General features: G+C 39.1%; 2 protein-coding genes and 1 long non-coding RNA gene across 8 annotated transcripts in view; 1 reads left to right on the forward strand and 2 right to left on the reverse strand.

Annotated features, from left to right (window-relative positions):
• Window positions 1-15,519: 15,519 nt before the first annotated feature.
• On the reverse strand, window positions 15,520-109,019 carry LOC144983753 (uncharacterized). 5 transcript variants are annotated; one of them, XR_013647546.1, is made up of 5 exons: window positions 101,099-109,019; window positions 100,807-100,887; window positions 38,542-38,714; window positions 22,766-22,943; window positions 15,520-15,898 (listed from the first exon to the last, which is right to left on the reverse strand). It is a non-coding gene; the product is annotated as an uncharacterized LOC144983753 (long non-coding RNA). The 5 variants fall into 5 exon arrangements; XR_013647547.1 differs by lacking the exons at window positions 100,807-100,887; window positions 101,099-109,019 and adding an exon at window positions 45,333-45,525; XR_013647549.1 differs by lacking the exons at window positions 100,807-100,887; window positions 101,099-109,019 and adding an exon at window positions 20,828-20,917 and having other exon boundaries at window positions 38,542-38,820.
• A 3,802-nt stretch (window positions 109,020-112,821) lies between these two features.
• pitx1 (paired-like homeodomain 1) lies at window positions 112,822-121,428 on the forward strand. 2 transcript variants are annotated; one of them, XM_004076050.5, is made up of 5 exons: window positions 112,822-112,989; window positions 113,705-113,759; window positions 117,099-117,251; window positions 118,014-118,216; window positions 120,154-121,428. In XM_004076050.5, the coding sequence occupies exons 2-5, from the start codon at window positions 113,714-113,716 to the stop codon at window positions 120,700-120,702; spliced, it is 951 nt and encodes a 316-aa protein (XP_004076098.1). In that variant the 5' UTR covers window positions 112,822-112,989; window positions 113,705-113,713; the 3' UTR covers window positions 120,703-121,428. The 2 variants fall into 2 exon arrangements, with proteins under 2 accessions (XP_004076098.1, XP_004076099.1); XM_004076051.4 differs by lacking the exon at window positions 117,099-117,251 and having other exon boundaries at window positions 112,833-112,989.
• Window positions 121,429-131,872: 10,444 nt separating this feature from the next.
• The window catches only part of LOC101171269 (pterin-4-alpha-carbinolamine dehydratase 2), a 15,036-nt gene continuing 2,729 nt past the window's right edge, over window positions 131,873-144,179 (reverse strand). The window contains exons 3-4 of the mRNA XM_004076052.5: window positions 135,888-135,968; window positions 131,873-133,846 (exon numbers count right to left, since the gene is read on the reverse strand). Of these exons, the coding sequence (XP_004076100.1) occupies window positions 133,751-133,846; window positions 135,888-135,968 (177 nt within the window). The 3' untranslated portion in view covers window positions 131,873-133,750. The remainder of the gene's footprint in view (window positions 133,847-135,887; window positions 135,969-144,179) is intronic.

Genomic DNA, 144,179 nt, shown 5'->3' on the forward strand with positions numbered 1-144,179 from the left:
CTTTCAGAGAAAACATGATGTGTTTAAAAAAAAGTCCTCGGATTGGTTTTTCGTTTAAAATTTTGCATGCGCAAAAACTTTAACAGAAAAATACCTATTCATAGAAAGATCTTGACACCTAATTTAAGGCCGTATCACACAGCCACTACGTACATTTTGCACATATTGCACAGATGAAAATTGGTCATACCTGAAATAACGTGGAAAAAGTGAGAGAAGTTGTCTTTACCTGAAATTTTCACATATGTATCACAAATAAAACCACAGAAGTACAAATAAACCACGCAAAGAACACAAAATTCAACGTAGAACATGAACTGTGCGTGATTATTGCACTGTTTATATGCACTTCATCAGTGATTTCAATGACATAATTAGAACATGATCTGTGCGCCGAGTATGCGATGTAAAAGTTAAACATCGAGAAAAAGTCTGTTAGACAAACATGGAACGGTTGTGGAAAGCCACACATTTGTGCATGCTTATCGCAGAAATCACGCATAATTCTCGAGGAGTTCCATAATAATTGCATACATAAAATATCCATAAACTCCATATGTCTCAACCGACTGAATATTTTGAGCAGCTAAAAACAAATTTTCATTTGTGTAAAATGTGCAAAATGTAAGTAGTGGCTGTAGACCTCGCCTCTGGCTCGTCTCGTGCACCCAGCCGCCCCCCAACTCCTACTGGATGAAGCCCATCTGCTGGACTATTTAAACATGTAGTTGTAGTGTTAGATAAGCTAATTCTTCTTTAAAAGTTCTGGTACTCTTAAAGATGCCTTTCTGTTATGGAAGACGGTCCCTCCTTCATGTGGACATCCCTAAGGTTTCTTTCTTTTTTTTTCCTTACTGTGAAGGAGCGACCAAGGACAAGGATTCCCAGTTTAGCTTAGTCTGTTTAGTTAAGTTTAGCAATTACCAATTGAATTCTATGACTGATTTCATGTATACTTGTATAGCAAATGTGATTTAAGTGTTTTTTTGTTTATTAATTAAATTATCTATGCATTTCATCCTTTCTTTAATGGGTTTGATACACTGACCAAAAATATAAACGCAACACTTTTGTTATTGCTCCCATTTTTTATGGTATGAACTCAAAGATGTGAAACATTTTCCACATACACAAAATAACCAGTTCTCTGAAATATTGTTCACAAATCTGTCCAAATCTGTGATAGTGAGCACTTCTCCATTGCCAAGACAATCCATCCCACCTCACATGTCAAGATGCTGATTAGACAGCATGATTATTGCACAGGTGTGCCTTAGACTGCCCACAAGAAAAGGCCACTCTGAAATCTTCAGTTGTATCACACAGCACAATGCCACAGATGTCGCAAGTTCTGACGGAGCGTGCAATTGGCATGCTGATAGCAGGAATGTCCACCAGAGCTGTTGCTAGGGAATTGAATGTCCATTTCTCCACCATAGGCCGTCTCCAAAGGCGTTTCCGAGAATTTGGCAGCACATCCAACTGGCCTCACAACCGCAGACCACGTTTAACCACACCAGCCCAAGACCGCCACATCCAGCATGTCCACCTCCAAGATCGTCTGAGACCAGCCACTCGGACAGCTGCTGAAACAATCGGTTTGCATAACCACAGAATTTCTGCACAAACTGTCAGAAACCGTCTCAGGGAAGCTCATCTGCATGCTCGTCGTCCTTATCGAGGTCTCGACCTCACTACAGTTCGTCGTCGTAACCGACTTGAGTGGGCAAACGCTCACATGCGATGGCGTCTGGCACGTTGGAGAGGTGTTCTCTTCACTGATGAATCCCGGTTTACACTGTTCAGGGCAGATGGCAGACAGCGTGTGTGGCGTCGTGTGGGTGAGCGGTTTTCTGATGTCAATGTTGTGGATCGAGTAGCCCATGGTGGTGGTGGGGTTATGGTATGGGCAGGCATTTGTTATGGGCAAAGAACACAGGTGCATTTCATTGATGGAATTTTGAATGCACAGAGATACCGTGACGAGATCCTGGGGCCCATTGTTGTGCCGTACGTCCAACAACATCACCTCATGTTGCAGCATGATAATGCATGGCCCCATGTTGCAAGGATCTGTACACAATTCTTGGAAGCTGAAAACATCCCAGTTCTTGCATGGCCAGCATACTCACCGGACATGTCACCCATTGAGCATGTTTGGGATGCTCTGGATCGGCGTATACGACGGCGTGTTCCAGTTCCTGCCAATATCCAGCAACTTCGCATAGCCATTGAGTTGACCAACATTCCACAGGCCACAATAGACAACCTGATCAACTCTATGCGAAGGATATGGGTCGCACTTCATGAGGCAAATGGTGGTCACACCAGATACTGACTGGTTGTCTGAGTTCCCTGACCCCCTCAATAAAACAAAACTGAAGATTTCAGAGTGGCCTTTTCTTGTGGCCAGTCTAAGGCACACCTGTGCAATAATCATGATGTCTAATCAGCATCTTGATATGGCACACCTGCGAGGTGGGATGGATTGTCTTGGCAGAAGAGAAGTGCTCACTATCACAGATTTAGACAGATTTGTGAACAATATTTCAGAGAACTGGTTATTTTGTGTATGTGGAAAATGTTTCACATCTTTGAGTTCATACCATAAAAAATGGGAGCAATAACAAAAGTGTTGCGTTTATATTTTTGGTCAGTGTAAATCTGTGTGAATTCTTATTTGCTTTGACTTCAATCAATCAATCAATCAATCAATCAATCAATCAATCAATCAATCAATCAATCAATCAATCAATCAATCAATCAATCAATCAATCAATCAATCAATCAATCAATCAATCAACCAACCAATCAATCAATCAATCAATCAATCAGAAAATCACCTAAATAAGCTTTTCATATTCATGCAGTTCAAATCTTTTCTATGAGATTAGACTAACAAAAATCCAATTCACAATAACTTTCTAAATTCAGTGATGTTTGACACCAACTGTCAAACACGGTCATTTTTTTCTTTGGGTTATTTTTAAACTTCATGAAGTTGTTTCAATAGAGTTGAGTAGATATTGTCTGTATTTAATTGTGTATATGAGTGTTGTATTGATTTTTTCTGATGATAGTTTGTCTCTGCTGTCAGGTTAGGAGGGCCGATGAACATGAAGGACCCAAACTGCAGAGACGGGAGGCACATGGTTCCAGGGCAAGGGGTTTATTAAACTAACAAAAAGCTCTGCAGAGCAGGGAAACAAAACTAAACTTTTATTTATTTATTTATTTTTTATAACTTGTCCTGTCCAACAGCTGGGCAGGCAGATGAGAGCTGAGGGCCTCTTGTGTTGGACATATGTAAAAGGTATGTCTGAATAAACCCCTTTTGTAATTGAGGCCAAACTTAATTAATTTCAACCATGTTTGAAAATCTTTGGTGTTGGACCGGACGGAAAAGGAAAGAAGGGAAGAAGAGAGAGGGACGTTAGAGGGGGGGGGGTAGGAGGGTGATAATAGGAGGGGGGGGGGATAAGAGCATGAAGCAGCATAAAGCAACAAGTTTACTGGTTGTTTATCATTACGGTAAGGTTCAAATGTAGTACAAAAAGGGCGGGGCCTGTCCACACACACACTCAAATGTTATCAACACACCTGCTAGCTGAAAAAAATGTCCACATGTCAGCATGTACACAAAACAGATAGTGTTCACACACACATACTTATGCCTTTAAACCAACTAGTGTGAAATCTTTCATTCATTCAATCATGCAAATTATTAGTGCAAAGGTGAGCTAACACCTGTGCTCAGGTGAGTGTTTATGTTGTGTGAGTGCCCAGCCCAGTGAGTGCCCAGCCACCCCCACACCAAGACCCCCGCCGCACTAAACTAAACTTACTGAGAGCAAAACATGAACACATGATAGAAGGGAATAGACGGTAATGGACCAGCACAAGAGACAAGACTTAAATACAAACAGCACTGACGAGACACAGGGGAACATGATCAGGAGAGATTGGAACCAGGGAAGTAAAACTCAAAAACACGACATACAGAAAACCTTCATAATAAAGCAGGAAACAGAACTTGAAACAAAACGGAAAGCAATAACTAAGGCAAAGACATCCAAACCATGACATCTTCTCCACCTGCAAAGAAAGTTCCTACCAAAAAAGTAAATGTCAATCTGATGAGATCTTCGAAATGCGAATAAATAAAAATTATTTGCTATACAAAATTGAATTGAAATAGTCTTTTGGCAGTTCGGGCCTGGGCCGATGACCTCCTGTGTGCTGGTGGGATAAACTTGGACTATAGATGAATAAACCTCAGAGTTTAGACACTGTTGGCAGTTGAGGGCCAGTCCATGACATAGTATTGGTCCGGGTGGAGAATCGGGTGCAGGAGCGCTGGCTAAACCGTCCAGAATGTAGAGAGATAAATTAATTTAAAAGCAAAAATTTGATTGGGCTTGGCTGAGAGGAAAAGGCGGGGAATTTAGCTATTGGTTCAGAGAGAAGACTTTTCTGATGTGTTGTATGTAGAATAAGGCATGCAATAATCCACTTCACCAAGAGTAAAGTCCATGTATCTTTTTAAATTGCGGCAAAGCTTTGCTTACTTTGATTTGATTGACTTTGATAATATCGCAGGTTTGAACCTTTTTGCTTTTTTTAGAAACTGTGATTAAAAACGATGAAAACACGTCACCGATAATCCAGAAAATGAACTTTAAAGTCAGTTTAAAATGTTTATTATTTATAAAAATGTAAACACAAGACAATTAATTAATTTAGTGTCACCTTAAACGGAAAAAAAACACTGAAGAAATGCTGTTTTATGGAACTGTAAATGTATTCATGGTTGACGGGGTTAACAGGGGTTCACATCAGTATTTGTCTCTCATCTACCAACTCTTACAGGAGAGTTAGCGTCAGCATCAGGTCAAAGATCGTCTGTCAGCTGAACTGATGCTCTCCATCCCAAACGCTCCCCGAGGTGTTAACAACCACCTGCCACAGGTGACAGGCTGCTGTCAGGTGTGCTGCGTCATGGAGGGGGCACCACCTTAAAACGGAGACTCATGTATTGTTAGTCAGCAGTGAAAGACGAGATGTTAAAATGTGTGTGGGAAAGTGCAAGAACTCCCCAAACGCTCATTTTTGTTTCATTTACCGTCAAATTTGGGAATTTGGGGAAAAACATTTTAAAACCATATTAAATATTTTATAAATCTGCACCAATCATAGAAATCCTTAAAGTTATAAAGCTTTGAAGCAAACAGATGTGATTTTAAATGTTATATTGATTTTCTTTCTAACATTCATTGCCTTTTTTATGTCTAACCTTTAATTAGAATAAACCTAGCTAATTTTGAACATGGCAACTGTTTAGAAAACATTATTTTCAACCAACATTTGTATGTAGCATCTCATGACATCAAGTTAAACATGGAAGTATTTTCATTGTGATTCTCTGCAACAGCATTAACCCAAAATTGTAAATGTTTTTTTTTAATCAAACAAAAGTTTTTCTTCAAAAAAATACAGAATTTTCATGGTTTGCTGTTATATGATTCATGTCTCAAAGCAGGTTGGAGAGCAAAGGCTGGATGGATTCATATATTGTTGCTAAAGGCTGTGCCACACAGCCACTACTTACATTTTGCACATTTTCCACGTATGTAATTTTGCTTTTTTGTGATCCATGCGTGATATACGTACTTTTGCTTTGTTTGAAATGCTCCCCCAATCCATTGTATAAATCCACACCACAAGTTTATTAGCACATTTTCTTTTTTTATGCATGTATAACTTTTTTATTGCGTATACGGCGCACATATAATGTTAATTTTACGTAATTGATGCACGGCTCACTGATGAACTGCATAGAAACAGTGGATAATCACACACAGTTCGTGTTCTATGGGGAGTTACGGGTTCTTTGTGTGGTTTACTTTTTTCATAGTTTTAATTTGTGATACATCTGTAAAAGTTTCAGACCAAAACCTTTCTTACTTTTTCCACATATATTCACATATGACCAATTTTCATCTGTGCAATATGCACAAAATGTACATAGTGGCTGTGTGACACGGCCTCAAATTTTTTTTCTCTTGTGTAAATACATACTATGACTATTCATCACACATTAACCTCTTTTCTGATCTTATAATTTTATTCATAATTTGTGTTGCAGCTCTGGCCTTTTCTATTTAAAACTCCTGCGACTTTGACATCTTACATCTTGGAAGCTCTAGAAATACAAAAGTCCAGTTTTTAAAACTGATTCTGCATCTAATTTTGCATCTAAAAGCTTCAAATTTCAAATCTTTGCCCCAAAATGTTCCTCATCGTCTCAGCTTTTCAAAAGCTTCTGGTTTGAAGATGAGCAGATGCTGTGTAACAGCTGTTTCCCACTGCTGTTGTCCTCTGAGTGGATGGATTTGTACGTTTTCCAGAGTCTTAGCCAGGGCGGGAATGTTGTCCTTAACTGATCTGCATGTTAACATGGAGGAAGTGTCAGCAGCTGCTTGTGTAAACCAGGTTTGATGCTCAGAATCAGAGGAACTGTCAACAGAATCATTTCCAATTTTCTTGTTTTGACGTAAATAAAGCAATAGCCTCAGCAGTAAATCACTTCACGAATCTGTAACGAACCTTTGACTTAATAACTGTTTTCTTATTTTTGCTTCCATCCTGTATGTCAGATCTTTCACTGTAAATAGCTAAAAACATCTTTGGGAAAATGAAAATAAATTGAAAGTAAAACAAAACGTTTTGCTTATTTTGCAACAAGATGCAAATTAATGACACGTTTGAACGTGAAAGGGTCTTCTTCTTGTTTTGCGTCTCACAAACTTCTGTGGATTCGCTGTTGGGCCTAATTCTAACTGATGACTTTTGTCACGCGATAATCTCTCAGTGTTTGTGGAAACACCTGAAATTGCCGTTTAAGACGAGCGAGCATTTAACTTGATAGAAAAGGCTTTAGTAACACTTGGCTTGAAGAAAACAAGAGATCAGAGTTTCACTGTTTCCGAACGTCAGACAGAAAGATGGGTCATTCTGGATTTCAGATCTATCCGGAGACATTTACTCCACAAATAGTTAAATGTAGAGGCTGATCCTGAGCTTGGGAGCCCAGCAAGCGCCTGCAGGTCTGTGCACGAGTGCAGAGGCCACCGAGAAAAAGAAGTGCATTGTTTCTGCTGAAGAGAAAACCATTCAACTTCATCTGTGAGAACCACAGCAACACTGTATTCAAATAGCATTGTTTCAAAAAAGTAATGATAAACCATCCAAATTATAACTCAAGAGTAAAAAAGTAAATAGTGAAAAAAGCCCAGTTTGAACATGTGTGACTTAAAGTCTATAAACTGTTTGCAGAAGCTACATTTTTTTTAAATTACTTGAATGATAAAGGAACTTTCCTTTATTTGTGGCTGCTTTGTGCATCACGCACATGTAATATTTAAGACAGCGCTTCCATTTATTTTGAAATAAATTTGATCAATTTTTAAGTGAATAGTACACACACAAACATACACACTCCTGCTGGTTTACATACAACATTTTTTTCTCTTTACCTTCCACATCCCCACAATGTCAAAGTGAGTTGCAGGAGCGCTGAATGGTTTTACAGCACAGCTAAACTAATACGCATATTTACCGTATTGCACTATGTTTGTTGTACATCAAGTTTCTTTTAATGGTGAAAAGAACTCTTAGTCAGACAAAATAGCTCCTGATGTTTTTGAGATTTTTTATCATAAAACTACTTGAGACAAAGCAAAATGTAGGATATTGAGGATTACAACTTTTACAAAAAGTTACTTAAGGAAACAGCTCAGTAACTACACACCTCTGGTGAAAATAAAACCTAAGAAATAACACAAAGTCCAATAAATATGTCCTCAATTGAATGAAAATGTGCATCATTTGTAGGTCTTAAGTGCCATAAATCATGCATTCCTGTTGTCTGGTTTTCATGCATTGGTGTGATTAATAGTTCAACATTTAACTAAGAGAAGAAAAAGGAAAATGATTTTACTGAATCTACAAGGAGTTTTGACAACTAACCAAGAATCCTATAAAAATATATTTATCTAACCTTTTGCTAAATTTGGCCTTATTGTCTGCATGTCAATCAAATAGAAACACTCTGTTTATTTAACTTCACTAAATTCCTTTTGTGCTGATAAAATTCCAAACTCCTGCAGGAAGATGCTGAGGCAACATCTTTTCCTCACAGGATCATCATCGTGTGGGGACTCCCTTCAGCGGAGTGAAGAAATGGAAAAAGACGACAAAGGTGACCCAAAAGTGACGGGAGAAAATGTAATTGCTGCTGTCTGGAATTCGTCTGGAAAGGGGGAGGGGTTTAAAGGTGGACCTCCTCCCTCTTCATCCCTCGTTAGTTAGGAATTTGTTTACCCTCTGTCTCAAGCCATGACCTGTAATGGACCACGAAGCCCTCTGGTCAACACAGGATTACCCAAGAGCCTCTCCTCGAGGCGAGGAACACACACACACGTACACCAACTTCACACTGAGCCTGAGCCTCACTGATAACAAGCATTACTAATGGCAATTAGCCCATTAGATTCTTGTTAATGCCCAATGACTTGGAGATAATTTGGGTAAATGAATCTGTGAAAATCTGATTCTATTTTGTCCACAGATGAAATAAAGTTTTGCACAAACAACAGAAGATCTAAATTGGAGAAGTGTTTACAGATGTTTGAATCAATAAAGGGACAAAACAAATGCAGAAGTTAGTAATAAACCAAGATCAGAGCTAAATATAAATAAGGTTTGTTTCTGGCAGCACTTTCTGAATGCTAATCGACATGTATGTAATAATTGCTGCTCAGAAAAGACAAACCCCACAGCTGGACAGCAGTAGCCAAACCAGATAAGTGTCGAACCTAAGCGGCTAAAGCTAAGCAGGGGGTCTTTGCATTCTGTTTCAGGGTCTGTTCACCTCAGGCTCCATTAAAGGACTTTGTGTTAATCCTGCTGGGATCCTGCCGTCCCCCGGCTGCCTCTGTGTGGGAGATAGGAGGGCCCTGGAATGGTATGAGAGTGTGGAGCGAAGCCCAAACACTGCTAAAATAACTCACTTTTCCCCCCTCTCTTGCATCTTCTCGGTGAACAAAGACAACGCACACAAACCTGTTTGATGAATGGGAGTTTCAGCCCAGTTTACTCTGCAGTGAAAACGCCTTGGAGTGACTCATTCTGTATACATGGAGCTAAAAAAAAAAAAAGAGCAACCAATACAGGGCGAAGTGATTGTGGAAATGGAGAGTTTGCTTTACCTGCTAGAAACACATCAAGATGTTTGCTTTGTGTACGCTCAGCTCTGAGAGGTGGAGCGGTCCAGATCAGCAGATTGGGCTGATGTTTGTTTGCATCTCCTCCTTTCTTTGGTCCAAACGGACCCAAATGGGACGACAACCTCTGGGGTCCAATGTGGCTTCTTCGCTAGGTTTCAGAAACACATATTATTTTAAAGCTGCAGTCACCCTCACATGCAGCGAAACAAACACACACACAGAAACAACTAAAAACAAAATAGAAAGTTAAGAATTTTCACATGGAAACAGTTATTTGCATTGTTACACACAGTTTTACTCGTTTCCATTAAATTCCATAAGTTTTCTAGTTTTGTTTTTGAAAAAAACATATCTGTAAAGACTCATTCATCAAGGATAGAATAGACTAGACTAGACTGGAATAGAACAGAATAGAATAAAATAGAATAGAATAGAATAAAAAGCCTTTCTTGTTATTATAGTAAAGTAAAATTTGTTAGGTGTAGATTCTGCTATGGATGGATGGGTCCATAACAGAAACATCTTAAACTCAAAAACACCAGAACATGTAGCAAAAACCCTTTTTTTCTACAGTAACGATGTTATTAGTCGTGTTTTTGCTGTAAGATGTGTTTTTTATAAAGGGGGCAATTATCTAAATTTCTACGTTTTTCATTTCAATTTTATTTGTTTCTATGTTTACTTTTTTATGTGTTTGTTGAAAATCAAAGACTCTAAACATATCTCATTGTCCTAAGGAAGTAGTTGTCTTTTCAGTGTTCTGGTTAAGTTTGTTTTATTTGCTCCATCCGCTGTAAATATGAAACTGATCTTTTTTATTTTTATTTTTTTGCAACTTTGGTAAAATGCAACTTTTTACACAAAAAGACTCAACTGAGGACTTTATGTAGTCAAGGAAAAGTCATCGATTATTCCAGTTGAGAAAAAGTTGATAAAAAGTAAAAGATGCATCTTAAAGATTTGTTATCTTTTCAAACTGTAGATAAAGACTTTAAACTTGTGTTGTCAGTGAAATGCAAATTTGCGAACTAACTGCAGACCTCTGACAAAAGCTGTTGAGTCTACTGTGGATTTAAAGTCTTCTAGTTGCAACTTGATAACCTAAGGGGGAGCCATGGCACTTACCAGATTAGGGGAGGGCAGGAATCGGTGGGTGGAAACCCCGGACGTGACAGCGAGCCCTGTGACGGAGAACAACTGATGAATTATGGGGCCTTCGCATCAGGACGGGCGGTACGTTGCACAAAATCAACTTCTTGTGAGGGAATTTCCAGTCAAAACGCCGTTCTCTTTGGAAAAGTTGCTCCTTTGGAAACAAAGAGCAGGATAAAGTGCCGTCTCCATGCCTGTTTGGTAGAGGCGAGGAATGGGGGGTGAAAAGCAAAGAGGTTCACGCAATTCCAAGATTTGGATGAAGCTGGTTTGTGAAAAGTGTCTTGGCAGGAGAGATTCAAGTACTGATGGGGTTAATATTATCTTAAGAACTCATTCATTTGAAACAAAAGCTTTTCTACAACAGGTTAATCAAAAATAGTCTAAAGTTTCCACAACTTATTTGAAAGGAAACGTAAAAATGCGAGGTGTTGTTGGGGCTGCTTTGTTTATGGACGGCCTCTGCTGTTGTCAAAGAAACTTTAGGTACTTCTGTCAACATGCTTCTGCTTGTTGACCCTCACTATTTATCTGGTTGCTGCCATGACGACGCTTGGACAGCTTTAATGCATAAGACTTGCAGCGTCATTCTCTCTTATGACACAACCAGAGTTTCTTCACGCAGTAAAAGAGGATTCAGCTAAAAAAGCAGGAGATTATCAAGAGAGGAGCAGGGAAAATGAGATTTCTGACTCTCTGTGTGGACAGAAGACGCTCAAAAATATTAAAAAAAAAAAAGAATCAAGAGTTTTTGTGTCAGGTTTAATACCATTAAAAGTATAGAAAAGGTGAATATAGATGACATGTTTGTTTCTGGTGATTCAAGCCCTGCACTGCCAGCTCAGTTACATTTTGTAAACTGCTGGTTGAATTATTAATTTGTCTCAAATGTGGGCAGAATGCGTGCCGGGATGTCTGCACTCAGTTTCAGGTAAGACGTGATGCGTTGAGATGCAGTTTGACTCAGAGATGCTCATTTAATCCGAAAAACTCTTGGTCTGAAGCTCAGGGCGCCTTTGATGTGAGTCTAATATGGCTTGTAAAAAAGGGGAATCCTGCACTTTGAAGTGTTGCTGACACTGTCCAGACACAATAGTGTGTATGTGTGTCAGTGTGTGTGTACTTTATAGAGTGCTTGGACTGTAGTTGGCCTGTGTCTGTCACTCCAGAGTTCTAAAGAGTGATGTAAACACTGAAAGTGAGGCCAGGAGAAGAAGAAGTTTGATGGAAGAACGTGTAGAACAGAGAACTGACTCTGATAAAAGGCAATTTTCTGATGATGACGGACACATGTCAGGAAAATTTGGCTTAAAATTGAGAAATCTGAGTATTTATTTATTCCAATTGTTGTGAAACAGGAGCAGACGAAAAAATCTATCTGTGACGTGAACGCTGAGCAGGTAACAAGCTACCTGTGCCGAGATCTCAGCAGAGGTGGATGGGAAGGGGGGGACCCGGGTTGCTCCTGCCCACAGTTCAGGGACATTTCTAATGAACTGCTGCCCCGCAGAAACTATGTCCGAGAAAACGACACAGGTCTTTTGATTTTGGCTAAAAAGACCTCTGGGAACGCTTGGAAAAAATATCAAAGGATGATTGGACTGAGACTAAAAGGCTAAGCTGGAGCTACTCCAGGAGGAAAAACAAAATGGTCAACTGGAAAAGTAACATAGAAGTGGACTTACCGCCAAAAGAAGCTAAAAACAAAGTAAATCTGAAAACAACATAAATGTGTGAAAACGTCTGCAGAGTTGGGGAGACTATTTAAAAAAATATTACCAAGAAACATACTGTGACATTTTAAATCCATTTTCCATAAAAATCTAGCTCTAGGAATTTTCTTTTCTAATTCTATTAATTACCTTTCTGTCACCTTGAGGTTTGATTTTGCCTGAATCAAAAATAGCAGAGCAGTCTTTGTTTTTGTTTTCTCTAGTCTGATATTGAAGCGTATTTACATCTTCCAGTTAAAGTTTAACTCAGCAGTTGTTGACCTGCTTGCTTTAAAAACACAAAGAAAATACTGATCTTCCAGGAAGGTTTTGTTCACACGTGGCGTCTTCCACGAATGCAAAGATGAATTTAACAATGACTTCACAGCTGACTGAATACGTGGTTTCTTTAAAGACCTTAATGCTTAAACCGAGGGTTACTTTGTTCTAGGCTGTGGAGTGAATATGTGTTAAATACACCAGGGAATCCTTTCACTGTGTAATCAGCTCAAACAAAGATAAAGAGTTGTTACGACGGGCATAAAAACCGTCAGATAACACATTAAAAAGGGACTTGCTTGGCCTTGCTGTGGAGGTTATGCACATATAAAAGTTTGTGATTGTTTGCGGTAAATCGTGAGGTGACAATTACAAATAACAAGTCAAACAGCTGATAAAATACCTTCAGAACTTTGCATGAGGAGAAGAGAAGGGGGAGTTGAAAGGTTTTTAGTGGGAATGAACGGCTGGGTGCTGAGAAGGAGCTGAGGGCAGCAGTGAGGAGGTCAGGGCCAGTGCATGTAACTCTCCTGCTGGTTGTTATGAAGGGCCGTGCATCCGTCTGACCACTTTATAACTCTTGGCCCTTCCTTGTGTTTTTCCTGCTAAACGTCTTAATGCATTCTCTTTGACCTCACCCGTGTAAATCAAACTTCAAGCCTCAGATCTGGTTCAGCGGCATGGCGCTGCATGCGTCTGTTCGTGCAAAAGAGCCATGGAGAGACACAGAGGATACAAAGATTAAAACAGGAGTTTGAGGGCAAAAAAAAAAAAACATTTCCACAAAAACTAGAAATTGTTTCACAACTAAAAGCAAATTTTTTCTTAAAGCAGCGATGAAGGAAGAACGTCACACAAGGCGAACGCCTGTTTGGTCAGAGAAATGTGGAAGATGCAGTTTGGGTTAAAGTGCTACTGGACAACTTCAGGTCATAGAGTTTTAAGTTTTGTACATGATCCTTACAACTGTTCACAACATTTAAAAAGAGTTTTATAATAATTTAAAGACCCACTCCAATCACCTTTTGATCTATTTTCAAAGTGGTCTTCTAATTATGATATTTTTATAGAAAATCAAAAAACCCTCATCGTTTTCTTAAACCTACTTTTATCAGCAACTTGCCTCTGAGTTATGGGCGGGACTGCTAGCCCGGAGTATAGCCTTCCTCTCTTCCCATCATCCATCCGCATACATGCTTACAGCCCCTCACAACCCCAACCTAACATTAGTGGTGCAACTAAAATGGCGAGCGCCATCGCCGTGGAGTTCTGAGGCAGATGTCAGCTCAGAAAACAAAGACGCTGGTGGATATAGTTGTCTAAAGTGAGTGCATCAGAATGGAGCAGAGCAGGGAGCTTGTTGCGTCACACCGAAAGGTTTTTTCAAACATGAAATGTTTTCATCTTCTTCTGACTCGCAATAAAGAAAACTTCAGAAATGCAATTTTATTCTTCATTTATCACACAAGATTCTTCTTTAACCCACAACTTTTCCAGCACATTGTTTTGTTTTATTGGTCCATTTTTAACTGTTGTGTTTATTTTCATATTGTGTTTGAAAAAATATATATATAAAAATATATTTTACACGTCCGCCATCATGAGAAAAATGCTAGAAGAACCTGTTAAAAACTCCCAAAACACTACTACTGTCTTTTTCAGTAGGATGGAAGAGCCTTTCTGAGCTGTTTGTTAAACAATTGTTTTGTTTTTACACCAATAAACATTTAATCTTTCTGCCCAAGTAATATTTTTATTTGTTTCTTCTTAAAATAACATCATTAGACACACTTTTCCTTCAAAGACTGAGGTCTGAGTCTGTTTCTCACTGATCACGTTTCTCCACGTGATCAGTGCACGCTCCTTCCACGCAACCTGATTGCCTCCTGAAGTGGCTGCAAAAGCCTCAAGGGAACTGCAAGACACGGGCACTTCCTGTAAGATGAGGCCAGAGCGTAGTTTGTGTGTCATCCTACAGGCGTCCTACAAGCATTTACGTGTCACCTGCAGACCCCTGTGTGCAGCATTTATACACAGACGGTAAGGAGCCAGTACACCACCTTACTAATGACTACTGCCAGGGATGGACAACTCCAGGCTTCGAGGGCCGCTGTGTTTGCATGATTTCCAGATATCCGAGCCCTACTCAGGACTGGTTACCTGGTTCAGGTGTGTCCAGCTAATTAGAACATGCCAGAGCAGGGTATGTTGGAAAACATGCAGGAATGCGGCCCTTGAAGCCTGGAGCTCTCTACCTGCCCTGGTAGAGGGCTCCACAACAGCGTCACTCGTACAACAACTTACAGTACATTAACTTTTCATGAGCTCTACAATGTGGCGAAACACTTTCATGACAGCCCCTGGGGTGGCCTTACAAGCCTTAAGGGAACTGCATGACCCGCCACGGGCCTGGATAACCCAAAAACCTGCAGCACCCATATGGGTCAACCCTTGTATGACACAGAACTTTGGCTGTGAGGTCACAGCTTTGAGACCTGGGCCTGGATAGGATAAATCTGGGTGGGAAAGATGCCCATCAGTATTTCTTTGCTCTTATTACGCCAACAGTGCATCTTGATCAGGCTCCACCCCATTTGCGTCGTCGGAGCGGCTCAGTGGCCACAGGTGCTAGTACTGGGTAACTCCAATTCATGAAGCGAGTGTGAACATGGCATCCTGAAAACGAAACCGCACACTCAACTCGCTTGTTTGAGGCAACATTTCAGAAACGTTTTTTTTCTGCAGCCACAAGAACGTGAAGGGTTAGAGTTCCTATGCAAACATCACGAAAACAGCCATCTATTACAACGTTCACAAACAATGTAAGTCTGGTGGTCCATGTGTGTGTGTGTTTGGGGGGGGCAGTTGCCACTCAAATTGGAAAATTAGAGCTGCTCCAGGCCAAATCTGGTGGGTTATTTTCCAATAAAACTTGGCTGACTGGTCCCATTTCTGTCTAAATCTGACTTTTGTTCCTGCCACCTTATATTAATGACCATTTACAATAAATCACTTTTTATTTTAGCCTTAAATGACTGTACATAATATGCTGACAAACACAGAACCACATGTACACATGCAGAGTTGAGCTCTTTTTGCTGACATTTAATCCAAGTAAAGCAAAAATTACAGCTGCTTTCTGACATGTAGCAATGAAACAAATATAAGACTATATAATCAAGGGATCGGTTTTCTTAGGAAGCATTTTTGGAGACCGGAAGTGGAAAAATGACATCAATTTAGTGCATGAATTTCCTTGTGGACTCATTTTAATGCACAATTGCAAAAATACGTCCTCTGAATTTTTATAATTATTGTATGACTTTGTGGAGAGCGTTCTGGTGGAGCATGCTGGTCTGCAACCGTGGGTGTGCCTTTTTTTTAAAGTAGATTTGTAGGCTCCTGGACAAACATGTCATGCACACAAAGTCCTCATCCGGATAGATCCGTCAAGTCCAGGATTTGCAGCTGAAACGGAGGCAACAAAAAAACAAAAGAAAAATCATCAAATGTTGGGTAGATGATAATAAAAGCAACCTTTCATTTGTGGACACTTTCCTATGTCATTATTATCCTGAAACTTTGCTTCCCAGCATTCCCAACATTCCCATAAAGCTCTTGACCCCCAACATCCTTAAATTATTAAGATTCCCACATGGGTTTAAGCTCCTGATCGCCGCTTGCAGCTACGTTTTCCCCGTGTTTTCCATATTCCCACAACAACCGACACAGGAGATGCATTTCTTTTGTCTAATGAGAGTCTATGTGTGTATATTAGTGTGTGTGTGTGAGTCCATAAAGGTATCAGTCGGGGAATAACTGCAGCTTTGTGTAATGCCTGAAAGGTTCCGATGGGCTTCAACAGGGGGCAGTGGTTTGCCTCTTTTTGCATTTTTCAAAACACAATCTCAGCTCTGGCTGCTGCTTTTGCATCAGCTCTGACAGCATCCTGAGCCAAAAGCACAATGGATTACAAACGAGCTCCCATTCATCACAATTAATCAGAGGGCCAAACCCATTAACTGTCAACCGGAGGACGGGTTTGTCTACGGGAGAGAGACGAACTGCTTCAGCGTTCAAACGCACTTGATGACTTAAGTACAGTCAGACTGTTTGTTTGTGGGAGTTTACCGTCTTCAGACGGTCTTTTCATTTAAATCCTTTTTTATTATTTTTGTAAAAACAGCTTTTCTTTGATTTAAATGCAGCTCAGGTCTACAACAAAACAAGACACTCACTTGCTTTACCATTCATGGTCTAAGTTTACATGACTATTTTCACTACTTCTCGTGTTTAGTAGTTATTTTTGCAGCTTTTACAGCCTTTTTTTACATTTTGACCTTTCCCGAGGTTTTTAAATAAAAAATAAGGATTTGTTGGGCTTGACATTGAGGACCTGGACAACAGTTTAGGCAACTTTTATCTGAAAGTCAATTAATTTTTGTTCAATCTTCATCTAAACCTGCATTTTCTTTACTTTTACTCTTTGTTCTTTACTAGAATGCCTTTTGGTTTGCAAAATCATTCTTGCAAACAATAAAGAAATGTGGATTCAAAATGTGATGCAGAATAACAGAGAGAGGATCAGCAAGCTGCTGAACTGCTCAAAATTACTGTCAAGTTCCAAAGGACATCTAATGTCTGAATGACCAAACTTCAAACCCTCAAAGTCCTCCCCAAACAAATGTAAATCTTTCTTTTTCTTCCTTCTCTTTTCTTTTCTCCCTGCATAACAAACGCCACATAATGATTTTGAGTATCTAGCAGATCAAGAGGGCTTTGGCCAGCAGCTGCGTGGTGCTTGTGGGGTTGCCAAACTAAACAGAGGGGGGCTCCTGAAGTCACCTCTGCCCAAACATACACATAATCCTCCAGAACCGTCCGGCTCGCAGCCCTCGAACGCGCAACCCGGTTTAAAAATAGAGAAAAAAGGAGGACAAAGGTCAGTTTTACAGAAGGATTTAGGGCTTTATCATTAACACGGAACAGCAGAGCCAGACTGCAGGCCTGAGAAAGTGCCTCTGTGTCTGCCCGGACAAGAAGCAAAGACAGGAGGCCTGCGCATGACTGACGGACACGGTGATCCGTGTCAGCACATACCTGCAGAACCAAGGTCAAAGACGGAACCCCAACAGATCCAGAATGTACTTGTAGGACTGGAAAATCAACAGAAAGTTCAACTTTTCCAGCTCAGCATTCATGCTTTTGATTTCTGCTTCTCTGTGAATTCAGACCAGATGTGGTTTAGGGAGCCCCAGATTCAGTTCTGGTCTCAGCGGTTGGACAGAGTGACAAAATTAGTCATGCAAGAAAACCAAGAGTTTAGAAAGAAAAAAAAAGTATTTACCATTTCTTTCCATGTTGTTAAAAAGAAGGAAAAATATTAAGAGAGTCTACAGATAAAGAAACACAGCTAGGTCAAACCACCAACATCCCACTGGTTATTATAAAAGCTTTTAAACAATTTTCCATGTTTTTTTATAATAATTACTAGTTTTGTTGCTGATAAATTTCCTGCAAACTTTATTTAAACTCTTTTGCTGATCAGCTGTCCTCGCATGAGACCATGTGACCCTGAAGATTCTCTGCTCAATTCAGGATTCTGCATCAGGAGCTGTTTGTGTTGGCAAACTGTTTCTTGAACACTGACGTTTTTCCACTTCAGCATTTAATGTCTAGCACATCATTTTGTGAAGTGTTTCCTGTGCAAACGGCTGAATGGCATATGCCCACATCATGACCCCACCACCACTGTGCTTGAGAGTTTAGAAAAAAAAACTGTATAAAGAATTTAACAAAAACAAACAAACAAAAACACAATCAACTGACTATTTTTGGTGTTCTGATATTGATTTGGGGAAACTATTCAGCAGTCCTTAAATAATCCGGCCCAACTCGCTCTCTGAAAATCTATTTTGATCTAAAAGTGTTCTCAGTGTTTTTTTAATTTATTTAAATATGCTGTTTTAGGGCAAAATCCAAAAACCTGACATTTTTCTAGGTAGGACATAGTTTCTTCAGAGCAGCACTAGTTCGTCTGAAATTTGCCTCTGTGGGCGGGACTGTTGACAGGGAGCAATTTTAACTAATATGCTGAAGTAGTTTTACAATTTAAGGAAGTACACCTCCTCTGACTTTTCTCTCATCTCCTTATAGTTTCGTTTGCTAAATCTGGAACAGCTGCTTTTTTTTAAAAAGGGGCGTTCTAAATCTTTTGAAATATTTAAATCTCCTCAAATTTTTTTTTAACTTTAAATAAATTTGGAAAGATGTCAGAAAATCACTTCTTTTGTGTCAGCAGTTCCTGGTCATCTTCACTGAAAACAGAAATAATAGAAATCTCATTTGGCAAAAATGTGTCACCAGTGTTCCTAAAATAGTTTTAGCATCTCTGAGGAGTTTTTTTTTTTTGTTTCTTCAAACCACATTCTCAGGTCTGCAGTGTGAAATCATGACCTCTCTGCTGGAATGCAATTATTTTCAGAGTTTGAATCTGCACTTTAGGGAAAAAGAGTTTTATAGCTGGAGGCGATGGCCGCCTGCTTTTAATTTCAAAGAGAGAGGAGAAGAGAAACACTGGATTATGGGGGGAAATTCTTAAAGAAGGAGTTATGAAAATTCTTTCACCGCAATAATGGAACAGTTGGGTGGAAAAGACAGAAACTGTTTGGATTTTGCCATCGCTTCTGAGATAACTAGAAAGGTAAAAGTATGTCAGAGTGATAACATTTAAAAGAGACACACTGGCATTCCTATATATGAGATACAAACATTTATTAAAGTTTAAAAAAGATCAAGAAAATTATTCCGGATTATTGCATCAAGTTAGAGGTTGATGGATCAAGATCAGGGGGAAATCAGCCGCTTTAAACCAAAAGATGTGATGGGAACATTGCAGCAGACGCCATTTTTCACTTATAAAACCCTGCAGAGATGCAAACTGAGACACTGAAGCTCACTGCATGAATCACAGCATTTTCTGCTGCTTGACAACAATGACAAGCCCAGACTGCAGCGATGTGGTGAAGTCGCTGCAGCTCCAGCAAATGCAGGACTTTTAATAAAATTCTGGGGTTTTGTCGGCTCAGCGGCCTACACCAATATTAAATCAAATTCTATCGACATGCATTCAAATTTCCTCCTTTATGAGCAGTGATAATTCTGCACAGCTTTAGCCACATCAGCCGCTGCTTGATTATCACCTTGTTGTAGCTTATGAGTGCTTGCACTGTGTACAAAGTTATTACAGACATGAGGGAGCGCATTAAATCTTCTGAATAAAAAAGTATGTCTACGTTTTTATGAGAAACACACACATGCAAAAGTTTTTTCTTACAGTTTCACCTGCAAATCTAATGCTGCAAAACCAACAGGCCTGTCGATCAAAATGATTAAAAAGTAGGGAAAAAAATCTATTTTAAGGGGTAAAAAAATATGGTGAATATCTGAAAAATAATCAGTTAAAACAGAATAAAAAAATGGGGGGAGTTTAGACTTCCCTGTTCATCTTTATTGCGTCTCCCCGCAGTGCGCCTGCGCGTCAATTAATTTCCCTTTTCCAACGTCTGCATTTTGATTAACAGCAGGCCGTGACGCATCAGTTTTAACGTCAGGTACGTGAACACATATTCTGCGCAGAATAAACGTGTTTTCGCGCAACATAAAAATAAAAAAGCCGAGTCAGAAATACTGTCGAAATAAATGCATATTAAGCAAAAACAATACAAGGACACATGATAAAGAAAAGGCAAAAATTCTGTAGTTTAATGATATTTAAACCCAAGTCGAGTGTTTTAACAGAATAACATTAAGAAAAAAATGAAATATTACTTAAAAATGAAAATAATAATAAAAAACTTAATTTAAATAAAAACAAAGATATTAGATAAAAGAAAAAGAAGCGACATTTCCCTCCTAATTTGATCCATTTACGAGTGACAAGATATTTAACTGTTTGAAAATTCAAATTGTGTACAACCACAAAAAAGAAAATTTTTTGAAAGAAAATAAAAAGAATTAATATAAATTAGCAAACAGGCTATAACAATATATTTAAAGTACATTAACGAAAAATTAAATCAATGCTCAAAGGAAAAAAAACGTTGGTGAAATTAATTATGGAGGCAAAAATTAAGATGGAAAATCGGGGAAAAACTAGAATATCTTTATTTGTAGATTGAAACTAATGATTCTAATAAACCATCTATTTTTTTCCGGACGCTCCGATAGGATGAAATTGTTCAGTGGATTTTTGCTCGGATGGAATCGAGTCCGCCGCTGTTGTGATTCTAGAAAGAAAGGATGAAGACGGAGAAGTGGGAACAAAGACGGAGACATTGCCGCCTGACAGGAGGCGCGTGCGCGCTGGGGGCGCGAGCGCAGGAGGCGCGAAGTCACCTGATCTGAAAGACACGGATCGATCTGCAGCCGTCAGAGCTGGACTTCATGCTCTTCATCCCTGAGCGAGATGACTCTCCTCTTCATTTCCTGTGATGATTTCAAGATTGACACCAAGTGGCTCCAAATATGAGCAAATCCTCTACTAATAAAGCAATTTTAAATCATTTTAGGAAACTTTTCATTTTAAATGTTAAATAAATGTTGAATAAACTTAAAAAAACGAGGTCTTAAAAGTTTATTATTTACATTATTTTATAGTTATTACTGTTAAATAATGGAGCATTAAGTTATTTTATATTTATTATATATTTTATTTTATTATAAGTCTTACTGACATTATGTGATCAAAAATACAAACTTTTATGATGTAATATTTTCTGAACTAGTGTCTGCAATCTGCTCTCATAATTGCACCCAGATGTTGTTTAGAAGCTCCTTTGACTGTAATGTCAGGTTTTTGTTTGCCTGATGATTCTCCGGACGCCGTGTGCGTTTGCAGTAAATCTTCTGTCTTGCTGGATTCCTCATCTCGTTTTGGTTTGATGCAGTTTCAAGTGAAACAACAAGTAAAAAGGCAGAATCAAAACTATTCCAACTGATGCTGTAAAACCTACAAAGTACGTTTCCTCCAAACGGGCGCAGAGTGCTCCATCTTTACTGATGTAAACCCTGGCAGGCTGCTGGGTCAGCACAGCCATAAGCCCTGCACTCACACACTACGACACACACCATTACACACCCGTGTGAACTTCTGGTGCAGCAGATGTGGGGTCGGCGCTGCAGGGCCTCACGAAGGGCCTCGACTGAGCTCGACTTCAGCATTAAAGCCTCACCCACATCTATTTATATCAAGTGATTAGTTATTAATGCATCAATTATCAGTTAAAAGGGAGTTTTAATGAAAAAGCTTCGGGACTAAAAGATGTTTTGGTGCTGATGGAGAAGGAGGTCCGGTGGCCCGTTTACAGGGTCACTGGATTGGAGGATTCAGTTTTCTAAGAATACTTATAGCTCCATGAAAGCTGAGTTCTTCCAACTGTGAAGGCCTGTTTGTAGGCTGTCACAATACTTTAAGATTAAGAAGTAAAAGTGAATTGTAACATATGCTCAATTTAAAGTTACATAAAATAAGTTTGTTCAAAGACAAAAAAAAAATAAAAAAAACAAACCCACACATCCTTAGGTGTTTTGGAGGCTAGGAAATTCAATCTCCAGGATCCACATCACTCTAAAGCCAATGAAGATGCAGATTAAGGGAAATAGGCTCCGGTTTGTTGGGAGGAAGAGTCTCCATTATACCTGCCGCCTGGCTGGGAAAAGCTCTCTGTGCGTTTGGCTCAGCCGATTAGGATCTCTGCTGCAGAGTGAAGGTCGTCTGCCAAAGCAGCCGCTTAAAGCCTGAAGCAAAGATGGAGCATTGTCTGAGGAAGATAACTGCTGCTGACTGCTAATGACGAAGAGGAGGTGGAAACGACCGAACTAGAACAACTAAAAAGGAAGGAAAACTAAAGCAGTGGACTGTAATGAACTCATTTGAAACCAATTAGTAACTTTTCTCTTTTTAATCTGTCAGAAGCTGAAAAAAACTCATCAGCTGCTTACACATAAATCTAAAAATTGACAACTAAACTTGGCAGAATCCAAATTCTTTGTTAAAATTGTGTTTAATTGTTTTTGCCCTGAGTTTGTTGTTGTTGTTTTTTTGATTGTTTGCGTTTTTATTTTTATTCTCTTGGAAGTAAACTTCACACATAGGGGTCAAGGAGTAACACCTTTGCATCAAATGCATTCAAACTTTCTGAACCGTCAAACAAAAAGCAGCACCACAGCGCGCCCAATTACAGACATCCCATGATGCTTTGCATGAAAACAAAAAGTTAACATGTAAAGAGCATTCCTCCAACATGTAACACCGACAGCTTGCATGTAACCTACTCTGCGGTTAATTCGGGAGGCTTCTTGTGGATTAGGAGGCCATTGTGATGCAGATGTCAGCATAATGGTGTTCAGATGCACCAACCAGATTAGGGGAAACTTTCCAACATCTTCCTGCAGGTGGAGACCAGACGGGCGGCAGCAGGACACTGTGCTGAAACTCCAGCAGCTGCTAAACCTGTTGGGAAAAAATGCTGTTTTTTATTGCATCAAAATGATTAAAGTCATGAAATCTTAGAGCAATGAATTTTACTGTTGTTAAAATAAATCAACAAAGGAAAAAAAACATCAACTGTGATTTCATCTTGAGAAACAGTACGTTTTATGTGCATTACACTAAAAGATCTTCCCAGAAATCTGATTGTCTCCACCATTCGGTTCATTGTGTGAGGCATTTACACCTTTTTTTCCCTTTTTTTCTTTTAAACTCTCAGATTTTTTTGAAGTCTTAAAGATCCACTACAATAAAAAAATGTTTTTTGCATGTTCTTGTGGCATTTTTCTGATGATGGTGGACAAATATGAAAAGCTCAAATCCCATTTTTTAGTACTTCTTTTTTTCAAACTTTTGTGAATCAGGAGTAGACAAAAAAAAACCCTGCAGTTTGAAAAAGATCGTATTTGTGGGCGGGGCCACAAGCTCTCTGCTCCGCTCCATTCTGATGCATCCTTTTGTAGACAAATAGATCCATGTTTGTCTTTTTTTTCTTGTCTGAGCTGGAATCTGGATCTAAACTGTACGGCTGGAGAGCTCCGATGTTGCTCTCTATTTTTGTTTTGTTAGGTTGGGGGTGTGGGGGGCTGAACTATAGCAGGAGCATGTGTAGACAGAGAGCTCTGTTATGCGTGATGGGAAGAGGGGCGGGGTTGCTTTGCACCAACAGTCCCCCCCCCTCCACATCTCAGAGGTGAATATCTAATGAACTCCTGCCGCTCCACAGAAACTATGTCTTAGAAAATGACAGGCAGAATCATGATCAAAAGACTGCTGGGAATGCTTTAAAACTGATCAAAACTTTACCAACAAATTCAACATTGGACATCCTGCAATCCCAATGTACATGTTGCTTGAAACACTCACAGATTCTGCTTCATCCCTCCATCTTTTTCAATCACAAACTACAGCTTGCTGAAAGCAAAAGCTCTTCTGAGGCAGAGTCAAATCCCCCTCCCTATACCTGTAACACAAGCTCAGCAATCATTCCTCCGAGTGCTTAAACAGGCACAGCACCGTACAATCAAGAGAAATGAGTAGAAACGGAAAGCCCTGGCTGAGCCAGAACCCCAGAGATCATGCCTGCATTATTGGAGGATAAATGTTGCCAATGACATTGCGTGTGCGTGTAGGAGAAGGTGGGAGGGGTCCGGTTGGCTGTGATTGGCTGCGTTGGCATCATGGTTGTTGGATGCCCACCTCACACACCCAGCTTCCCTCTGCTGCTGTGATTGGCTGCAGCATGATTGCAGCTCAATTTATGTCACCTTTTTTCCTCCTTCACTGTTAGCATTAGAACATTAGAACATTAGAACAAGCATTAGAAGTGTGTATATTTGTGTATCAACGTTTGTTATTTCCATTTGGAGGGAAGGATTAAAAGCAAATGAAGATTCATGGAAATTAAAAGATTTTGATAAAAATCTATAGGGTGTAGAAAGGCAAGCCCTTCTGCACTTAAATAACTTACAATACGTTAATGTCATTTATACATATTTAGAAAAAAGCAGTTTTATAAAATGGAGAGATTTCACAGCTCCATAAAAGATGAAACGATAACTTAACATAATGGAAAAATCCATTTATATTGACCTGCTGATATCGAATTTGAAGCAAAATTTTCACTTATTTATTTTCGCTTTAAAGTAAATTGTTTTATATCAGTGCAAAGCTGAGTTTTCTCTGCTTCAGAATCAGGGAAAAGCCACATTTATAATTAATTAATTTTTTTAAAGTCATTAACATCTGGTTTTTCTATTTGCTATTCTAAAGCAAGGTAAAAATAGATAAATCAAGCTGTAGAAAATAAACAAAGTGTGTTTCTGTGGAATGTCAGTAGATATTAAGATAAAAAGTGAGTCTGTCAGAAGCTAAAATAAGCCAGTGGCTTTTGTCCAGTGGCCTGCCATTTTTCCAGACTTGTGCACTAAGGCTGCCTTCTGGCTAGGTGATACACCCCCCCCCCCCCTTCCAATCTAAGTGGACAGACAGGAAAGGAGGGTTTAGCACCAAAACCTCCCAGCAGCCGACAGAGTGACGTGGACACGCCCACTACCATCCATCCCCCAAACAAGCCGGCACTGCCAAAAAACATAAAAACAGCTTTGTCGGTCATCTTTTCTCAGCTCAGCCATGTTTAATCCCTGCTCAGGGAAAGGAGGGAGGAAGAAAAGGAAGAGGGAGGGGGTGGGGTTCTCCAGAATAAGGGCTTTCCTAAGGGACCCTGACTCCAGCAGCAAGGGCCTAATTGGGCCCCTGAAACCACTCCAAGACAAATAAATGGCCCTCAAACCTGCCCTAACCTGTGAGGCTTGTTTGGATGTTTCTAATCACATTTGAAGCACTAGTAAAAAGTCTCCTAAAGTAAATTAAATCAAAGAAAAATAAAACTTTTGAATGACTTAAGTAGTTAAACAATAGAAAAATACACAAAGACGTGAAATGCACCCAGGAACCATCTGATGGTTCAACCCCCTGATCTAAACCCGTAATGCCAAGTGTTAAGGAGGGAAGCATTAGGTCTTGTTTTTAGAGTCTGGTATGACTTGAAGATGGATTTGAAGAAACCCTTCAACTTTAGGGTGGACACTATCACTAGGCCACAGAATTATCTGAGCTGCAGTGGCAATGCAGCTCAGAATGCAGATTTTCGGAATACTGTTGCTTTAAACATTACAAGGCCGTTCAAAAAGGTCATCCAAACGTACTGCCCTAAACTACAGTGCTTTTGGGGAAATATCTGTGAGGCACTTAGCTGCATCTTGGGAGTCAAACTAACTTTAAACCTTCTTGTATTTCTGTTTGGAATAAACAGTGGGGCTCCGACATTGCCTGCAGGTGGCCAGAGGATCATTACTTTCTAACCTTACTAGCTCAACGCCTCATTCTTCTAAAGTGGAAGGATGCTGCCCCCCCCACCCCACCCCACTTGATCACATTGGATTTGAGATGTGCTTTATCATCTTAAACTTGAAAAAATAAGATCTACTGTGACAGGATCAGAACATAAATTTTATAAGGTATGGAGAACATTTCTCAACTTTTTTATTCTACCATCTACAAAGGTGACAGAATGATGCCCCTTTTTAAAAAAATGTTTTTCTTTCTTTTCTTTATGTGTGTTAATATATTTGCACTTTACTTATTGTTTATTTTATATATTCATCTATACTATGACTGATTTTCTCTATTCATGTTTCTCTTTGCTCATCACTTGTACCCTTTTCTTTTATTTTCTAAATTGATGTTGGTGTATATGCAACTGACAGCAGGAGGGGGTGGGGGACTGGGTTTGAATTTGTTTGTATCATGTTTTAAAACTGAAAACGTAATAAATATATAAAACACTACAAAGATAATCCAAAAACACTGAAGTCAGAAAATTACTGGAATGGATGACTTCTTTTTTGAAAAAAAAAAAGCACTTTGGCCAGAAACTAAATAGTCTGGATGTTCAGAAATGAAAGACAGCAATGAAACCTGAGAGGTAAATTCCCTTTTTTTAAGTTTTGGACAGTTCACAAACAGATTTTTTGGTTTTTCATTTCATCCCACTTCAACAGAATTGGAGACCTTATTTCAGAAACTATTGTGAGTGTGACATCCATCCAGGTGACTCTGCATCCAGCCATTAACGGATTAGATGCTGCTCCGCTCCTCCGCAGATCAAAGCCTGAAGTCATCCCGTCTGCTCCTGCTGCTCCTGTCATACAGCTTTTTTTTTAAGCTGTATAAATAAAGTCACAGTCCCACTGAACCATCCTTCATTACTTGTTGACCAGAACAAAATTTCAGGAAAGAAAACGGTATTTAAATGGGAAATGTTCTTAAAATCAACATCAGAGCTGCAGAAACATGTTTTGCCTTTTAGGTCTGAATCTAAATATGGGTGAATTTTAAATAAAACTCTAATGATAAAACTAATAAATACTGACATAGCACACACAAACTTATTTTTATTGTTTAACCCCTTGCTGCCTAAATTTATTTTTAGCTTATTGGAGGGGGGGGGGGGGGGGGGGGGTTAGTAGCATGATTTGCTTACTAGTACATGCCAAATAAAGGTAAGAAAAGAAATATACAGATGAAATATACAAGTGTCATTATGCTCTAAATCTAACAAATAAAGAGCATGAAAGACTTTTAAGAACACAGATCTGCCAAAAGTAGTTTAGGAACCTTTAAGGAAAAGTCATTTTAAGATTTTCTTTGTTAAAAAATAGTGGCTAATAAACATTTTTTATTCATTTAAGCAACATTTCTTTTACACATTTTAAGCAACATTTTGGACCATGGAGCCAATTCAAAACCACCCCTACACCTCTTCCATGCTTGCTGCAGTTTTAACTGTGCAGCCCTGTTGAACCTCAATGACACAGAGACAACCGACTCCTGATTTTGGCTTTTGTAGTTAAACTTTGGTTTTAGCAAACTGGGCACAAAATCTTCAGCTCTGTAGTTCTTAGTCACAACTGCCTTTGTAAGTGGATACAGGATGTCTGCGGGTGAAAAATGAGTAAACCTGCATGAAGGTGGCCTGCATGAAATATCAAGTTAGACCGCTCTGTAACTCTGTAGAGCAAAAGATGTTCATGCACACTGTTCATGCTGCGGGTGACAGGTCGTAGTGAACACTTATGCAATACGCACGGGTAAGTAAGGGAGAAGTAGGTGAGACACAGGCGTGATAGGAATTTTTCTTTTTTTTTCATCCCCTCCAAATCATTCACACTGCACAAGGAGCCTGTTAGTGCTGTTCAAGTAATAAGTGCATGCTCTTTGACTGTTAGAAATGGGAACATTAGATTGTAGATTGTGTGGGCATCCTACAGGCACTTCCGTATCACGTGCACGTCGTCCATGCAGCATTTGGGTGCTGTAAGTAAGGAGTGGTATTCACGTACGGTTCACGCACAATTGGCTTTTCGTGTGATAGGAATATAAATTAACCGATCTTTCACCCCTCCAATAGTCTATACCAGGGGTTCTCAAAGTGCGGCCCGGGGGCCAATGGTGGCCCGTGGGAAGATTTTTTTTTTTTTTTTTTAAACTTGTCCTGTCCAACAGCTGGGCAGACAGATGAGAGCTGAAGGCCTCTTGTGTTGGACATATTTTACTTTAACAAGAGAGGTTATTAATCTTCAGACAAACCAGAGGTATGTCTGAATAAACCCCTTTTGTAATTGAGGCCAAACTTTATTCATTTCAACCATGTTTGAATATCTTTGCTGTTGGACCGGACGGAAAAGGAAAGAAAGGAAGAATAGAGAAGGATGTTAGAGAGAGGGGGGGTAGGAGGGTGATAATAGGAGGGGGGGATAAGACCATGAAGCAGCATAGAGCAGCAAGTTTACTGGTTGTTTATCATTACGGTAAGGTTCAAATGTAGTATAAAAAGGGCAGGGCCTGTCCACACACACACTGAAATGTCATCAACACACCTGCTAGCTGCAAAAATGTCCACATGCCAACATGTACACGGGAATGGATTTTTTGTGGCCCTCAATAAAAGAGAGCCAGAGCAGGTTCCTTTGAGGAAAAACGTTGTGTTGGCGAGGAGAAAAGGCGCTTTCAAGCTAAGTGGTCAAATGCTTACTTTGTCGTACCTCATGGGCTGGATAAAGTCATGTGCCTTATTTGCAAGCAGGTAAATGCAATGTTTAAAGAATTCAATATAAATCGTCACTATGTTACAAATCATAAAACCTATGACAAATGTACCGGTGAGGAGCACAACAATAAGTTCCAAAGACTACAACGAGGCGAAGCTGCACACCAGATGTTTACAAAATTGGCTAAATCCAGTGAAGCTGTGACAGAAGCTAGTAGCTACGTTTTAGTTTTGGAAATAGCCCGGCGTAGCAAACCCTTAAGTGACGGGGAGTTTGTAAAAACAATGTATGCTAAAGGTAGCTGGCATTGTTTGTCCAGAGCAAAAGAAAAAGTTTGAAGAAATAAGTCTATCAAATGATGCAATTGCTAGACGAGTAGAAGATCTGGACAGAAACCTCCAGGAAAACATCTGGAGGGCCTGGTTAACTGGACAAATGACACTTGGTCATTAAAGTTATTAAAAACAACTTTTTCAGTTTATCCTTTTTTTTTAACGAAAATTGGCCCCCAGTCTAATGTCGAGTTCCTAGTTTGGCCCTCCTCTACAAAAGCTTTGAGAACCCCTGGTCCCCCCTTCCAGCGCGTCCGGGCGTGGGCTCCCGGTCTTTCCCGGTCTCTCGCGGTGTGGTGTCTAGTGCAGTGTGAACGGTGCGACTCTGGACACGCGCTTGGCTCTTCTCTCGGATCTCCTCACCTGCGGCTCCCATCTTGACAGAGGTCCCCGCCGCAGAGCGGCAGACTGCCATTAGCATTGGGGGGGCCTGCAGTGGGTGCTGACCATGGTGCTGACACAATGTGATTTCTGCCCAGTGTTCTGAATGTGAAAGTGAAGAAAAATTCCATGAAGCGGGGGGGTTTGCGTGTTCTTGTGTGGTTTATTTGTACGCCATCCATGGTTTTAACGTGGTTCATTCATGATACATCTGTGAAAATTTTTATTATTATTTTATTATTCCCACTGTTTCCACTTATATTCACACATGACCAGTTTTCAGCCTTGCAATATGCAGAAATTGTACATAGCGGCAGTGTGACATGGCCTTAAGATGCAGCCACTTCTCTCTACAACCCAAGAAACCCTGCAGCATCGTACGGGCTAACCTTCTGTGAAGGTGCATGTGAATGAATCATCAGGCACAGTCCTAGCCTGGCTGTACCACTAAGGAATCAGTTTAAAACGTCAGCCTCATGTGTTTCACTTTGTTGTGGAGATTCCTCAAAAATGGGGAGCAGCCATAAAACTGTGGCACATAGTTCGCACCACACCAAGATTACTTCTAAAGAGTGATTCACACCTTTGCACCACACCGTCCACCTTCCCACACAATGAACGAATAAGTCACAACTTCCCAAAAGTGGATGTTACAATTGTGACTTCAGGGCTGCACAGTTAAAGGAAGAATAAAGCAAATGATGGCTAAGATTAATTTCTGCTGTGAGTTATCCAGATCATGCTGCTAGGGAAGGACAGAGGATGGAAAAAGTTCAATGGCTGCCATGAGAGGATTAACCTGTCTGCTTTCAGCCTCTCCCTCAAAAACTATGATTTACTCTGGTTGCCATAGTTACTATTCTTTCTGCTTGAGTTTTCTGTAAAATATTTAAGCATTTTCAAAACAAACAAAGTGAATTAAAAGTTTCCTTTTGCGAAGTGGCCTCCTTTTGGTTTTAAAAACAGAAAAATAGGATTTTATTTTGGTTAAAAAAGAAAAAATGTGCTTTTATTTTGACACGGGGACTTATTACATGCACTTCCTGTTACTTAAACAAAGACATCAACATTAATTCTTGATAGTCCATCCCTTACTCAAATCAAACTAACAATCGAGCATCAAAAACAACGTCTGCTGAAGGAATTGTACCGTCTACCTGTTCAGGTAAGCAGAACAGCAACTACTGTATGCTTCATTTGCATCTGCACTTCCTGACTGCCTCACCACCAGGACTATAATTAAAACACAGAGAAGGGCATCTCCCTCCTTTAATCTTTGGGTTTAAATATGATTGACGTTTTGAGACCTCATACCACACACATAGCACATGTTTCACAACACACACACTCCTCCGCTCGCCTCAGATGTAGCTGCAAGGCAAGCAGATACTAGTTAGTCTGGGAAACCACAGGCAGACACGCAGAGAAAAAACACAGACAAAAACTCCTGCCAGAAGACAAAAGAGCGCTTGCGACGTTCCCACCATGACGCTGGATGACAGCACACAATGGGACAGGAAATGGCACACAGACAACACACACCTTCGTCCCGTATTCCGTCTGAGCAAGCACTTGATTGAGGATGCACAGATTAATAGATGAGTGCATTTTCAACAACACATCTGTCACCAAGCCTGAAAATGGACTCATTTGATGCTAAATGCAGGTTTTTTTTGTTTTAATTATATGCTCTAATACTGATTATGAGTTTTGTTCATGTAATGGTTGATAGGAAGTTATTTTTGCTGGACCAAATTTCACGTTTCAGACTGTTCAAATTCCCAAACTGACGAATGTTAACCTGGTCTGGTGAACTTGGATGATGACAGCTGATTGTTTATTTTGCATGCAGGGAAATTTCCACCTTCTGCTGATCTCTCAGGGAGAAAAAAAGTCCTGTCTTGCTGCTACTTTTTTTTGGTCAAACTCTGGAAAAGGAATAAAATCTTTTTAATGACGTTTCTAAAAACCACACTGGAAGGAGTATGGGAATCTAACTGACTCTGATTCTTCACAACATGTCTAGTTTTACAGGGCTCCTCTGTTTTGCAAATGAAAGGAGCTAAAGCTACACAGTGGCGATTGACAACAACCCACCCATGAAGTTTGTGACTGATGTTGGATCAACTAAAGAGGCTGCTGATGATCCATGAAAGTCAGGCTTACCAAGATGAGACTTAGAACCGACTGTGAGCCTCTTCTCGCTTGGCGAGAAACTCCTGTGCATCAAAAGCATTTGGAGGCAAACGGAGGACCTTCAAATATCAAACAAAGGTCTTTGGAAGGGAAGAAGATCCAAAAGACTGAAAATGTCCCTGAGCAGAATCAGAAGCTTGTGTGAACTGGAAAAGGATCATTCTTAATTTCTCGTGAAAAATGGGGAAAAAACAGAAGAACATTGCTGTTAATTGATTTTTTAAATTTCTTTTACTTCAGGAAATAATCTTATCCTCCTGACTACCAGAAGAAAAACTGTTGTCAAATTATTATTTTTTAATTATACCAAAAAATACATTTACCCTGAACATTTAGCATATTTGAAAAGCCCTGTAGACTCCAAAATTCGTTAATTCAATACTATACATTGGCGGGTAGAGATTCAAGTTTAGAAATGTCCTCTACAGAGGACAATGTTGAATTGCTGGTAGTCAGGAGGTTATTTATTTATTATTATTAAAAAAACCCATATATAGATTGAAGTACTTGTGAGAGAAGATCTAACTGTGTTTTCAAGTTTTTTCATGAGAAGTTTCTCAAAAATAGCTGAAAAAGATATTTTAGAGTGAAATCTGTGCTCGCCTCCTTTCTTTAATCATCTACATTCAAGAGCACATTTACAACAACCACGTTTGTTTTTATTTGGAACAAATTAGAGTTTTGACTGGTCAGAAAATAATTGGGGGAGTGTGAAAAAGTAATCAAGCAAAAACAGGTTTTAGCTGAGGTGAGCAGCTAAAACACACTTTACAGGACAAGCAAAATAGAACAAAACATTAGCTAAACTAACATTTGAGTAGGTTTTACTTCTAGAGGAGGACACCACAGAAGATTCAGAGTGGTTACGATGGGGGGGGGGGGGGGTGTACTTGATGACATTTCAGAAGGTATTTCACATTTATTGGAAAAAAGACATGTTGCAAAGTAACACTTTAAAAAACATTAATTGAACACACATCCTTTCTAAAAAGAATTATAAGTTATTCAAATTTAGTAAATAAAGACTATTACTTTGTCTAATTTTATCCAAACACTGTAACATTTTCCTTTGATTTACGTAATAATTATCTGCTGGAGGGACCCAATGTTTGCGCATTTACCCAACGCGTTTGTCACAAAGGCTTCTTTCCTGAAGCTGTGGGTCATTTTAGATGAAGTGAGCGTTTTTCACACATCCTTTACTGCAGACTTTTCCATCTCACCGTGACTATTCATACAACTAAAGTCCCTGAGTTTCATGTCTCCTGTCTTCTAACAGATGTTCCAGTATTTTGTGTCTGTCTTTTTCATTTTTGCTTATTTTTGGCATTAATAACAAATCTCTTCTTGTCATTACAAATATTGCTGATTTTATATTTGTCCATCTTAATCCTGTTTTCTTCTTGTTGTTGGATTTACTAACATTGTTAGTATGTTCCAGGGATTGACTTTTCTTTTCTTTGCCCCCACAATGTTCGCTCTTTGCTTCCTCAGTACAGAAATTACACTGAAAACCCCTTTGATTCATTCTTTTGGGCCATCTTGACACTATCAGGATAATCTGTTGTTATTATGAGCTGAACTGGATGAGTTTTTTTTAGCTTTACTGTAAACTGGTACTTCATAATCAAATGAATCAGATTAAATATATAATCCCAATTGGGTTGATCTTTTTCTTTTAAACCAATTTTTCATTTCTAAATGTTTCATGACAAGCCCTAAACCCAATCAAACTATTTGCATATAAAGTTTTCAGAAGCTGCACACATGAGAATTACACTAAGTTTTCCCCCCAGCTAATTTATTTTCTTTTTACTAAAGCTGTCTCTGCCTTTTGCCTCAGGTTTAATCTGCCTCTGTGAGTAAAAGCTGTTCAGAAATAGCTGTCTGGTGCTGGTCAGTCTGTTTGGCAGAAGAGTCTTTTTATAGAGGATAAATCACTGAAAATGGCATTTGTGTAACTTACTGATGACTAATAGACCATTGTCTCAGTTTTCTTATTACTTCATGAGGCTGAAAGTGTCCACCACAGACAGGTGTAAATCCCCAAAGCACCTGTTTGCATCTTTTGTCACTAAATTATGTTTTTGTTTTTTTCCTTTTTCCATAACTGCAAGGTGGAAAACACCCTTTTTTTTTAAACAAAGAGCTTCATAATTTTTCATATTTGTTAAATCTTTTTCAAAGTACTCATATTTTTTAAAATTGCTCTTGGTGAAAGAATTAATTTTTTGTGCCTTATATAATTTTTTGGCACTTTCAGCATAAGCGCTGTGCCGTTATGAGTTTTTGTTCACCCTGCCATTAATATCACAGCTGTGAAACGTCCACACAATTTAAAAACAATCTTTTGGGGGTGTGGCCTAACCTTGACCCCCAACCATAGTCATAAGCTGCGCAGTGATGGACAATAATGCATGAAAATTGCTTTTTGGTTGGTTGGTTGGTACCCTGTACTTGTCCTAATGATTTCCACAATCCCTTGTGTTGTTTCACTTCATCCATCCATCAATCTTCTTCTGCTTATACAGGGCTTGGTTTCAGGGGCAGCAGTCCAAAGAAAGATGCCCAGACTTCCCTCCCTCCGGCCACTTTCTCCAGCTCCCCTAACAGACGTAGTCTCTCCAGCGTGTCTTGGGTCTCCCCGGGACCTTCGTACCGGAACACCTCCCCAGGGAGGCATCTTTAGATGCCCAAGCCTCCTCCACTGGCTCTTCCAGCTCCTCCAGAGCTCATGACCATTGGTGAGTATTGGAACGAAGATCGACCGGTGAATAGAGAGCTTTTCTTTCTGTCTCAGCTCTCTCTTCACCACAACGGACCAACACAGCGACCGCATAACAGCGGACGCTGCACCAATCCACCTGTCGAACTCACGCTTCGATCTTCCCCCACTCGTAAACAAGACCCCAATATGTTTAAACTCCTCCCCATGGGGAAGGAGCCCTCCACCCACCCAGAGATGTTTTTATATTGTCTTGTTGAAAAAAAAAGTACAAAAAATGATAAGAGGGTTTTCAAATAAAGGTCATATTGTTAAAGAAGGCAGCCCTCAGAGTTTCTAAAGCAGCTCAGTGGGCAGCAGGACCTTTTCACAGCTGTCTTTGGGCAGAGCAAGAGACGTCCTGCACGGACAGGTGGTCTGTTAGATTAAGTCACGATTTATACAAGTCCTTTCACACACAGACTCACATTATTATGATTTATTTACCCAACAGACTAGCAGATTAGATATAATCTTAATTCTTTTTGTATTTCAGAACATTTAAGGTATTTTACAGGCAGGAAGTCTAAATGAAAACATGTAAATAAAACCTGACCATAAACAGTCAAATAAAAAAAGATGCTTGAGGCTGCCAGAGGCTGTTTCTGCCGGAACGAAGACACACAGCAGAGCCACATACCTCATCACAGACCCGAGGATTACGCTTTTTAAACAACATCCATTTCCCCACTCTCTGTCTTTCCTTTCTGTTTTTGGAGGATGGAATAAATGAGCCAACATGCATTCAGACCATAAAACATCATGTGGATCCTTGTGTCTCTCCTGTGAATAGAAAGGTTTAACTTTGCATATTTCTCTTTGCTGATTACGGTTTGTTGTTGTAGTGTATCTGCAGATGCAGGCCAGACTTTGCTGCTAATCTGCACACCAGAGGAGCTAAACCTGGTGGAAGTTCTCATCTGAAGAACTATCTGAACACAGAAGTCTTATGCTATGTACACACCAGGCATGTGAGGCCTTTCAGCATATGGTTTTCACACCAGAATGTCGCTACACAATACTAGCGCAACAGTTGGAAGAGGCTTGGTGTGAAATGTCAAAGTGGTGCAAATCTCCTGAATCTTGCTTCAGGCTTTTTCTGATATGTGAAAGAATTGGCTTCATATAATTCCAGCTGGGCACAAACTGCAATAATTCATTTCTCCTCCATGATCTCTTTTCAAACGCTTGGCATGTCCATGACTGACAAGGGACGCCATCCATCCATCACAGCTGAGTCACTGTTTGGTCAAAGTTTAACTGGTTTAACTTTCAACGCTATTCAATGGATGTTTTGTTCGTAGAGCCCAAAAACAGACTTAAAAATGTGTGTAGAAATGCGTGAATGAGAGAATTTAGAAAAATATTGCGCATTTATGCATGTTTGCATAGACTTTTTATTGGAAATAGTTGCTTGAACATGCGGTACCGATTGGGTTGTGAACAAAGCTCAGTGGAATCATTGCTGCAGTTAACTACAACACCTTTATCTTGCTCTCTATCCTCTGTTTTTGACATTTTTTTGAAGGAGGGGGGATTACAGCTGTTCAGGAATGAGGGAGAATGAAGTAGGTAGAAATTAGTGGCGAACAGGAGGGTCTTCCTGTTCCAGGAGTTTGATCCACAGGCTTTAATCTTTCACAGACAAACCTACAATTAAAAGAGCTTCTTTTCCGTTGTCATAGTAAGGATGTTTTTAAGTGGTTTGAAAGGAGTAATGTGACATAATAGTATGGAGAGAAATTAGACTCAGTCGGATTTGTGCGTGCGTAATTCTTGATTTGTGCGTAAATTAGGATTTGTGTATGCATATTCTTGCTTTGTGCGTGCGTAAATTAGGATTTGTGCATAAATTTGGATTTGTGCGTGATTTGTTACTCACATAATACGTTTTGTGTATAAGTTAAAAAAATATAAAATGAAAAAAATACAAAATGCAATTTACGTATGCACAAATTAAGATTACAACAGCTTGAAACTACTTACACACACACATCTTTAAAAACACGCACGAATATGGAGAGAAATTAGACTCAGTCGGATTTGTGCGTGCGTAATTCTTGATTTGTGCGTAAATTAGGATTTGTGTATGCATATTCTTGCTTTGTGCGTGCGTAAATTAGGATTTGTGCATAAATTTGGATTTGTGCGTGATTTGTTACTCACATAATACGTTTTGTGTATAAGTTAAAAAAATATAAAATGAAAAAAATACAAAATGCAATTTACGTATGCACAAATTAAGATTACAACAGCTTGAAACTACTTACACACACACATCTTTAAAAACACGCACGAATCCCTTGTTACGCACACACAAAGCCAAAGTTACGCACGGATCTACCGTGAGACTGTTTTCACGTCTCACAATTTCGTCCGTAAATGCTGCGTTTAAATACCAGTGGAATGCTCGGTCATTAGAATTTTCCTATCAGCCTTCCCTTCTAAACGTATTTCCTTCAGTGGGTGTAGCAGGGCTTAAAAAAACTTTAAAGGAAAATAAAAATTATTATCTGAGAATATTACGTTCACTTTTAAACGCTGATATATATATTTAAAGTATATTATTCTCTGAGACTCCGAATTGATACAAAATGCGTAACAGGAACGACCAGTAGGGGGCACTGTGTTTTTCTTCCGGAAAAATCAAAGTCAGTCAGACTGAGAGAGTCACGGGAAGAATGGCGGCCCATCTCGGTGGTCAACGCCCCGAAGTAAGTAGCCTCTATGTTCAACACTAACATCTACTGTCTTCATGTATTGATTGAGTCATTGTCTGGATACGTTTAGAAGGGAAGGCTGATAGGAAAATTCTAATGACCGAGCATTCCACTGGTATTTAAACGCAGCATTTACGGACGAATTTGTGAGACGTGAAAACAGTCTCACGGTAGATCCGTGCGTAACTTTGGCTTTGTGTGTGCGTAACAAGGGATTCGTGCGTGTTTTTTAAAGATGTGTGTGTGTAAGTAGTTTCAAGCTGTTGTAATCTTAATTTGTGCATACGTAAATTGCATTTTGAATTTTTTTCATTTTATATTTTTTTAACTTATACACAAAACGTATTATGTGAGTAACAAATCACGCACAAATCCAAATTTATGCACAAATCCTAATTTACGCACGAACAAAGCAAGAATATGCAAACACAAATCCTAATTTACGCACAAATCAAGAATTACGCACGCACAAATCCGACTGAGTCTAATTTCTCTCCATATAATAGCAACCAGAAACTTTGAAGCGTTTCTGAATTTTTACATTTTGTGTCCCACTCTATCCGATGTAGCAAACCTCACGTGGCAAGCAGCTTAAACTGGAAACCAAACATCTGAACAAACTGTAACTCCTACAAATCCATTACAGGAAAACAACATTAATTTAGTTAGCTAGGCTATTAATCAGGCTTTAAAATCATTGATTTGCCAAATGAACAGTCATCAGATGAGGTAGCAGCTCGCCGCACCTTGAGGTTTGGTGTTGTGTGGTCTTTGACGATTCACCACAACATATTTTTCATTGCACTGCCATGGTGAACAATCAAATAATGATGATTAATGAAGTGCAGACTTGGGAAACACATCTATGTTTACCCCATAAACAGCATTAAGTCAAGCCAAGCCCAAACCATTGATGGCGCAGGAAGTCTTTAACTTACCGCCCAAATCATACCTGTGTGTAAGAGTCTTTAGTCAGTCTTTGTTCTCTATAAGAAGGGCAGCAATCAATGCAAATGTTTGCATCACTAACATCTGTGGAAACCCCTTAACTTGGCTTTTTTTTCAACATTTTGTAACAGACAGACTTTAAAGGTCTTCTTTCCAAATAACTTTACATTACTACATATGTGAGACACAAAATCAGACTCCCAAACTTGCCCGTCGGTGTTTAAACAACGTTCAGAGTGCTGCAGCATTGTGAGGCTTAGTGAAGATTACCTGCACTGTCACACCTGTTTAAGACAAACTTAAAGCTTGTTTGAAATACCAAAAAAAAAAAAAGGGCATGATAAAAGCCCGGTCACATTAAAAACCTCCAGCCTGCACAAAACCTCCCTTCAGACAGTGACTCACTCATCATCTGCTCCTGTTGAGCCACACTGTCACATCATAATCAATTTATCATTGAGATCTAATGAAGCCGCGTTCTGCTTGAGGAGTTAAGGTAAAGCCAACCGTGACGGCCAGGCTCAGACAGGGAAAATAAACACCCACTGTGGTGTCTCATGCCTGGTTAGCTTTAGTGACAACCTGCTTCACACAGTCAAACAGTTCTACCTGACAGCAGGTGTGGAATCCAGCAGAGCAGGAGAGTTTTGACGAAGTCCTGATGATGTGGCTCTGCTCTGCTGTTTCAGAACCCTTTCTGCTTTGATGAGCGGCCCGCTGCCTCCCGGGTCTGTCCGGTCGTGTTCGGAGTCGTTGTCAGAGGAGATGTGTGAGGTCTGCTCCTGAAAACAGAAGGATAGATGAGTTTTCTTCGTGCCCGTAGCTCGTCTTTTCATGTAAACGGCAAGATCACTGAACATGCCAACGTCGTCGTGGCAACCATGTTTGCAGCACAGGATGCATGTCATGGCCATCTGCTGGGAAAATTACAAGCCCCAAAAACGGTTAGGCAGTGCTAAATAAACCTTAAATGTGCAAACTTTTGGGGATTACCAAGAAGAATTTTACATTACACACTGCAAAAACTGAAAGTAAAAAGACCTTTGTTTCACGAAAACTGTCTGATTTTCTGTCTTGCAAGAAAAATAATATTATAAAAGTTTTTTAAATAGCAATTTAATATTTCAAGTCTAAATGACTGGAATATTTTCTCTTAAAAAAAATTTCTCAGTAAGAGCATTTTTCCTAATCCTATCGGTTTTATTTTATTTATTTATTTATTTTTTAAATGTTAAATGTTGCTCCTTACTGGTGCTGTTCTCCAAAAACTTAGAGGCCATATTTAGTTTAGTTTAGTTTCAGTTTAGTTTATTTCAAACACAAAACAAATGAAAAAGTCAACACACAGTGGTTTAAAAGACATAAAACAATACAATGTGCTTGAAATTGAGTGGGTTGAAGAGAATTCTTGTCTGCTCCCACCCCTTTTGACAAAACCTGATGATGTGCGTTTTCAATAAGCGTATTGCTATTTACAGAGAGATACAAAACATTCACGGTACAATTCTGCATGGCAACTGTGCTAAAGTGACATTTTTTGTTTAATTAATCGTTTCTGACCTTATACAGTACTATTAGTGACTTATTGTAGGTTTTTTTGAATGCGTGTAAACTTTTGGTTTGTTTTAAACCTTCATCCAATCCATTCCATAAATCAGCACCACAATTAGATAGACACAATTTCTTTTTTGTTGTTCGAAAGCACTGCTTTTTGAAATTCCGTTTTTTTCTGAGATTGTAACTCTCGGTCTGTCTTTGAACATTTGCTGTAAGTTTATTGGAAGTAAGTTGTATCTAGTTCATGCATGATGAGAGCTGTTTTCAGTTTCACTAGATCCCATTGTTTCAATAAACCCGAGTTTAAAAACAGAGTGTTTGTATGTGACCCACAGTCCACTCCATGAATAATTCCAACAGCTTTTTTTTGTAAGATATATAAACACTGTTGTTTTATATATATATATATATATATATATATATATATATATATATATATATATATATATATATATATATATATATGTTTAGGCAGAATGAATGAATCTATTTTTGGAGAGTTGGGCTTTAACAAGGACTCTAATGGCCTACTATACTGAAGACAGAGTCATCCCGACACTATAAAAAACGTGTGTTGCTGTGTACTTTAAATAACTATTTTTTCATTTAAGCCGCATTCAAACTAAAGTAACTAAACCTCAATACTCCATGTTGTTCTTGCCACAGTAGATTTTGGATCATGCCAACTATAAGACTTTAACTATGTTTGACAGACGGACAAATATTTATCCAAAAATCTTGAAAGATTTGGAAATCCTGAAATCTATGATTTGTGATCCACTAATATAATTAAGAGATTCACTTAGAAATTTCTGCCTTGAACTTATAAAGCTTCAACCTGGAAGGTTGTGTAAAATAAGCTGAAAAGTTCACCAACTTAAATAGCTTAAATATAGAACAGTTTGAAACATTTCCTTGCCAATTTTTTTTTCTTTTCTCAGTTAAGATAGGGTTCAAAACAGGAACAACACAATGTTATAGACAATCACCAAAGGCCAAGTGTAGATTTTTGTGTGAATAGCTTTGCTTTTTCAAAATAGACATAGGGGTTCAAGTTCAAATTTTGATCACTGGCTTTTTTAGGATTACATTTTTTGTTTTGCATGTATATTCCATTTAAAATTATTTGTTCATTTTAAATTGTTGTAAGTGCATCAGGTTAACCATGATTCGCTAATGAGTTAACACTGAAAACGACTGAACATCATTTGTTTGCTAAACTCTTCTCCCAGTGAAAAGAAGTCAGCTGATCTCTGATGTGAACTCCAGGTTTCTTCCATCAGTAGAGTTCTGGTTTTGTTTGATGTTCTGGATGAGAGGAGGTGTTTGTTAATGCTGCCACCACACTCAGACCCACCAGGTCAGGGCTACCACAGGTTGGGTCATGTCTAGCTGTGGGTGGGAAGCATCAATGTTGTAGACGCTGCTCTTTGGACTGCCAGTCCATCACAGGGCCACACACAGATCGACAAACATAGTCACTTCCAATAAATCTGCTGTTTTTAGAGAAATGTGGATATGTTTGAACAGCAATAAAATGAGCCACTCAGCCTCTTTACCGCCCTTTAACCATCTCAGCAGCTCAGTGGAGGAGTGATTTCGTTCAGACCGGGTCATTTGGGTTCAATTTCCATCCATGCATCCATCCACACATCCATCCATCCATCCATCCATCCATCCATCCATCCATCCCTCCCTCCCTCCATCCATCCCCCCCTCCATCCATCCATCCATCCATCCATCCATGGATCCCTCCCTCCCTCCCTCCCTCCCTCCCTCCATCCCCCCATCCATCCATCCATCCATCCACCCATCCATCCATCCCTCCCTCCATCCATCCCTCCATCCATCCCTCCATCCATTAATCCAGCTTCAGAACCCCTGAATCCCTTTCGGGTAGCCAACTCAGCTACTTTAGGGCAAAGGGGGGGCGTGTACCCTGGACAAGTCTCCAGTCTGTTGCAGGGTAGTTCAATTTAACACTTGTCTTTTTCTAAAATATCATACAATTGGACCCAACCTATAAAGTTAGTTTTTTAAATTTGTTTAGCTTTTTAATTGTCGTTGTGATCTATAAAATGTTTTTGCATCAAGTGATTTGTTTATGGGATTTTCACTTCAAAGGCCACTGTAAGAATAAGATACATTCAACCTTTAAAATGATCTATTTTAATGTAGAGTGGAAGTAGACTTAACAGATCTATTGGAATGTAAAAACGGATCAGAGGGTCAGAAAATATTTAAGAAAACTTAGCATTAGATGTGTAAAATATGAAGCAATGACAACATGGCGGGAAAGTCAACAGGTGAATACCTCTTATTACATCACAAGAACCAAGATCTAGCAAGAAATCACCAAACGACTTTAGAATAACTTATGACTAACAAAATGCCAGTGCAGCCGTCAGCAACAGAAACCAGACGTGAACACATACAGAAACAAAACTGACTAGAAATAAACAAAAGAAACCGTTTCAAAAATAAGTCAGGAAATAATCCTACAACTGAAACCAGGAACACAATAGAATGCTTCAGAGGAGACACAACAAACAATACTACCAAAGTAGGACTTTTGCTTCAGCAGTAATCCATCAGCAGTTAAAAATAAAAGAATTCCAGACATAAACATGAGAAAAACCACTGAGCTGGTTCATGGTGGACACAACAAATGAATGAAGAATTTCCCATTTATCCCATTTAAGTGCACTGCTTTAACTGCATTTATATGTCAATCACATTAAATGAATTCAATAAAGAACTATAGCAAGTCTTTATTTTGTAACACAAAAAAAGCTTGACTCATAAACCAACTTAAGGCTGCTAGTCTGTCAATAAACCATGCTAATTTGCATTCATATAAAAACAAATGTGTCTTTAAATATATCATAATATATAATGATGTCATTATATATATGTGTCATTATATGCCAGTCATAAACGTCACACACTGAGTGAATCTTTAACTGCAAAAAAAGCACAAACATGAACACAATCAGGAGCTTCACCTGCACCTACTTTGTTTTTCCTATTGCATCAAATCCACCAACACAGCAGACATTGCTTAAAGCATTCTCCATGAGTGGAGGTGTGCAGATGCAAGCACATGCAGCCTAACAGCCCCCCCTGAGACTGACCTGAACAAGAGTCTGAGCCTGTCAATTACCCCCAGGAGTCAATAAACCCAAACACATCTCATGCCATGGACAAAGGTATGTACAGGGCCATCCTACATGCTGGTGAAGGTGCAGTGGCGTCATGGATATGTATGACACATGCATTCTCACAATTACACCGAACACTGCAGAGATTTCCCCAGGCGGGGAGGATTTGACAGAGGCATCGTTTAACACAGATGTCAAAATGAGACAATGCAGCGCTGTGGGTCAGCAGGTGGAGGTTCTGACAGAGATGTTCACCTGGTGGTGCCTTAATTGACAATGGGGCAAACTCTCAGTTTAACCCTCCCTGTCTCTCAGAGCGTCTCCTGAATGATCAAGTGTGGAACATCTCAATTTAAGCAGCGGCTCCCTTGGAAAAAGGTTTGTGGGGTCAAAGGAGGTTTTGCATTTCAATATGCTGCAGCTTTTGGTATATGGTAGACGGGGTGCATGCTGGGAATTTTTCTATTGCAGCAATGTGGATGTGAGAATGCTGATTGATGCAACATTTTGAAAGTTGCCACTAGAGTTTGTGTAACATGTAAGTGTTCTTACATGTTCTTACACGTGTTCATATCAATGTGCTATAATTTGGTGAGGGGTCTCCCCCACCTTGTGTTATGCAGGTTAAAATTACATAAAATAACTAATTCAAATAAAACTAGGTTCAGAGTTTTCACATTTGGGCCTGACTACTAACGTTTGCTAGGTTTTTTATAAGGCATAATTATGACATGAAATGTTTAATTCCTAAAGTCAGGGGTTTATCAGAGGCTGCTGGAATGTTTTAATAGCTTTGTGAAATATTTCAAATTGCTGTCCAGTTTAACAGATTTAAAAAAAAATAATTAACAAGCTTATCAACTGTTGATATGTTCTTAAAATCAGATTTATAATGCTGACATTTTTAAACGAACTGAATGTATTATCGTTCTGTATTTTCCTTATTTGTTGATAGTCTCTATAGTAATTCATTAGATTCCTAGATTATTCATTTTATTGTATTGCTCTGTTTTTTGTACAGGTTTTTTTTTAGAAAAAAAAAGTAGCAGTGGCTACACTATTGCTCTTAGTAAGACAAGCCAATGGTTTGAATCCCGGCTTGTTGCTCCCTGTGTTGAGTTTGCATGTTCTCCCTGCGCACGTGTGGGTTTTCTCCAAGTGCTATGGCTTCCTCGTGCCTCATAGTTTGATTGGTGATTCTAAAACTTAAAATATTCACACCCAAATTCAACACACAAACAACTCAAACATCCCAGTGACCAAGAACGGGATGCAGCATGTATGGAAGAGGGACGGATGGATGTAGCCAAAATGTAAACAAACAATCTTCTCACCGTCGCTTCACTAGCAGTTGTAGTGAAGTTTAATGATTATGAAATGACAGAAAAGAATAATAAAGTAATATGACAAACTTTAAATTCAAGTAAGATATTCTGGAATATCCATCCATCCATTTTCAGAACCCGCTGGATCCATTTCAGGGTCACGGTGCTGCTGGAGCCAACCCAACTACCGTCAGGCAAAGGCAGGAGACACCCTGAACAGGTCGTCAGTCTGTTGCATGGACACTAACTCACACACTCAAACTCACATCCAAGAGCAATTTTGAGCTACCAATAAACCCTATGAAGGAAGCCGGAGCTCCCGGGGAAAACCCACGCATGCATGGGGGACAACATGCAAACTCCACACAGAAAGGTCCCAGCTGGGATTGCTGTGAGGTGAGTGCGCCTACGACTACGCCACTGTGCAACACAAGCGTGGAATTATGAAATCCAAAAGAAATGAATAAAACCGGTCTCAAAGCCAACAATTCAGCCTTGGTTTGTTATTTGATATGTGAAAGTTTTGCTGAGTGACGTACCAAAACCAAAACACCACTAAAATATGTTGTAATGTCTTTGAATGGCAACAGCCCAGAGCAATATAGACAGCATCAACATCAAACTTCTTTCTCCTTCAGAGACTTTTCAACTGGAGAAGATAAATAATAGAAACTGGTTTCTGTCTCTAACTTAGTGCACCTGGTGCGCACAATTTCAGGTTAAGTGGACAGATTTCTGCTACACAAATGTTTTTAGATGAGCTGCAGGTTGTTGGAATAAGAAGTCTCTGCCTAACGCTGCGGTGTTTAGCTAAAGAGCAGCTCTGCCGTCAATCTTTAGTCACCAGTGACTTTTTTCTAACAGCGTTTTTCCTTTTTAAATCACAAAGTGGTCATTTTGACTTTAAAGAACAATCTTACAGATTTTATTAGGTTTTTCTGATGATTTGTAAAGTTGAGCACCTTTTAACCACAGAAATGCCTCCACTCTACTTCATTTTATAGAAAACAGTTTTGGATCGGATGAACTCCTTTTGTTCTAAATTTCAGAAGACTTTAAATAAAAAAATTATTATTTGCTAATGGTTACCCAAATTGTAATTGTTGCTCGAAAATACATCCATTCATTATCTGAGCCCGCCCTTTTTGGAGTCATGGGCGCGGCCTGAGGCAGGAAAATAAATCAATTTAACTTTTATTTTATTTTATTTTTTACATTTATCTCCTCTATACTGTAAAAAAAATCTTCTAAAATCACTCAACATGTAACAAATGCTATTAAACCAACAGGTTACTCTTTGCAACTTTGTTCAATGGATAGATGCCACCTGGGAGAAACTTTTTGACGTGTTACCTACCTGGCCTGCAGCTAACTCCCCTTTAATGAAGTCTGACTGTGTGAAGCGCGGGACGATTGAGAAAAAAAACAACAACATACAGATGTAATCTCCTCCCCCAGTGCCCGTCTGCCTCTTTTTGGTTACGCTCACAAGCTTGGACGCGAAAAACTCGAGTGCTTGGGAGCAAAAGACAATCAGATCATGATTGGCAGCAGCTTTACAAAGCACCTGTCTGACAGAGACACACACAGGAGCATACAAACAACCAGCACAACCTGTTCTGTGCCTCCACAAATGAGGTCGAGATGGAGGACGTCTTTAGCCCGCTGCTGCCTGTCCAAATTGGTAAAAGGAGGAAGCAGGAGAAGGCAGCATAACAGCAAAGGAAAATGAGTATGGGACATTATGCAGAGGAAAACTATAAGCAATGGTGGAAGAGGAGCAGAAGATGCAGTGACATCAGACTTAAAGCCCAGAGATGGGGCTTGTTAGTGGGAGGCTCCATTAGGTTCGCCTCCTGCCCTCCTCTGCATTCTCCTTTGTCCTCCTCACCTCTCCCAGCAGACCTAAATTGGCCTCAAGTACTTCACCTGACTCCCTTCCCAACCTGCGCCACTCATGTATATATGTATCACAAATCCCCTCTAGACACGGACAGATAGGCAGGCCAGGCATAACACTGGGTTCATCTCACAAAGGCAATTTGTTACGAGGAACCGTTTGGGTCAAGTACCCTATGCTTTTCCTCTCAATTGTTTTAATCAGGCCAAGGTAGCAGGAAGGGAAAGGCTCTGAGGTACCTAAAGGCACCGTTCCCCCCGGCCATTATCCTCCGGTGGGTGAATTTGGAAGCGGCTGTTGACAGAACCATCGCAGTTAGACAAGTCAATTAAAGCGGCCCGAAACTTTTTTAGATGCAAACATCTGTTTGCAGCTAAATTCACAGAACAAGTCTGAGACGAGCCATGCAGAGAAGAAACCAACCAAGACAAACAATCTCAATCCTTCATTATCGGAGGTTTGGGTTTTTGGATCAGAAAGAAAAAAAATAACGCAAGCAAAAGTTTTGCTGCAGATATTTGTTTATTTAAATGTATATTTATTTGCCCCAGCTGTTTTTTGCAGTTGTTAATTGCACTTTTACCTGTGGATTAATCTGTCGGTGATGTTGTGTAACATATTTTTTATCTGAATTAGAGTTTTGAAGTAAAACAGCTCGACTTAAATATAAATGACATGGATTCTGATCTCACCATAAATCTGTAATGCTTCCTCCTTTAAAACAAAATGGCATAAAAAGAGCACACATATGCACTTCTTTCCATTTACATGCATTTTACAGAAACATAGCTTCCATTCTGGCCTTATTGTAAACAATAATGTGGCCCTCAAATGACAGGATGAGGGGAAGAGAGGGCATTGACTGTATGAGATTTAGACTGAGTGATCCCCCCCCTCTCACATTCCGAACAGGAAATGCCCACTGGCTCCAAGAAGCCAAAATCCCATAGACATCTATTGAGAAATAACAGCTACTACTCAGTCATTCTATTAGTCAGAATAACTATTATTGCTCTGCTACCTTTTAAAAATAAACAACCTCTTCTTGCTTATCCTTTTTTTTAATTGTATTTTTTCTTTTGTGAAAGTTGTTGTTATAAAGTGATCAATCAGCTGCCTCAATAGATGTAGGTGGTCTTACATTTAAACGTTCAAAATATTTGATTGATGGATTTTCCTGAGACTTCCAACAAGCTCACTCCTGATTGGTGAGAGTAGTTTCCATAGAAATGATGACTCAGACTGACTCGGACGGTTGCAACATCTTTGTCATGAAAATATGGCGACTTCCTTTTGTTGGAGGTGGAAGTAAACCATTTTTTATGGGTGATAACTTGCTCATTCGCTCGCTCTCTCGCTCGCTCACTCACTCACTCACTCGCTCACTCGCTCGCTCGCTCACTCACTCACTCACTCACTCACTCACACTGTCCAGTTGTCATACACATTCAATGGTCCTACATTTTTGGCTTTTAGATTCTTGCTTTAGAAGGATCCTGCACAGTAGATGAAGATGTCTTACAGCTCAGAGTCTCTTCCTCTTCTAGAGTTCATACCCATGACACTGGTGCACTATGTTGATTCAAAACCCTTAAAGACCCACTTCAATGAAAACTATGTTTTTGGTGTTTAACATGATGTAGCACATGCATAAAGAAAATCCATTTAAAATTGTGTTTGAGCATTTTTTAATTCAAATTGTTGTGAATAACAACATTTGAATTGCCTCACTATGTGGTCCCAAACAAGTGAAACAAACTATTTTAAAGCTGCTTAAGAACTTGTTTAAAAACATTAAAAATCCTAGATAACAAAACCTTACTATTGTATCACTCTCAATAAATATAACAAGCTGGATTCAAATGATCAGTTTAAATGATCCTTTTTGCATGACTGTCTCATTTTTAAAGTTTTAAATGGGCTTGTTCCCCCACCTTTAATGAATTTGACACAATTTTGGAATACACTGTCTTTTTACTTCAGAAACTGTGAAAACTATGCAATATTCAAAACTGTTCTACACAATCGGTTAGAAGTAAGTCAGTCACGTACTAATACTTTAAATAATCCTACAGGTGCATTCAACATCAGACAATGCTGTTGTTTTTTTATTTTATCTGTTTTTCACTGTACACGTGTCTTTGTGTGGATTTGTTTATGTTGTGTTACTGTATATTTTATGTCTTAATCTTGGCTGTAATGTTTACTTTTTACTGGGTTCTGTGTTCGGATGTACAGTATATCCTTTACCTGCCTTAGAACTACAGATGTAGATTGGTGCTAATTCTCGGATATTTATGTTGTAATCCTGCTAAAACATTGTTTAATATTCATTGTCCTAACTTAAATAGAATAAATTAAAATAAAGGAGTGGCATAGATGCTCCAGTCAGCAGCTCCCTGCTCCGCTCCATCCGCTTGTGGACGTCTAGATCCACGTACAACTTTGTTTTCCTCGTCTGAGCTGGCATCTGGCTCAGAACTGCACAGATGGATAGCTCCAATGGATAGTTCCAATCGTGATTTTGGTTGCACCAGTAATGTTAAATTGAGGGTGTAAAGGTCTGTAAGTCTAGGGGGAGAGGTTGAAAACAAGGGAATGATGGGAAATGAGGGCAGGCTTACTCTGCGCAAATAGAATTTACAACAACTCAGAGGTGAATTTCCAAAAAACCTTACTTCTCTGCATAAACTATGTCCTAGAAAACAACATGTTTTGCGTATTTTGCCTAAAAACAGCATAATCATAATTAGAAGACTACAATACCTCAAAACATGATTGGAGTGCATCCTTAAAGGTTTCTTAATAACCCTGATACATTTTCCAGCTTTGATTTTCTTGTCAGAAAATAGTCCTAATAACTCAACAAATGTAAGCCTCTGAAAATGAAACAGTAAAGATTGAAGCATGATAACGTATTTGTCATCCATTGCAGTGTGTTTGATGTCACATGTTTGGCTGTCATCCAAACAGATTCAGTGGAAGAAAGAATGAAGACCAGATGTAAAAAGAGCAGGAAATTCTGTGAAATCTGCAGAACAAAACAAAAAAATCCATGTCCCGCAGCTGGATTCTGATGAGGATGATAACACTTGGAACATGTGGTCTAAAGTTTATATTCTGATTAAAAAAACACTGAAAGATGTCAAAATGTGACAGACACACATATCAAGGTTAACAAATCTAAATTGAGAGTTAAACCATAACTCCCAAACATGAAGTGACTTTCTCAAGGTTGCATCTTTTTGTATACATTTGCTGCAGAACATAAACTTATAGACAATATTTGGGTGTTCATAATGTAATTAAAATATTTTTAGTTCCAAAAAACCAGTAACATCCTTGAACATTCTTCAAATACAAAAACAAGAATCAGAAGCAGTGTAAATGCTGGCATCAACCTGGTAGCGTGCCACCAATAGACGTAACCAAAGATCAAAGTGAGGAGGCTTTTGTTTAGTGGCATGAACTCAACCACCCATTTGATTCTCAACAGAGAAAAATGAAACCGGAGAGCACTTTGACAGGAGGTTACTCCACCCACCTCAGCAATGTTTATAAGACAGGCCAATGGGCGGGGCAAAGCAAGGTGACAGTTCTGTTGGGTCCACCCACGTGCCAATCAAAGACCACATCAGTCATCATGCAAAAATGTAAGCTTTGATAAAACCAAAACAACTGCTGTGGATACACTTAAATTTGGGGTCAAATCTGACTTTTTAACACTGGACATCCATGAGAAATATTTATTTTTGGAACCGTCAAAATAAAGCACTGTGGTTTGGACACTGTTTTAACAGTTTTAATGACAATATTTGGACAGAATAATTCTGTTATCCATAATTTATGTGGTGATCTCAACTTAAGAGTTTAAATATTTCTAAAAAGAAGAGAGAGACATTATCAGCCATGACTGTTGGTTTGCAAAGTTGGCATTGTGTTTGTATAAAATTAGAACAGGGTCTTTTTAGGGAGTTGCAATGATGATAAGCACTGTGCAGGTTGAAGCGCCTGTCAGGTTGCTGGTAACCTCACAGACAGAAACAGGTTAAACCAGATGGCAAACTGTCGGCGCACTTTGAAAAGGGCATCGATGGAAAGTTACGTTTGGAAAAAAATCACCCAGAATGCAGACTAGAGCAGAGATCATTCTGTTTGTTCAGAGAGGTGATGAATTCTCCTTGCTAAAACTTCTCATGCTATATCTTTTGCCAAACCAAATGTAGCATGCAAGCAAGCGTTCTATACATTTTCAGAATTTTGAGTCTCAATTTTCATGTCTTGATGTAAATGATCTTCCAACAGAAAAATGTTCTTTATTCACAATCTTATTAGGAACTGGGGATGGAATGAGTCACTTTCCCCACAATTTAGTTCTGAGCTCAGTTTGTGGGTCACAGTTTTCGATTTCTGATTGGAGTATTACAAAGCAACTACAACAAACTAAAAATTCGGAAAAATCCACATTTTTATTTGATAATAAACGGGTAGAAATGCAAAAAAAAACAAAAAACTTTCAGTCATACTAAGCTTGGTGTAATGTAATAAAACAAAAAACAACGTAAATGTATGCAAATGTAGCCCGTAGGGATGCAAAGATTCACTTTCCACGTGATTCGGATCAATGGTTTAACAAATGGTTGGGTTTTAAACCCACGAGGAAGTAATCGTGTCCAAGATCCAGCATAAAGACTTTAAGATATAAAAGTGTGACTGTAAAATCTTATGTTCTAACTTTCTCGTCTTACATGAATGAATAGGTTTGGAGCGTTTTCTATGTTGAACACAAAAGTGGGAAACTATGATCAAAACCTGTTATTGTTGGATAATATTTTTAAGTCTAAACAAACAAAATGAAGTGAAAGAAAATATAAACACTTGAAAAACAAACAGATTTTTAATGGATAAATATGTTTCTTAAAGCTTAAATTCTCATTAATATGTGCTTTATTCTTTGATGTTCTCCTTCATTTCTGTTATATACTGATCAAAAGAAAAACCCAACCTCCTTTATTAAGGAATGTTCTTGTGTGTTCCGAGATCACGTGTGTCTTCCCGTGTTTTTACAGTTACTATTCAGCGTTTTCCAAGCATCGACAGTTTCCCCCTGACTGCACTGTTTTCCTTTTCAAATGCTGCAGCTGCTGCTCAAGTTTGCACTTTGTGCTTCCCTTGTGAGCATGCTACACTGACAGCGGTGATTGACAGGCCCGCCTCCGGGGCATCCTGTCAACTAGAGAGGAGGAGGAGGAGGAGCAGAAACGCTTCAGGTGTAATTACACCGTCCTACTGCTCTTCCAACTAAACGCAACACGATGTAGATCAAAATCATTCCTGTCGGTTTGCAAGAAACGTTTCCTGTCAGGTAATGATGGTTAAGCACTAAATTACTGTTGGGGGGGGGATGACCCGGGGTTTGAAAGAAATACTACTGATGACCATGATAGCATCTACAAGGTGATTTATGCACTTCCCTAAAAGACAAGCAACAAATGCAGCGTACAGATTTACGATTTATTTACCTCAGGTCAACTCAAGTAAGGATTTTTGTGATAAACGAGACTCAACTCTTAGAAAGCAATTACTAAATAAACATTTTGTTTTTATTCCCAGAGAGAATAATCTAGGTTCCCTTTTGTTTCCAAATACCAGCAGGTTTGAGCAGGATAAGGCGTCCCACCCACCAAATATATGAATAAACGGACAAAAACGTTGGCAGGACGATGGGAGCCCTACAACATTGGCAGAATTCTATGTTGCATACTTGAACACAATGGAAATTCTACACATGCATGAGTGAACAAAGCTCACCCAGCAACTCCAGTATTTTTCTGTCGGATGCCAGCGTACGCTTTATTTATAAGCCACAAATAAACCTTCTAGATAGTTAGTGAGGGAGACAGAACTTAGTGAACCTTGGATCAAAAAAGAAAAATATCCCATAATTGGGTCATAAACTATTTACAAATAAACATATTTGGAGTACTATTTAGTTGTTTTTTTAAGAAATACAATGATTTTTTAATCAATTTCAAACTTTATTTGTCACATACATAGTACAATGTATTGCACAACTGTCAATTTTTCAAAAAAAAAATTTACAATGTAGACCACTTTACAGTACGTACAGTCTTCTCTCATTTATTGTGGGGGGGTACGCTCTGAAAATAACCTCCAAGTATTACTACAAATGTTTAAAGGCTGTAAAACTCCTCACTACACACATTATACACTTTCCTTAGACAGACATGAACATTTTCACACGTTCTAACTCACAAAGTTTAAACCTTCATAGAAAAATAAGTCTGCTATTTTAGAACGAACACAAAGATCTGATTGTGTAACCACGCAAGCTGAACATATTCTGTACAGGAGACATGACATGGAGGGGGATACAGGATACAAAACAGGGTGCATTGTTAAAAAAAAAAAATAATTCCACAAAAAAATATATCAGTAAAACAGCAAGACCACAAAAGGTGAACCGCAATGTAGTGTGATAGTCTTGTTACATTTACACCAGGTTCAGAAACACACATTTAAGTGACCACCTCAAACAAGTCTATGCTATCTTAGATGACCCCACCCCCTTACATTGATGTGTTCTCCCTACCATGACAAAGGTGGATAAAGGTGGAAAGATTTCATGTAATCCATGGACACCAGTGAAGATCACAAATCATTGAAGAAAAATGGTTCAGAGCACTGTCTAGTGGGTCTAGATGACCCAACTCCCAACGCTAAAGTCCCCAGGATAGCACAAGGGATACACGGACGTACCGTATATGCGCATGTCTAGCTTCCACGTTTGCATGTCACTACACAAGTTTCTAAGTCCGCTTTTAGGCTCCATGTACAACAGACCTGGCCATTGTGTGGGCATCAAAAGTTAAACCAGTTGAACTTTGACCAAACATGGACTCGAATTTGTTAGTGAAGTCTGGGTGGTGTCCTTTCCAAAACATGGAAGTGCCAACCGTTGGAAAATTGTGAAAGAGAAATCAATGATTGCAGTTGGGACACCAAGTTTTTCATATCTCAGAACAGAGGTGTGAAAGAAAAAGCCTGGAGATTTGCACTGCGAGTCCATTTGCTAGTAGCGACAGTCCAGTTTCAACAGCTTATGCTAAACGCTGTTTAAGAATCCCCTTTTAGCGCATCCTTGAACGCACATCACATGCCCGCTGTGTACGTAGCAGTAAGGTAACAAGTGTAAAAGTGTTTAGAGTGTTGATAGTGTGCCGAGATCAAGTAGAGAAGTGAGTATTCTGTTAAAACATCATCACTTTAGCTTTTTATCTTTTTTCTATTTTATTTTTTTACAGACGCTTTAGACTGCTTTAGAAATACCACATCAAAAATGTTCGTAGCTTTGCCAATTAATGATGTTAGAGCAGCAAACATGTTTGGACCAATCAAATCATAGGCATATGTCAACACGTTTGGCTTGGAAGGCCTTTCAACATCAGTTCATTTCTGCTCTGTACACAGTCACACCCATTCTGCTGCCGTAAGATCTTTGTGCTAAGTTTTCTCAACCCTCATTAGCCTTCTCCGACATGCCCAGGCTGTCATCTTCCCTCTTTACATCCATGCAGTGTGTTGCTCATCACGTGCAGCCACAAGAAGGGATCCAGATTTGCACATTTCTGCCAGATCTTTGCTTTTCGCGTTAACAGACAGATGGTGTAAAATGTGATTGCAAAAGCTTCAGAATGAAAGTCATGTGTGGTGTTTGAGAGGTGGACTTCTATGTAAGTGCTTTTTCTCTTTAAAAGGATTATGTGCGCTAAGTTTTTACCAGCCGTGGGTGAGAAAATACAACAGAGGGCTTCTGACTTTTGTGTTGGGTCTTCTGTGTTTCCTAATGATACTGTGGCTTAATAAAGATCATTTACCTGGATGCCATGACACCAAATCCTTTTGCTCTCAACTCGCCTCCTTCCTGCACTAGAGAAGCAATAAAACTACAGCTTTGTTATTGAAGCGTCTCACAAGACTTAAAAAGTCACACCTCTGTGGGTCTTTGCTGAAGTTATGAAAGTAACGGCTCTAATTTTAGTTCGGATTCACAAACTATTAAGACAGCTATTTATGATCTTGCAGGAAAATTCTCTCAGCGTGCTTCTGTAAACTGTGTTTTCTGCATCTTCGAGGTGGATTTAACCGCAAAATCAGCAGGAAATGAGGACTTTCACCCGGATTTTTGGGTGTTTTGACTTGATGAGAAAATTGTGTTGTTTTTGCGTTTTCTGTACAGATGCAACACGCAGGCATTGTGTGCAAAAGAGGGCTGCTCTCTAAAGTGTGTGAACGTTGCACTTTGTTTTGACTAGCGCCGTGACAGAATAGTTGCTCTGCCAGTGGTGTGTTGATGGAGGCAGGTTAAGAGTGTCAGTCTTGCATCGCACTGCTGCCCTGCCTTAACTGTTATTACTGCAGTTATTCAAAGGCTCCTCTGACACTTTAACACTCGCATTGTTCCAGGATGTGAGTGTTTGTGTGTCAGGTCCAGTTTTTAGTGACTCCTCACCTGCGTGGTTGTGGTTTATTTTTGTGTGTTCTTTGTGTGGTGCGCGTTTGCGTGTTTCCCAGCTTGTCCACGTCTGTGTGACTAAGCAAGAAAGAGGCAAAACATTTGACTCCAGGCTGTCAGACCTGGAGAGAAACCTCCATTGTTCCTGTGCAACTTCAACTGCACAGCCAGTCAGAAGTTCCAACCAGCTACTAAACTGGAGTGGAAGTTATTTCTACCGTGATAATCTGCTCTTTGACTCTGGATAAACCATGTTGACAGTCAAGAACATAAACCAGATTAACCAAATGTTGGTGTGTATTACAATTAATCAATATTTGAGGCTTGTTAGTGCTGGTGAATAATAGAAACTTCTTTCCAGATTAAAAGATGAGAAAGAAATCAGCGGGTTCGCCTCTCTGCTTGTTGATCTTTAGTAAAACCACTCTTTAAAACAGCCACTCTCAGTAAGCCTGGAAGTATTTTACTGGATAGCTGCCCTATGAAGCCATGCTTAGTTTCATAAGGCAATGACAGCAGGGAGAACTCACCCAGGCATGTCTAATAAACACAAACTCCTGAAAACACAGCTCAGGATTAGAGCCTTCCAGCAGTGTTGTTGCATGCTTCACTACACAGATAGATGAACGTTTGATTCCGTTTTTCACAGAACTTCAAAGTCTCATAAGCCTTGGAGCCACATAAAGGAGACGTCACAAAAACCAAGTCAACTGTCAGCAACATTTCAAAGTTAACAAATAAGACAAATTGGAAAGAAATGTGACGATTCACAAACACAAGTTTTTCGTGCATGTAAAAACAGAATTGTAGTGTTTAAACCTCTTTCTCTCCAGAGGAGCAGTGACAGCTGATACGATGCCATTTAGTTATATAATCTGTGTTTCTAACTGTACATGGCCGTGGTGCAGAGGTTGGGCGGTCGACTTCTGATCGGATGATTGCAAAATTCCCGCCTTGCCCTCCCATTTGTTGAAGTGTCCTTGGGCAGAACCCCACCGTGCCTCTAGTGGAAGGTTGGCGCCAGTGTTCGGCAGCAGAGCCGACACCAGTGTGTGAGTGTGTGTGAATGTGTGTGTGAATGGGTGAATGGGACTGAAAACGCTTTAGGCCTTCATGGAAGGTAGAAAAGTGCTATACAAGTGTATGACATCTACCATTTTTACCATGTGCAACACTGGATGGTCGTATTTTGACAAGCAACATGAAGTAAGGAAAACCTGTCTTTGGCTTTGCAGCCCTGCAATTACAGAGAGTTTCACTTTTGTGTAGTTTAAATCACTTATGGGGAAAATAAAAACAAACTTTTTAAAGGCCAAAAATTTCTATGGACATTTGACAACTGCATTGGTTTATTACTGAACCATGTTAAACATGCATTATCAAATGAAATGGTAAACTTGGGCTTTAGTATTTAGGCTGGGATAAGTAACTAATAATTTGACTTTTTTTTAATGTGTTTAGCATTATTGTCGATTTTACTTAAACCAATTGAGTGATTTTCTCCTTGTGAGACAAGAAAGTTCTATTTCATTCTACAGTAAAAATAAACATGTAAAATATATGTTTTGTGACTGTTTCTAAAACTATTTACATCTCACTATCGTCAGCTATTCACAACTCACAACAATTTTAGTTGTAAAGCTCGTTATTAAGTTTCTTGTGACTCCTAACAAATTTTATAAAAGGAGACAGATGTGGACACACTGTGAAGCCATTTTTAAGGACAACAACTGAAATCAACACAAACCTACCAGACGTCATCTTTTGACTTCAGGACTGAAGCTTGTCTGATAACAAAAGTAAGTGCAGTTGGTTGCAGTTCGGTAACTGACCTCTAGGTGGCTTGTACACAAACAAGAACATTTTAACAGTATATCAATATAAACCGATCATCTTTATGATAAAAAAGAAACCAATAGAGAATGGACCTTAGGTTTACCCTTGTAGTTTCAGCCCCAGTGCTGACATTCTTTTTGACTACAGTAACCCTTCAACCGTTTATGCAATTGATGTAATTCCAGCTGATTCTGTCACATTAGTAATGTGTTGCAAAACGGTGCAACGACAATATGAAAAGCCGTTTTTCTCCGTGTCGTAATCAGCAGATTCCCATTGATCGCAAAAAGAGTGGAAGAGTTACTGTACGTCAAAGAGCGTGTGTTATTTAGGCGTCACCAGCAACATCTCTGGTGTTAAAGTGAAAATCAGTAAAAAGCAAACTGCCAGGTCAGGTTTTCCCCCTTTCTGAGTAATTTTAGAGAGGCTAGGTGTTACGTGCCGAGTCTTTCGGGGGTGGATGAGCTTTCTTCTTGCTTTGGATTATTAGTTATGTTAATTGAACGCGGTGGTATCTGGGAGGCGATCGGCCCATCTCCTTTCTTCTAGGTTGGACGTCATTGCCTCGTCGTCCTGGTTGGCCTGTCACTCTATCTACAGCGTCGGCCCCGCCCCTCTGCGCTGGAGGCACGGACACATAAGCTGACGTGGCCCAAGCACCAGGGCGGCTGACTCTACAGCTCGCCATTTGTGTTCTGTGCACTTATTTGTGTTTCGTTTCGGTTCTTGGCACGTTAGAATGATTTCTACTTATCCTCGCCATGTTTAAATGCTTCTTTTTACGGGCATATGTTCTTTGATTATTGTTAACAGTGTCTACATCACGTTGTGATCCCATGTGGGAGGATATCTGTGTGACAGAACCAGTTGTAGCTTATTGCACCGAATAAATCAGTTAATACGGATTTGTTGTATTGCTGATTCCCTTTTCCCTCCCACACCCCGGGGTCGTAACACTAGGGTACTAAATCCAAAGCTAAAAGAAAGGTTTCAAATCATCAAATAGATTTCAGACTCCAACCTCTGCTACATGATACCCCAGAATGTCAACTTGTCTTTCTGTCACCAATCAGTCACAGGGTATTTTCATAGGTTGCGCAATAAATGCATTTTACTTACTAATTTCTGTGAATGGTCACAGTGTTGGTTGGTGGAGCATATCTAGTTACAGTCGAGAAAAGACACAAACTTTCAAATTAATCAACAGATGAAGCCTGTTTTTGGACTGTATGATGAAGCTGGAGCATCCAGAAAAAACCAACAAGGAGAACATGCAAACTCCTCATTTAGGCCGCATTTCCACTGCATGGTTCAAGTGACCCAATTCCGATTTTTTCCTCTCATGTGGCACAGATCGGATATGACCGGTGAGCGTGTAAGCAGGACAAAAGCGCATGGATTCCGATTTTCTCAGATCGGATTCAGGCCTCATTCATATGTGGAAATAAATCGGATACGAATCGGATACGTGCATTTGTGTGTGCCATGTAAGCAGACAAATCGGATATTCTGCAGTAAATACGTCAGTGACGTCAACTCAGGACACCACCAACTGAGATCACATGACTTATTAAGGTGCTTTTGTGCGCTGAGTTTGCTGTTCGAGGACAGCTGGAGCCCCATCAGCGTGTTACCTTTCAGCCTCAGGCTTCAGACCGTAGTCGGAAACCGCTGTTATTCCCGGTCCGGTCCCGGTCGGGACGTAAACGGTAACTAATGAAGCGGGACACCGTTGCAATGGAACAAGTTAGAAGCCGGTTATATCTTTGCTTGTGTTTTTGCGGAGTGTGGGCGTGTATGATGGGGACCGCACGTGGTGTGTGTGTGTGTGTGTTAGGAGAGGAGAGGGGGTGTGACCACGGAGCCGGGGACTGTCGGAGAACCGTAAATCAAAAATAAGGTGTCCACTCTGGAGGCTGAGGGTTTCGAACGGGAAAGTGAACCCCGAAGGAGAATCCACCTTCGGCCCTGAAGGAAATCTCCCGTGCGTTTCTGACCACGGTCGGAAAAAGAGAAGTCATCTCGCAGGAAAGGTTCAGCACTTGGATCAAACTGTTAGTACAGCACGTCTGCAAACACTTCCTCATTCAAAATTCAGAGAGAGCTGAGGAGCCCTCCTTTTTCCTCTCCCGCGCATCCCTTCAGCAGCGCCCAAGACAACGCCTCCATCCGTCGCTGAGTTGCCTCCATGACAACCGCAGTCACAAAAGTCAGAAGGACGTCTGCGGAAGGCAGAAATGCTGCTACGTAGTCCTCAGAACGTCTACGATTGATAGTTTCAGCATTGTATAGTGTGAAAGCAAAAATCGTAAACGGGTCACTTTTAAAAGATGATGTAAGCGGGTCGTCAAAAAAATCGGATATAGTAGGAAAATCGGATATGGGCAACAAGACCTGCAGTTTAAATGCGGCCTTAAAGGACCCATCGGGAATTGAACCAGGGCCTTTTTGCTGTGAAGCAAGAGGGCAAACCACTGCAGCCCTGGTTGCCAAATTCCCTCACAAAGGTTCTTATACTTTCTAACATAGAAATCCAAGAACAGTTCAAGTAGAAATGACTGATAAAACTATTTAAAAGGCGTCAGGTAATCTTATTTGTAAGTTTCTGTTGCGTTAAGTAAATAACTGGGTTACTATGCCGACCACAAAAGACTCATAACGCATCATGGTTTTTGTTATCACAATTTAAAAAAATGGAGAGTAGCTTCTTACTAGAAGTAAACTTATAAAATATGATCCCAAGATAAAAAAAATCATAAGCTCCAATTTTCTTTAACTGCTACATAATTCACCAAAGTCTTTGTCTGGGTCTCAGTTGATCATAGATCAAAAACTGCAGTAATCATCCCGACAGCCTATATTTTAAAAACCAGTGAGATATTATGAACAGACTTAAATTTGGCATCATTACTGTATTTATATTCTATAAAGTATGTCCATTTTTGCTGAGCGTTCTAATCCTATATGATATACCGGGATAATAATGGATCACGACCATTTTGCCTAAACACTAATTATTCTGTAAGCTGTTCAAATCTAGAGAAAGAACTGTAATCACACTGCAGTCCCATCCAGCGGCTGATCTAAAAATCCATCATCTAATTACAAACTAAAAAGCAGCTCAGTGTTGGCACAGTTGCATTTAGAGAAACAGTGTTAATATATCATCTCAGGCACTTCTAAGGGTGGGCCATATTTACTATCCTGCCATAATAACCCATTATCAATTCCTTTTGTAGTTGTGGATCGCGGAGGCTCATAAGATTACAACAGGAACATTTACAGGTGTAAGCTTAGACTTTTGTCTGTGCTTGTGTTCTCTGCTGCTGCCAGGACTGCAGGCTGAGCGGTGAAGAAACCAAAATCACCAGTTATTGCCCCAAAAGGAGGCAGCAAGGATTCAGCAGACACGTGAATGTGGACTCTCTCTTCCAGAACACACTCCGCCACCGTCCTGAGCAAATTGGCAGGATGGCTTCATGATACAAATTCAAAGATGCAGACTCAGTTGGTCTTGAGGTAAATCTCAGCACATAGGTGCGTAAACAGAGGTTGAAGCCTAAGCAGCAGAGAAACAGGATTATGTTTGCTGCACCAAATCCACCCAATCCCCACTCTAACCCGCACATCTCTGTTTTCCTGTGTTTGCTTCCACCTCAAGCACATGTGATGGCCAGGCAAACTCCTAACAGGCTAAATAAGGGCCACTGAGGGGTCCGATTTAGGCTGAGATAGCAGAGCGACATGGTGAGGACTTAAGGTAAGTCCGAGGGAAGTCCCTGCTCTCTTGCTAGCTTTTCCTGTGAGCTTTTTATGCATTCTTCTGTCAATCTTCTGTCGCTCTCTCCTTTCAGTCGCAGCTCAAAAAGGGCTCATGTGCCACAGCTTCAGGTGCCACATCTGAATAATTTAGGCTAACATAGTGTAGAAACAACAGCAAGGCTGACACTATATCTTCCTGCTGTTTATCTGACAATAATTCAATTGTCCGGAATCTATAAATAAATAAAATGTACACTCATTCATCTTCTAAACCCGTTTTGTCCCTTTCGGGGTCACGGGGCTGCTGGAGCCTATCCCGGCCACTCCTGGGCGAAGGCAGGGGAAATTCTGGACGGGTCGCCAGTCTGTCACAGGGCCATAATCACAAAACTATGCACACTCACATTCACACCTAGGGGAAATTTAGAGTAACCAATTCACCTATGAGGCATGTTTTTGGATGGTGGGAGGAAGCCAGAGCCCTCGGAGAAAACCCAAGCATGAACGGGGATAACATGCAAACTCCACACAGAAAGGAATACTTACTAAAATCTACATTAACATTCACAGCGACTAAGAAATAGTCACAAAAGACTGAATTGATTGGTTTTGGGGGCATAAACATGTCTCAAGGCCCGTTCACACCTGGACGAATTTCGCTCGCGATTTTCGCCGACGTTTAACGCCTCGTGACTAAACAAAAGGCACCAATGAGAGTGTGCACACCGACGTGAAAAAACGCCACGCGTCAAAACGTCAAAAAAAAAACGCCTCGGGTTCGTTTTTTTTTTTTGACGCCTCGCGTCGAAATCTATTCGACCAATGAGAATGGCGCTTTTGCACACGTGTCTGGAGCTTCTGAAGTTACAGTAAAACACAACTTGGGGGCGCTCAAACACAAAACTGCCTTGCTGATCACACATACCAGCGAAGAAGATAGACGTCAAGTAGCGTCTACACAGCCGCGAAAAAAATAATGACGGACATTCTATAATACCCCCGAACCAAGCACCAGTTGGAGCTACTGGTGCTTGAAATATTCATGTTTTCTTTGTATTATTCTGACAATCGCGTAAATACTTGCTCTCTTCTTCTGAGTGAAAAGCGACTTTAAGAAGCGTAAAGTTGCGCAGCGCCACCTTGTGTACAGGAGTATTTCTGTTTACATTAAGCGCCATCTAATGTCAGGGAAGGAAATTGCATGTTCGCTCGGCTCATCGTCAGCGAAAATCGCCTGGGTGTGAACACAAAAAACGTGGCGAAAAACGCTGGCGAATAACGCCTGGCGAATATTCGTCCCGGTGTGTACGGGCCTTAAATAGGGTTGAAAAATGGCCTTAAAGTATTTCCAGATAAAAACAATTCCAGAAGTCACTTCAAATACACTTTAAAGAACTTCTCCTTTGCTGAGATGATCCATCCCACCTCACAGGTGTACCACATCAAGATGCAGTGTGACATCATAATTATTTTCTTTATTAAAGATTTTCTTTAGACTGGCCACAATAAAAGGCCACTCTGAAACATGGCGTTTTGTTTTCTTGGGGGTGTTTGTGGACTCAGAAAACTGTTCAGTATCCGATGTGACCACCATTTGCCTCATGCCGTGCAACACATCTCTTTCGCACAGAGTTGATCAGGCTGTCTAGTGGCCAATGGTGGCGGTGAGGTTGTGGTATTCATGAGTCACCCATTGCTAATAAAGTTCAGTAGAAGTCTGTTATTTTATGTTTTGCTCTGACTGCAAAAATGGCTAATGTAATGTTTGTTCACCTTTCTGGACCCCCCGTCAGGGTTGTGAAACTTTGGTTTTTTTAAACTTTATTTTTCTTAGTTTTTGTTACATGGAAACAAAACACAAACCACTACATCAATCAAAAACAAGGGTCGATTCTAGGTGCTTCTTGTGTCTATTTGTTGTAAAGCGTCCATTTTTACCACTTATGGTGTAATTGTGCCTCTGCAGTCTCAGCCTGTATGTTGTTTTTTTTTTGCGTTGAATAGATGTTGTTAATTGTTAATGTCCATTGGTCCTTTGATGGGATCGACGTAGTGCCCCAGTTCCTGGTCAATGTTTTTTAAAGTGGCTAGTGACATAACTTTAAATAAGTATTTGTCACTTTGGTGAAAAGAGTTTCCTGAGAACATGTAGAAATAAAACAGTTCTGGTTCCAGAGGAATTGTATATCCCAGCACTTTACATGTTATATCACACACCATCTTCCAAAATCCTGTTACATTCATACACTTCAAAATACATGAGTATGGTCTACATTTACTTCTCCACATTCACACCAACAGCTCTGATTTGTTTTTAACTGTTTGTTCTTCAGTTTCGGTGCTATGAAAAATCTTATAAGGTTCTTCCAGGCGAACTCTCTCCAAGTTGGAGATCCAGTGGTGGTTTGGTGGTGTCTCCACATGTCTAACCAATCCTATTCAGTTATCTTTATGTTTAATTCTTTTTCCCAGTTACATTTTACCTTTAAAGTTGTGTATTTGTCATACTCCATTAAAGATTTACACAGTGTACTAATCACTTTAGTATTGCTGTCTTTATATGCCTTTATTATTGTTTGAACGTTCCCACTCTCCTCCCCAGAAGAGCCACTGTGTATTGCAGTCTTATAATAGTTTCTCATTTGTAAATATCTAAAAATATCCAGATTTTCAAGGTGAAATTGCTTAGACAAGTTCTTAAAACTCTCCAGCTGTCCATCCTTTTCCAACAAGCACCATGCTGTTATTCCTTTTGTGGTCCAATATTTAAAAGTTCGATCATATTCTGCTGGTTTAAATTGCCTATCACATGCAAACCATTTGAATTTTTTTGCACTATTTAGTAATTTGTATTTTTGCAGTAGTTTGAACCATATAGTTAGTGTATGATTTGTTATGGGTTCCAGATGCATTTTTTTGTTTCATATTATTCTTTTTCTCTAATAATGTTTTGAAGAGGTTCTTTTAGAGTTTCATATTCTATATTTTTCCATATACCAGTATACTGGGGATTACACCAACAGTATAAGTATCATAGTTGTGAAGTGATATAGTATTCTCTCAGCTTTGGTAGTGCCATACCTCCTATATTCTTTGGGAGCTGGAGGGTGGGTGCCGTAGTTTACTCTGGATCTTTTAGTGTCCCACAGTGTAAATTGCGTGTTAGAGACCTGAGTTGGTAGAGCTTGAAATAGAAATAGAAACCGGGGCAAAATGTTCATTTTCACTATTTCAATTCTAGAGCTGAAATCTAGTGGCAGTGTTGACCATTTTTCAGTGTCTTTTTGTATCTTTTCTTGTACTACTGAATAATATTTAAAGTTTATATTTTAAAAATCCAATGTTATTTCCAAGCCTAAATATTTAATACTTTTCATATTCCAGTTGAATTTAAAGTTGTCTCTAAAACGTTCAGAGGGAACATAGTTCGGTTTTAATATTTGAGTTTTGACAATATTTATTTTATATCCATATAAATATTCAGGTGTTTCTAATATTTCCATAAAATGAGGAATTGATGTTTCTGGTTGTTCAAGGTACGCTATTAAATCATCAGCAAACAATCCTATTTTATGTTCAACTCCATTCAGTGAAACTTTTTCACGAATTGCCTGTGCCAGAGGCTCAATACAAAGAGTATACGGAGTTGGGGAGAGCCCACAACCCTGCCTACTAAATATTCTTGTTAAATCCCCATATATTTTAATTCTGGCAGTTGGGTGTTGAATATATTGTTTTAAGGTGACTGAAATGATTGCTTCTGACCAAGAAATAGGCATTTTACTCTTTTGTATGGTCCAGTTCAGAGGTCTGTGTAATATTGGGGTAAGTTCGTTTTTAAATGTTTTATACCATTCAGCTGAGAAGCCGTTGCTGTCTGGTGATTTATAGTTAATCGGAGTATTTATGGTTTTTAATGTTTCCTCTTTTGTAATTTCAGCTGTGAGTAGTTTATTTTGATTCAGTCCAATAAATGGTAGATCTGTATTTTTCAAAAAGTTTCTTTTTTCTTGGTCAAAAGCTGAAAGAGGCTGGAAATATTGGATTTTTGTAGTTGTTTGTGAATATTTTTTCGATTTCCTCTGGGCTATTTGTTACTTTAGCCTCGGGATCAATGACTGCATAAATTGTATTTAGCGTCTGTTGTTTAATTCTTTTGGCTAGCAATTTTGTTGATTTAGGCCCTACTTCCTGATAACTTTGTTTAAAATAAATCAGCTTTTTTTCTGTTTCTTCCTCTAATATGTGGTTGATTTGTTTTTTAATGTTTTGTATTTTTTATATATTTCTGTTGTATTTCTTTTTATGAACGGTTGTCCAAGTTCTTTAAATTTTATAGAATACTCTTCATACTTTTTATTTCCATTTTTCCTTAACCATGTTGTTTTTGCTATTAGCTTTCTCCTCATACTCTCATTACTGCTTTGAGAGTATCCCATAACACTGTGGGGTCTACGGCTCCATTGTCATTGTCCTCCAAATATTGTTTTATATCAGTTTTTATGTCTTTTAAAATCGCTTTGGTATTCAAAATTTCCAACATTCAGTCTCCATGTTGTTTGTTTTTTCCTGTTGGAAATATATATTTTCATGTGTAGAATATTACGGTCAGTCACATCTGCACACTCAAATTTACATGCTTTAACTACTAATATCTGATTAAGAAATGAAAAAATAATCTATTCGTGAATGTACTTTGTGACTTGCGGAGTAAAGTGTATAATCTTTCTTATGGAGATTCAAAGCCCTCCACACATCAATCAATCCTAATTCTTCTATGGATATTTTGACAAATTTGGTGACAGTCTTTGAATGTATGTGTATACTATTTGTCTTTATTTATTTATATTATATTTTATATTATATTTTGTATTATATATTATATTATATTTATTATATATTTTATTTAAATGTTTGTGTATACTATTTGTCTTTATTTATTTTATATTTTATATTTATATTATATTATATTTATTATATATTTTATTTATATGTTTGTGGATACTATTTGTGTCTACCATGAAGGTTAAGGATACATTGAAGTCTCCTCCACATATTAAAATCCTCTCATCTTCCACAGCAATTACATTAAACAGAGATTTTAAAATTGTTTATCGCTTTCGTGTGGGGCATATACATTGACTATTGTTAAAACTGCATCTCCCATTTGTCCTTTTACTATAATGTACTGCCCATCCTTCCCCTTTATCACTTCGTCCACCTCAAAGTTGGTTTTGTTTGATATCAAAATAGCAACTCCTCGTTTACGACCTTGTTTTTATGAACTGTAATATGTATTTCTGAATCCTAGCTTTATCAGTTTCTCAGGTTCTTGATCATTCACATGGGTCTCTTGCAATAGAGCTAATTGTATATTTTCCTTTCTTAATTTTTGTAGAATTATTCCCCTTTTTTTTGGCGTGGTTAGACCATTCACATTCAGTGAGGAGATATTCAAACACATTTATTAAAGGTGTCATATCTATGCACCTAGATAGTGACCAACTCAAAAACAAATTTAAAAAACTGTAAAACCTGAACGTAAAACTGAACTGTGACTTCCACATGGAGGAAAGTTCCGTCTCTCCTCTCTTGTCCCAACAGGGACAAAAGAGGAGTCTTTGAGACTTCTAAAACTAAAAGATGGTAAGGAGGACTTTGACGCTAAAGTCACTGGGATTTTTTTAACCAAAATGAGACACACAGGGACTTTATCTGCAAGTAAAGGTTAGACCAGCATGCAAATTCTGAGTGCATGCGTGTGAGAGAGTGTGCATCCTCTGTGATGCTCTGTCTGCTATAGCCTGGCTGTATCGCATTCACCTTGGAGGCCATTCTGAGTCGCTAAACATTTAGTCTACCTTGGCCCATTAAGTACCTGTAGCCACAAACTTCACAGCACATCCCTGTTTTACACTCACCCAGGGACAAGACTACAGTAAAAAGCCTCCACCCCACCCCCACCCCCAAAACCCCCAAGTCATTATCAACATAATCAGTAGAGATCAGTAGAGAATCTAATTAGAGATGCACAGACTTCCCTCACCCTAGCCACTTCCTCCATTCTCTTGGGGGACCCCGAGGCGTTCCCAGGCCAGCCGACAGACATAGCCTCTTCAACGTGTCCTGGATCTTCCCCGGGGCCTCCGCCCAGTGGGAAATGCCGGAACACCTCTCCAGGGAGGCGTCCAGGAGGCATCCGGACTAGATGCCCGAGCCACCTCAACTGGCTCCTTTCGATGTGGAGGAGAAGCGGTTCTACTCCGAGCTCTCCACGGGCGACCGAGCTTCTCACCCTATCTCTAAGGGGGTGCCCAGCCACCCTACTGAGGAAGCTCATTTCAACTGCTTGTATTCGGGACTTTGTTCTTTCGGTCAAGACCCATTGGTGAGTATTGGAACAAAGATCGACCAGTAAATTGAGAGCTTTGCTTTTTTTGGCTCAGCTCTCTCTTCACCACAACAGACCGATACAGCGACCGCATAACTATGGACGCCGCTCTAATCCGCCTGTCAATCTCATGCTCCGGTTCTTCCCTTACTCATGAACAACACCCCAAGATATTTAAACTCCTCCACCAGGGGTAGGGACACTCCACCCACCGAGAGATGGCAAACTTTCTCTGGTCGACAACCATGGCCTCAGATTTAGCGGTGCTGACCCTCATCCCAGCTGCTTCACACTCTATGAACAGAACCGGTGATAAAGGGCAGCCGCGCCAGAGTCCAACGTGCACCGGGAACAGGTCTGACGTCTTGCCGGCTATATGAACCAAGCTTACTCCGGTCATACAGAGACCGGACAGCCCTCAGTAAGGCTCCCCGGACCCTATAGTACCAGAGCACCCTCCAAGGATACCACGGGGGACACGGTCGAACGCAATCTCCTAATCCACAAAACACATATGGACTGGATGAGCGAACTCCCACAAACCCTCCAGCACACTAAAGGTGTAGAGCTGGTCCGCTGGTCCACTGTTCCACGACCAGAACAGAAACAGCCTCACCCCCAAGTCCTCATTCTCTGCTTCTTCAAAAGAAGGCGTGTCAGTGGGATTTCCCCAGTCGAAGTCAACAGCTCCCCACCTGCACTGAAAACAGTGCCTGTAGAGAAGTTCTTTCCCCTCCTGAGGCGCTGGATGGTTTGCCAGAATCTCTTCAAGGCCAACCGATAGTCCTTCTCCATGGCCTCACCAAACTCCTCCCAGGACCGGGTTTTTGCCTCCGCAACAATCCGGGTTTTTGCCTCCGCAACAATCCGGGCAGCAGCTCGCTTAGACTGCCAATACCTGTTAGCTGCCTCTTGAGTCCCACAAGCCAGCCAGGCCAGGTAGGACTCTTTCTTCAGCTTGACGGCATCCCTTACTTCCGGTGTGCACCGCCAGGTTTGGGGATTACCACCGCGACAGGCATCAGAGACCTTGCAACTACAGCTCCGAGCAGCAGCGGAGACAATGGACGAGGAAAACATGGTCCACTCTGACTCAATGTCCCCAACCTCCCTCGGTACCTTTTTGAAGTTCTCCCGGATGTGGGAGTTAAAGACTTCCTAATGGAGGGCAAGGCAGACGTTCCCAGCAGACCCTCACAATGAGTTTGGGTCTGCTGGGAACGTCCGGCCTCCTTCCCCGCCAGCGAATCCAACTAACCACCAGGTAGTGATCGGTGGACAGCTCTGCCCCTCTCTTTACCCGAGTGTTCAAGACACAAGGCCGAAGGTCGCCTGAAACAACTACAAAGTCAATCATTGGCCTCCTGCTTAGGGTGTCCTGATGTCAGGTGTATTGATGGACACCCTTGTGCTCAAACATGGTGTTCATTATGGACAAACTATGACAAGCACAGAAGTCCAATAACAAAACACCACTCGGGTGTTTACTTTTTTTTACTGTTAAGTGCTGTTAACAGTAAAAATAATAAAACTGTTTGAATTTTTGATCATTTGGTTTATAATGGCTTTTCACTCGGATGTTTTCACTCTGCCTTCCTGGCACCCATAGAAAAATATTCTGGCTCCACCACTGCCTTGACTTCATACTAAAAAGACTCTATACAATTCAAAAGAATAAACAAGAATCTCCTTACACACAGTACTATCAACAAATATGCTATTTAACACTCAAACACATAAACACATTAAAATGTATGCTTTAAAAAGTCAAACAGGAAAAAAAACTGCTGGCATAAACATTGCAGAAGTAAACAGCTTTAGTAGTCAATAGGAAAAAAAAATATTCAAACAACTTTTGAAAAATCAAGGAGCACTTCAGACGACTATGACATGTGAGGGAAATAACACAGGGTTGGAAAGGACAATAACAAGAACTGTTCCTAACAGCATGTCCAACTAAGTTAGCACTCAAATTCCCTATAAGTAAGAATTAAATTATGATTTTAACATAAATTACGTTAAAACTGTATATATGCTTTGTCTGAAAGAATAAAATATGTTTAACATTCCTATGCGGAAAGTTCCTTCATTAAAAAGTTTGCTTGAGATGAGATACACATGTTTGAGACAGTTTAAAGACAACATTCAAATTATTATCCTCGCCTGCATGTTTTTGCTTGAGGACTCAAGAGTAACAAGAAAACTGCAACAGAAAGACCCCGGCTGAGATCTTTTGTTTGTTTTACCTTAATCTACACATAAACTATTGATTTTTAACCTGTGATTATGTGAAATTATTGGCTTTTCTGCTTCAAAAATCACATGATGTTGATGAATCTGAGAGGAAAACATTGTTTACTTAATTTTCAGGTTGGATTTTCTTGTCTTCGGCCTCTTAGATTCTATTACACAACGTATTTGGCACACATAGCAAATGTTGACATTTAAGTTAAAACAGATGCAATTTTCTCTTTTTAAGAGAAATGACAACCTAAGCAACATGAAGTCACACCCAGGGGCTGTTTGCTCAAAAGAAATCAAGAAGTTGCAGTGAAAGGCAGAAGCAATGACGACCAAATGTAATCAGTTTTAATTACACAGTGCATGATGGGGAATCACAGTCTTGTGGTGAATTTCTTCTAAGTCTAAAACATTTTTGTTACAGGACAATAGTAGCTCCATGGCCTATTGCAGAGTGTCTTCTCTGAGATTCGTAAGTCAAGGGTTCAAATCCTTGGTTCCTATATTTAGAGTACCGTATTTGGTCAAACCAAATGTCTATTACTTGATACTCAGCATTGAGAGGTTGGATTGGACGGCTAAATCACCACATGGTTCCTGACGGTGGCTGTATCTGCAGCTCACTGCTCCCCCAGGGGTTAGGCCAAGTGTAGAAAACAAATTTCACAGGTGAGTGACAACTTGTGGGACTTGAACTCTAAAGATCCACTCCAATCAAAATCATGTTTTTTGGTGTTTTTAATATGTTCCTGTGACATTTTTCTGATGATAGAGGACATATATCAAGATGAAAGAGAACATATATCAAAAACCTTAAGCTTAAAATTGTATGTCTGAGTATTTCTTTATTCAAATGGTTGTAAACCAGGAACAGTAAAAAAAAAAAAAAAGCAGATTGAAAAAGATATTATTTGTGACGTAGAAAATATTCTGGGCGGGCCACAAGCCTGCAACAGGAAGAGGAAGAGCGGGCGGGGTTGCTCCACTGGGAACACTTTGAAAGTAGATCAAAAGATGATCTGAGTGGGTCTTTAATAACCTCATCACCAATTAGAAAGTTTTCTCTTTTTGACAGACATATGAAAACACTCACAGAAATACTTTTAAACATCAGATTTTGAACAGAGAACCCTGATGTTAAGGCAGTCTGCACGACATCACCCATTTTAAAATGAAGGTAACCCTTCTTACACTCTACACCTTTGTATCAGCTTGTGTTTCTTATTAGGTGTACTTTCTGACAGTTGTTGCATTTTCATTACACAAGCTGAAATGTATTCATAAGTAATTTTCCACACATTTATTTAAGTGTGTCAAGCGTTGAATGCATGTTGCGTGTTCTGAGTTACCAGTGCTGAGGAAAAGAAGGATGGTTACTGCAGGTACTGACTGGTTCTGCTGCTGTGGCTGCTCTATGAGGTCAAAAGAGGCATACAGGAAGCACAGTCTTTATATACACCACAAAAACGTAGAGCTGGGGGGGGCAAGATGGCGACCGCATGTAAGAAACTTCTGTGAGTTCTTAAAACTTGGAATTCGCTGCACAAACAGTTTTTTTCGCCGACCCTTTGCCTTGAAACAACAGCAAAAGTTTTTCCGTGAAGTTTTTTCAAATTAATATTTCAAAATCTAAACTAATAATGATGATGAAAAATAAAAGATAACCGCGGCTCTCTCAACTGCAGAAGCTCTTTGGAAAAAATGGAAGTGGATGCTTCTAAGGAAAAACGAAACATCAGAGAGACCCATTCCTATGCATGTCACATGAAGGATGATGGAGAATGCTCTTCAATGCCAAATACACCTATGAAACATCCCCCCAAGAAGGTGAGAGGAGAAGAAAAGCAAAATAATCCTGAGAAAAGCGCTGCAACTGAGCCGACTTTGTCTGAGCTTCAGTCCACCGTCATCAAAGCAGTTACCGAAAAAATTAACGAACGAGCAGACAAAACTGACGAAGCTGTGCATTACAATACTGTCCAAATTGACAATTTGAAGAAGTCGCTTGAGTTTTGCCATCAGGAGGTCATGGACTTGAAAAAACTAAATGAGAGCCTGAAAAAGCAATGTGAAGAGCTGGAAAAGAAGGTTGGAGAGATGGAAACCAAAATGAATGATGCAGATCACTACAGCAGAAGAGTGAATCTACGCATGTCTGGTGTCCCTGTAAGAAATCCAGTGGATGTCAAATCAAGAGTTCAAGACATTTTTAAAGAGATGTTACCAACCAAAGACTCTGCAGTGGTGGTTTTAGCAATTGACATCGCTTACAGAGTTGGAAAGCCCAGTGGAAATGGAACCAATCAACGTCCCTGACCCATAATCATCAGGTTCCTGTCCAGATCGGCCAGAGATCTCCTGTGGAAAAGTTCTAAAAAGAACGTCTACCTACTGGATCATCATCTTCGTCTCCAGGAAGATCTCACATCTGCTGATAAAGAAGCTCGCAGCCGCCTATAGCCAGCAGTGGAGGCAGCCAGGAAGAAAGGAGAGAAAGCCTACTTCATTGGAAACAGGGCTTTTGTAAACAGCAAGGAAATATTACTGAGTTAAGCTGAAATATGTTTGTAAAGGTCAGTATGACAGTATAAAACAGACTCAAAGTTAAAGACATATTGAATATGTGCAGCGGTTCCTGAACAAAACCAGGAAGTTCCTAAGTTAGTTTTCTCTTTTTTCTTGTTCTTATAGTTCATGTCATTATCTGTTCTAACTGTGAATGCCAGGGGTATTAGAGACCAACTGAAAAGAAAATGCGTTTTTTTATATTGCCAAAATAAAAATGCAGACTTTTATTTCATTCAAGAGACACACGCTTCTGAAGCAGATAGGGAGTTTTGGAGAAGTCAATGTGGAAAAAATGTCTGGTTTTCTTTTGGTAGCAACAGGTCAGCAGGGGTAATTATTTTACAGGGCAAATTTAAAGGCCGCACTCTTGAGCATTTAATTGACAAAAATGGGAGATGGATTATTCTTGCAGTGAATTTTGACCTATTTTATTTTATTTTAATTAATACATATGCCTCCAATAATCCAACAAACAACAATACAATCTTTTTAACGTTGGAAGAAAAAATTAAGACACTCCTACAAAAATATCCCACCACTAAGATTTTATGGGGAGGAGATTTTAATGCTGTGATGAATGGCCATCTTGATAGATTTCCACCCAAGAAAGAAGACACAAAAGAGTTGAAAAACATATGTAATAGACTTGATTTGATTGACATATGGAGACATAAACATCCTGATAAGAAAATATTTACTTGGAGCAATAAGGACAGATCTCAGTGTTCCCGCATTGATTTTTGGCTAATTTCTAATGACATAGAAAATACAGTTGATTCCGTTGAGATTATACCCAATGTTTTTTCAGACCACAATACAGTGTCCATTAAAATTAATATGGAAACTGATGCACCCAAATGCAACGTAGACTATTGGAAATTGAATAATTTACTATTAAACAATAAAGAATTTACTTATGGAGTAAAAAAACTAATTGATAAATACTGGAAACAAGCATTTACATTAAAAAATATTCAAATAGTTGGGAGTTAATGAAGTATGAAATAAGATCTTTGGCAATATCATTTGGGAAGAAAATTGCTAAAGCAAAACAAAAAAGAGAGTCAGAACTAATAAGAAAAATAATGATTATTAATGAAAAAATGAATTTATCTGATCTAATGCAATATGCAAATATCTTTGCAATCAGAATTGAATAAAGTATATGAAGAAAAAGCACGAGGAGCATTTGTTAGATCCAGAAGAAAATGGTTAGAACAAGGTGAAAAATGTACTAAATATTTTTTCAACTTAGAAAAAAGAAATTTCGAAATTTCCTGTCTATGTCAAATTAAAATTGGCAATTCAATAAGTGAAGATACAAAAAGGTTTCTCAATATGTTGCAAAATTCTATCAGAGACTTTACACCAAGGATTGCTTTAGAGAAGAAGATATTGAATTATTTATTAACAATATTAAAGATAAGATTGGAAAAGTCAGTGAAACTTTTGACAAGACTTGTGAGCAGAAAATTAGAACAGAGGAAGTTGAAGACTGTATTAAATCTCTTAAAGATAATAAAAGTCCAGGTAATGATGAACTAACAAGTGTGTTTTATAAATGTTTTATTGCTAAATTGTCCCCTTTTCTATCAAATTTATTTGAAGAAGCTTTAGACATTGGTATATTGCCCCCAACTCTCAGACAAGGCTTCATCAAACTCATCCCCAAACCACAAAAAGATAAATTATGCATAGAAAACTGGAGACCAATTAGTCTGTTAAACAATGATGCTAAAATATTCGCTCTTATTTTTGCCAAAAGATTGAAACCAGGACTGGATAACATAATTGATGAAGAACAATCCGGTTTCATGCCTGGTAGAAATATTACCAACAATATCAGATTAATACTTGACATGATTGATTATAACGAATATATTAAAGATGATAGTTTTATCTCATTTGTTGACTTTTACAAGGCATTTGACACAATTAGTCACAGTTTTATGATTCGAGTTATTAAAGAATTTGGATTTGGAAAAAAATTTTTAAAAGCAATTGAGGTTCTATAATGGATGCAACAGCTCCATTAAACTGGCACATGGCACAACTCCCAGATTTGACATCAATAGAGGAATCCGGCAGGGATGTCCTCTCAGCCCTTTTCTCTTTTTACTAGTTGCTCAGGTTATGGCCCTTCATTTAAAAAAATGTCCATTTCGTGGTATTACAGCTTTGGGGAGAGAATTTAAACTCTCTCAACTAGCAGATGACACAACAGTTTTTTTGGCCAATAAACATGAAATAACAAATTCTATCAAAGGAATCAATGACTTCTCTGGAGTCTGGATTAGAAATGAACCTTAACAAATCTGTCCTGTTTACACTAAAAGATTGTGATTCACCAGAAATCAACGGTATTCCAGTTAAATCTTCACTTACATATCTTGGTATAATTATTGATAAAAAATGAAAAAAATCGCAGTGAAGTTAATTTCAAGCCAATAACTGAACAAATTATCAAAAGATATAACAAGTGGTTAATGAGAGATCTTTCTCTGAACGGTAGAATTCTGTTATCTAAAGCTGAGGGGATCTCTAGATCTGTCTATGTGTCTCTGTCTTTAGAAATGCCAAAACACATCTGTAACCTATTAAACAAAACATTATTTGATTTTATTTGGAGGAAAAAATGCCATTACTTAAGGAAAAATGTTTTGTATAACACCAGGAAATATGGGGGCATGGAAGTATTAACCTTTGAAACTTTAAACAACTCTTTTAAAATAAAGTGGTTAAGTCAGTTATTGAAAGAGGAAGACAATATCTGAATGCATTTCCCAAATATATATTTGACACAATGGGAGGCATTAAATTCTTGCTAAAATGTAATTATAAAATTGAAAAATTACCCACAAAACTTTCAAACTTTTACAAACAAGCCCTGCTGGCCTGGAAACTCGTTTATAAGCATAATTTTTCTCCAACGACTTGTTTTATTTGGAATAACAGTAATGTACAATACAAGAATAAATAACTTTTTTTCCCTAGATGGTATGATAATAATATTGTTTTAATCAGACAACTTTTCAATTCTCATGGACATCTCCTGACATATGAAGAATTTCTTTTAAAATTCGGTATTCCTGTTCCACCCAGAGAATATGCCATAGTGTTAGATGCCATTCCAACCAGTCTACTTCAACTGTTTAAAGGGATTTATAACACAAGTCAATTAAGAACCCAGACAATTTTTTGGACAATGTGGATATTTGTGTTGATTCAGTTTCCAATAAGCAAATAAGAAATTTTTTACATACTACAACCTTACCTGCTGGGAGGTTTTATTGGGAGTCCAAATTTGTGGACATAAACTGGACATATGCTTGGACTATTAGTGATAAATACTGTCTAAATAACAAAATAAAAGAGGTGTCCTTCAAAATATTCCATTGTATATATCCTACCAAAAAAACTTTGAGTAGATTTGTTTTGGACATGGACCTGTCTTGTACATTCTGTGGAACTCAGAAGGAAACTATTTATCATCTGTTTGTGGACTGCAGACATACAAATATGTTTTGGATTGAAGTGGGAAACTATATTGGAAATATAACTAAACAAACTGTTACATTTTTAGATAAAGACGTTGTTCTGGGTTACCTTGATGTCAAAGTAGACAAAGACTGTATCTTAATTACACAATTGTTTTTATTATTGGCAAAATTTCATATCCATAAGGCCAAAGGGTCAAACTCCAAACCTAAATTCCAGCAGTTTTTGAGTGAAATCAATCAGTATTGTACCAGTGTCAAACATCTGCAAAACCAAAAAGCAATTCGAACTACTTTATTTTTTGAAAAATGTAAAATTTATTAAACCCCAAAGATTTTTGAAGTAATGAGTCTTTTTGTCTTATGTTGTATATGTATGTGTATATATTTATATACTTTTTGTTTTATTTCATATCTTTTCTGTAATATGTACACATTGCAATTTCCCCTGAGACATTCACATTGTTATTGTATTGTGTTGTTTGTCAATAAAGTATGAAAAAAAGTCATTATATACACCAGTCAGTCAATTGGGGAGGTACCATTGATCCAGCTTTTTTATAGGGGAGGGAGAAACAATGGAATTATTTTACTAACATTTCTTAGCTTTGGTTCAAATGGGTTGTCATGCTTTTGTTTAAAGTTATGAGTTTGTGGTTTTATTCTTTTAGCTAAAAACTAAAAGTCTTTTAAATTGTCTGTAGTCTTTGTTGAGTGTTTTCATTTTCCCCCATGTCTGTAAAGTGGTTTGATCCGCCACAATGCTTGTTCCTGTGTGTCTTCTTGTTAGGTTAGTGAATTGCTGTTTGATGGTCTGTTCTGCCAGTTAAGTCAAAATTAGTCATATTCCTGAGTTCAGTCTGTGGAAATCTTTTCACAGTTTGTGTATTTTCTGTCTTAGTTATCATCAATTTTCTCCTTTCCACCCTGAACCTAAACAGCATAAAACTGAGAAGTTGTAGTTAAGTTCAACCCCCTTCTTTATTTTTGAAAAACAACAATCATTTGTGATATTTTGAAAGTGTTAAAAACATTCCCATAAAAAAAAGCCCAAAACTGTTTTCCAAAGTTAAGTTGACTTTCATATTATTTTTCTATTTCAACAAAGTTTAAACCAGCATCAGTCTATTTAGAATTGACAGTTTCGTGTCATAGCACCTTGTTGCCATGTTTGTTGATTAGTTGCCCTATAGTTGCCCTATTTAGAGCATTTTAAACCCTGCTTGTGACTTTAAAAAAAAAAAAATCATAGATCTGGTACTTTTTCCTGTCACAACAAATAAGTGCCTTTGTTAAACATTATTACTACGTATTTGTCATAGACAGTTGTACTCAATTCCACCATTGATTTAAAGCATTAATTTAATGTATTTTGGATTATTTTTATTCTTGATAAGCTAAGGAAGTTCCATTACAACTTAAGTCTCTTTTCTTCTTCAATCAGAGTAATTTCTTTACTCTCCTCGTGCATAATAAGGACAGCAGCTAAAATTTGTCTTGAAAATCTGTTGGTTATTTATCTGGAGTTTTTTGTTTTGCTAAAGTTGAAGTTGTTTTGCCTCAAAATGAATACATTTAAATAATATTATATATTTTACTAATGGGATCGGAATTTACACCTTCAAGATTGAATCTTAAATCAATTGGTGAATAATTAAAAAAGAGGAAAAAGGAAGAAAAAAAAACATTTCACAATCAGAAAACTGTTTCAACGCTATTTTATTAGTGACTATAACCTCCTACAGGCAAAAGCCCTTCACAGAAATTGTAAGAAACTTAATTTGGCTTGATATTTTTTTGATTATTTGCAATGACTTGACAACATTTTGGTTGTTAGTTGGCACTTAGTAACAAAATTGACATGAACTGATGCTCCACAGGATTATATCAAATTACCTGGAAAATCTTTGAGAAAGTGAACGTGCACTTAATATTAAACAGTTTTGAAAAACACAGAATATTACCAAAGTAAATTCAATGCGTAGAGCACATTACACAACAATACAATGTAGAAATGTAAAAAAAAAAGCCCAATCAAATCATTAAATATTAGTTGAAACCATCAAAAAAATGTACTGCCTCAGGTGGAAGAAAGTTAAGAATTGAATCTGTCATCTTACTTCCAATTGCTAATGTTTGGTTTTAAACAAATATTTTAAAATGGACACCTGATTGTTGTGCATTTAAAAAAACAGAAAGAAATAGGCTTTGGTAAGCAGCACAAAGTGCTTGCATAAAAGGGCAGAAAGATTTCTCGTGGCCTCTTCCCTTCTAAGCTGTTACTTTCTGATTCTGTCAAGGTTTTGTGAGGTGCAAAGAACGGCTTTGATGTCACCATATATCTTCCTGATCTGCGTGGCTCCACTCTGGCCCTCAGGTTTTACTTAAAGAACCACAAATTTAGGACCAGGCTTATGGAAATCAGAGGCAATATACTACCTCTTTTGAGTGTTTTTGAACAGAGTAAGCAGGAAAATGCTACTCACAGTGAAGTGATTTGAATTTTGTGTCTTAACGTTACACACAGGATGTTTTTAAAGGGGAATAACAACAAAAGCATGTAAAAACCTTTTATTTTTATTGGCTTCCATGCAACCTTTATCACATAAACCTAATATTGAATGCTTATTGAGTTATTTTTAATGTGACATGGCTCAAAGGTTATATTTAGAATCTCGATTTTTAAAAATGAAAAAACATTACCGTTTATGGATCTCAAAAGAATCATCATCCTATGGTTTTAACAATTGTCCTTTCTGACATGAAAAATCCACATTTAGCTGTGTAACAACCACAAGATTCACAAGATTCACATTCACGTTGACTGAAAGTAAAGAGTGAGAGAAACCAAAAAACAAAAGTTAAAAATACAAAAATTAAAAGTTTTAAAAAACATTTCCCTCCAAATTTTCAATGTTTCTTTTACATTTAAATTATTTATTTTTTCTCATTTATAATTGTATTTTTAGAATTTTGAATATTGCCTTTAAGTTAGAAATGTGTATTAAGTTTGAAACTGTTTTCCAATTTTTTAACTTTTGTTTTCCAATTCATAATGTAAATTTTTCTAATATGCAGACTTGTTTTTTATTCACTTTACTCTGATCCTGTTTTGAACTCAAAGGTTTTCACCAAACAAAACCAGTCCAGTTTTAAAAGTGGGTCATTTGATTGTGACACCTGCCACAACGCTGCACGGCATCGTCCACCATCGAGGCAGAACAAGCTCACAAACGCTCCATTCTAATTAAGGGTGTGGTATTATTTCACCGGAGCAGGTGCACAAGCAAATGAACCCCACCCCAAAACATTAAAGGCTTTTGCATACATCTGGAAACAGTTTTGTTAAAATCAACTGATATTTTAGTCTTCTGGTCCAGAGAAGTCTGACTTGAGGTCTTGGTGTGGGAATGACTTGGCACTCTCCCTCTTTTTTTTTTCTTCCCCATCATCCACCCCAGCAGAACAGAAACACTCACTCAAGCACAGGTGTTAGCTCACATTTGCACAAATAGTTTGAGTGATTGAATGAAATGCTTCACATGTGTTGGTCTGTATGCATAAGTATGCGTGTGTGAAAGGTATAGCTGTATTGTGCCCATGCAGACATGTTTATATGCAAAGATTTTTGGGAGCCAAAATGGCCCCGCCCCTTTTAGATGTATTTTACAACTATACCTAACAGTATTGATTATAAACTTCAAGCAACTAGTTGCTTTATGCCTCCCCCCTCTATAATCACCCTCCTACTCCCCGAACTTCCCTCTCTCTTTTTCCCTCCTCTTCTTTTCAGTCTACTCCAACAAAGAACAGTACAAATATAATTAATACAAATTAACTTTAACCTAAGTTACAAAGGGGGTTTATTTGAATATACACCTCGTGTGTCAGAAGATTCATAACCCCTGCTGTAACAGTAGAATCTGTCCAACACAAGAGGCCTTGAGCTCTCATCTGTTTTCTCAGCTGTTAGACAGGACAAATTCAAAGAAAAAAGAAGTCAGACTTAATCCTCCCTCATTTATTTGATTTAAATACAGAAAATGGGCTGCACGGTGCATGCTTGGGTTTTCCCTGGGCTCTCCGGCTTCCTCCACAGTCCAAAAACAAGCTTCACAGGTCAATTTGTGACCTATAGTGTTCATGTGGTAGTGCTTGCGTGCCCTACGGCAGACTGACAACCTATTCAGGGTGTATGTTCCCCGACTTTGCCCAACAGTAGCCGTGACAGGCTTCAACATCTTAGTGACTTGTGACGCTTTTTTTAATTGTAAATTCTTTTTTTTTTTTTTAACTTGTCCTGTCCAACAGCTGGGCAGACAGATGAGAGCTGAAGGCTTCTTGGGTTGGAGATATTTTACTTTAACAACAGGGGTTATTAATCTTCTGAAAAACCAGAGGTATGTCTGAATAAACCCCTTTTTTAATCTAGGCCAAACTTCATTCATTTTAATCATATTAAAACCCAACATACAGAAAAACAAGACAAGAAGGAACAAGAGCCGAAAGGGAACAGTATTTCAATTCTGTATATCTCAGGCCTGTCTGAAAAACTTAAAAGGATTTTCAAACAACATAACATCCCAGTTCATCTCAAACCAGTTAATACTCTCAGACAAAAACTGGTTCATCCAAAGGACAAAATTCCCAGCTACAAACAGAGTAATGTAGTGTACTCTATCCACTGCAGAAGAGAACTGCAAGGAACAGTATATAGGAGAAACCAAACAACCTCTCCACAAGCGGCTTTACCAGCATCGCAGAGCCAACCCAAGTGGACCTGAGTCTGCAGTGCATCTCCACCTGAAGGCCACAAACCACTCGTTCGAGGACAGTGAACCCCCAGCTGAGGACAAAGGACTCTTAATGACCTGAAACCATGTAGGCTAAGTTGACAATACCATCCAGTTTCAGGTCTGACTCCTCCCCCATGAGCGCAGATATACCAGCTCTTCGACCAGGTAATTCAGAATTGACAAAGCCTCTTGGATAAGAGGTGAAACGTCTTGTAAACTTTAAAACCAAGTCCAGATGACATCCCCTAAACCTACTACAATAGAACCAACCTGGATGAATGAGAGTCTTCATGGACATGTTTAATCATATTGGAAAATCTTTTGTGTTGGACCGGGCGGAAAAGGAAAGGAGGGAAGAAGAGAGGGGATGTTAGAGAGGGGGAGGGGGGATAGGAGGGTGATTATAGAAGGGGGGGGTAGGGGTAAAACCATGAAGCTGCATAAAGCAACAAGTTTCTGGATGATTATCAATACGGTCAGGTTCAGATGTAATACAAATCTATAAGGGCCGGGGCCTGTCCACACACACTCAAATGATATAAATTTACCTGTTGGCTGCAAAACTATTCACATGTCAACATGTACACAATACAAACACTGTTCACACATGCATACTTATGTCTTCAAACCAACTAGTGTGAAATATTTCATTCAACCACGCTAAATATTAGTGCAAAGGTGAGCTAACACCTGTGCTCAAGTGATTGTTTATGTTTTTCTAAAATAGATGATGGAATGTGAAAAGAAGAAGGGAGAGTGCCCAGCCATCCCCACACCAAGACCCCCGCCGCAGCTGCAGCCAGAACCCCCCAACGCCTGCACGGTAGCAGATAGAGAACAACCGCCCCCCAGCCGACCGCATCCGCCACCCAGACCAGGGCCACCAGGACCGCCACGGGGCCCCCCAAAGCCAGAGAGCAGGGGAGGCATGGGGGGACAGAGATTGCAGCTCCAGCCCAACCAGGAAAGCAGCCCCCCCGCCGTGCCAGGAGGGCCCAACGCGGGGCCCCGCCCCAGAAGAGCGCCCACAGCCCCAGAAGAGCACCTCATCACCACCCAAGAGTTCTGGGTATCCCCCCACCCCAACCCCAGGTACGAGCCAGGACCCCCCAAGGGAGAACCGCCCCATGCTCCAGGCAGCCACCCACGCGGCCCACGGTTGATCCAGGAGAGAGCAAGGCAGGGGCCAGCCGTCGCTGCCCAGTAGGAGGACCCCAGGTGAAGAGGGGGTCCACAAGAAGTGTTTTAAACATGGCCCGACCAGGCACGCCCACAGTTGAAAATTTGGCGAGGCCCAGAGTTCAGGGGCAAGGACCAGAAGCCACCCCACAGGGACACAGTCACCCCCAGGCTCAGATGTAATGTGATGTGATCCCCAGCTCTTGGTCTTGCCAGACGACTCAGGGATCCCTCTCCCTGCATGGACAGAGGGATGCTGGGCCCAGGAAGCCAGCACCCCTGTTACACCCCTCCAGGGATGGGGTAGGGGACAGATGGTCCGGGGTCCCACCTTCCTTTTGAAATGCACATGTATGTGTTTGTGAGGGTGTGTGTATGCATGCATGTGTGTTTGTGTATATTTTGAGGGGTAAAGGGTGTGTGTACTAAGGGGGTGCAGATAAAATTGGCGGGTAGGGCACTGAGGGGACATTTCCTGATTACTCACAGTGATGTCTAATCACCCTCCCCACCAAGGCGCCCTAAATATCTACGGTGCAGTTAAAATCCCCCCCCCCCCCTCTCAGTTTTATTTGCACCTTAGACACGTAGGGCCCACGCAACCTCCCCAACCACACCCCCCCACACCCGAGCCCGGAAAACTGCGCAGTACCCCAGCCCGCCCCACCCAGGCATCGGACCTGACCCCCCGCCTAACGGAGTCCCCACCACCCCCCACTGGGCACCGGAGGGCCCCGACCCCCACTCCAAAACCACGGCAGACAGACAAGGAGCTGTGACGACCAGGCACCTCACCCCCTAATTCATGGAGTTAGCTATGGGAGACCAGAGAGACTGAATTCTTTCAAAGTTACTTAAACTCTGTGGTGACATTTTTTTCAAGCTAATATGATCAAACAGTAGATTTCTGTATTGACTTACAGTCATATTTTTCTTGTTTTTCCAGTTTATTAAAATTGTTTTTTTAGCAATACAAAGTGTTATGAAAATGATAGATACTTATCCTCCTTCTATCTCGATGGCACTCATGTCACCAAGCACACAAAGTGACGGTAAGGCCGGTTAATTGTAAATTCTTGATTTTAATGCCGAATGCACCTCCTAGTAGTTTTAAATTAGCTTTCATTTCTTGTTTTTTGATGACCAAATGTTAAACTTTTTCTCCATTAGTTGTCATTTATTTAGATTTTTAAAAAATTGAATGAATAATCATCTGTTCATTAGGTATAAGGTCTTTATTGTTTTTTGGCTTTTAATGAACGATGCACTGAAATCAGAGAACTTTAAATTCAGTTGTAAATGTGACAGTGAAAGTATCTATCTATCTATCTATCTATCTATCTATCTATCTATCTATCTATCTATCTATCTATCTATCTATCTATCTATCTATCTATCTATCTATCTATCTATCTATCTATCTATCTATCTATCTATCTATCTATCTATCTATCTATCTATCTATCTATCTATCTATCTATCTGTCTAATTTCCTGGTTTGGCAAAATGGTTTGTGCAAGTGCAGTTCAAGATGGATGAAGCTGCAGATAATTGGTTCACCTACAGGTTCATATCTCTATGTGTTGCCATTCAGATAAATTATTTCACCTTTTTTATTGTTGATAGTGGGTTATACTAGGTTAACGTACAAATCATTTAAACAATTAAAATGTTATACGTCAAAAATAAAAGCCATGTGTGCATTTTTTGGCCTTGACTTACAACATTTCTTGCATTAAAAATGTACAAGTGCAGAAATGCAGGATAAAAGGTGCCAATCTGTCACATATGCACTTTATTGTCACACATTCATGCATTACTCTACAGTTAATTCTTAAAATAAACCCAAGTTTGTGGTCTATTGCATGGAAACCTAATTCATACGCCTCCCACAGTGTGCACGCATTCAACTCCACACCACAGCCCAGTTATTCAGAGGGATCTGTCCTGCACACACAAGAAGGCACATGCAAATTTCTTGCTTTGCATTCACTCAGTAAAACACACGCACAGTAGTGAAATGGTTTACCTTAACCACTGCGCATTTAAATAAAAATACACCTTTACCTACAGGCACAAAAGGACAAAATTCTGAAAATGTAAAAGCTTGTTTCTCTTTGATTTCCCAACCAATCAATTGTGCCTGTCTGTCACCGCTGCCATCTGTCTGTGGCATGAACACAATGATGGAGCTCCTGCTCATTTATCAGCAGTGGCATGTTGTAAAGGAGCCAACCCATTCCTTTACATGGATCCCTGCAACCGAGCCTGCCTCCAACCTGCATTGTTTTCATTCTAATCAGGTAGAGCTGGTTGGCGAGGTGAAGGTGTATCTCAACAGGCGGAGGTGAGCATTCAGTTCTCAGAGACTGTTCCGGAGTACAATGTGCTAAAATGCTAGCACATCAGGATTTCAGTGAAACAAATCAGGTGTGCAGAAACGCAGGGCCAATCAGAAAAAGCGAGGCACACGTCCAGCATAAAAAGCATCCTGTGTGCTTAAAAAGCAGGGCTGTTTGGAAAGCTGACAAAAAAGAAGCAATTCATTACAAGGCAGGCTGAAAACGCCCAGAGGAAGAAAAAAAAAAAAACTAAACAAAAGTGCACACCTACTGTAGCAATGTATGAGCACAATTACTACACCCACATGAGCATCAGTCATTCAGGCCGCAACGGCAGTAAATACAAGGTTTCACAGGTTGTGTTTACCTGAATAGAGTGCAACCTTTTGTTAACCTTTATATAACTGCCTCAACATATATGCAACTTTCACAGAGTCCCTTTGTCTTCTCTTGTTCCGCACTGATATTTTGATTGATCATCACACCCGCATGAATAAAACCACCGCTGTTTGCAGCTGACCGCTACTGCACATGCTTTATTCCGGAGCGCCACAACATTGTTGACATGGAGTCACTGAGTCAGCTTTTCGGTTTAAAATGACTTACAGGGAGCAACATTACAGCTTCAGAAGATATCTATATTTTGTCTACTGGCTGTGTGAGGAATGTTTTTCAAAAATTAAGAAACTTTTGAGGAGACAAGAAAATTTTTTTTTTAAATCCCCTTTTATGTGGATGCTTTAAAGGCGGTTTTTTAAAGACCCACTTCGATAAAAAAAAATGTGTTTTTGGTGTTTTAAAATGTTCTTGTGGCATTTTCTGATTACAAAGGAAATATATTAAGAAAATAAGTTTAAAATTGTCTGAGGATTTGTTGAATGGGAATCAGGTACAGACAAAAAAATGTAGTTTGAAAAAGAGCTTATTTGCGACATAGAAAAAACACAATACCACAAGCTCCCTGCTCCATTTCACAATGGGGATGGGAAAGGGGGTGGGGCTTCACCAACAATCCCGCCTACAACTCATCAGCAAATTTTTTGTAAAATAGTGTCGCTTTGCAGAAACTTTGTCTTAGAAAACTACACAGGTTTGGGGTTTTTGGCTATAAGTGTCCTGTAAGCAATTCAAGCATGTTGCTTTTCAAAAAAGAAACATTCGCTGTATATATAAACGCCCCTCTCACCCTTCCACGGGTGGTTTCTCACCCAAGCTCAGGTCCTGGGAGCTTGAGGGTCCTGTGCAGTATCTTAGCTGTTCCTAGCACTGCACTTTTCTGGACTGAGAGGTCTGAGGTCTTTCCAGGTATCTGTTGTAGCCACTCCTCCAGCTTGGGGGTTAGTGCCCTGAGTGCTCCAATTACCACGGGCACCACTGTCACCTTCACTTTCCAGGCTTTCTCCAGTTCTTCTCTGAGTCCCTGGTATTTCTCCAGTTTCTCGTCTTCCTTCTTCCTGATGTTCCCATCCCTTGGCACTGCCACATCCACCACAACGGCTTTCCTCTGTTCTTTATCCACCACTACAATGTCTGGTTGGTTCGCCATTACCATCCTATCAGTCTGGATCTGGAAGTCCCACAGGATCTTTGCCCTCTCATTCTCTACCACCTTCGGAGGTGTTTCCCATTTTGACCTTGGGGTTTCCAGTTCATGTTCTGCACACATGTTCCTGTATATTATTCCAGCCACTTGATTGTGGCGCTCCATTTATGCTTTCCCTGCCAGCAGCTTACACCCTGCAGTTATGTGCTGGATTGTTTCAGGCGCCTCTTTGCACAGCCTACACCTTGGGTCTTGTCTGGTGTGGTAGATCTGAGCCTCTATTGCTCTGGTGCTCAGGGACTGTTCCTGAGCTGCCAGGATGAGCGCTTCAGTGCTGTCCTGTAGCCCTTTCTAGCCATTGGTAGGACTTCTTGATATCAGCCACTTCAGTTATGGTCCGGTGGTACATCCCATGCAGGGGTTTGTCCTCCCATGAGGATCTGTCCTCCAGCATTGTATCCTCTGCTCTCCATTGCCTGAGACATTCGCTGAGCACACTGTCAGTTGGGGCCTTGAGCTTGATGTATTCATGCATCTTGGATGTTTCATCCTGGATAGTGGCTTCAACACTCACTAGTCCTCGGCCTCCTTACTTGCAGTTAGCACACAGTCTCAGGGTGCTGGATTTGGTATGGAACCCTCCATGCATGGTGAGGAGCTTTTGTTTCTTAACATCTATGGTCTGTACTTCTTCCTATGGCCATCTTATTATTCCTGCAGGGCAAGGATGTGCACAGGATTTTGGAGATGCAGGGGCTTCAAAATTAGGTACAATTTTAGAGTAAACAACTAATAGATAACTATTTAGCTATAATACCTGTCTATGTGAAACTGATGCAATTGTCTTTTTTTTTTAAACAAATTTTTGTCAGCATGTGTTCATTCATTTGATCACAGACTTGGAAGGCATCAAAGCAATAAAACACTGGAGGCTATTTATGTTGGCACAATGTGCTGTATGCAAAATCGACATAAAGCAAATGCAATACCAATGGTAACGCTTTAAACACAGAAACCAACAACCTTTATCCCCAGAATGTTGAAATTATTCATATTTAATGCTATTATTATCATAGTGTTACTGTGAGGCTTTTGCAGTTTAGTTTGGTTGGTCAGTGGTGTTTTTGATCACATTCTGCTCTCTGTCAGTCACTCCAGGTTCAAGTTAATCATCCACAGCTGTTTTCTTGTCTGTTAATTGTCTTCAGTGAGTAGAAGTGTCTGGTTTTCAGTTTTACATTCTCTGCTTTATCTGCCTTTTATTTCACCACAGTTTTTTCCTGTTTAAATTTATTCATTGAATGTTTAAGTTTCTGCCTCCAAGCCAATTTTCCTGCATTTTGGCTCCTACACCTCCAGATCCTGACAGTTGTATTCAATGTGACTCTCTATGTTGGGATTCACAGCTAAATTCTCTTTTGCATCTGATCCCCCAAACACGGGTTTTTGTTGTGATTGGCAAGATTTTAGTAAAAAGAAATTGTGAAAAGGAAGGATACAAAGTTTAAAGAAGGCAATTCCAATCAGAAAATCTTCAGTTACAAAGACATTTACTGTCAGACCCGGGGTTTGTAGTATCAAAATATGTTCTGAAATTTTAAACAACTTTTTTTGTAAAGCCTTATTGGCTGTAGGCACATTGATGCTATGCCGTGTATGACAAAACCGCTGTTCTGAGCTCTGCGTTTTAGACTCATCCACCAATGTTTGGTTGAGCTGCATCCACATCAGAAGTCTGATCCTTCTCTGCCACCCCACCTCAGTAAAGTAATGAAAACTGTAACACATCAGCTCCTGTGGAATTCGAAGAAGATGTTCAGGGGTCTGGCATGGTGCCACAGGGTGTAGATGGATCTCTGACAAGGTCACAGATGAAAGGGCAAGCCAGTACCAGAAGACACAGAAGTTAAGACTGATTTATTGACAACAATCTGGACGTGGGAAGGATCTGGAAATCGAGAGGAACATTCTTTCCTCAGCAGACATGAGGAAGAGACAAAACAAAAATAACGCAGCTGGTGTTAGGAGTCAGAGGCGGCAGAAGATTTACAGGAAAAATTTCAGAGGGAGCAAAATCAACTTCAGGGAAGATCAGTAGATGTAAAATATTACAAAATTTTCTTAAAAAAAAGAGAGATATAACAAAAGAGAAATGCTTGAATAAAGAAAGACACAAGAGCCGTGACTGCATAAAGTAATGAGGAGAAAGAAATAAAGGAAAAAAAGAGAAAACTGCTCATTTAAGCCAGCCAGAAGCAGAGTGCCATCTGTGTTTATATGGCCTTTGACCTCAAGGCCACTCCAATCTCTTCAAGAACTCAGTCAGACTAACAGGCATGCACAATCGCTTGTATCTCACCGCAGCATCACAGTGTGGCTGAAAACAATGGATTATTGGAAGAACTACTTTACCTGATTAAAGCGGAGCAAAGGTCGGACCTACAGAGAAGGCGGAGAACAAAGACATCCAGAGAAGAACCCACCTGGAGGAACGGTCAGGCAAAATACTCGACTTTATATCACAATATTTAACTTCATTATTTTGAGTTGTTTTACTATCATCTGCACAAATCCACACAGAAATCTTGGCAGAGCGGGGAAGTAAATCCTTCTGCAGTATGTCTTTGAAAGGTCAAGAAGAGGGGAGGTTCTCTCTCAGACAAAATGAGTACACGCGCTTATCAGGCCAAGAAGACTTTACTGAAACCGACAGCCACTGGTGGCTAACAAAAACCCACAAAGCTCTTGTATAAATGAGAATATTTTGGTGTGATGTTTCTCAAGATTTACATCTTCTATATGAATGGATAGACCGGCGGCTCAGAGCCACAGACAGGGCAGGATGGTGAGGACTTAAGCGAAGACAGACGGGGATTTAGATCAGGTCTTGTCCTGGGATTTTGTGATTCTAAAAATATAGACATCAGCTTTATCCACTAACTTATTAACATTTTATCAGTCAGCGCTGACTCCAGCCATTAATTTTTGGGTCAAAAATCCCATCCAAGTAGCATCAAAGCACTTCAGAGTGAGATTTTTTTTCAATTAAAAAATAAAAGAATACAATAAAATTCAAGGCAATGTGCATGTGCTTGACAGGTCCCCTGCTATGCAAGGCTCTACAACAGCTAAAGGACTAAAAGACTATATTTAAAGACAGAAAATGTCAATTTTGTGGAGCAGATGTTGCCTTTTTGTAGCCAAAAATTCCAAATCACACATTGTTTTACAGATTTAACATCTTTGCAATAAGTATGACAATAAATCAAACATTTTGTCTGTGACTGTTTTAAATTTACACTTGTGTTACATCTTACTCTAATTTTATTTTGAAAAGATATCACCACGATCAGATGAAGCAGTGGAATGATACTGACGGATAAATATCACTCTCCTCCTAAAAATCCCAGATTAAGGTAAAAATTTCAGAACATGTAGGGATTTTAGAAACATAGCTTCATTATTTCCTGCATAGACTACAAAGCAAGAATCTGTCTCATTATTTAATGTTTTTAATGTTAATGTTTCTAAGATTTCATAAAATGTCCGAATTGGCATCTTTGTCAGTAAATATTTCTAAAATGAAAGTCACAAACCAAAAGCCTGTAACAGCATAGTCATACCAGAGTACATTTTCTTAGTTTTACATCCTCTGGTCCTTCTTTTTTACTGCTGCATTAACACACCAAACATGATTCGCGTGTCAAATTCACTGCTTGTCCAAAAAATGTGTTCATAAGTGTGGTGCTCCTGACATTTGTGCGAGGAGCTACTGTCAAAAATCTTCGGTCCTTTCAGTACAAGGAAGCATAGACTGCATATCTATATACCTTTACTTCATATACTATCAACGCATGAAGACGATGTTGAGAGATCAGGTTAATTTATTGAGAAGAGCTCCACAAAGGCATTGGTAATCACGTCTCCATGTCTGGGTACATGAGATCAATCAGAGATTCTCCCAGTATGGTGAGGTTCACCATCTACTGCAGCAGCTGTGTCTAAATGATGGCAGCTTTCAGCAGTACTTTCGTCTCTGAGTCCCTGATTGGTTGGCGCCACACGGCTTCCTTACCAAACTTTAGATGTTGCAACTCTGAAAACACGAAGACGCACTGCAACACGCCGCATTTACACCGAGTCGGGTGTGCTGCTGCCAGACCACCATGTCCATGCTCAAATTGCAGGACCTCTGGTTGTGTCTGTGAATTGACTTATTATCGAAACTGGATGCCCCTTGAGAGCGTTCAGTGTGAATGCAGCTCAAGAGAGGAGCCACGCTCCATTACACTAGGACTAAGTCACCAGTGTCCCACATGGTCGCATTAAAAAGATGTGCTGAATGAAAACATTGATGTCATTACTTGCCAAGGTAGGCAGAACCACATTTGCTACAACTGCTGTTCTGATAAAACGGTCTTTTCACCTGACCCACCTGCTGTTTTCCAGAATCCTCTATAAGCTCTTGCCTCTGCAGCAGCCAAGGTTTCTGTTCACTTGACCTGACACAGGAAAATCAGATGCCACCTCAACGACATCTTTTCTTTAAAAGTCCTCTTTCTCATTCATGGAGTCTTTAGCTTGGAGGAACTATTTCCCCCAGATTGGAACTGATGTTCTGGTTCATGTAGGAGTGGACGGTCTGTCAGACAGTTTCCTTTGCTAGATGTTCCCATCGGATCCCCACAAAAAGTTTGTGGTTTTCTTGGTCTATTTGGCATCCTCCACCATCATCTAATTCAATTTTGCTCCTGGCAGTGGACTTCTTAGCCTTTTTCTTTAACAAAGTATTCAAAACAATTGCCACAATAAAAAGTGTGAGGCCGGAAAAAATGACTAATTGGTTTTATATCCATCTTTTTCTGCTTTAGGATGAAGATTGCTCATTTTCTAGCATGTAGCTAAACCCAAAATATATGCAATGTGTAAAAAATAAAACTGCAAGCTTCCAGAAACAATGTTTTTGTTTCTTTTACGCTTTGTCCCTTCAACTTTTGTCTTTCCTGTCCCCAAACCTCTTCAGTTTAGCATCTTTTTTTGTGTCCCTGTGAAATATCTCCTGTCTGATTTATATGCGTCCTCAGCTCACCAGCCCAGGAGAGAGAAAGAGGAACAGCTGCAAAACAAAAAGGAAGGGATGGATGGTTGGATGTGGGGGTGAGGTGCAGAGCTGAAGATGTAGCTAGGGAGTGGGAGAAATATGGAGTAACATGACAGAGGAAGAGTAGGAGATGGGGACGAGGGAGTAAAAAGATGGCTATGGTAAGGAAAAACTAAAATGAGATATGCACATGACATCTGTTGATGTTGGATAATTTTGGGGTGGACGTGAGCCCAGTTGTAAGAGAATTATGTCTGTATTGGCCTTAGTCCCACTATTTATGTCTGAAAATGACAGGGTCAAAGAAGGATTTACTGAACCCTTTATGTAGCAAGAAATATTACAATATTGTGCATTTCAGTGCAACGCACGAAATACTGTGAGAGGGTTGTATCTCACTATGTTGTTGCTCCTTGCAGCTGGTTGGACACAGACATTGTCAGAAAAATAGACACACTTGCTACAACTTTCCATTCCATTGACACTAAACCAGTTTTGCACAAATGATGCATAAACGATATTTAAGAAAGAAAAAAATCATCTGGGACTTACAGACAAATGTTGCACAATGAGATAACAATTTACATTAAATTTCTTTATTGAACAGTTTTGTTTCACAGGCTGACAAAGCTGTATAGGAATTGGACATTAACACTGAAACTAAATTGAGATTGCTTGGCAACTAGTTTGGTTCAGATTTAAAACAGGTTTGGGACAGAATTGAAATGCATTTGAGATCAATTTGGGACAGAATTGAAACTTGCTCGGGACAGTTTTGAAACAGATTATAAAAAAAATTGAAACAGATTTGAGACTAGTTTGAGACAGATTTGAAATAGATCTGAAACTTGTTCAGGACAGATTGAAAACAGATTTCAGACTGGTTTGAGACAGATTTAACCCATAAGAACCCATGGTGATATTAGTGTAACAGAAAAATATCAGAAATGGATTGTGTGGTCCACCTGGTCTGTGGTGAGATACACATAATTGTATTTTAATAAAAAATTGGTCTAAGTTCTTATGGGTTAAAAAGGGTTTAAGATATCTGATTTTAAAAATAAGACATTTTGTTGTACATGTTTTGAAAGTTCACAATTCCATTTATCTCACATAAATGTATTTTATTCTCCAATGCCAGTTCTCACAAACAAGTGAAATAGAGTCTTTGTTGTAGATTGCTGTTGCTGACAATTGCTTTGACAGCTAATATGCGAAAACATCTTACAGTTTTTCTCAGTCGCTTTAGTACAATTCTCAGATCAGAATTGAAGTTTGCAAATACGTTTCTGCATTTCTCAAAACAATTTGTACAAACAGCAAAACACTATAGATTTCTTGCAAAAGCCTGTAACTTGCTCAAAATCTTTAGTTCATCTCTCAAAACTAAGTCTATATGTCATTGAACATGTCAGTGCCAACAGAATGTCAAGTCCTTGTGTCATTGTCTATGAACAAGACAGTCAAATTACTTAGTCATGTTGTCAATATAACTGTGTACTTTAGAGTGAGGTTCTGATGTAAACTATGGCTAAAGTTTGGATGACAATTATTGTAAAATGTAAGTTACACATTTTTTGTTTGATTGCAAGAGACTGGACAAGATTTACATTTACACTTTTATTGTTCATATTGTAATTTGTTGACAGACCATGTCATACCAACATAGAAAAAAACCACTGCAAACAGTAACACAAAGAGAAAAAAAAGATAGGACAATATTCTGTACAACAGTACAGGCAGTGCAGTAGGAATTGGTGTGGTCTTCCTACACCTCTTGTCGTTCCTGTATGTTAGGCCACAAATTCTCATCCACATCACAGCGAATATCCTCTCTTGCAATGCAGCGAAATATGTTTGTCACATTGTGACAACTTGGTCAACCATTTTGCAGTTAATGACTTATACGATGAACTAATGACTAGGTGTTTTGAGGAGTACGACTATTGCACAGTGAACTATATAATACATTTTGATCAACATGACATAAACAATTGATAATGTAGCAAAGAGCAGAGAATTGTACATAATCATTTGCATGGATGTACCAAAGCAATTGCAACTTGTTCAAAGAAGTGAGAAACTGCTTATATGATGAACACAAGTGACATCATGATGTGAAGATTGAACAAATAGTTTTGGAAATTTCAATCTGATCTGAGAATTGTACTAAAGCGACTGAGAAAAACTGTAACAAGACTGAGAGTTCCTTCAATTTCTCCAAGGTTAAAGCATCCATCCATCCACTTTCCAAACCTGCTGAATCCCTTTTTGGGTTATGGGGTGAAGACAGAGTACACCCTGGACAGGTTGCCAGTTCATTGTTGTGCCACACAACCAGACACACACATTCACACCAAGTCATCATTTACTGTAGACAAGCGAGAAAACAGGAGTGCCCGGAGAAAAGCCATGCATACAACATGCAAAGTCCATACAGGCAGAACCCAGCTGGGAATTGAACCGCGACCATCTCACTATGAGGAGACAGTGTTAACCACTGCACCACCATGCAGTCCCAAGGTAAAATCGATAAATTGTTATCAATCATAATTATTTCTGTAACCCCTCTCATGCAAATATAATTAATTTTTTTCCGGATTTTCTACTTACACAAAACATACCAGCCTTCCACCTTTTCTAGTAATTTGGATTATTGTGAACTATTGGGAAATGTATTGAGAAAGTTTTAACCAATACAGCTTGTTAGTGTTTAGACGAGTCATTGCATGTTTTTAAAAAAATATCCAATCTCTGTAACTTTGAAACTCTATTTAATATTTCCCTTTAGCTTTTCATTTTAATAGAAATCATGTTTCTGAAACACCTTTGTTGATGTGATGCACTGATATAAACAAATATTTAAAGATACGATAAAAGAAAAACATTATTATGCCATTTAAAAACCTATACAGTCATTGATTTCACATCAGCACATAATGACAGAGCATCAAATCAAGAAATCACTAAGGTCATTGGTCATTTTTATGGAGTTTTCTAGACAGACATTTGTATTTTTGTCAAGGTGAAGCAATGCTCTGACTCAAACTTGCATCATTCTGGACTTTAAATTCCAGAACCACAGAAATGGATCGTTCACGGATGTAGTTTACAAACACCAAAAGGAAAAATAACTCTACAGCAACTCAGCTTTATGAACTGCAGAACTGAAGAAACTGAAGCTGGAAAGCTGGAACTCTAAGCAACTGAATTATGCAAATATTACATTCAAAACAGGCAAGACATCACAAAAACAGCAGGCAAGCTGAGGTGAGCGGAGTGCAAGCATGCAGCTGCTTCAACGCCATAAAAACATTTAAATAGAGAGAGTAGAGTGAAAAAAAGAGCAGAAATCTCAGAGATTACCACATTAAGCCCACACTCTCTGACCTCATGTGGATGGGAACAATGACAAACCTTTATGGTCTACAGCCATCTTTCACATCATTTAATCATACCTATACTTAACATATTAATTAGGTATTTCAGGCTTGGTTTAGTAAATTATAGAGGCGACTGTTGATTTCTATGATAGATAGAGCACTTTGGGTTTTAGCACGCCCGTTTTAGAATGAGTCAGAGCATTATGGTTCTCAGACAGAGACAAACAGAGACTTAGTGGGCTTACTCGCTGCCACACAGGTAGACACTGTCAAACAAGGACAAACACACACACACAAGCAGACAGAAGCTACAGCCTTAAGACACACACAATTCAACACAGGCTCCGACTGCATGGAGGCAGATGAAGCACCACTGCAATCACTTTGAACCATGACCGACTTGGGAAAGAAACGTCATCTGCTAAATTGAACAAATGAAGCTTTTGAACTGCAAACACCAAGAAAATGGAAACCTACAACTATTTTAGCAGCTTTTTCTCATTTTTGTGTGAAGAAATCAGTTTTTCACATTTCATTCAAAGGTGTTCTTATATTAAAATTTGCGCCAGATTGTGTGTTCCAATAACTGGATTCTGAAAAGTATTCTGACCCAAGACAAAGTTATGTAGCCTTTTTGGATAACTTATGAACTCTGCAAACAATAATTTGTTTTTTTTATTAGTATTATCACTACAATTACTATTTATTATTGTTTTACTCCATTATGATCCAACAGGGATAAAGCTTGTTAAGAAAATGAATGCATATATGAATATTACTCAATTACTATTCCTTTGTTTTTGCATTAGATTTTTACCCAAATTGGTATATATTTCTATTTCTCATGTATATATACATTGGATTTTTACTCTTTTGCAATGTTCATATATACTTATAATTCTCATTGATGGTTATGTTGCACTTCTGTTGTTAATTTCTTAATACCTTTGTTTTTATCCTTGGACTTCAGATGAAAACTTTCCTTTTCTAAATCTGGTAGATTTACAGACATGCCTCTAAATGTGAAATGTCCCTGTAAAATAAACTAATGAATAAAACAAGAGCTGCTGTAAATGTGTTTTCTGTTCTAGTGTGAGGATAATGAGGATCTGAAAACTCTGTGATTTTTGTGTCATTTGAAAACTTTATTTTGTAGGATCAGGAGATGAACGGACAAATCTGTGTTCCAATGTCTCAGAAATGGACATTTTCTTTTTTTGGCATAACTTTTTCTTTTTTAACTGTTTTAATGATTTCTTGAGACTTTGAATGAAAAGTCTAATCTTAATGTTGAGCTACTAATAATGTCTCAAGTCTCCAGTAAAATAAATCGTGAGTCTCAATAAGACTTAACCATGTTAAATAAAAGTCAGTTAAAATAAATTGCGAATGTTTTAATTTAACAGCAGACAAAATGTGTCTTACGATGAATCTATAAACACTAAAATTTAAATTAAAACCTTCAATAATCTATTTCACAAATGCTAAAAAGCAAGAAAATCCTCAGAAGCTTTAAAAAGTCCGACAGGAGATTAATAAATAATATTTTATGTTATGTAAATCTGTAAAGCAAGATTAATAATCTCCAAAAATATCAAACTATTTGCAGATGACTTAATTATCTATATGCTTCTAAAATTATCTTGTTATTTTTTTCTCCAAAAAGACTTAGATGTGTTGCTTAAGAACAATGCTAAAGACTTTTTTAAAAGTCCGTGAAGCAGTAAATCGATGCAAAGACTCATTTAGTTCAACCTTTGAAGCATTCTCACTAAACAAAAAGCATTTTCTCTATGCCCTTGATTTTAAGCTAATAGGATTGCTTTTACTTGTGGCTTTTACATGTATTAAAATCTTAATAATCATTGAAAAAACTGGTTGTTTTGTCGGCTCACACAAAGGTTGCCGGTTCAAATTTCATCTTAAGCTCCTGTGTTGGGAGAGTGCAGGATTTTTCTCTGTGGACAAGTGTTTGCTTTAGTGGCTCAGGATTCCTCCCACAGCTCAAAAACATCATATTAGGTGAGGTGATAATTATGCAGTTTTCAAAGGTGTGAAGGTGTCCAGCTTTGCGCCGCTCAGCTGGAGAGTCGCTCGGGGTTCCCAGAATGGATGAAAGGATCAGATTTTCTTTGAGACTATCTGTGGAACAAGATCATTTCAATGCTTTAATACTTAATACATTAAAATCTCATAGATTAACCAAAAAAATTCAAGTTTAGACTAGAATATGATTCACGGAGTCAATCTGTTAACATTCAGGTCTCAAAGTAAAATTTGAAAAAGTTCTTCTGGTCATTTGGGAATACATTTAATGTGTGTGGAATTATAAAACAGTTTAAAGCTAAAGGAAATTTAAAAAAGAAAGTTTTTATAAAGAAAATGAAATTTTGTCGGGAAAAACTCAAAAAATAATTTGTTCCATTTTGCAAAACTTAAAAATCTTTGGTTTATTGATATAGAATATTGATATTTAGCTTTTTTAATTTAGCATTTGCAGTAAAATGTGTAAATAAAAGATGTAAAGATAAAGAAAAGTTTGTTTGTTGTTATTATTCATTCACTGCTTTAAATAAAAAAACAGAAAAGATTTAAAGGTTTTTTGCAAAGCTTCCAATGTAACTATAGTTTTACACCGTAAGCTGTGAAGTTTAATTTGATTTTAATAATTTTATTTATCAAGAAAAAACTTGTTCTACCTTTTTTGACAAAACTTAACAAATCTGGTTAAGAAAAGCAAATAAAGTAAATATGTGATAATATAGTAAATGTTAGAAAAGAATACCCTTTGAGCTGAATTCTGGGCACATTGCCAAATTATTCATTTCTAATTATGTTTACAGATAATCAGTGATCATTTAGAGTCCAATGTGTGACCTTAAGGCCCCACAGAGTTTGATATTAGAAAATTAATTTGACAAATGACTCAAAAATAAAGCTGTTGTTTTTTTTCGATAATTTCCTTAACGGTCAACATTATGATCCATCATTTGAACATGAAACCATAAAAACTCCCAGAATGATATCACATGCGTTCATATGCACAAAGACACGTTCACTCTGAACCCAAAATTCCGTCCCACAGGCCTCAACTGTGCATTTTGTCTGCTGCACCTCCAAACGAATTAGTCACACACATATTTGCGTTTGTACACAAAACCGCCTGGCAACAAACACAACAATTGCTCACGATTGCACACACAGTCACACAAACACAAGCATATGTGAGCTCATTCACATGTTAAGTATGTGCACCCCGCAAACGGAGAAATACGCGAGGAAGTTTAAAAGAACACACCCAAAGTCAAACACGCCAACTTGAACAAACTCCTCTGCAACAGACACATGCTTGTGGAAACACACAGAGGCTACACTGGTGGTCCTCTTTGGTGAGCAGCTCCTTCTCTTTTGTCTCTGCCAGAAGACCCAGACAAAAGCAACAACGTGACAGGTAAACAAGCCATCATGTTTGGGCAGACCTACCTGAGAAAAGCCCTCGCCTTTCTCAGCCTCACCCAACACGCCCTCCTCCTCCTCCTCCTCCTCCTTCTCCTTCTCCTCCCACTGCTCCAGTCTGCCGCTTTTCTTCTCCAAACCTGCATGTCCTTTTCCAAGCCCACTGAATTTCCCAAACCTCATCCACCCAGGATTAACCTCTGGTCTGAGATTAAATCTGAACACAAGGTCCAACTCATCTCAATCTGAGAAGATTCATCAAAGCTTTAAATTTGTTCCAGCAAAATTTCAGATCAGCCAAAACATTTGTTTCTGACACTGAACTGGTGGTGTGGCTACATTTTCCTGATCTTCTAAACCAGCCGTTCTCGCATGTGCAGCAGTGTCGTTCGTTAAACAGCAGTGTTCGTTAAAGGAATTATTTGAGGATGTCAAGACGTTTCCTAACTGTGTGTAACTGCAAAACCAGTTTGTCTATCCCATCTTCAGTTCCCAAATCAGTGGAATTAGGATTGTCACCAATGTTACAAACAATAAACCACACGGAAAAGGCACATTTTAAATAAAAACATAAAAGTGTACAGTACTTCACCGCTCTAGCAATGACTAATCCAAACAATCAAATATAGATTCATCACAGTTTTCACATTTTTTCTTTTGGTTTATGTCTTTATTGTGAAATTCATGCAATTAGCATGCATTAAAAAAAATAAGATTTGGTCTTTAAAGATTAAGAGCTCACAAATAAATTTTAAAGGATCAATATATATGATAACAATTAAAGTAAAGCTGGAGACAGGAAAAATTACATTACATTTTTATTTTAAAAATATTCTCTTTACTTTAGTATTAATTAAAAACACTAAGTCTGAAGACTTGTTTATTTTTTGTTGAAATTTTTTAAAACGTCATATTTAATAACTTAAAAAATTTAAAAAAGGAACCCATCATAGATTAACTAGATGAAATCCCTAAATAAAGTAGCGCTACTTTTATCACACACATTTAGGCTCATTTCCATCATTCAGTAAAAAGATAAAGTGATTCAAGAAGCATTTTTTTTCTGAGTTTCACACACAAGGTTTACTTGCTACAGTTTTTTATTTGCTATTTTAGACTATAACTGATCAATTCTGAGCAAACTTTAGAAAGAAGGCCTTTTATTTGGACCAGTTTACATTTTGATCTCCTGATTTCTCACAAGCAGGTGCAAAAACTTTGAATTTCCAAGTTCACAAACAGCAGGACATCTGTTGTTGGTCTCTGTGGAGCCTGGTGAACTGTTGCACATTATGAAATTTATTACAAATTGCCCCACCCTGACTAACCCCTGAAACGTGATCCTTAGACTTGATAGAGAGATTTTTCCTTCTTGTACTTTTTTTTCTTTTTGAGCATTTTTGTGAAAACAAAGCTTTGTCTTTTTGTCATGTTTTGTTAAAATAAATGACACAGACTATTTAGTATTATCATTAACATTCTTCCATAATGTGCATGTTTAAAAGAATCAGAAAGTGTTTCATAAAATTCAATTAGGCAACAGTTTTTGCAGACTGACAGAAAAAAGTTTCAAATAATGGTGTTTTGCTATTTGAAGCTTTTGACAGGCAAGTGTTGACTTTAATTATTGCTGCACATTTGGAGACAAGCCACTAGATCCTTATTGGATGAGATGTTGTAAAAGTCAATTGAAAGAAATAGAGCCCATCAGTAAAGGGTACTGTGGAACTGTCAGAACATCACTCCTCAAAATCTAAAATCAAACAATTTGCAGCTCAGCTGATGATGGTTCAGACAATCAAACTAAACAGTTTTCATTGATCGTGTTGTGAAGACAAAAGAAAAAGGCAGCAAGCATCAGAGGAGCATCACTTCTGTAAGGCATGGTGGTGGAAGCATCATGGTGTGAGATTACTTTGCTGCAATGTGTGACTCATGCACTTAAACAATAATATAAAAAATAATAATATTTCCAATCTCCTCAAATCTGTTTATATTTTGGAGAATAAGCTAAAATTTATGATCAGCTTAGAATGAAGAGGACATAGAGACCTCAATGTGAATATTTTACAATGTTAGACCAGAGTTTCTGATGGTTTCACGACCCTTTAAATCAGTTCCTGGAGCATACTGAATGACATTTAGCAGAGACATTTTTCTTTTCTGTTGCCATTTTGAAATTCTAAACTTGAGCCTAAACTTTTCTAGGACATCTTGAAATGAACAACAAGTGAAAACATTAGGACTGAGGGATCAATAAAAGATCTATTATTTTTTTAACTTACATAAAAAAAATGTTTTATTTTTGACCCACGACTGAATTTATGGAAAAACATGATTATTTCTCACTAGAAATGGGGTGTTAAATTATAGAAGAGGCTATTCCTACTTGCAGCCAAATGAAAAAGTTTAAAAGCAATCCAAACAATATTTAATAAATTTCCTTCATAAATAAAATACCAAAAAGCTCATTATTAATATGATATTTTTACCGTTCTACTATTTCATTTGCCTAAATGAGGCATGTTGTCATAGAAAGTTTGACCTTCAGTATTCTTGGAACTAACCGGAGATCCAATCACATCGGATGTTTAATGACGCAGTAATGACACCGATCCCCCCATTATTAGAGTTTTTATGCAAAATTTAACATGAATATTTCAAAGAGTAATAAGCTTTAAAATTGTTGGTTTAAATAGACCATAACGAGATCCATGACACATGATTGGTATACTAATTATATAATTCCCTGGAACAAGTAAGCGTAGTTTAGTGAAGCTTCACATGTTTGTTTGTTTTTAGACATTTTTCAAATTGATTTGACTTTATCTTTGCTTTGTTTTGGGATTAATACATTTTTATTTTGTCTCCACATGTTTGATCTTTGTTTTAAAAACAGTTTGATCTTTATTCTTATCTTATCTTATCTTAAAAATGCTTTAAATACGCCCCAAACAACTAAGGGTTAAATTTAGTTACCTAGTGTCGCAGGAGTCCAAGCAAATAGCCTCTACTGAAGTCATTTTTTGCATTCAAATTTTCTTTAATCCTTTTACTAGTTTTTCCTAAATCTACAATAAAGTTGTGTTTGCAGTTTTGAAAAAAATACTTACTTGTTACGTTATCCCTATTTTCCATTTCCTGTGAGGCTTAATTATTGTTTTTTTTTCTTTTACCATTTTTATCAACAAACATTTCCTTTCTTTAAAAAATTAGAACTTTTCCATTGCTATTTTTTGGGGTTTCTGGTGTTTTTTTAAATGTCTTTTTTTAATTAGGAATATTTTTAGTTAGAGAAAAACTTTTTCTTCAACAAAAACGAGGTTTTATTACCTGTATTGGGCCACAGTTTTCCATCTTTCTTCAAACCTGACAGTTGTCTGTGTGTTTCCTCTGTTCTTAAGCTGAGGTCCATAGAAAAACACTCCAATGCTGTCTCTGGGCTTTGCATGGGCAGATTCCCATCTTTTCATTACTTTCCCCAGATAAATGCATATTCCAGTGCTCAGAATCAACAGAAATGAAGATCTGGATCTCAGTGGAGTAAACAACACAAAAGTACAACATAAACATGAGCTATATTAATTTTTCAGCTGTACATCATTAGATTAGTTGCATGTTAGCATTTTTATTGAAACCTTCATCAGATAAAACTGACAGAGGGAGGGCAATAAAGACAGAAGATTTGAACGGTGCGTTTCACAAGAGGCCGCGTTGCGTGTGCAGCTGTGGGAAAACACTCTCCGTAGACTGAAGATAACCAGGGTTCATCCTCCTCTTCCTCCCTAACTCCTCTTTAACCTGCCCTGCTGGGTCAGGCTACTGTGTGTGTCTATGTTTGTGTGTGCATACACATTTTTGTATACTGCTGGGGATGGGAAGGTTTTTGCTTTAAAATGTAACTGCATGAAACCAAAATTTCTTAAAGGCTTTGCCTCCTATAGCTAACCTTGATACGGTTTTACAAGAAAAGGACCTGAGCGGATATCCTTTTACACAGACCAGACTCCGATTCTAAGCTTTTGATTGATGAGTTTGAAGAAAAAGTTCTTTTTTCACCAAAAAGTGCGTTGCCGCCTTTAGAAGGAGAATCTACAGCCTCCCTGCACTTTTGCTGGCCTTGTTAATGGCAGAGCCTTTGTGATTTTTATCAAAAAGAAGGAGAAGGAGCTAAAGTGCCTCTTGCTAAACACTTCCGTGCACAGCTTTAGAGCAGCAGATAGCGTTTTATCTGACAATCAAGATAAAACTGCCAAAGTGAGTTCACTGTTCCAGATTTTCCCACTCTCCATTCCCATACCTGGATCATGTGGAATTCCCAGAGAAGGGCAGTAAATTGTTCAGTGGGGCGACGTTGTCCTCTCCCTGAATACCTTTCACTCTGAGAACGAGACAAGAGAGGAGCATGTTCAGTTTCACCTATGTGTCTTTTTCCTGAAAAACACATTTATCAGCGTTTTTTTCCTTTCCATTTCATAAAGTAAGAATGTACGTTCGCATGCATGCAAATGGGTGCCAGAACCCATTAAATTCATGCTGTTTTTGAACTCTGAAAATGGGCTGAAAGGTTAAGAAAGAAACAAACAATTAACCTTTTGTTGCTGGAAAAACGTTGTTTAATATCGCCACATTCTTGCAGCAGTATGCTGTTTTAATGAACTGGAATCAGGAAGTCAGGGTGGTTTTCTGGAGCAAAGTCGGCTCAGGGTTTGCTGGCAGAGGTGTGAGTCCACGGGCTTCTCGACTTCAGCTCTGGATCTGCTGCTTCAGTGTCCAGAATGTCCTTCAGTGTCCTCCATCATCAGAAAAACGCCACAAGACCATGTGAAAAACACCAAAAACTCAATTTTCATTGAACATTTAACATTTTTCCACAAAATCTGACACATTTTAGGCACAGAAATAGCAGTTAAAATACAATTTATTTCAAAATTGACAAACTTTTAAATGCTAATGTCCACAGCTAACTCAAATTACTTTTGCACATTAATTAATTGAAAGGACTATTTGGACATAATTTTTAAAATACATGCGTCCAGCGCTAAACTTTTTTCTCTCCTGCACCTATTTTGAAAGCTCAAATTACGTGTCTTAATATAGTCTCACTGAGAATATTCACTGTACCACTTGGTAACCATTCCTATATTGTACAATTACCCCTTAAAACAACATCATTTAGCCTCTTTCACACTTAAAATACATGCAAAAACATCAGCCTCAATTCATGTTCACACCCCATTCTAATTGCCTTCAATGTGATCATTTGTCAAGTGAAGATAATAGGATAAACATCAACATTTAAACTTTAACGTATTGGGAAAATTATCATTTTTTGCAGCAAACGACTGCTAATTTCTTTCAGCCATTGATGCTTTTGTGTGCAGTTAGGTGTCAAAGTACAATTGGAAGACGTCTTTTCTAAACATGATCGAGATGCTGCAAAACATAAGAATAACATTTTGAGGTATCTAAAAAAAGAATTTCTCACGCTTCAGTAAGCCTTAAGTTTCATGATGTTCCACTGGTTTCACTCTGCAGACTTTCAGATGTTTGTATGTAAAGTTTGATTTAGCCACAAACCCATCAAAACACGTGACCTCTATATGTTAAAAAAGTTTTTATACCAGATTTTAGTTTAGCAGAAAATAACACATTTGGTTGATAATGGGAGGAGTTTGTAGATGTAAATTAGAATATTCCATTTAAAAAAAACATTTGTGAAGGTGCAGTATGTGTCACAGCTGAAAAGCTGTGACTTTGACACACCTGAGACAAAACCTCCAGTTTATGTTCCAACTCTACAATCTGTATGTTCATGGAACCTCAGGTGAAAGCTTCTCTTGACATGTCAGAAGGAGAACTAGAGACAGCCACTTCTGTCAAAGCAGATCTGAGGATCTGCTAAAGCAGTGGTCCCCGAACCCCGAGCCGCGGACCGGTACCGGTCCATCAGACACGACCTACATGTTCTGTTTTATTTATAATCTGATTCAGAAGGAAAACTACTGGATTCTCTCCACCACATCTGACTCTTTCTTGATGCATGTCAAGTTCACCGTCACCTGTTGATAATACAGCCACCACACTGAAACCCCTTTGCTAGGCAAAGTTTAACCCTTCTGCTATCCTATGACCCCACCCTTACATTGACGTGTTCTCCCTACCATGGCAAAGGTGGATAAAGGTGGAAAGATTTCATGTAATCCATGGACACCAGTGAAGATCACAAATCATTGAAGAAAAAAGGTTCAGAGCACTGTCTAGTGGGTCTAGATGACCCAACTCCCAACGTTAGTGCCTAGGATAGCACAAGACGCACTCTGAGTACAATTGTGTGCCATAGAAGCCACAATCAGCAGGCAACAAACTCCCTGCTCTGCTCCATTCTGATGTATCCACTTATAGACAAATAGATCTGTGTACGTCTTTGTTTTCCTCGTCCGAGCTGGCATCTCTCTCAAAACCGTAGAGTGGGATTGCTCTAATAGTGCTTGCCATTTTCTTTGCACCATTAATGTTATGTTGGGGTTAGCAGGAAAACGTGTGAACAAAGGGATGATGGGAAATGGGGGAATGACTACTCTGTGCCAACAGTCCTGCCTAGAGCTCAGAGGGGAATGTCTAATCAACTACTGCCGCTATTTTGAAAATATGTCGTAGACCTAGAACACGACACAGATTTTATGATTTTGGCTTAAAACGGCATGACCATAATTACTGTATAAAAAACAGGAGTCTTTACTCTAAATTTGGATTTATTGTGACAGTTGTTCCCATTCATCATAATAATAATATAGAATATTGAGTAACTGGCTGTCTAATGTTATGAGGATCCTGCTAATACAGTTACTCTAACAGTGGATTCAAATTTATTATTATATTTAGAAAATACCAGTATAAGTGACTCCTTTTTTCTGTTTTCGTATTTACCCGTCGCACCTTAAAAGTGGGACGAGACTGAAGTTGGTGTATATTTTGCTTCTACTTTGATCGTTATGGGTTAAGGGAAAATCTATTTCACATTTTAAAGGTTCCTTCATGAAAACGAGTGAACAAATTAACATCAAAGCGGCTTCAGATATTTTTCAGAGGATCAAGATTAACTTTCACACTTCAGCCTCATACAGGCCATTCCATGACAATGTAGTGTGACATTGGACCGGCCCATAGCCTGAAAAAGGTTGGTGATCACTGATTCAGAGGCCTCACAAGTTTTGGAGGAATGTTGGTGTTTCTATTTAGTAATTTCCTGCATGTTGGAGTCGAAACGTCATTTGTTTTCAGACAAACCCACCGTGACGACACTGACAGTGACAACAAGTGTAGCTCATTTCGGGCGCTGTGCCATCGACCTGGTCTCTGTTTTTCATGTGAAGTCAGGCTGAAAGGATCCTGGAGCGTGTTGTTTGAGCGGCTGAGGCTATTCTTGCAGCTTCTGCTCTTGTCTGGGTCAAAATAAAAGATGCAGAATGAATGATCTGTGTGAAGCCTTAGCAGTGAGTCATGATGCTGTGTGGAGCATCTCGTGAGAACTGTGTACACTTCTGCAGTTTCTTTATGTTTCTGGGGTTAGCTGCCCTGTCTGTTTCCAGTCTGCACAGCTTGACAAACCCGTCTCTGAAAAGGAGCAAAGCAGTAACTCACCTTCCTGGCAGAGGCGTTGCAGACACCTGTGGAACAGGTATAAGGGCGATTCAGCTGTATAGGTTAATGAAAGTTAGGATCTTTTGGGTCACGTAGACATACCATGAGGTCTGTAAGTTTGTGGTCTTAACTCAGCGCAGGCAGGCTGGGAGTTTGTGGCAGCTTCTTAATCATTTCTCCTTTCTTTTTGTTTCTTTTTTGACAATCCTTGGCGTTTGTGATGGCCCACATCGCCGCCCCGGCCTGCTTATCTTTTCAGTGCTCCTGAAGCGAGACTACTAATGCACTTGCTGCTCTCTGCTCTGCCTCACAGGCCCACCCTCAGCTCCATACTGCCGTGACTGCAAACGACGTTCACTTTGTCTGCCGTGTTTGTCCAAAAATTGTTTCAATATGTATTTTTGGGAATGGTAATGTTTGCATGATAAATCTTAGTGTCAGAGGAATACAAAGGGAGCTATAGGTCAAACCCTGGGCGGGTCACACTCTCCCTCTTCCTCATTAACTCTCCGTTCTACTTTCTACTCTTCTGTTTTTCTCTTGTTCGACTAACAACCCAGACATGTGTCGGATCCATTCAGTCAGATGTTTCCAGACACGTCTTATTGTGATCATCGGCACATGTAAAATGTAAAACGACATCATTTGTCTTGTCCAACAGAGAAGGAAACTGCAGAAAAAGAGGAAGAGGAAGAGATTTTAGATCCAGTTTTAAATTCAAATCTTACCTTGCAAAAAAACAGTAATTCAGCAACGTTATAATGGACCCATTTAGTGGTGATGTTCTTGTTTGATGCAGAATAAATATGAATTTCCTTTCTGACCCAAGAAGTGACCACCACACAACAACCCAGTGGGCCCTTTGTGGTCAGAACTTCTAACCATCTGTTTAGTGAGACCTATGAGGAAACCACTGAATTTACTAAAGTATTTTAGAAATAAAGTACACATGAATTTACTTGGATTACACATCCGATTTAGTGTCCTTATCCTTTTGTTTTTTTTTATTTTCCTGTTTGCTTTACAATAAACTTTTCCCTTTTAACATAAAATGAAGTTTTTTTTTTAAATAAATGTATCAGAAATGACTTTCTGGTTTGGACTGGTCATTCACAGCTTTAGAATATCGCTAAACTTTAAAAAATACCTATTTTTAGTTTGTTTTTTTCACATATAAACAGAGAAAAACAAAAGTCCAGTTAGTTTTTCTATAAATCCACCAAAAACTACAATTCCCAGAGCTCCATCTCTTCACATTTGGTATCACTGAAAAGCCCCAAATGTCCTCTGTAGAACCAAAAGGAGATGATTCAGTTGTCTGGAGTGGATATTACATATTCAGGTTCAGAAATATCCTCTACAGGACAAGTTTGCATTTGCAGGTAGTCACATGAAGATGCTTACTGTAAGAATTTTCAGCTTTAATCAGCATCTGGAAACTTCCATTTGGGTTCAGTTTAAGCAAAGGTCGACTATGAACCCCAGATAGCTGCTGCTTCTCAGCATCCAATGACGAAACTCCAAATATTCTCCAACAAGCACAACTTAAAGTGGAATTGGAGCTTTAACATTTGCTACACATGGAGAAGCTTGATGCTATTTTCTACATTTTTGCTACAGATAACAAAAATATGACATTTTGTTTGTTTTTGCTATTTCAACAGAACTAAGAAACGTATTTCATTCCCAAAAGTTCTTTTAAAAGCATTTCTGCTTGCTGGGTGCAAACAGTTTGGTCACTGTACAACTTTACTGATTATTTATGAAAATACATATGTTGACAGATTTGCACAAACATATTTGTATTTGTCCTTAAGTGTCAGAAACGAATAAGAAAAACTGTTTTGTTTTTTAAACTGTTTTTTTCTTGTAGTTCATTTTAAAAAAAAAAGCTGTTTTCCTTTTTTTAACTGTGATTTAAATTAAAATAATATTTTAAAATAATATTATATCATGAAAATATAATAATTATAAAATTTTATTATTATCTGTTTTATATTGTTGGTCTTTTTTTTAGCCATGGAGATAAAGTAATGTCCCAATCGTGTATAGGGTCAATTAAAGTCTTATAAAAGTCTCTATAAGTTCAAACTTTTAGAAATATTGCTTTGCTGCCTCTGCTATAAGTTGTCATATTGGACTAAAATGATATTGTGAGATGCCAACTACGTCACTAAAACCACTGATCCATGGGATGAAACTGCACAGTTCAAGAAAAACAAACTGCATTGCACAAAAAGACGAAATTATTGGTGATTCTTAGCTTTCTGCTGTCAGTTCTATATACATATTTCCCTCAATTCTAGACTGAAAAGGCTGAAACTATTTGACCAAGCAGAAACAGTGGAGAATGGCATGGATAATTTCTACATTCAGCATACAAGAGGAGAGATATCACAAGATGTACTTAGGTTTGCTTTAATTCAAAATATCATTACTGAGAAGAACAGAGTAAAGCATCTACTTAGAATCTGCAAAATTAGAGACAAGAGACTCAAACAGAAATGTTTCTTTTTTCCAATTAAAAAAAAAATCTGAATGAGAATGGAAAATTCTTTGTTTAACAGTCTCCCAAGACAATCCCGATGAGAACAAAGAACTAGTAAAACTAGAATAATAACAACAAACGTATTACTCAGAGAAGTGATTCTTCCTCACAACAGTGCAAACGTATGACAAAACTTTTCTTACATTTTTTAAGAGATTACTCAAGCAAACCTAGCCCTTTACTACCCAAGTCTTTGGTGAGTAACATATTATTTTTGAAGAAACCCCTCCCTTTCAGTGACTCAGTCCTAAAACTCCCGGTTGACACCAGGTAAACATGATGAGGTGGTGAGCTTTCTCAGAATAAAAACCCAAAAAGGGGACAAAAATAGGTGACTTTTTTCTTATTTTGAATAAAACGCAAAGTTCAGCAGCTCCCATAATTATCCCAGCGATCACATGACTCCCAGTTTTTAAATCAGCCCCATCTGATGACAGCAAAGCAGCCTGGGAGGAGGAAGGGGCTGGCAGTTCTGCTCCATGAACCCGAGTCTGGATTCAAAATGGAGAAGCAGGAGAGAGAAGTCACAGTGATCTTGGTGGGATGGAGGGCAGTGTAATGCAATCCCAAACACAGCAGAGTGCTATAAAGCTCCACCATAAATCTGAGAGCTAAAGCGCAGCCAAGCTTGTTCAGGGCTGTCTGCTGCTCCAGAGGCCAGAATCCAGATGTTCCAGAGCGACACTAAATAAACTTTTAAAACTGAACAAGCAGGGGAACAGCTCACATCTCTAGCGAAGCGCAGAGAAAGCATCTGATTTGAAAGTTCAGAAAATGTTCTTAAATGAGACAATTAGCACTTTGACGTGATTTTAAAAAAATCCCCATTCTGTGTTTCTTCTGAGGTGTTGGGGAATGCACACAGGCCTCTGGATTACTTTCTATCATACACGGATGCAGCTGGATTGAAGGGATAAATGGACATGAAAACCTTATTGTGGAGTAAATGTTTGTGGCTTAAAATCTTATTCTGCAGAACCCGGTGGAGATTTAGTGTTTACAGACTCTGCTCACAGACATCCTGCCCGTCTTACAGATTTTCATCCACTTCCATTTAACCTACTTGTTTAACCCCTCCTCACTCGGCTTTTCAGATTGACTAAGACTATGAACAGATCTCATAATGCGAAACAATTGGCTGTTATTTTAGGAGAATAATGCTCTTAAATTGTAGGTTTTAGGTTGATTTTATTTTAGTTTTTACATTAGCATACTACTTTTGGAATGTTATTGTGCAATAGTTTTCGAACCTTGTGAAATATGCGATAAAAAGACAAAAGACTAGATTAATTTGTACACATTATGATGAAAAAAGGACCCTGACACAAAAGAAAAATAACCCCTTCATGCCATTAATTTAGTCCCAACTATATAAAAAAAATATTCTTCAGAGTTTTTACCTTTCAATGTGATGCTAAGTTAAAAGGCCTGTTTCATGCTAAATCAACTATTAAAGTGTATTATGATGTTCATTCCTCACAAAAACAACCCCAAAGTGGTATTTTAATAACTTCACACTCGGCATTCCTCTGAAAACCTGTGCTCTGAGCACCGGCCCCTCCCAACCCACAAAAACGAGTAGGCCCTCACATTGTGACATCACAAAGTGAGGAACAGTCCCTTCCAGGTATGGTCTGCCAGCCCCACCCCCAGGCTAACACAAACACCCATTTTCTCCTGTTTGGCAAAAACATTTTCCTTTTATATGCACAATATGCACATCCATCTTAGCAAAAGTTCAGATGTTGTTTTGAAGACACACTGCCGAGTTCAGCTCTAGGTTGATGTCAGGAAATGGGCGATACCCACAAGGAGGGAAAGGCGATGCCTCAGAGATCGAGTCGTCTTACTTCTGGGTAGGAAAATTATCTGCAAAAACAACTAATATTTCATTTGAAAATATAATTTTTTAGTGTACGAAAGGTAATATATGATATCATATATATGGATATAGTTTACTCTGACAGACTTAAGAGAGGCATGATAGAGGCCCTTTAAAGTGGCATCCTGGATTGAATGGTACACCACAAATTAGAATTTGAAGAGGCTCATGCTGCACTCTGGAGAGCTGACCAAACTGTTGCAAAAAGATTATGCAGTTGCTCTTTTAGGGGTGGCATCAAACAAAACCAGAACTAACCAAATAAAAAATGAAATCTAGTCTTAACTACCGCATATGTACAGGTAACTGGGTCTTTCTAGCACATTTACTAATGATGTATTACCCAACCTCTTTGTGAATTGTGCTTTTTTGAATTTGCATGTGAATTTTGTTCCTGCTCAAACTGCATGGCTCTTATGTCGCTTATTCTCTTTAGTTTGTTGAATAGTCTGTCTGTGATCACATCGTCTTACCAGAACTTTTATATATATATCATACATATATGATATATATATATATATATATATATATATATATATATATATATATATATATATATATATATATATATATATATATATATATATATACACACACACACACCGTATGTACAACTTGTTATTTTTTACAGTTTTCTGCATCTATAAAGATAAGTTTGTGGTTAATTGCTGCAGACAAGACAAGGTTAAATTAGGGGTTTTGGGATGTATTATTTTAAAAGACTTAACATAACAAATAACTACATTTGTAACAAAAATTTGAAACGATTTGCCACCTGCTTCATATCTTAAATAAAAACATCTGCATCAAAAAGTAAATATGCACTGAAAATATTTTTTGTGTGTGTGTACTGGAACTGATTCAGATTGAAATAATCTCTAACCCCTTTGCATTTAGAATGCATTCATAGCGGCCCTGTCTTTGAAATCCTGGGATGTGAAAACTGCAATTTTTCGGACTGAGTTGGCTCCACCATTGCATCTTCTAATTGCTTGAATGGCGTGATATGCAGACGATTGTACTGAGTGCAAATGCGGTGACCATGCGACCAATGCAACTTGAGCAATAACAAATCGTAGTAACCACTGGGTCTGAGCAGATATGGACCAAACAGTCCATTGTGAATTTAGGTTTTCCTTTGGTTAACCTTCAAAAAAATGATATTCTGCTGCAAAGATCAATCAGGTCAATCAGAACTGATTAAATCTGAAAGCAAAACCAAGTTAACTGTAATAAAAACAATGACTAGAAACACTGATGCAAAGGAGTTTATTGGATACGTTTGGCACTGATTAAAATGTGATCTGTATTGAAAGGAAATTCAACCTCTGCCAGCTTTGTGTTTCTACTCAAATGGAAAAAACTGGAAGCAACATCCGATTTTCATTTCACTAAGCTGCAGAGAGCTGCTGAGCTCGGACAAAGTGGAAAAGGAGAGTTAATGCGGCCTCTTAGAATGATGATCTACATTCCTGACCTGTTTATGTTGGTAATCTCCGAGCCCCACGCAGCACTAATTTCCCTGCCTATTGGAAACTGTGACATCTGAGTTAAACACACTTGAAGAGGGGGACTGCTTCAAAGGAAGAGCTGGCCAAACAGAGAGCCACCATCCCCATAATAAGCTCCAGTTATAAGTCCATGCCCCTGTTTGCTTCTAAAGAGCATCGTGCTGGAAACTTTATACAGTAAATACTCTGCACCTCTGTGACTCTCTAACAGCCCGTTGTTTGTCCACTTCAGCACCTTGGCAGCCTGGATGGTTGGCCCTTTTCCTCGCCGACATGGAGACAGAGTCTGCATCCAGTTTGAAAGCTGCTTTGACGTAACAAGAGGCTTTTCATCCTCTCCAGCTTCCCAGTGTCAAACTTTGAAAACCCTCCTGATTGATTCTGCAGAGTCCGGACAGCGTGCTGCTCAAAAGCACTTCTGTGGCTCTTCGTGAGGCGGAAACAGGCCTTACAGACTAATGCCACCAGCTCCGCTCCACTGCAGCGGCCAGGATGGGGAGTCTGGATGGAAAAAGGAAAGCCTACGCTGTTCAACCTTTGATTTTAAAACCCCATCACTGCTGGAATCAGAGAAAATACTCCGAAGTTGTGTGATAGTCGTGTGCTGAACGTTCTGCAAACACACCGAAGACACAAAGTCACACCTGGTGGGGTGTGAGCTTGTTTTCCTCCTTCCAATCTTCTATTAGCTGTTCTGTTATTTCGGAATAACTATTTACGCTGCAGAGGTGACCATCAGACAGGTCCTGGCCACAGACACACACCTCCCCCTCCACACACACACACACACACACACACACTCTAAATGGGCTAAATAATCCCTCCACCTATTTACACAGGAGTGAAGAGGCCACGGCCTCACCTTCAGGGTGCTACTTAACTCCTCGAGTCACTCGTTGAGTAATCACAGCATTCTCCTGCCAGCCTACTGCCTAATTACAGTGTGTGTGTGTGTGAGTGTGCACAACTGTGTGTGTGAAGAAGTCATTATTTAGCAATGCAGGCCTCACAGGTAGACAATTGCACTGGCTGATTCGGACTTTTCAAGTATTTAGTGGGTACAGTTGCATTCTGAACGGGGTCCGCTTTAAGCCACAGATTTAAACTTGTGCCTCAAAAATTAAACAACAAAAAAGTTCCGTTCAATGTTTTCACAGTTTAGTTCAAATAACGGTAAATGTTAAAAATGTGAATGTTCCCATAAAACAAGCAGGTTTTCTGCCTCCATGCGTGCAGGAGAAACAGGCAGCCTGGTGTTTTTCACACCAACTGGCTCGGGAAGAATAGAAGCTGCAGCGGAGGGAAAAAGGCAGATGAGGAGAGCTTTTGCTGCGGGATGAGGGAGGCCCGCAGCGCCGCTTTAATCCCCCCTGGATCCCTCTCGCAGAGCCGGGCTTTGCACTGCGCGCAGCGCTTGGCTCACTTAAAAAGGAAAGTATTACAGTGCGACAAATTTCACACTTTCTCTCATGTTTCAGCCCCAAAGAGGGCGACTCTGGAAATAATATTTGGTACGATGAAGCCATGATCCAGCAGCTGGAGACTGACATCATTTTTTGGGGTCCAAAATCATGATCGCAGATACAAAAACAAACCTTTTTGGATCAGTTGATCAATTAATTAAAAACGACACATATTCAATACATTTTACTTTTCTTGTTCAATCAGCCTCATTTGACCTGAATCATTGGACTGTTTGCTGCAGGAGAAACGTCCGTTTTTTCCTCTCTGCTGCTGCGCTTCTCACACAAACACTCCACTGTTTTCACCTGTTTCCCTTTTCAAACGGGGAACAGGTCCATTACCTCCCGAACCGAGTCACCTCATTTCACTTTAACAGCTCCCGTCCCCATTCCAGCGTATTCGATTAAATAAAAACATCTGTTAAAGTTAAAAACGTTTGATTAAACGAGACTAATAAAAACTAAATAAAAAGAAAAAACTCAGGGACTATTATAACAAACAAACCCCCCAAAAAATCTGAGATAGGAGAGTTGAAGAATAAAAATAAACGTGTCGTCGATTTTATTAAATATTCAGAGAATAAAATAAGCGAATACGATTTTTCAAAATGATTTGTTTTCTGCAGATTTACTCTTAGAAATGTGTTTTTTCTAAGATAAAATTAAAGAATATTGTACGGACAATACATATTCTCAATTTTATGATATATTTGGAAAATCTAAACTTTTTATTTCTAAAACTGCATTTTTTGTAAAGCTTAAATGGGGAAATAGTCAATAGAAAAAGTATGGGTTGTGTGCATTCTAAAATGTGTCCTTATTTTTTTATGTTTAGATATTATTAAAGATTATAAATAAATACAATTTTATTTCACTTCTTTAGTGACGCATATGTTTTTGAGATTTATTTAGAATCGTTTTTCGCCACAATAAGTTCAAATAAGACTTAACTGGTAACACGCGCACTTTGGCGGATTTTCTCAATTGGTTTAAAGGAATAAAAAACTTTTATGAATTTAAAAGTGTTAAATAAAATGAGCGATGAACTGTTTCTGTTAATGACGACTAATGTTCAGCAAACCGTAGGGATCTAAGTTCATGAAGAAACACTGAAAATGTGCAAATGCAGGAGGTTGAACGATGTGATGCGGCAGTACCACCGGCCTCAGTGTGTGTGTGTGTGTGTGTGAGTGTGTGTGGGTGGGGGGTGCTGGTTTGAGGGATGGATGGGATGACTGTGGTGACGTCAGCGCGAGGCGTGCAGCGGAGTGCCGGGGAAGAAAACCAAGACAGCGCTGCACAGACGCGTAAAGCGCCGACATCCGCGGACACAGCGTTCACGCGCTACAGCCCGAGTGGATTTACTGAACACCTGCATGGGGACACTGTGAGGCTTTGTTACATTTTTTTTCTGTCTTCTGCTGGGAACTGACTGGTGAGTAAAATTAGAAATATTGCTAAATGTATTGAGCATTATTGAAGCAGCCAGTCAAAGTAAATGACAAACATTTACTTTGAGGTTGCCCTGCCCTGAGTTTAATGGAACTTTACGCACGGGAGCGATCAGGATTTAAGCCTCAGCTTCAGATTTTTTTAAAAAACATCCATAGATCCAGAGCTGTTCGAGGTCTCTGAGCATCCGTGTGAAGCACATGAAGCACTCAGACTGCTGCCTACAGCTCGGTGAAAGGACGGGAGTGAAGCAGGGCTGTGCGTTCTGAGTGAAGATTTACTGTGGACATAAAAGCAGCAAAAGGATTCCTGTAGATAAGAGCAGCTTTGTGTGAGAATGCGCGCAGTGTCATGGTAAAGGTAACCTTTGCGTCTGTGAAGTTTGGTCAGCGATGTTTCTGTTTGGCCAAAACTCCAAGAACGCATATTGATCAAATTATGACAGACATTTGACAGATGTCATAGAGGACAGAGAAGATTATTGCTTTTACATTGATTTTATTTTTGTTTAGCGTAGGATTTGTAAATGGAAATGAAAAAAAATGTATGGTAGAAATATTTAAAGGGTTTAATGTTCATTCTGCTTTGACATTCCTTTTGAATTTTACATGTTTATTTTTTATTATTTTACCAGGATTAAAGAACAACAAAGAAAAAGAAAATCCTTCTATTCAACATATTGAATTTGTGTGTTTCAGGCATCTGGAATGGAACTGAATCTATCAAAGAATGTTATTTCCTGTGGGGACCAAGGTATCAGTTCTACTTTTCTTCTTTTCTCGCTCACAGTTTTAGTTTTTGTAAAAATTCCCTGAAATACAAAGTCTTAAATCAGTCCGTGTAAAACAGTCTTCCTTGGATTTTTTAAATAAATGCCGGTTTTGACCTCAACTAATTCCATTTCTGATCATGAAAAAAACAGGACAATGAAATGAGTTATGGGTGTGATAAGTTTAATATCTAAAATACCATTGTTTTTTCATCCAAAAGACAAAAATCGGTATTAACGCGTTGTTGCGCATGCTCTTAAACATTGCGCATAAGATTTTATTTCAGTTTATGAGGATTCATGGTGGACTTCTGTGTCTTCTTGTTTAAAATCTTTCATATATTTGTGCAACGTGTTTTTACAGCCTAATTTTAAGGCTTCAGTCGAACTAAAACTCTTGAAAAGTTAGAGGAACGCTGCTGATCTCTTTCTCCTGTGTGTTTTTTTGTGATCTCGACGTTAGCAGGCGTTTTGTTGGCACGGCGCTCTGCTCTGTAAAGCTGTTTGTTGCCGGTCAGACTGCAGGTCAAGAAGGCCTTTGGGCCAGAAGGAAAACCATCACCTAGGCAATAATCGGCTCTGTCCTTCTCCAGTTACTAACCGGGTTCAGTTACATCGCTGCGGACCAGCCTTTCAATCTGCAGCTTCGGTTTTCTAGATGATTCGTTTTCCCGCTGCTTGGCTTTGCTGTGCCCAACAAGTAAAACAAAAAACAAAAAAACAAAAAACACAAAGACTGTACTTTGATGCGTAATTGATGACGTCTCCTTGGTTTTATTTTCACTTCTTCATGGACAAATATGAGTATTTGCTTTGCCACTGGCCTTTAACCTGTCCTGCCGGATGGAAAGGCTTTTTAAGTCATCCATCACGCGCAAGTGCCCTCCAGAGGAGTGGAGCATCAGGACACGGGCAGGGATGGAGGATGAGTATTTGGGTTACCACCATTTATCAGCTCACAGCGTGGGGACAGAGAAGAAGGTAGCACTCAGCAGATAGATCTCCATGTCCTGCAAATCCCTTAATATTCTGGCGTGGAGTTGCGAGGTCACTGGGTTTGTTATGATCCTTGCGTAGCTTCGACTTTAGGTTGTGATCTAAACTGACAACTCTTTCCAGCTGTAAGAGATTCTTTTTTTTACAAGGTGCATACTTCAAACTTGGTATGATTCCAAATTATTAAAAATATGGGATTATATGATCTGTGGAGACAGGAAATTCATTCAGGCAAATTAAATAAATGGCGATCAAGCCTCCTGGTTGCATTTCTTCATTTAATTTCAAACGTCAGTGATGCCCTGAAGTTTTGGTTTGGTTTCTTTACTCTGGCTGCATTCGGTGGAAGTGCTGCATGTTGGACGGTCATCTCGAGGAAGAACTGAGAGCAAAATAAAGATGAAATTCTCAAAAAGTAATTTAGATTAACGGTTTAGATTCACACTAAACAATCTCATTTGTCAGGCAAATGCAGGTGAGGCCTTTGCACAGAGAGGCGGCGCAGTTGAACCAAGATCCATGCAGTTATTGAGTGATTGCACAATTATGCTCAGAAAGACCTTCGGGGAAGTTTTCCGGTCGGACGAGGATCTCATGTCAAGTCTTTGTCCTTCAGAGGCAGAAAAAAGCTTGACAGTGGCGCCGGTAGCAGCCGGGGTTTCAGACGGTTTCAGTCGAGCTGCTGGCCGCGTTGCTCCAACGCAGCGGGCCGGGTAACTTCACACTGTTGGGATCAGCAGCCGTCTTATTGGCTGAGGCAGAAACTAATTGCATGAGATCAGCGATGCTCGAGGGTCAAAGGAGTCATACAAGATACTTTTTATATATTTAGAGAAAGAGCAGCGCCGTTGGTGCGTGAGGCAATTCCATCTCTACTGTGGAGGTGAAAAGCTGTGTGAGGTTAACAGGGAAGCACACTCAATGTGTCATAAAACATCTAACAATTGTGTTAGACATTGGTCACAGTTATTCGCTTTTTTAACAAAAGATCAAACCGAGAACACAATATTTAGTCCACGCGCCATCTGACAGCCGCAATCCTATTTTACGCAAGACGATAAACTGAAAAGAAAAACATTTATGCAGAAAAGAAAATAGTAGAAATTAAATAAAATAAGATGTTATTTATTTCAAAGAAAAAAACTATAGTCTTTTCTAAACAGCCACACAACAGCAGCTTCAGGGCGCAGAGCTCAATTCGGTTTGGATGTTCTTGGAGCGCTCGCGCCACAGCACCACCGACTGCAGCGTGTGCGTCAGTGCCAACTAAAGGAACAAATATGTTCCCATCAGTGGCTTCATTTAATCGCATCCAGGCAGAATGTTTGCGTCCCAGAAAAAAAGAAACTGTAAGGTCAGCGCTCCAGAGGGAAAAACATCTTTCTGAAAAGGCCAGATTGTAAATCACAGCTTGTTTGGGCAAAGAGCAGACAGATCCCCTGCTGTCAACAGACGGTTCTTCTCCTCCTGTTTGCTTGGAACTGTGCCGCTTGTCGCCGTCAGACACAAAGGTTCAGCATTGTGAGGTCCACCGAGGCGCCATTTATCACCCCTGATTGTGCCTTTGTGCGCGTAGCTCATACTTTAAATAAACTCGACATCACCGTGCACATTTCACACACAGGGAACAGTAACTGGGCAGGCCTGTGTCACACAGCAAATGTTTATTCAGCTCAGAACATATCTGAGATCTGCTTTGTGTGAATGAGTGTGTACAGAAGCGCGCAGCTGCTGGGCGCGTTTCAAAGATGACGAAAAGACGCGGTTTTTATGAGGCAGACGCGCTGTGCTGCACTGCGCGCCACGTCACGATCAGGAAAATTGTGTAATTTCTCACCCTTAATGCTTGAATTTTCACTGATCCCTTTTGTACGCGCGGGGGAAAAAATCACATCAATTAAAAGCACCCTTTCAATCGTTTTAGCTTGACGTCAGTCCGGCTTGGATATATTTCCTGGCAGGTTTGGTGGGTGGGACCCGACCGTTTTGGGCAGGTTAACGCAGCGCATGGGTGGGTCTTGTGTGTGAGAGCGGAGCTTCCTCTCGGTCACATCGAGCAGAAGTTTGACTGTGGATAGAAGGAAGACGGTTGCCGCCGCAAAGAAAGGAAACTAAACTTTTTCCCCCTTTGAGCTTCCATTATTACTTTTATTTGTGTGCAAAAGAGAACAAAACGCATCGGAGAGTCTCCCTGCAAGGTTCAGCCGCTCATGTCGCGGAGTGTGTTTGACAGCGGCTGGATTTGTAGAGGCCCTGTTGTTGAGGAAGGCTTCGGCCAGCCCGGGACTCACCCCGCTTCTTCTCTTTTACGCATCCTTCTCTTCAAGGTGGGATGAATTTGGACAGAATCGCAGAGGCAGCGAGAGCTCCGCCGCCGACGCGCGACGTGGCCGCCGCGTTTCATTTACAGAAAAGCTCCAACAGCAGCAGAGAAACTTTAGAGAACTCAAGCAGCGAGTCTTCAGACGCAGAGTTGGCAGGTATACACCGTCAGACTCGATTCCTTCTTCTCCAGATCATTTTCAACGCCTTTCGGAAGCGGGAGGATTTTTTTTTCAAAGCATGCTCGAGCTCATTTAATCACGTTACGTGCCCCTGTTTATTAATATGCTTTCAAGTATCACTGAACGGGCTGAAAAACTTGGCAGGATTCCTCATTGTGTCACGGAAAAATGTTCGGATGAGCCTGGCTTGCAGTCAGTAAATGCATTAAGAGCAGCTATAAATACCGGGCCCTCCACCGATCTGAGCTAAAAGCCAGGAGGTCTGTTGTAAGCCTCAGCTTTTCCACATCAGCGGAGGCTTCTCTTCTGCTCTCCACAGAAAAAGCAGCAGCTCATGTGTGTGATTTATTTTCTTCTTCAGTTTGGATTTGCGCACGGAGGTGGACGTGTTTCTGTCTCTGCGCTTTACGCTCACTCTTGTGTCAGACACTCAGACTGTTGTTTGCTTTAGGTGAATGACCTTTGCACGTGAGCCCCTCACTTTAATGAAGAAGTAAAGATGAGAGATAGCAGTAAAGATCTCAGTGAAAACCAGTGAGTTTGTTTGTGCTAATCGGTGAGAAAATCAAAGTATAAAACTTTACTGTGGTTTTTATATGGTGCAAAACAGCTTTTCTGGCACTTTCCTGTCTTCCAAAAACTTTGAATTCCGACCGAGAAAATACTACACCTTTTATAGCATAAAAAGCCACACAGTATTTGTCAGACGCTTTAGTTTTCGTCCCGATTCATCCACAGAGAAGGAGAGGGGCGCGGAGCACAGGAGCGATGACGGGAACGCGGACGATCCCAAGAAAAAGAAGCAGCGGCGGCAGCGGACTCACTTCACCAGCCAGCAGCTGCAAGAGCTGGAGGCCACCTTCCAGAGGAACCGCTACCCGGACATGAGCACCAGGGAGGAGATCGCTGTGTGGACCAACCTGACCGAGGCCAGAGTGCGGGTAAGAGGCCGCATGCGGGCGGAAGGGCCGAGCCCCCGCGCCCAGAAACCCGACCCGATCAGCCGGGAGCAAACAGGACTGTTTACTGAACGTGATTTTTAAATATATCTGTGCGCAAAGCTCAATAAAATATTGATTTTTACTATCACCAAATTACGAAAAGAAAACAAATAATAATAGATTTCAAAAGTCTAAAGGTTATATGAAAAAAGCTGCTCGTTTTAGCGTTTTGACCTGTAAGGAGCCAACTTTAAAACATTTAATTTAAATGCATTGAGAGAATTATGGGAAAAAACATTATTGGCATATTAACAATTAAAATGTTTGATTTGTTGTTTTGTGTTTCCTCAATGAAACGTCATTACGTTTTTTGCAGGAAGATCGCTTTTTTAATTTAATTTTTGTGTGTATGCGTTTAATACTTCTTTTTAATTTTATGGCTACTCTTAACCACACTTTCTCACCTTTGCATCGATGCAGTATCGACCTCATTAAATAAAAGTTATCTGAATTTTAGAGGATTTATTTTAAAAGCTTCAATCGACACAAACATTGAAACAAACTGTTTCCACTCGCTTCACGTCCTCAACTCGACAACACGCAGCCATTTCTTCAGATTCTTTGCAAAAGCTACGCACCAAACGCGCCTTTAAAACAAAACAGCTGCAGTTGGTTTTAATTTACAGCAGATGCATGGCGCCCGACAGACCGAGCTTGACAAATCTCAAATAGCATCAAAATATTCAGTCTATAGAGAGAAAAAGACTGAAAGAGGAAGAAGAAAAGTTCAGATCGAGTGGAGTGGAGTGAGACCTGCTTTATATTTGGCTGAGCTTATAGCTCTTTGTAAGCGCACTTATTTTGTAAGGTTACTAAGTTTGCTTTTTGCAGACTTGGAACCATTTATTTAACATTTAGTCCTTTTCGTTTAAAGGCTTTACTTTGATTTGATGTGATTTATTGGTTTATTTTAGACTCTCAGACAACAACAGAACTCATTACAGAAATAAAAAAACGTATGAAGATGCCTCCCTCTTTAAAATCTAATTACTCATAATAATATATGGAAATGTTTACTGTAAGGCATAAACACATAGGCCACATTAGATTAATTAAATATGATAATTAGAATATAATTATTAATTATAATTAGTTTGATTTATTGCTTGAGAGGGAAGAAGCGAACTTACAGCTGCGCACCTTTATCTGACCATCAGCGGGTTCAAATGTTTTTATGCTTTTCTGACCTTTTTAGGTTATTTGTTTGATCTTAACCAGAGACAAACTTCAATGTCATTTTAAGCTTTCATTTCAATATGTATCCGTTTGTCTTGTTCTCAATTAGTGTAGTTTAGTTGAATCAAAATGGATTTTGTGATTCAATGAGAAAATCCCCAAAAAAACTCGTTCATCAATACTTATGAAAAAAGTAAGATGTACATTCCAGTGTTAGACGTTGCGACGTTTTCTTTTTACAGATTTAAGGTGAATATTTTTCTTATTATAACATTTTTTTAAAATGTTTTTCTAGAAACTAATATTATTAGGTAAAAATGTATTTTCATAATTGAAAAGGATAAAGTTCAATTTAGAAATATTATAATTCGCCTTCGTTATTTTTTTTTAACATTGTAAAGAAATGTTGGCAACTTTAATAAACCTTTATTTGAACAGATAAAAAATACAATTAAAAATTACAATTACATTTTTATTATTAAAAACCAGAAAATGACGTCCGCCTTTTTAAGTTTATGGTTTTTTATATAATTATTAGTTATGAATATTTTTTTGAACACAAGTGTGGGTTCTTTGATGAAGTGGGAAACCCAAATAATATTTTTTAAAATTTTTATTTAACGTGATATAGTAACAATGGTAACGGCTCTGGTGACACCCCACTGTTTTGCATTGCGCACTAACGCGCACGTGTCTTCCAGGTGTGGTTCAAAAACCGCCGCGCCAAGTGGAGGAAGCGCGAACGGAACCAGCAGATGGACCTGTGCAAGAACAGCTACCTGCCGCAGTTCAGCGGCCTCATGCAGCCCTACGACGACATGTACCCGGCCTACACCTACAACAACTGGACCAACAAGGGCCTCGCGCCGGCGCCGCTCTCCACCAAGAACTTCACCTTCTTTAACTCCATGAGTCCGCTCACCTCGCAGTCCATGTTCTCTGCGCCCAACTCCATCTCCTCCATGACCATGGCCTCCGGGATGGGGCATTCCGCCGTGCCGGGCATGCCCACCCCGGGTCTGAACAACATCAGCAACCTGAACGGGATCGGAACGTCCGGCATCAACTCGGCCATGTCGTCGTCCGCCTGTCCTTACGGGCCTCCCGGCTCCCCGTACAGCGTTTACCGGGACACGTGCAACTCGAGCCTGGCAACTCTCAGACTGAAGTCCAAACAGCATCCGACTTTTGGATACAGCGGCCTGCAGAGCCCTGGCTCCAGCCTGAACGCCTGCCAGTACAACAGCTGACGGGCTTGATGTTACAAACCCGAGGACGCCAACACAATCAAACAGCCCAACTGGATTATTGCAATCATGTTCTGAAAGAAAACAAAGGATCATGCGGGTTACACGTTTACCTGTGAACTTACACAGCAATTCAATTGAAATGTATTGATTTTTTATTATAAGGACTTGTTACATTTGCTGCACTGTACATATGTAAATGTAAATATATATACAGGTCTAATAAGATGATTTTTTTTGCCTTTTTCTTGCTTGTTTTTGCAGACCTTTGTGCAGAGGACTAGACCGAAACAAGAATTTAAAACTAAATGTCGACCTTAAAAGAACCATAGAAAAAAAACACCTTGTGCATATTTGATACTGTCTGCTTTCTGTTTTGTGCACATGCGTGGTTCAAGTATGCGCCTGCGGTTCCCAAATGCTTTCCATTCATCCAGAAACAGAACATGGGGAAAACAAACCCACTTGTTTAAACTGACGTGCTTTGTACAATAATGTAATATTTTGCAAAAACTAATTTGCTTTAAGTGTATTCCAAACATGATTCATGTGTTTACGGTGTTTGTTTGAATAAACTCCAGCTGAAGAGGTTTATTCCAAGAAGCTTTTAGGGGAGTCATTGTTTGGCGCTCTGCTTTTTCCAAAGAACAGGTGCAGAAAATAGCGCAGGAAATCTGTCCAATTAATTTAAAATGATTAAAGTAAAAGAGTCGGACGATTTTTAAAAGATCACAGCTTCTTTGTTTTCTTTTCTAAAGTCTAAAATTCACGTGGTTTGTGGGTTGTTTTTTTTCCAGTTTTTTTTTCACCCACCCTGCAGATATTGGTTTTACGCATTTTGCTCACTGATTGCAGGTCAAAGTAATACGCATTTGTCAGTGTTTAATACAAAATAAAACATGTTGACACGTTTGACTTAAGAAAACATTAAATGTTCTTACTGTTGCATGCGGTTAAAACGTTAAAGTTTATTTCAGACATTTTGACTGAGCCTCAGATTGAACTCGTGGCGCAAAAACCCAGTTGAGTTTCGCACCTGCGCGCTTCGTCTTCAAACGTGTTTTATGGCTCTTTAAGGTCAAAGCACAGACGACTGATTTTTGGATTCAATTGCAATGTTTTAGAAACAAATGTTTTCAACTATTGGAGCAAAATAAAATGCCGGTTTACTGCGAGTCAAACTTGGAATCAGTCGGAAGCATATCTTGTTTTTTGACACTTGCAGGAATCCCCATATCTATATTACTAACCATTAGACTGATATTAGCGGCAGCGCAGCAATAACTGTGTGTTTATGCTGATAGTGACTAGATCCAAATGTAAAGCCCGCGCTTTGATGAACCATTACACAGGATTCTGACAGCACACAGCGCACTTTTGCTGCTTAAGTGTGCGAAAATTGGTGTAAAGAAGCGTTTGAACGTCAATTTTTATTTTTTTATTTTAATTTTAATTATAAAACTTGTCTTTTTATGCATTTCTACATTTATCTCCTACTTTTTCCTCAAAACTATTTGGAGTCAAGAATCTTCGTTAAACACGGATTCTGTAACGCTTAAAAAACAGGATTTTATTAAAGAAAAAAGTTTGAACTTCTAAACTTGTAAAACTTCAATCAGGCCATAAAATATTTTCCTTACTTTTTTCTCCAAAAACTGTATAATCCAGGAGTATTTTTGTGGTTACTCTGTACACTGGACCCCCATGACTGTAAGGCTGGAAGGTTTCCTCGGTGCGCAGCTGTTGGACTTGCAATCATCAGTTTTGATTTAAAATAGTTTGACTGGAGGACGAAGCTCACTGGAGGACCACAGTAATTCAAAAGAAAAACAAGGCTCGTTTCTTCTACTCGTAAACGTTTGCCATCATACCTGATCCCTGAGTTGTAAAGGAGGCGAAAGTGCGCCTGAACCCAAGAGTCAAAGTTCAACGCGCCACTTTATAACCTACAAATATTTGATAGTTTCTCAGGTAAAGATTCCCTCCTCCTCCTCTTCCTCTAGCATTTTTAAATAAATCATTAGTACAGGTGTGTTTAACCTTTTATCAATAATGTTACTTATGAAATATTTTTCTGCAAAATACAACAGGATTTTTTTTAACTGCTAAAAATTTCAAAGAAAGGGATTCGAGGCATTAAAACAAGAAAATATAAAAATAGCACAACATTCTTAAGGAGTGGTGGCTTTAAAACAATAAAAAAATAAACCATATAGATCAAAACAAGTCATAGCAGCCACCATGTTTATTTTCAAACCTGTGGAAAAAAGACTTTTTCTTAAACTATTCTGATGGATGCCGTTTGAAAAGTTTTTTTTAAACACTAAGAGGTTCTATAATGTTTAGAAGAAATGACCAGATATACAAAAGTTTGAACAAAAAAGAAAAATTCTGCTCCCATGACCATTAAAATTACTTCAAAAATGTCCTCAACATATATATTTGGAAAAGTTTTATCACTACAATATCTGTTCAATAAAATTGTTGTAGAAAAAAAACAAAAACTTGACTTTGACTGAAAACATTTCCAAAGTCAAATAAATTATGTGAACACTCATTCTCAGATTACCAAGTGAGGTCTTTCATAGTCAGGTGAGGTTCTTCTGCAGCAAAACAACAACCATGGTTCTGTTTCTTCATAGACATTTATCGTTAATTTGGATTCGATTTTAATTTCAGAATCACCCTTAAAAAAATCCTGACAGATCCCAGGAGAGCAGAGTCCACTGATGGCACAGAACCCTTTGACAGACAGGAGGAAAAAAAACACACAACTGCAGCCAGCATGCAAGAAGAAATGATGTTTGACTTTCAGCAGTTCAAATCAACTTCATCAGAAGTGAATTTTCCATGTTTTCGTTAAGGAAAGCTTTTGCAAAATTGTGATCTGACACCAAATATTACCTGTCATTTCAGTTAATCTCTACTGGTGTGGCTTGTATGAGTTGGAATAAATACAAGAAGGGATAAAGTATTATATACATTTAACTTTATTAGTTTTACCCCTTCAATTACTTACATGATAGGACGTATTTTATCAGTCAGTATCTAAAATGCCTACGCTTATGTTTTTGAAAAATAAACTGAAATAGCTGCTTTCACTTGACTCATTTTTTTGGTAAATTAATTTATCTTCTGGTCTGCGGGCACAACTGCAGATGTAATAGTCATGGATTAGTGCTGCCGGACCCGAGCAGCAGCTCGCATTGTCCTGAGAGCTCCTGTGCAGATGGAGCATCCGTAAACTTTGGATCCTATTATAGGCTTATCCCAAAACATCCTAAAGATCACACACAATCATTCCAAACATTAAATAGTGAGGATTAGGGCAACTCAGTCACACTGCAACGTTGTTTCCGTTTAAATGATCAGCTTTGTTTATGGAAAGATGAGCTTCCAGTTGGTCAATGAAAGCATCTATTCAGCGCTGGGATACGTTCTTGCAAATCTGTCGACTGATTTCAATAACATTTTCATAATTTAAAATAAAAATTGAACAAACGGAAATCATCTTTACCAAAAACCAAGAGTCACCTCTCTAAAACTTGTGCTGGTATTTACCTGCTTATTTACTAACAGGTGTTTTGATATTTTAGTTACTTTAAATAAGCAGATTTTATATTTATATTGTTCTTTTTTTAAATCTGCACTGTGAGGCTTACCGTTACAGGCAGTATAGCCCTGCATCTCAAATTCCAGATGGATAAAGTTATTTAAAATTTAAAATGGGAAAAACACACCCTTTAGACTTGCTTCAAATCAAATTTTTGACCATTTTTGAATGGTTAAAGTTCAAAACCAAAGAACCAAGAAGCAATGGTCAAAATCACTTCCCTAACACTTAAAATGATGAGATCATCTAACAACACAGACAGCAGATTCACTTGAATGGATTTCGTTTCCTTCCTTCCTGGATTTAGTCATTTAGGCTAGTCTGACTTCCTGTTTTATTTTGAAAAATCCATCCGTTTTGTCTTTGTTTTTGCTTTACTTCCTGGTGCCATTCAGCTGCTTGTTTCTGCTTAACAATCAGCGTTTAATGATAAGAGCCTCTGATTTTCACTAAAAATGTTTAGACACAAACCAAAATTTGATACTAAACCAAAATATGAAACTATAGACAGATACTGATCATCTTCCATGGTCAGATTTAGGAGGAAACAGATTGGGAGTCCCAGTGTTATTCAAAAATGTTAGTTTTCTTACCATAAACAAAAACAAAGAAAAAGGTCCTGATTGGATAAGTCATCGTCAAAGCTTATAAGTATTTAGCTTCAAAGGCCTTCTCTTGAAGCGGAATGAAAATTCCTTAAAAATAATTCTTGTCACCTTGCAAAAAATAACACACTTCCGGAAAAAAAATATCTTCGATCTCTTTAAAGATCACAAAGTGCAAAAAATACAACAGATCTGTGCAAGAAAAGCTTGCGCAGGGTCGGGGCAGGGCAATAAGACATTACCATGGTAACAACAGGGATGTGACCTGCAAATCTAAAGAATTTGAGAACTTCATGTGAAAACAGCAACTTATACTCAGAGACAGACAGACAGACATGAAAATGGCAAAAAATAAGAAAAATAAAACTCGACTAAACGAAAATCAAATTAAAATATAATTAAAATCCTGAATTTATTAAACCATTTTTAGTCATTTCTTGAATTATTCAGGAAAAATATCAGCTCTTCTGCAATTCTGTTGCAGCTTTTTCCAAGTTTAATAACTAGCTTTGCAAACGTATATTTCCATAACCAAACAAAGTAAGTTGAATCATAAAACACTACAGTAAATCTAAAGTGAATTATTCGTTATGGCCTGCAGCTCCAGCTCCTGACTGCAAAGACCACATAGTTTAACTCCCACCACATGGGCGAAAACTCACAGAAATTTGCACTCAGCCAGTATCAGGTGAAAATTAATTTTGAGCAGAGTGAATGACACCCTCCCCCCCAATCCCTCAAGATGATGACATCACAGCGAGCAAAACCATTAAAAAAATAAATAATAATGCGTATAGAGAGCTGGAAAAACAACAAGTTTTCAAATGCACCGACAAAACCAAAACACACATGTCGGGGATGTCCAAAGGAAGATTTGATAATATTATGGAATGGCCACACAACCTACAACTTGGTGGCCATTTTGTGTCAAACTGTTTTTCACAACATGGGAAAACTACACTTTTGTTCGTGCAATTTTCACCAAATTTTACAGACAAGCCACCAGCTTAAGTCTTTTTCATCAGATATTCAGACACAATCACATCTTTTCTTCTCTCAACATCCTCTAAACTTCAGTAAAATATGCAAAGTGTGTGTGTAGTTTTGCCTTTCAAAGGCTAAAACCTCCTGGAACAGTGTTCACTTCTTCCTGTTGATCTGTTCCAGAGCGAGTGGAGAGTTGTTTTAACGATTTGGCTTTAACAGTCAAAAGTCAATATGATGGTTCTGACATCAAGTGGCATAAGCAGCCAAAACCTGCTGCAAACAGATTCAAGAAACGCCTGACTGCACTAAAAAAAAACACCCAAAAGAAATGGACTCAACAATTCAAAAGAGCCTTTGATCAATGTGTGTGTTTGCTCATCCAAACCCTAATGCAACAGAAGGAATTACAATAATTATACGCATTGTTGGAAAATGATGCCATTATCTCCAAGACTCCATTTCTGTAGCGCTGTAACTCTGACAAAGCTGACACATGACGGTTATTTTGGGATTAGTGACTCTGCAGAGTCGAGCTGCTGGGTGAAAGGAAGCTGTGGGTGGCAGAGATGAGACCTCAGAGGATTCAAATGTTTATATGAAGACATCTAAATACTTGGAAACGCAGAAACTTTCCCTTAAAGGAGTAGCGTTTTACTAAATTGAATTAAATCAAATAATTCAATGAAAGAAACCAAATCACCTTCAAAAAGAAAAGTGTTGCTACAAAAACACAATCTGTGAACTTGGTTGCTTAATTCCAGGTACAAAAATTTAGAAATAAAATACAAACTTGCCGGTGTGATATTCTAAACTGAATGCTTTGATGTAAACCATCAGCACACCTAAATGCTATATTGCAGAAAATACTTTTTTCACTCCTTTGTTTTCTTCTAAGTATGTAAAAGAGGGGAAAAATTCTATTTCTTTTTTCTGTTCCTTTTCATTTGCCAGGTATAAGAACTTGTGTAAGGTCTTTTGTTTTCATTGTCTTATGAAAATGGTAAATGGCGTATAGTTATATTGCGCTTTCTACCTTCTTTTGAAGACCCAAAGTGCTTTACAGTCACAGTCCCATTCACCCATTCTGATGGGGGCTCTGCTGCCAAGCACTGGCGCCAACCTCCCACCAGAGGCAAGGTGGGGTTCAGTGTCTTGCCCAAGGACGCTTCGACACATGGGTGTGCAAGGCAGGAATTGAACCTGCAATCTGACGATCATTGGTCGACCGCCCTACCGCTGCACCACGGCCGCCCCTATGTAAAGAAATAAAAGGGGAAAACATGGAAATACTGCAGAAAACAAAAACAAAAAAATGGTTTGACCCAATTAAATGTAGTCTATTTTTTTATGTTTGTTTGAGTTTTAATATTTTCCTTGAACAAAAAAAAAGAATATTTTGCAGAGACTTGCTCCAGTTGGAGTACAAGTCAGAAACTGCTGTTGGGCATAAATGGACAGTTCCTCACACTCAGAATGACAGTTTTGTGCCGGTGGTGAGCGTTGGATTTATCAGCCCAAATATTTGTACAACATTTCTACACAGACCTAACTCTGTCTACATCTATGCTAGGCTAATTCCAGTTCGATGCCAAAACAAAACCACCTCAAACTTTCAGCCTGTATTTAGCATTTTGTCAAACAAGGATCAGTCCACAAATCATTGTTTGCGAGTTCAAAAGACTAGGAGGCTTGAAACGCCAAAGTGCCTTTAGGTAATTTTGGTGCATAACCACTTAAAATATGAATGAAGCTATGGTTACATTTTAAAATGTTCAGCTCCCTCACACTAAACCCATATCAAATGTTACTTTATGCATTTAATGTTTCAACAAGAAAGAAAATGGTCCAATTTAAACCCATGAGAGAAAAGTAACGTCGTGTTCGGATCCTCTCCAAAACCACTAAAAGTGGCAAAATTCTGCCTAAAGTTGTGGAGCTGAAGGTTCAGCAGAGCAGACATGGGTTTTCAAAACGTGCATTTTTCATTCATTCATTGATATCTGTCCTCCAGTTTCATCTTGTTTAAAGGAGGATGAGACTCACAGACTTAATCTGTGCTTCAGGAGGGCAACAGATCCTCATGTTTTAGCATGTTTTCACACTGAAGTAGCTGCAGAGGAGACGCAAGCGCAGAGAGGTTGTCACTCAAGCCAGAGCCCGCCTCCCATATTAGTACCACCAACATATAAAAAAAAAATGCAAACGGGAAAAACTTCTCAGCAAAACAGTCTAAAAGATATTGTGTGTTTTTTGTACACACATATGAAAGCTGGCAGTATTTGTCACGCACACAGGAAAAGATTTCCTCAAAACAAGTTTAAAAATATAAATTACAAGAAGATCTTTCTTGTTGTAAGTAAAACATCTTCCAATGGAACTACTAGAATTTCTCTGGAGAAGATTTCTAAAGCTAAAGTACAACATCCTGCTTTTTAAAGAGCATTGTTTATAGCCAATCTTGTAATTGGCTATAAACACTCATATTTAGATATATGGCTTTGTTAAGTGGAGATATGTCTTAAAATAAGCATTTATTGTTCAAAAAAAGTATGTATACTTATCTGCTTTATTCCCCAAAAGACATCATTGTAACCCCTTGGTGTTATTCCCAGCTAAAAAATATCATTTATTCATGTTTTTGTTTCCATGTACATGTAAAGGTTAGTGGAAGTATCACAAATATCTGGGCTTGCACCTATTTTATTTTATTTTTTTAAATTACATAAGCCACACTCTGGCCAAATTATGCTCACAAAAAAAAACAACACAAGTTATACTCGGAAAAATACGAAAGAATTGAATTTGATGCACGTTTGTATCAATACACGCTAGAAGAGTCAAATTGTTCTTATATCTAGATGCTAATCATCATAAAGACTAGAATTATAATTTTTAAGATCAACTTGTAACATATTTTGTAAATTACTCAAGAAAGTTTTTGCAGTGCAGTGATAAAAACGTTTCTGCTAATGTTCTCACATGACCTGATGAGGCTCCTGCACTCCCACTGCAGGATTCACAAGATGACAAGTCGTGACTTAAATGACCTTTTTATCTTTATTTGCCAGAATCGGGTTACGACTACCAGTCTTTCTGCCCCCTCCCCACACAGAGCGAATCAAACTTCGCTTCAAGCGTCACAGGAGGGGCGAGATCGGCCTCCATCAGTCACAACAGCTCCTTTGGAAAAAATGCTCATAAAACTTCTCTCATGCGTGTGCTTTCTTTTCACACTCACTAATGAAAAGAACCCACTCCATCACACTCTTGCAGGAGACATTTATGCTGAGAAGAGTTATTATTTTTTTCCATTTCAAGGTTTGCATGAGAAAAGAAGAATGTGCGCCCCACCTGCCCAGTTTCACAGTTTGTCATTTACTCCTCTCTGCCTCTGCAATCCCTCATCCTCCATCACCTCCCTCCCCTCTGTCTCTGCTTCTCTCTCCCTCATTCCTTCTGTTTGTGTGTCTATCTCTGGTATGTGTGCGTCTGTGACAGTCCGCCTTGCAGAATTAGAAGCTGAAGCTAAAAACAGATTAGGAGCCGAGACTTGTCTGCTTCTGGCCGTCAGCTGAGGCTAATTACATGACGGGGGTCACTTCAGGAACTCCTCCCTTCAGAAGCCACCGGCTCTGACCTTCGTTTGAATCCTGAATCACTTAATTCCAAGACAAATTACTAAACAATCGACACTAATGATTCATTTTTACCTTAAGAGGAAAATCCCAACCAAAAAACTGCTTTCAGCCTCCAACAAGATAAAATTCTTCTTTATTTTGTTGCATTTCTGAGTCACTTCTACAAAATAAGACAAATAATAATAACAACAATGGTGTGCCCTAGAACTGTGACTGTAAAATTGGAAAACCTGTACGGGGCCCACACGTGACCCCCACGAAATATCAAGGTCGTAGGCCGCTTGTTGAGTCCAGAGTGAAATTGTTCATGCAAGTTTCTCTTCAGGGCAGGCAACAGGTCAGAGATACACCTAAACTACACATCAGGGTGAGACGCAGGCGTGTAAGTACGGATTATTTCTTTTCTTCAACCCTTGTAGCGTGTGCAAGAAGGCCGTTTGCGTGATAACTGCTCCTTGCTGCTGTGAGGACATTAGACATTCAGAGCGTACTTTGTGTGGACATCCTGTGGGCTTTTACGCATCACCTGCACTCCCTGTGCATGCGGCAGTTGTGTGCGATCAGTTAGGAGCCGGTACGCTTACCTTAGTAATGACTAAAGTGTAGCATAAGGGCTCAGTACGACACCTGTACATGTAACATCATTAGTGCGTGTAAGTAGCCTTCTCCTTACAAACACCAGCAGCACTCTACAGGTGCATGTGACCAAGACCTTCAGGTTGAAACAAAGGCAGAAAACAGAATCTCTACTGTAGACCAATTATTATTTTTATTTTTAAACAGTAAAGCGTGACATGCTCCTGATCAAAAAAGAGATGATTTAAGGTAACTCTTTAGCATGAAAACAATACAGATGTTTTGAAATATACAGATCTGGATTAAGCTAAAAGAAACTGCAATTAATCCAATTAAGACGGTTTGACCTTTTAAGGATTTGTTTCAACAACTTTAGCTGCATTAGAGTGAATTTGGGTCTCCCACCCAAAATGAGAGCGATTCTCAGAATTTCTTTGACTGGTGTTTAAAATGGTAAAATAAAACAGCTAATCTAACCTGAAACGGAGCAAAGATTTATAAATCTCACCACTGTTTCACCCAAACTTAAATTTTTGCAAAAAATCTGGAAAACTCTAATTTCTGAGTAAATTGTTTATCCAGGGAAACGAATGTGAGGTTACACCGTTTTTGATCTAACTAATCTGTGTTCACAAAAGACTTTCTAAACTGAAAAACAGTTTTGCTTGAAAAGTAAACAGATGTGGTCTGTAAAGGACAAATGCATGTTTGCATTTCATTTTAAAAGAGTTTCACCATTTGCAAACATCTTAGTTTGATTTACATTGTATGCAGAATCCAAACATCTGAGCAAAACTACAATGTGGAGCTTCAACACAGAACAGAGCTTTACATTTGAGGATGTCCAACAGGACCTGTGCCCTGCATGCCTCTTTGCAAAAACACATTTGAAGTCACACCATCATGTCAGGAACATTGCATATTTTCATAAGGTCGAGTTACTCTGCTAAAATATGTTAGACTTTGTATTTCATTTCTACCAGCAGAAGAACCAACAACTTCACAGATGCAATGATGCAACTGTGAAAAACCAACTCATTATCTGACTGGTTTTAAATCTGTTGTGCCTCAATACTGTAAAAACTACTGAGCAAATATAGAAATATGATTATTGATCGATACGTAAAGATAACAATAGTACTTTCATTTATAGAGCACTTTAACAAAAACTAAAAGTCAAACAAAGTGCATTTGGCGCGCAGATAGAAAAGCCTCGTTCCTCCTGCACTTCCTCTGACACCTCCATGCTGATCTGCTGACCTGAGACTAGTCAGGAAAGAGAAGCTGAGGTAGGTAAGGCGGGCTGAGACCATTCAAAGACTTCAAAACAAATAAAAGAATCTTCAGAAACTGTAAATGTTTATGAATATAGATTTGAATTGGGAGAGGATGGATTTGGGCGCATTAGCAAGTAAGGTTTAAATGGAACCAAATGAGTGTTTACGTTAGACAATGTGTGTTGGATGTTTCCATGTTTCTAGGCTGTATATTTACCCATTTCTGTGTAATTATATATCTGGAATTGAATGTGTACTCACAAGAGTGGGAACAGGACCATGATAGATGGTGTACTGGGTGCACAATTGATAAACTTTTACTCATTTTCACTTCCTTTCAGATATTTGTCATGCTTTTTTTTTTATCCTGTTTACTCTTAAAGAGTATGTCCAAACTAAAATATCACCACCATTAAAGTTTTCCTTCAGGCTCTGAAAAAAAACTTCTTGTATTGAAAAAAGCTGAGAGGAGCCATATTATTATTATTATTATTTTATTAAACCAACATGGATGGGATGAGTGAAAACAGAGAAAACATGGTTTTTAAATATTGAAAAGAAAATCTCAAATTTGTTGGATTGTTTGCAGACTTGCTTGCTTGAAGCAACTGTGTTGTGCAATTTTCCACTCGTGTAACAATCCCTGAACTTCTCCACATCTTTGATCCACAGATTAGTGTCGGTCACACTCGTTTATGGATTATTTGTGCAGCATATTTGACTTCTTATCTGCAACCCTTCATCCCGTCTTCGTCAGCAGCTTTTGTGTGGGTTTAGATGCTTTTGCAGCAAAAAAAAAAAAAACAGAATTCCCAGAGTTTAATATAAACGTTTACAGACAATATAACTTTAGGTTTCATCCATGTTGGATCTCTGCTTGAATATAGGTTGAGTTCACTTTTTGAGTTCTTCCCATCATGCACTAAAACAAAAATCTAGCTGCAAACAAAAATAAATAAATGTTAGACAACATATTTTATAAATGTATTTTTAAATAATAAATACATTATCAAAAAGTGAAAAAAAATATATTAGAACCTTGTTAATCAGGAAAAGATGCTGGATGGATGGTTTGATCTAATCACAACTAAACCTGACTCATGGAATTTTTATTTTTTTCACAGACTTCTTAACTTGTGATTACATTTACTTTAGTATCAACGTTTGTTGAGATTTACATAAAATAGAAACCCAGAAAAAAAATCATACTATAATTTATCATTGATTGCATGTTAAAAAAAAACAATAAGATTTTAGCAAAGAATTTAGCTGAGCTGTACATTTAGCAAAAAACACAATTAAAGGCAACGCTGTAAGATAAAAATGTTCATATTCCACATTGAAAGACAGCCATCAATCATTTGACAAAACCTTTGGGCACAAAAATGTACATTTTAAACCTTTTTTTATTGTTAAAATAAGAACAGGTCAAAATATGTTGAAGGGACTACTCTGGTTTTTGGCGGCTCTGCTTGGAACGCTCAGTTTTACCCAGGGTGGGGCGGGACTCTGAGCTGCAGCGTAGGAGAACTTGGATGAAGAAGACTGTAGAAGTCCATCAATGACAGACTTCTGCAAAGAGGAGGCAATTCATGTTTGGAAGGGCCTCGCCATAATTTAACGGAGATGTTGACCTGAAAGGTTCTTCCAAGACATTCCTCTAGCCAAATGAGAGAATTTTGAGAAAAAAATTCCTCACGTCTCATAAAAGGCGAATAATAGTGTTCCTTCATTTGCGTTCTCCTTCTTTCCTCATGTTATCACCCTGAGGGACTGTCTGTGGATCCTTTGTGGCATTTGTCAACTTTTGGGAAGAAGATGATCTCACATCCACATCTTCAAGTTCAAAGAAAAGCTGTTATTTGCTGATCTTTTCTAAAAGCAGAAAACATGGGAGCTCTATCTGACTCATCCATGACCAAACTGTAAATCAAATAAATCCCCTTCCTACCGACGCTGACCTCCTTCAGTCTGTGGAGCCTAAACAAGAACATGTGGCTCGGGGGAGGACTGACTGCTGAGAGGATTCTGCAGATCCCTGGCAGGTACTGGATACCAAACAGCACTTACCACTATTTTCATTTTCTGTGTGGAAACTTGGAAACGAGAAGCTCAATGTGAGGTGAAGGCAGCTTTTGTTTTTCTGATATTTCTTAAACTAAACACAAAGTCTATAATAGAAAACTGCTAATATACAAATACACAAGTAAGGTAAAAAAAAAAAACTACTTTTGAACGAGTTTTTAATTTTTAGAGATGAGCAGACGGATATTTAGCAAAATTCCCAATTATAGAAGATCTGAATACAAAAGCAAGGAACCTAGAAACAGCTTGACTGCTAAAACCTTTGGAAGTTTACAGGGAAACAGCGACATTATCAATGAACTTGGCCAGTTTGATGTCCCGTTTGGAGAGTCCTCCACAGTCATGTGTCGTCAGTGTAATCTGGACCTGTGAAGACATTTGAGCTTTTATTATTTTTTCAAATCTAGTGATTTTAGGGCAAAATAAATTCTCAACTGATTTAAAGGGGGGAACTCGTTCATTTTTTCTAATCAATTTTTGAGAGAAAAACACAGAAATGCAAAGTTTTAATTTACAATCATAGAGCTTTAGCTTTTTGAACAAAGTCACACATTCAGAAAAGTCTATATGCTTTTTTCCTTGCTGTGAGAAAAGTGGAAGGATGTAAAAATTTAGAATATACAACAAACACAGAAGTCTTAAAGACAATCCTATGAAAATGTTTGTGTGGCATTTTTCTAATGATGGAGGTCAAATATAAAGAAAATATTAAGCTTATTTGTTCATTTCTTTATTAAAATCCTTGTGAATTGGGAGCAGACGAAAAAATGCAGTTTGAAAAAAAAATTGTATTAACTATGTAGAAAATACGCTGGGCGGGCCACAAGCTCTCAGCAACAGGGAGGGGAAGAGGGGCGGGGTTGCACCATGCCAATGGTCCCACCCACAACTCAGAGGCCAATTTCTAATGAACTATTGCTGCTCTGAAGAAACCATGTCCTAAAAAACAACTCTTTTTTTTTGGCAAAAAACGGCCTAATCATAATTTAAAGACCACTAGGAAAACCTTTACAATACTACAAAAGATGATCAGAGTGGATATTTAAAACTCATAACATGAAAAACAGAAAACGACACTGAATTTCATAGGTGAGCTTGCTGATTTTACTATCTTTAGATATCAAAAGTAGGGATAATTTTGATAATGGAATTTTTCAGAAATAGTAAAAAGTGAACATCTGCTCCTTCTGTAGCAAGAAGAGAAAAAAAAACTACAGCCATTAAAAAGCTGCAAATGAGTCACACGGAGCATAAGACAGAAACGTTGAGGTGTTTTCATTCCAAAAGGTTAATCCAGTTTGACAAAAATAATATCCTAAAAAACTGACATGTCCGTTCGCAGGTGTCACGCGTGAGTCCTTTAAAAGATGCAGACCATGTGTGATGCTTTAAACGGAAATCGTGGCAAAGCAAGTATTTCCCCTTCAAATGTAATATTTGGAAGTTCTATTCACTAACTGCCATCTGAACAGCCCTGCTTTCATGTCCCACTCTCACTGTGTCATTTTCCAAATAATAACAAGGTCAATGGAAGGTTTTTGTGGCAGCAGAAGCTTGTGTGCTCTCGTTTTTTGTTGTTGTTTCTACCCGGGGAGCTACGTTCATGGTGGGGAGGGTTTGGTGCAGCGGCTCTAGTTGTGTGGTTTTCTAGACACAGCCAGCCGTCGACAAATGGCATAAAACCACAAACACAATCCCCCCCCCCACAAACCACAAATTCTGTCATATTTCAGCTCTTTTTAAGCCGCTCATAAACATGGACACAAACTGTCCTGTTATTCTGCTTTGATTTAATTTGGTTTCTTCTGCTCCACCCACCGGCGTTGGAGTGACATGTCAGTCGACCAATGAGGTTCGCCCTGGTCCAGGAAGACAGATGTTGCTAACGTAGATTTAGTAAACGAACGGCCAAGAAAGATAAAAAAGATTTACATTTCAGAGAACATTAGCAGCTCGGTAAAGAGCGTATATTTGGTGGATGGGGAACTTTGCGCCGTGTGTGTGTTTGTCCGGGGGGCGTCAGCTGCAGTGCAATAGAGACCTGCAGCTCTGTTCTACAGCCACTTTAATAAAGAGTGGATTAGGAGCAGCATTCCCCTTCCAGCGCCCCGGTCCACCACACAGTGACTCAGTGGCTAGAAGCTAATGCCCAGAGATTTTCACGGCCTTGCTTTGTCATATCAACCACTTTCTGCTCTCAGTTAAAAAAAAAAAAAAAAGGCTAACCGGGTTCAAAGGTGTGTGGGAAAACAGTAAGACGTGGCGAGTTTTTTCAGGGTGTGAGCCTCAACCCGTCTGTCTTTTATATAAATCAGCATGGCAGGAACTCAAACACACAACCAGGATACACGTTTGATTCTGTGAACGGAGATTTCTAAAGCAGATAAAGCTGTGATGTAATAATAACCTTATTATAAACATTGAACCACTCCGGGTGATGGTTCATCTTCTCTGCCTGCAGAGCCACTCGAGACATAAAGCCAAATGCCTGCGGGAGAAAAAAATATGGATTTAATCTTTATTTACTGAATGCAAACAAACACTTTGAGAAAAATCCATCTAACAATGGTTTTTGACAATTTCAAATAAATGGAAAAAAAAACTGAAAAACACATCTTTTCTCAAGATAGCATTCAAATTGATTATTATTATTATTATTATTTACCAAGGCTGTGTCCCACCAAGGTGGGGTAGCCTAGACAAGGCACACAATTTTAGCTCCCTCTGTCTCTTCCCCAAACCCTCCTCCTTCAGTGCGTGAGTGCGTGTGTGTATGTGCGTGTGACTGGTCTGAGATCTGGTCTAAGCCACACCACACTGCACCAGGGTCAGCTGTACAGCCCAGTGTGGGCACCTCCACTGCAGGGCCTCAGCCAAGGCTGGTTTCCCCTTGCCGCTTCATCCCAAGACCAGACCTCTACCACACCCATCCATTCATCCATACACAAACTCTCTCCACCCATCCCTGTCCTGAGCAGCCTCTCTCCCCTGCACCACAGTCATCCCTCTTGCATTCAACGCTCTTTTTACACCCTCTGTCCATCCCATTCGCGGTCTTCCTCTCATTCTCACTCCACTCACATCAGATTCATATACCTTTTTCACCAATCGCTCCCTTTCCATTCTTTCAACATGTCCAAACCATCCCAGTGCCTTTTGCTCTGCTCTTTCAGCCAACTCTCGCGTCACACCAGTTCTCTCTCGGATAACTTCATTTCTCATACGATCCATACGCGTCACACCACACATACTCCTCAAACATCTCATCTCAACTACATTCAGCTTCCTCTTTTCCGCCACTTTCAGACTCCATGTTTCAGCCCCATATAACGCTGCAGGCACCACCACACCCTCATACAATCTCCTTTTTGCATCCTTTCCCAGTGATCTACATTCAAACACTCTCTTCATTCCCCCCCATATCTTTCGTACTTCATTCATTCTAAACTCTACCTCTCCCCCCATTCCACCATCCACACAGACACACGACCCTAAATACTGAAAACACTCTACCTCTTCCAACAACTCCCCATTTAATGCCACATTCAATCTGCGTTCACCCTTTAACCTCGTACACCTCATCACCTTACTCTTTTCCACATTCACTCTCAACTTCCTTCTGTCGTACACCCTCCCAAACTACTCAACCAGACGTGCCAAGCTCTCTTCTGAGTCAGCCACTATTGCAGTATCATCTGCAAACAGCAACTGATTCACACTCCATTTGCTGCCGTCAGTATTTATCATGCTCACACCCGTACCCGACACCCTTTCATTCACCTCTTTTACCACACCATCCATATACACGTTAAACAACCACGGAGACATCACGCATCCCTGACGCAGACCAACCCTCACAGGAAACCATTCACTCATGCTATTTCCTACTCTCACACACGCTCTACTGTTTCTATAGAAACTCTTCACACCTTCCAACAATCTACCATCAATACCATACATACTCAACACCACCCACAACGCCTCTCTATCAATCCTATCATACGCCTTCTCTAAATCCATGAATGCCCAAAACACCTCCCTCCCCTTAGCCAAAAACTTTTCACACACCTGTCTCACAACAAACACCTGATCCACACACCCTCTACCTCTCCTGAAACCACACTGCTCTTCACCAATCATACACTCAGTTCCCTCCACTACCCTATTAATCAGCACTCTCCCATATACTTTGCCTACAACACTCAACAGACTAATACCCCTAAAACTACCACATTCATACTTATCACCCTTACCCTTGTACAGGGGAACCACACACGCACTCATCCAATCAAGCGGCACCTGCCCATTTGCAAAACACACATTCAACAATCTCACTAACCACTCAATCACGATCGCTCCACCACACTTCAGGCATTCCCCAGCACACCCATCCACACCTGCAGCCTTTCCTACTTTCAACTTTCCCACAGCTTGCTCAACTTCCTCTCCTGTAATCAACGTTTCATTCAACTCTCCCAATACATTGATAATTATGCTGAATTCAGTTTGTAAAAGCACCATCCCTGACTTTTATTGCTTTCTCTTCACATGATGCATCTGAGCTTCTCTCATTTTGACTTACAGCACAACATTTTTCCTGTTCTGACTTCCTCTGGATACTAAATCCAATTTTGTTTTATTCATTTAAATATTCAGCAGATGAAACCTAATATAGTTCTTTTTTTTATCTGCACAAAAAATATCTTAAATGAGAACTGATTTAAACCAGTGAAACATTTACATAAAGATTCATAAAAGAACTGAAAGTCTGTAGCAACATCAATATGTAAACAGTGTAAAATGTCTGCACATCACACACAGCATCAGCTCTGCAAAAGATTTCTACATTTTGAACTCTTTGTTAATCCTAACAGTTAATAGTTTCCTTCTGTCATTCAGTGTATGCAAAAGGCCCAACATATTGTCATCCATCAAATCTGATTTTCAGTCATACTTTGCACAATAATACTACTTATAAAAAGGGTTTCCCCCTAAAATCCAACGTTTTAAAAATGCTGATACCCTGATTAAGAACAACACATGTTATTTTGTGTAAATGTTGCATGTATTTGAATTCAGGGCAGAGAGAAACCTAAAATGCTTTCAGGCTGAAGAACAGGTCCTTTCTTTGATGTAGAATCACACATACACAAAGGCATGGTCCAAAAAGCAGGAAAACAACGCAAATGAAAGAGATATAGGAGAGAGAGCAATGCTGCCATCTGAGGCTCACAGACGAGGACGTCTGCATTCAGGCGACTTCCACCCCCACAACGGAGAGCACACAAAAACACACACTCTTCATATTTCAGCTTTGGCATGAGGTTCTCCTCAATCAAAGGCCATCCAGGGAGTCATTACCATAATTCTAATTATCCACAAAATGAAGAGCGAAATCACTCATACACATAGCAAAAGGAGGAGGGAGGGGGAATCAGGTAGACCTATTTCAGGGCAATTTCCCACTGCAATCTCAATTAAGCCTCTAAATGCTTCCTTTCTGTCTAATTAAATCAACTGAAATGCCATTGTTTACGGGCCAAGGCTGCAGCCACACCTGACACGACCAAACAGAATTACTTCCACAAAGGAAACTGCGTCCAGTTGCTTTGGTGGGGTGTAACCCATTTCTGATACGCCTTATTTGCTTCTCGTCTTGTGCTATGCGTGTAACACGATCAGCAGCGACATCAAATTGGTTATCAGGGAAACCGTCTCCTGATCAATTTAGGTAATTGACATATTCCTGCAACTTGACCCCAGAGCCAGCAATTTGGAGAGTGAGGTGGTCTGCTTTTTCTCCCTTTTCATTGGGCCTAATGGAGAAGGTTAAGCGGCCTGTCATGTCAGGTGTTGTCCAAACATGTCTTGTCTTTCAGGGCCGAGTTCAGGCTAATCTGCTGCTGGAGAACATTGACTGACAGGTAAAGGGATTATGTGTTAACACTTAAGCACTCGTGCACACTGTCCAATTTCAATTCCTCAAGCTTTTTCAAAAACTCACCCTCCATCCTGGACCATAAGGAAACTGAACTTTTTCTCCTAAACTGTGAAATTCTTGATAATCCTGTTTTTTTCCCCCATGATATATTTTCTAGGGATGGGCCAAGATGATTTTTCCAGCCAATAGGCTAAACAATATTTCCCCTGCAACTGTGGCCCATAGCAGATATTTGCCGATATGGATATTTAATCCTCAACAGTAACACAAAGTTTATATTTCCTTTTTGTGTCTCTATCAGAAATGCACAACTTTTCTTTTACTGGACAATCACATTGTACTTGACCTTTTTAACATACAGCATAGGATCTCATAGGAACAAGGATCACTTTCAAACTTTCACCTACATATATCTTTAAGCATTCAGACTCTTTATTGAATACTGGACATAACTGTGAACCAAAAGCTCCCCATTGCCAGGGATCTATCAGGAACAACACATATCCCTATCAAAAAGAACATTTTCCTGAATTGGTAAATGTCGTATACTTATAAAGCGCTTTTCTACCTACAAGGCCCAAAGCGCTTTACAGTCACACACACATTCACCCATGCACACACACATTCACACCCCTGCAGAACACTGGCGTGAACCTACCACCAGAGGCAAGGTGGGGTTCAGTGTCTTGTCCAAGGACACTTCAACATATGGGTGTGCAAGGCGGGAATCAAAATCATGGGTTGACCGCCCTACCGCTGCACCACGGCCGCCCCGGGGAAAACAGTCAATTTACGCTTCCCAACCTATTAAGAACAAGTATACCTTTTAAAAATAAAGTGTTTCAGAATATCAGTAGATTTTGAATATCAGACCAATACAGATAAACTCAAATTAAGCAAATATCGGCTGATACTGGTACAGATATATCGCCCACCCCTACCATTTTCTTTACTGTAAGATGTTTAAGTTATAGACTAGTCAATCAGATGCCTTAAAAGTAGGTGGAGCCAACTTTTACAGTTTGACTGATTTCATGTAACTGACTATCAAACGGTAGGGGTGTGGACTCAAACAAGCTAACTCCAGATTGGCTATAGTGGTTGCCATAGAAATGCAGACTCAGACAGACTCGGACCAATCACTGGTGGTGGTGCACGTCGTCTGGCGGGCTCCATATCATGGAAAAATGGCGACTGAATTGACTTCATATTGGTGGAACTGGAAGAAAACCATTTGCTGTGGGTGACTTACACTTATTGGTTCCAGTTCTCAAAAACAGTCAACGGTTTATTTGGTTTGTGGACAGTTTCCCATAATTTTGTCCCTTTGCCGTTTGACTGACAGGTATTTTTGCCCCACCTCTCTGCCTTTTCTTCAGAAATGTAAGGATTTGATGACTTGGGGTTGGTATCACTGCCCTCAAACTAAATCAATTCATCTTCAATTCATAAGTCTAATATGATTTTTTTTCAAGTACTCACTAAAAAAACAAGAATTTTTGTTGAAAAAAACACTTTCTGTGCGAGGACGACCTCAATTAAACGTCACATCTGAGAATTGGATCACAACAAACTCAAAACCGATCATAGTTACCGGATTTAATCAGTCGGAAGCTCAAGCATCTGTTTTTGTCCTTATTCTGAAACAATTGGTCACTTTCTGATATACTTTTCAAAGTTATCTCATCGGATAAATGTCTACCAACACAAAACACAAAATCTATACATTTTTAATTACTGTGTTGCTAAATCTACTAAATCTACTAAATTTACAATGTTCTTTAAAATATTTGTCGTCTTAATTTCGTTTCAGTGGTTTGCAAAAAAGAAGGCTGGTTAAAATGTGATCTGGAATTGAAATAAAAGTGAAAAAGGATCCGATTTGAGGCCAAAAAGCTGAAACAAACATTGTGTCAAACAAAAGCCGCCATCCGTCACTACAAAGGAACTGTCTGTCACCTGCGGGTCACATAAACACCATCCACTTTGTCCAAGTGTGAATATAAATACAGAAGGCATCCCACCACTACCAGCCAACATGTCAACAAGAGGTCAAGGGCTTTCCCTTCAGAGGAGCTTCCCCCCCCCTCCATCGTCACTGTGCCGGCCACGTGTCAGATCAGCCGTCCGGCCAGCTTTCCATCCCCTCAGCCTGCCAACCAAGCAGCAGCTGTCCGATAATTTGACATGACACGACACAGTCCCCCCCATCCCAAATAATTAGGAATACCCAACAGCAGTCCCACTTTCTCCACACACACACACTTTCAAGGAGCCATTTTAGCACCATTACAGCATGATTGTCATCCAACGCGAGACAATTTGAAGCTGGAGCAGAGAGGAGTTGTGGGCTGAATCACTTTCAAACACATGGCTGTTATTTACAGATCGGCTTTCCACCGCCGCGCAGCCCGAAGGCTTAGAGATGCCTGCTCCACCGTGCCAGGACTCTCTACTGACATCCACACTACACACATGTACATGTGAGCAGGAGAACCTGCACGCTGAATCCAACCGTTAGGCATGGAACCACATCAGCGTTTGCCTCCTTAAAGCATTTCTGCAGCCGAACGCAAAAAAAAAAACGGCTGAGATTCCAACCGTGCTGTTTGCGGTTATGATGATGACCACACTCCTCTCACTTCCAAACAGCGTTTCTCCAGCTTCCAGCTGGCTGGACAGACCTGCCCACTTCACTGGTATATAATTTAAGGTCAAACGTGGAGATGTTATGAAGCAAAGCTGCCAGCCGTCAAGTTCTGTTCAGTGTAAACGGGTTTCTGCTCGGCATGTGGAACATCGGCAGGACTAATATTCCCAAATCTAGACTCTCACAGTTGAGACGCAGTAGTTGGTGTCATGTAATGCTCCGGCATTGCGTTAAAGCCAGTGCATTCAAACCTCTCATTAAAGCCAGGCTTACCATGACTTCCCTATTGCCAAAAGGTTTGTCATGGAGATCTTAGCTTACCATTGATCTGATAGCAGGATTCTCTACCTACCTGCAACACGGATGACACACCATGAAGCTTCTCTCAGGCCTGTTCACACACTTGACTTTCCTGTAGAGTTTTTTAGGGGGGAAACAGATTTGGGAGCTGAACTCCATAACCTGACCTCCACAGTGGAACGCAGTTGGATTTAGTCATATTTGACCTCACAGTTTCTGCAAAGTGTTTAGGCCCGAATTGCCACAAAATAAAATTGTAAATTTCTACAAAACATTCTAAAGTGTTACCAACAGTTTCCCAGGTTTTCTGAATCTCTTTTTCATTTTCAGTCCAATTTTGTACCAAATGACACTCAGAATATTCATTCATTTTCATTCATCTTCTTCCGTTTCATCCCTTTCGGGGTCACGGGGCTGCTGGAGCCTATCCCGGCCACTTGCACTTGCAGGCAGCTGGTTTTGGTGTTTCTTAAAATAAAACATTTAAACTGAGTTTCTCTTTTAAAAGGCCTGCACTTTTATGTATAGTTTTAAACACTAAATGAATAATAAATATTCAGACAAATAAAAAATGACTTAAAACAAAGAGAAAAAGGGGGTCTTAAGTCAGTTGGCTGTAGATGTTTTCACCAAAGTAAAAAGTCACGTGCTGATCTGGAATTTAACCAACAACTCTCTCATTAGAAAATGGTCTAGTCTAACAATCTGCTGCAGTACAAGAAGAACTGTCAGGAAAGTCAGCGCTCTCTTCATTCCTGATGCTGTGAGGATGCAGATCCATAGGAGGCGGGGTTATCCAGAAGCTCGCTTTTTCATTAAGGGTTAACTGGATTAAAAGCAGATCGAGACCCTTACTGAGAGGCGGGGCTTGTAGGAATTTGAGGGGTGAAGAGCCAAAGAGAATGGAGGAAGGAGCAAAAAGAGCCATCCGAAAACAGGAGTGTTTGAGTCCGTCTCTGCTAATGTTTATACCTGTAAATCAGTCTCACTACTATAATTCTATAATTTTTATCACCATCTAATGAGATCACATGGTTGATTTTAATTCTGCATTTTTTTTGCATCATATGATAAGCCAAAGGAATAACAGTTGTAACATTTAAGGTTTTTAACTCCCCCTTCATAAATATTTAACCACTATTCAGCACATTTTATAACAGTTTTGGGCGAAAAGGATTTTCCTTCTTTAATTTATATTTTGCATATATATTTAAACACAGGTGGATGTGCGAGTAGGGCCTGAAAAGTTTTGGATTTGGTTAGAAAGTCATTTCTTTCCCATGCTAAATGTGTTTTCTATTTAGAACACTGACTTCATCTGCAAACTAAAGGTCTGTTTTATTCCCAAACTCATAGTATATTTGTCGAACGGTCTGGATAAGAGGTCGCTCTTTTAACTTTGGGAAAAAAGAAAGAACAGGCGCATATCTTCAACCTAAAACGCAGCTTTTGTAGGGCTTTCTTGCCCGGCGCTGCTCGGCTAAATATTTGCGGCTAAAGAATGAATGGCATCAATGTCAACCTCAGCTAACGTAACACAACAGTTGAGCATGAGCAGGTCACGTCTTCTTCTACGAGCTGCCTCTGGAAACCAACCCTGTTTCACTCATGTCGCATGAATGTTTCCACATGATCCTCTCAAATCTATAGCAGATGGTCATCTGTAAACATACGCAGCATGTAAACAATATCAGGGACCGAGACTCAATAAAAGTGAGCAATTTCAACCGGAATTGACAGAATCAACAACAAGCGCAAGCAGAGATGTTTCCAAATATGATTGCAGGCATTGTCAAAGTCGAAAACGA

Source organism: Oryzias latipes, chromosome 14 (assembly GCF_053564925.1).
Source record: "Oryzias latipes strain Hd-rR chromosome 14, Olatipes_Hd-rR_3.1".
Classification (NCBI taxonomy): Eukaryota; Metazoa; Chordata; class Actinopteri; order Beloniformes; family Adrianichthyidae; genus Oryzias; species Oryzias latipes.

What these genes read in the sequence shown, in the direction of transcription:
- pitx1 (XM_004076050.5), top strand. Translation starts at nt 113,714, where the DNA reads ATGGAACTGAATCTATCAAAGAATGTTATTTCCTGTGGGGACCAAG. An exon ending in TTCAGACGCAGAGTTGGCAG is followed by an intron (nt 117,252 to 118,013) that starts GTATACACCGTC and finishes ATTCATCCACAG; the next exon opens with AGAAGGAGAGGGGCGCGGAG. An exon ending in TGACCGAGGCCAGAGTGCGG is followed by an intron (nt 118,217 to 120,153) that starts GTAAGAGGCCGC and finishes CGTGTCTTCCAG; the next exon opens with GTGTGGTTCAAAAACCGCCG.